The 111,516-nt window shown below is 33.1% G+C and overlaps 5 protein-coding genes and 4 long non-coding RNA genes across 11 annotated transcripts; 4 read left to right on the top strand and 5 right to left on the bottom strand.

Annotated features, from left to right (window-relative positions):
* Positions 1–9,303: 9,303 nt before the first annotated feature.
* LOC142232981 (uncharacterized) lies at positions 9,304–9,813 on the top strand. Its single transcript, XR_012721268.1, has 2 exons — positions 9,304–9,536; positions 9,604–9,813. It is a non-coding gene; the product is annotated as an uncharacterized LOC142232981 (long non-coding RNA).
* A 1,942-nt stretch (positions 9,814–11,755) lies between these two features.
* On the bottom strand, positions 11,756–63,706 carry scramb1 (phospholipid scramblase 1). 3 transcript variants are annotated; one of them, XM_075304157.1, is made up of 6 exons: positions 63,513–63,706; positions 63,149–63,290; positions 48,399–48,723; positions 16,349–16,839; positions 16,111–16,269; positions 11,756–12,077 (listed from the first exon to the last, which is right to left on the bottom strand). In XM_075304157.1, exons 2-6 carry the CDS (start codon positions 63,242–63,244, stop codon positions 12,015–12,017), a joined length of 1,134 nt encoding a protein of 377 aa, XP_075160272.1. In that variant the 5' UTR covers positions 63,245–63,290; positions 63,513–63,706; the 3' UTR covers positions 11,756–12,014. The 3 variants fall into 3 exon arrangements, with proteins under 3 accessions (XP_075160272.1, XP_075160275.1, XP_075160273.1); XM_075304160.1 differs by lacking the exons at positions 48,399–48,723; positions 63,149–63,290; positions 63,513–63,706 and adding exons at positions 31,619–31,626; positions 40,013–40,538 and having other exon boundaries at positions 16,349–16,818; XM_075304158.1 differs by lacking the exons at positions 48,399–48,723; positions 63,149–63,290; positions 63,513–63,706 and adding an exon at positions 40,013–40,157.
* Positions 41,607–42,700, bottom strand: LOC142233291 (uncharacterized). Its single transcript, XR_012721378.1, has 2 exons — positions 41,973–42,700; positions 41,607–41,807 (listed from the first exon to the last, which is right to left on the bottom strand). It is a non-coding gene; the product is annotated as an uncharacterized LOC142233291 (long non-coding RNA).
* Positions 63,707–64,425: 719 nt separating the features above from the next.
* On the bottom strand, positions 64,426–64,812 carry LOC142236635 (uncharacterized). The gene is made up of 2 exons (XR_012722130.1): positions 64,704–64,812; positions 64,426–64,635 (listed from the first exon to the last, which is right to left on the bottom strand). It is a non-coding gene; the product is annotated as an uncharacterized LOC142236635 (long non-coding RNA).
* A 6,204-nt stretch (positions 64,813–71,016) lies between these two features.
* On the bottom strand, positions 71,017–75,189 carry SMC2 (structural maintenance of chromosomes 2). Its single transcript, XM_075304427.1, has 5 exons — positions 74,591–75,189; positions 73,796–74,525; positions 73,150–73,577; positions 72,800–73,069; positions 71,017–72,739 (listed from the first exon to the last, which is right to left on the bottom strand). The coding sequence occupies exons 1-5, from the start codon at positions 75,068–75,070 to the stop codon at positions 71,114–71,116; spliced, it is 3,534 nt and encodes a 1,177-aa protein (XP_075160542.1). The 5' UTR covers positions 75,071–75,189; the 3' UTR covers positions 71,017–71,113.
* A 6,623-nt stretch (positions 75,190–81,812) lies between these two features.
* LOC142233631 (stress-associated endoplasmic reticulum protein 2) lies at positions 81,813–85,355 on the bottom strand. Its single transcript, XM_075304627.1, has 3 exons — positions 85,264–85,355; positions 84,999–85,123; positions 81,813–82,350 (listed from the first exon to the last, which is right to left on the bottom strand). Exons 2-3 carry the CDS (start codon positions 85,080–85,082, stop codon positions 82,240–82,242), a joined length of 195 nt encoding a protein of 64 aa, XP_075160742.1. The 5' UTR covers positions 85,083–85,123; positions 85,264–85,355; the 3' UTR covers positions 81,813–82,239.
* On the top strand, positions 85,228–86,442 carry LOC142235660 (uncharacterized). Its single transcript, XM_075306921.1, has 3 exons — positions 85,228–85,276; positions 85,603–85,877; positions 85,947–86,442. Exons 1-3 carry the CDS (start codon positions 85,228–85,230, stop codon positions 85,977–85,979), a joined length of 357 nt encoding a protein of 118 aa, XP_075163036.1. The 3' UTR covers positions 85,980–86,442.
* A 4,798-nt stretch (positions 86,443–91,240) lies between these two features.
* ATPsynB (ATP synthase subunit b, mitochondrial) lies at positions 91,241–92,538 on the top strand. Its single transcript, XM_075304278.1, has 3 exons — positions 91,241–91,401; positions 91,660–92,165; positions 92,233–92,538. Exons 1-3 carry the CDS (start codon positions 91,374–91,376, stop codon positions 92,410–92,412), a joined length of 714 nt encoding a protein of 237 aa, XP_075160393.1. The 5' UTR covers positions 91,241–91,373; the 3' UTR covers positions 92,413–92,538.
* A 10,814-nt stretch (positions 92,539–103,352) lies between these two features.
* LOC142234822 (uncharacterized) lies at positions 103,353–104,245 on the top strand. Its single transcript, XR_012721721.1, has 2 exons — positions 103,353–103,930; positions 104,003–104,245. It is a non-coding gene; the product is annotated as an uncharacterized LOC142234822 (long non-coding RNA).
* The last annotated feature ends 7,271 nt before the right edge of the window (positions 104,246–111,516 follow it).

Raw genomic sequence — 111,516 nt, 5'->3', positions numbered from 1 at the left:
CGCGTAAAAGGATGAAGAACATTTCAAAGGTATTTTAAAAAATGACTGTGTTAAATTGTATTATGCTTTGCTGTCTGATGGTTAGTAAAATTGACTGACATATACATATGTATGGTAATAGACACGAAGTTCTACCAAGTTCGTACTCTTACATCGGACAAACTGGAATGGATGATGAAGTATTTGTTTTATTTACAGCTCATTACATTGTGTATATGTCACCAAAAGTATTTGCGTTTGAGTTTATTTAAAAAGACATGGAGGAGGAAAATCGCAATAGGCTATTGTTGGTGTGATAAAAAGATTGTGCATGGAAATCAAAAAAATAAATATTTGTAAAAGTGGATTTTCAGCCTAAAAACTCTACATAACTTTCCCTTACAACTAAAATTCGACTTTGATTTTTGCTTAATGTTCAATTAGTCGATTAAAAAAATATTGGAATTAAATTAATTTTCAAAAAAATTCAAATGTCGATTTTGAAAATTACTTCAACTTTTTAACTTTTTCGACTTTTGTATTTACGTTCTTTCACCGAATCAAACAAAAGTTAAGTTCGTAAGTAGTCTTGTGCCGTTCCGGAACGAACTAGTTCCAATGAACGGTTCACCAAATGGAACGACCGATAATAGTTCCGTCACATTCGCTCATATAGTTTCATAGTTCCTTTTCTTACTTAATATCTCATTATACTTTGATCAGCTGTTTGACACCATCATATGGAAAGACACTCCCCGATCGAAGGTTTGAGAGAATACGAATGGGAAAATTGAATTTCATAGATGCTAATAAAACGGATCATTTACGCTGCATTTATTAAAAAATAAAAAAAAAGTATATATATGTACCCTCCACCATGGATTGCGTAGAAACTTCTACTAAAGACGGTCATCCACAATTAAATTACTTGGGTTGCGGCCAATGGCAAGGCATCCTAAAACTTCTTAACATCATCTTCTAAATTGTATGTTAGTCCATGCGGGATATATAGTAGACAAAAGGAAGATCGATTAAATACGTATATATTCAGTTTTTGACCGGTATATATAGGGGAGAAATAATTACGAAACGATATGAACTTTTGTGCGGTAATTATATAGCCAGAATTGAAATATGGGGGTCGCTTTATATGGGGGCTATATACAATTATGAAGACAAGTCTACGAAAAATGGCAAATTTTTTTACTAATTTGTAGAATTCTTGATATTTTGGAAGATTTTGCAAAATATTCCTCTCCAACTATGGAATGCTTTATAAATTTTCTATAGAAGTAACATTTTTACAAAATTTTCTACAGAAATAAAATTCTGGCAAAATTTTCTATAGAAATAAAATATTGACAAAATTTTCTATAGAAATAAAATTTTGACAAAATTTTCTATAGAAATATAAAATTTTGGCAACATTTTCTATAGCAATAAAATCTTGGTAGATTATTTTTGGATCGAGTGGCAATCGTGATTTTTCTTTGATTGGGGATCGGTTTATTTTGGGGCTATATATAATATAGATCGATACGGACCAATTTTGGCATGGTTGTTATCGCCCATACACTAGCGAAATGTACCAAATTTCAACAGGATCGGATAAATTATGCTCCTTCAAGAGGCTCTGGAGGTCAAATCTGGGGATCGGTTTATATGGGGACTACATATAATTATGGACCGATGTGGACCAATTTTTGCATGGTTGTTAGAGACCATATACCAACACCATGTACCAAATTTCAGCCGGATCGGATGAAATTTGCTTCTCTTTGAGGCTCCGCAAGCCAAATCTGGGGGCCCGTTTATATGGGGGCTATACGTAAAAGTGAACCGATAGGCCTATTTGCAATACCATCCGACCAACATCAATAACAACTAATTGTGCCAAGTTTCAAGTCGATAGCTTGTTTCCTTCGGAAGTTAGCGTGATTTCAACATACGTACAGACTAGGGCTGTCACTCGGGATAAATCCCGTCCCGAAATCCCGGGATTTTCGGGACGGGATTTATCCCGAATCCCGGGATTTTTTATTTTGAATCCCGGGATTTTTCGGGATCCCGAAAAAATAATACCAATGTGATAAAATTGTGGTTTTTTAAGATTGTTTATTAATAAATTGGAGTCTTCACTCAGTGTAAACGGCCCTTAGATTTCATAACCGACAAATTGAGTTAATAAACATCTTGAGTAAGAATTTATTATACATGAGGTATACTAAAGAGCACAATTTCATCAAAAATCGAAATGAACGAGAAGGACCTTTGAATAATGAGTTCATGTGAAATGGAATTCGTGCCACATAAAATAAAAAGCAATGATAAAAGGTCCGTCGAAAATATGACAAGATCGCGATTATCTGACAAAAATTTGGATGCTGCGATATTTTTACTTAAATCGAAGTACAAAAGGATTATCACAAGTATACGAAAATACGCCTAATCTAACCTAATCCTTAAAATGTTTGCTGAGTAAGATTGCGATAAGAAATGGTTTTTTTCATTTATTTTTTTTTTTCGCTAAGTATGATAGCAATTTAAAATTGCTTTTAAATTTACTCTTATGTTCTTTTGTTGTTAATAAAATTGAATTAATTAAATAAATTGGTTTAATGTACAACAATTTTTTGGCGCTGTAAATTGTTATTAATTAAAATATTTAAAGAATCCCGAAAATTTCGGGATCCCGAAAAAAATCTCGAAAAATCCCGGGATCCCGGGATTCAATATTTTGAAATCCCGAATCCCGGGATTTTTAAAAATCGATCCCGAACGACAGCCCTAGTACAGACGCACAGTGGTCGATCCCTTTGGTCAAAAATAAAAAAATCAAAGTTAGAAATTTGCCAAAAAGTGTGGCATCACTGTTTCTTATGCAAACAAGATTTTACAATAGGGCTGTTTTTTTAGCTCTGGATACCCTAAGCCGTGAAGGACTAATGCGCTTTACAGACTATCAGTTATTCCGGACGGAATGTCGGTGTTTGTAAAGAATCTTACAGTGTGTCGGGTCGATACGACTTGTCGGCGATGACTAAATAATCGGTAAATGTGTTATCGATCCCATAAACATGCAGCAGTATCGATTATGCCTTCGGACTTAACTTATAATGCGCACAATATATGGGATATGTTCGACACGAGCACTGTCGTCCGGAATAACTGATAGTCTGTAAAGCGCATAAAAGAAAACAGAGTACTCGTTTATCCAGGACATCTCCAAAACTATGCAACACTGTTATCATAGGGATCTATAAATTAGGGCTGTCGTTCGGGATCGATTTTTAAAAATCCCGGGATTCGGGATTTCAAAATATTGAATCCCGGGATCCCGGGATTTTTCGAGATTTTTTTCGGGATCCCGAAATTTTCGGGATTCTTTAAATATTTTAATTAATAACAATTTACAGCGCCAAAAAATTGTTGTACATTAAACCAATTTATTTAATTAATTCAATTTTATTAACAACAAAAGAACATAAGAGTAAATTTAAAAGCAATTTTAAATTGCTATCATACTTAGCGAAAAAAAAAAATAAATGAAAAAAACCATTTCTTATCGCAATCTTACTTACTTAAGACCCCATAAAGAATATATATTTTGGGTCGTGGTGAAATTCTGAGTCGATCTAAGCATGTCCTTCCGTCCCACAGTGGTCGGTGATATATGGAGTTAGCGGCCAAAAATACTTCCAGTATAGGTATCATCGCGAAACTTCGGTCACAGCTTTATAATTATGTCAGGAATATTTAATGATAAAATGGGATTGATTGATGACGTTTTGGTATAGCCCCCCATATAGACCGATCTCCCGATTTTATTTCTTGGGCTTCTAGAAACTGTATTTTCTATCCGATTTGGCTGAAAATTGAAATCTAATGGTATATTAGGACCAAAAGTATGTGTGCTAAAAATGGTGTGTATCGGTCCATGTTTTGGTATAGCCCCCATATAGACCGATCTCCCAATTTTACTTCTTGAGCTTCTAGGAACCATAGTTTCTATCCGATTTCCCTGAAATTGGAAATCTAGAGGTATTTTTGGACCGCAAATAGGAGTGCCAAAAAATGGTGTCTATCGGTCCATGTATATTTATGTAGCCCCCATATAGACCGATATCCCGATTTTACTTCGTTGGCTTCTTGAAACCGTATTTTCTATTCGATCTAGAATTGTTTTAAGATCACAGACGGATGTAACGGAAATGAGGTGAATCAGCCCATGTCTTGGTATAGCCCACGTATAGACCGATCTCCCGATTTTACTCCAAGGGCAGTTGTTTTTATCCGATTTTCATGAAATTGTAAAACAAGATTGTTTTGAAATATCGCCCTATTTTCATCGATACATTTTCCCTGCCAACATTTTTTGAATTTGGGGGCCTTTTGAGAATCCCCACTACGTCGAAAACAATCATATACGACATCAAAAACTCGTCGGAAAAGCGTCGTCACTATTGAGAAGTTGTACCACGCCAAGTTACTACGAAAAAGTTTCTCATCAGTGCAATTATTAGGTGCCTATTTAGATCAATTTCGAAGGACGCCAATAAGAATCCCTGCAAACTATCAGAAAAAGTGCATTTTAAGATAATTGTAGAAGAATCATTGTGGTCAAGTAAAACACGATTGTGTAGATGTTTATTGATTTGATTAAACATTTATAATTATTTATAAATATAACATTTTTCGGTTTATCTCATCATATTTAACATAATTTTTTGCATTAATAAAAGAATGATGTTGAGTTTTAAGTAGCAAGTTACATATTGCAGCGTCTATCAGCCAGTTTGTTTATTTTCGATGGAGACAGCGTGCCTGGAAGAATATTTGAAAAACGATCACTTTATTCTATTTGGAAAGTCGAAAATTGTTCACCATATACCTTTCACAATTTTAAGCGTAATATCTATGTTTTCAGAACTTTATTTTCGTTTTTATTTAAATAAAATATAACAAGCTGGTTGCGCTTGGCGTTTCACAAAAAATAAAATGGCTCTTCTAACAGTAGTGATGGCAAAATACTTTCATGTACATTTTGTACTTTTTGATATGCTTCCCCCATCACAGTTCGCGATGGTTCTGGTGACATTTACGAGTCTGTGGTAGCGATGAGGATGAAATGGAACTTTGAAATGCTGGCAGGGTTGAACCACTTATCACAGATCTTATTATACACGTTTGTTCGACATCTCACCTTGCATTCAAGTACAAACAACGACATAATCGGACATTTCTAGCTCGAGGTATAATTTGTTTAGCGAAAAAAGTCAGAAAAACTAAAAATAACGGGATATCTCAAAAACGGTTCCATAAAAAACAAGTTTTATACATTTTTAAAACAAGTTTTATACATTTTTAATTTAAAATATAGTTAATACCATTTAATTCAATATTCATTTCAATTTATTTCGATATAATTTTTTTTCTTTTGTTTTATATATTTAAAAGTGCACTTAATTTTATACTTTTCACACTTCAAAAACCAACTGCTTACTTACTCTCTCTTTTGAAGCCGTACAGATGGAATAAAACAAAAACAAATACACATGAGGGCTGTTTTCTTTTAGAACTGGATGCAACATTTGTATGGGCTATCCAGAACATCTCATCAGTGCAAGTCGCGCCGATGTTGCCAGGTTGTATTTTGATAAAGTGACGCTTCTTCGATTCACAATAGCAATTTATTGTGACTAATTTATCGAAAAACATGAAACTCAAAGTGGTACAGTGACATAAATAATCGCAGCAGTAAATATTTATTACTAATTGGAGCATTTCATACATTAAAAATACAAGATTTCACTTATTTTCTGTGATTGTTTTTAAACAGCTGATAACATAGGGATCTATAGTGCAAACCAATAATCGATTTTTCGACTTTTCGATTAATGACTTTTAATCAAAAATCGATTTTCGACTATTTTTACCAATCAAAATTCGAATATTCGATTTTTCATAATCGAATTTCATAGACATAATGATTGTGCAAAATTTTCGATTTTACGAAATCTATTAGTGCTTTTACGAGTGTTATAAGCAACAGTTGGTAAGAAACGCCAAAAATAGTGTTGTAGTAAAACATATTAATTTTTGTTTTAATTTGTTTAATATACATTTACAATGTGAAAGATATAAATATTAAATGTTAAATATAAATTTTACGTTGATTTAATGAGTCTTTTTTCGCATTTCCCCAAATAATGAAAGACCCGTATAAATTCGAGGAAATTGAAAACACAAGGATACAGTTTCACCAATTTGATATTTTATTTAATCAAATTAGAATATTTATTCTTATTGGTAATGGAACCCTATTTATAAAAAATAAGAAGTATAAGAGCTTTTCCCCACATTTTTGTACTTTTCAATTCAATTGAAACCAGAAAAAATTGAAATCGGTTTATTATAGTTAAAAAAAATTAAATATTTGAAAATCTAAAATGAAGAAATAGTTGAAAATCTAAAATCGATTTTGTGATTATTTTTAGGTTAATAATCGATTTCGATATTTCGAGATTTTCATGCCAAAATTCGAATAATCGATTGTTAGATCTTCGATTTATAGATCCCTATGATAACAGTGTTGCATAGTTTTGGAGATGTCCTGGATAAACGAGTACTCTGTTTTCTTTTATGCGCTTTACAGACTATCAGTTATTCCGGACGACAGTGCTCGTGTCGAACATATCCCATATATTGTGCGCATTATAAGTTAAGTCCGAAGGCATAATCGATACTGCTGCATGTTTATGGGATCGATAACACATTTACCGATTATTTAGTCATCGCCGACAAGTCGTATCGACCCGACACACTGTAAGATTCTTTACAAACACCGACATTCCGTCCGGAATAACTGATAGTCTGTAAAGCGCATTAGTCCTTCACGGCTTAGGGTATCCAGAGCTAAAAAAACAGCCCTATTGTAAAATCTTGTTTGCATAAGAAACAGTGATGCCACACTTTTTGGCAAATTTCTAACTTTGATTTTTTTATTTTTGACCAAAGGGATCGACCACTGTGCGTCTGTACTAGGGCTGTCGTTCGGGATCGATTTTTAAAAATCCCGGGATTCGGGATTTCAAAATATTGAATCCCGGGATCCCGGGATTTTTCGAGATTTTTTTCGGGATCCCGAAATTTTCGGGATTCTTTAAATATTTTAATTAATAACAATTTACAGCGCCAAAAAATTGTTGTACATTAAACCAATTTATTTAATTAATTCAATTTTATTAACAACAAAAGAACATAAGAGTAAATTTAAAAGCAATTTTAAATTGCTATCATACTTAGCGAAAAAAAAAAATAAATGAAAAAAACCATTTCTTATCGCAATCTTACTCAGCAAACATTTTAAGGATTAGGTTAGATTAGGCGTATTTTCGTATACTTGTGATAATCCTTTTGTACTTCGATTTAAGTAAAAATATCGCAGCATCCAAATTTTTGTCAGATAATCGCGATCTTGTCATATTTTCGACGGACCTTTTATCATTGCTTTTTATTTTATGTGGCACGAATTCCATTTCACATGAACTCATTATTCAAAGGTCCTTCTCGTTCATTTCGATTTTTGATGAAATTGTGCTCTTTAGTATACCTCATGTATAATAAATTCTTACTCAAGATGTTTATTAACTCAATTTGTCGGTTATGAAATCTAAGGGCCGTTTACACTGAGTGAAGACTCCAATTTATTAATAAACAATCTTAAAAAACCACAATTTTATCACATTGGTATTATTTTTTCGGGATCCCGAAAAATCCCGGGATTCAAAATAAAAAATCCCGGGATTCGGGATAAATCCCGTCCCGAAAATCCCGGGATTTCGGGACGGGATTTATCCCGAGTGACAGCCCTACTATAAATCGAAGATCTAACAATCGATTATTCGAATTTTGGCATGAAAATCTCGAAATATCGAAATCGATTATTAACCTAAAAATAATCACAAAATCGATTTTAGATTTTCAACTATTTCTTCATTTTAGATTTTCAAATATTTAATTTTTTTTAACTATAATAAACCGATTTCAATTTTTTCTGGTTTCAATTGAATTGAAAAGTACAAAAATGTGGGGAAAAGCTCTTATACTTCTTATTTTTTATAAATAGGGTTCCATTACCAATAAGAATAAATATTCTAATTTGATTAAATAAAATATCAAATTGGTGAAACTGTATCCTTGTGTTTTCAATTTCCTCGAATTTATACGGGTCTTTCATTATTTGGGGAAATGCGAAAAAAGACTCATTAAATCAACGTAAAATTTATATTTAACATTTAATATTTATATCTTTCACATTGTAAATGTATATTAAACAAATTAAAACAAAAATTAATATGTTTTACTACAACACTATTTTTGGCGTTTCTTACCAACTGTTGCTTATAACACTCGTAAAAGCACTAATAGATTTCGTAAAATCGAAAATTTTGCACAATCATTATGTCTATGAAATTCGATTATGAAAAATCGAATATTCGAATTTTGATTGGTAAAAATAGTCGAAAATCGATTTTTGATTAAAAGTCATTAATCGAAAAGTCGAAAAATCGATTATTGGTTTGCACTATAGATCCCTATGTTATCAGCTGTTTAAAAACAATCACAGAAAATAAGTGAAATCTTGTATTTTTAATGTATGAAATGCTCCAATTAGTAATAAATATTTACTGCTGCGATTATTTATGTCACTGTACCACTTTGAGTTTCATGTTTTTCGATAAATTAGTCACAATAAATTGCTATTGTGAATCGAAGAAGCGTCACTTTATCAAAATACAACCTGGCAACATCGGCGCGACTTGCACTGATGAGATGTTCTGGATAGCCCATACAAATGTTGCATCCAGTTCTAAAAGAAAACAGCCCTCATGTGTATTTGTTTTTGTTTTATTCCATCTGTACGGCTTCAAAAGAGAGAGTAAGTAAGCAGTTGGTTTTTGAAGTGTGAAAAGTATAAAATTAAGTGCACTTTTAAATATATAAAACAAAAGAAAAAAAATTATATCGAAATAAATTGAAATGAATATTGAATTAAATGGTATTAACTATATTTTAAATTAAAAATGTATAAAACTTGTTTTAAAAATGTATAAAACTTGTTTTTTATGGAACCGTTTTTGAGATATCCCGTTATTTTTAGTTTTTCTGACTTTTTTCGCTAAACAAATTATACCTCGAGCTAGAAATGTCCGATTATGTCGTTGTTTGTACTTGAATGCAAGGTGAGATGTCGAACAAACGTGTATAATAAGATCTGTGATAAGTGGTTCAACCCTGCCAGCATTTCAAAGTTCCATTTCATCCTCATCGCTACCACAGACTCGTAAATGTCACCAGAACCATCGCGAACTGTGATGGGGGAAGCATATCAAAAAGTACAAAATGTACATGAAAGTATTTTGCCATCACTACTGTTAGAAGAGCCATTTTATTTTTTGTGAAACGCCAAGCGCAACCAGCTTGTTATATTTTATTTAAATAAAAACGAAAATAAAGTTCTGAAAACATAGATATTACGCTTAAAATTGTGAAAGGTATATGGTGAACAATTTTCGACTTTCCAAATAGAATAAAGTGATCGTTTTTCAAATATTCTTCCAGGCACGCTGTCTCCATCGAAAATAAACAAACTGGCTGATAGACGCTGCAATATGTAACTTGCTACTTAAAACTCAACATCATTCTTTTATTAATGCAAAAAATTATGTTAAATATGATGAGATAAACCGAAAAATGTTATATTTATAAATAATTATAAATGTTTAATCAAATCAATAAACATCTACACAATCGTGTTTTACTTGACCACAATGATTCTTCTACAATTATCTTAAAATGCACTTTTTCTGATAGTTTGCAGGGATTCTTATTGGCGTCCTTCGAAATTGATCTAAATAGGCACCTAATAATTGCACTGATGAGAAACTTTTTCGTAGTAACTTGGCGTGGTACAACTTCTCAATAGTGACGACGCTTTTCCGACGAGTTTTTGATGTCGTATATGATTGTTTTCGACGTAGTGGGGATTCTCAAAAGGCCCCCAAATTCAAAAAATGTTGGCAGGGAAAATGTATCGATGAAAATAGGGCGATATTTCAAAACAATCTTGTTTTACAATTTCATGAAAATCGGATAAAAACAACTGCCCTTGGAGTAAAATCGGGAGATCGGTCTATACGTGGGCTATACCAAGACATGGGCTGATTCACCTCATTTCCGTTACATCCGTCTGTGATCTTAAAACAATTCTAGATCGAATAGAAAATACGGTTTCAAGAAGCCAACGAAGTAAAATCGGGATATCGGTCTATATGGGGGCTACATAAATATACATGGACCGATAGACACCATTTTTTGGCACTCCTATTTGCGGTCCAAAAATACCTCTAGATTTCCAATTTCAGGGAAATCGGATAGAAACTATGGTTCCTAGAAGCTCAAGAAGTAAAATTGGGAGATCGGTCTATATGGGGGCTATACCAAAACATGGACCGATACACACCATTTTTAGCACACATACTTTTGGTCCTAATATACCATTAGATTTCAATTTTCAGCCAAATCGGATAGAAAATACAGTTTCTAGAAGCCCAAGAAATAAAATCGGGAGATCGGTCTATATGGGGGGCTATACCAAAACGTCATCAATCAATCCCATTTTATCATTAAATATTCCTGACATAATTATAAAGCTGTGACCGAAGTTTCGCGATGATACCTATACTGGAAGTATTTTTGGCCGCTAACTCCATATATCACCGACCACTGTGGGACGGAAGGACATGCTTAGATCGACTCAGAATTTCACCACGACCCAAAATATATATTCTTTATGGGGTCTTAGAGCAATATTTTTTTTATTTAAGACAATAAGCCAGTAAGGCCAATAATAGCGCATTGCCACTATAACTAATTAATTATATAAAATCTAAACAAATAAATAACAATATGAATGAATTATTCGATGTGAACAAACGGAATGACAAAGTTAATATACCCCCTCCTATGGTGGAGGGTATAAAAAACAAATTCGTTTTAAAAATACTTAGACTATTCAGTCCATTGTGATACCACTATGATGAACTTCTCTCTGACCACTGAGTGCTGCCCGATTCCATGTTTAGCTCAATGGAAAGGGACCTACTTTTTATAACCAAGTCCGAACGACGTTTCTAATTTCAGTGAAACCGCTTAGGGAAGCTTTGAAACGCTCAAAAATGTCCCCAGCATAACTGAGAGGGTATAATCCAAGGATGAAAAAATGTTGGTGTTCCGTCGAAGCAGTGTTTGAACCCACGACCCTTTGTATGCAAGGCGGGCATGCTAACCATTGCACCACGGTTGCTCCAAAAAGAGTCCGAAATTTTTATTGAAGTCTAGCATACATCCCTGACAACAAACCATCAACTTTAATTAAACACATTCTTATATACATTTATGTAAGTTTATATTTAAGTTTGAAATATAATGGTGGACAGAAAACACATTTCATGTTAGATAAAGTACAAAGTTTTGCACCATAGCTATAGCTATATATATATTATAAGAATAAAAAAAAATTAACGCGTTTCAGTATTTAATAAAATGTTATTAAATAATGTAATATTTCCTTTGAGATTGAATATTAAATATCTTAATAGCTACTAACTAAGCATATATTGTTTATTCTTAAATATTGAAATATTTTTAATAATCCAATATTACAAATTCCTGAGTATATGCTGCAATAATAAAAAATAAAACTGTAATGAAATTCGATTAATACAAGTGTATGTAATTAACATTTTTGGTACAAATTAATAAAAAAAAAATAAAATATATATGTACATAAAGTCGTAAGCAATCCAGCAATAATTGCGGTCCAAGGAAAATGTTCGTCGTGAAAAACTATTCTATTGATTAAGTTTTAAGTATTAGGCACATATCCATCATAAATATTCAAAAACGTAGAAATAAACACACACATAAGGATTCCATAACAAGGAGATGAATGCATGTACGGTATAACATATTTAAGAGAGCATTCCTATTCCATCAGATTCTCTATTGCCAGATTTCTCAAAGAACATGGCATCCTGAAAAACAAAATATAAAAGACAAATATTTAGTTTAACATGTAATAAAAATGACATTGCATTTATTCAAAACTAGGAAGATGTAGAAATATAAAGGGGAAAAATATATACTATATATCAAAAGGGTTCTAGCATTGCATGGATACAAATAGAAAATGCAAAAGGTTACAATAAAATTTCTTTTTTAAAGGAATTGCGGATATGGTAATTCAATATAAAAAAAGTAAGGAAAGTCTAAAGTCGGGCGGGGCCGACTATATTATACCCTTCACCACTATGTATACCAACATCTTAACACATTCAAATTTGTTAGGAGCTATATAAAGGTTTATTTTCCAATATACAAATAAATATAAACCGATTTGGGCAATTTTTTTTTTAACTTTCACAAAATGTCTAGACTCAAAATTTAAAATGGTTAATGACGGGACGGACCACAATGTTAGTATTTGAAATATTTAAATTGCATAAAATTTCGCAAATCTTCATTTATGATTTATAGGTCGATATATACGAATTAGAATATAGGTAATTTTGAATCATTTTTGCGAGTTTTCGACTTAACGACGATTTTACAAGGGTATTTTGGCCATATTTGCTAAAATCGGAAGAACATAGATATGGGGACTTTGTCTAATTTTGAGCCGATTTTGATAAAATTTGGTACACATTGCTAACATTTTAATTGAATCCTCAGTGCAAAACATAAAAATTTTCGAAATGAAACTTTGGCCTCCGAGGTCATATTAATCTAAATCGGGCGAAAGAGTATGGGAGTTATATCTAAATCTAAACCGATTTTAACCAAAATTTGGCATGTGTTGCAAGAATGTTAGTTATATATATGATAGCTATATCTAAATCTGCACCGATTTTTTCCAAAATCAATAGGGATCGTCTTTGAGCCGAAAAACGACCCTATGCCAAATTTGAGACGATCGGAATTAAACTGCGACCTGGACTTTGCACACCAAAATACACCAACAGACAGACGGACATTGCTACATCGACTCAGAATGGGCTGATGGGTATACTAAAAGATGGGTCTATGACTACTACTTCTCGGCGTTACGTACAAATGCACAAACTTATTATACCCTGTACCACAGTAGTGGTGAAGGGTATAAATATCACTTGTTGTCACATTTATCTGACTCTCTTGGAAGTACAGGGTAGCTAACACGAAGTGTTACGAAGTTGAACTGGGCAAACCCAAATAGTTTACAAGCGACCAAAATCATTTGTGTCTGTGTAAAAAAAAAGTTATTCTTTTCGCAGTTCAAAAATAATAGTGCGATTGCATTATATTCGGTACAATGAATCGTTATAATGCTAGCGTTCCACAAACGCCACGACAAAGATGAAAAATAAAAAAAGATACATTTTATATCTTCAAATTAATTTTCGGAATTTGTGATTTACAGAAATATTCTTGTCTGTTGCCAGTTTATCAAAGGAATTTACATGATAAAAGTAGATTTAACGTATTCTTGGAAATGGAATCGTTCGCTTCTAAATAAAATAGCTACATATAGATTTCAAGGACGAAGGACGCCATCCTTAATTTAAAGATTTTCTAATCGTGGTGACATTAAAAAAATGTAATCGAATATGATAGATTATCTAACCTAACCCGATTAAAAATTTACACAACATTAATGAAATATTTCTTTATTTTTTAATTTTTAAAAATTTTTTGAAAAGTCTACCATCGACTTTTGCGATTATTAAAAATCATACTTTTGACTTTCTGATGAGTATCCATCACAAAAAGAGATCCATTGATTCCAACGTCTATTCAAATGTGGCTTTCGACTTTTTTCTTAAAACTCGATTAGTCGATTTGCGACAATATTAAAAGTTGATTCGTCGATTTCGCTCGATTTTTTTTTCAGGAGGTTCGAAAGTAAATCACATCAGGTTTGGTGAAGTCACAGAATTTATTTTAATAATTTGTTGGTAGTTTCACTGCAAGTAGAGTATGCTTAAATATGTTTCCTCGGCTACTTAAGCTACTCTTGAAGTTTAGACGACATATTTAAGCTAAATTTAAAATATGAATGTAATCTCATGTCAATTTGAGCGTGTACATTGCACTTGCCTGCCTTCAAAAAATTTGTTTGGAACATTAAAATTCATTTCAATTTGAGAAGTTATTGCTAATGTATTGAAAAGTTGTTACTAATATGTTGAATTCTACTGTTGAGGGTATTGTCTGCTTTCCTTTAAAAACTGTTTGAACGCGTATTGAATATAAGCATTTCTTCAGTAACTGTGTTTATTGGTATGTGAAGATTGAAGAAGAAACCAACAATAACAATACAAACAGATTTAAATAATACCATGATTTTATGTAATAATGTAATAACCAAGTGTGAACAAGATGCATGTAGAATTATTTAAGTGTAAATATTCGCCATTAAAAATTCTGATGAAAAGTCGTTTTCTATCGATGGTGCCAAATCTTAAAAAACAACAAAACACTACAAACTTTAAAGGAAATTCAAATCATTCGAGGAACTGTGCACTTTTCGAATTGATTAAAAAAAATTAATATAATGTAAGTTAAGTAAACTTGATACTAATAATGATTTTTTTACAATATGAATATATTTGAAAATAAAAAATAATTCACAAGGATATTAATTAATAAATTCTAAAATAAATAAACAATTATATAAAATCAAACTACAAAATTCAACGCCAGAATAATATTCACTACGAATCACCTCTTTCAAGATGTGCGATTCCACAATGGGTAATCAGGAATATACCACCTATCTTCTTTAAAGATTAAGAGAACAGTTTTAATACACAATTCAACAATTGTCTTCCATATGCTATATGTTCCAAAATAGCAATTTATACCATTACACGGCTGACTGCTTTATTAATGCCGCGACGTAATCGAGTACGTGGTGGCTGCACATTTCTTCCATTGTAATAACGCTTTTTATTTCGAGAAAATATCATAATACATATATTAAAAATTAATAAGGTTTTGTAAAACATTTCCAGAAGATATTTGCATTAACTTTGTGTGTTTTTATGAGTTCTAGCTGGTGATCTCTGAATTCTAGATTTTAAAAAATTAGTGGTTTTCTATACAATTGGGAGTTATAACTCACAAATAAAGTCGGAATTTGACCTTAGCCGGCCGAAGACTTATCAGTATTTGGTCAAAATAATAGCCAGATATGTAGAACAGTGATATTTGTGCACCAGGTTACACATAAAAATATTATTCCACATAAACAGTCTTCAAAATATACACTTAAAAGCAGCTATATGGGGGCTTTATTCATTCACCTTCTGGGTCTAAAATAACGCCAGTTTGAGGCAAATGGGGTACATTAAAAATGTTTACTTTGAATACGAAAATGTGTCGACACAAATTAAATTGATTATTAATGCGAACTTCATACCGGTCTTAATATTCGAAATGGGGATCAGGTTTTTTATTAATCTTTTAATATGTAGATGTATTCGTCTCAATTATAAATGTGGTTATCCTCGTATCTTAAATTTTTTATAAAGGAATGATTAACATTTATGCAATAGCTTTATTTTATAAATTGTTATGTATTCTCGAGAGTAGCCCATTGTAATTACTTTTTTGGACCAAAAATATTTGGAATTACATGCTCAGAATGAATTTGATTAATTATACACGTTTACATCATAACCATTAACACCAGATATTGAAACTTAAAATTCAAATAGTTATCTTTACACGCCCACAAAACCAGACTATTTTCTATTTTGTTTGTTTTTTTTTTTTAATCTCTTCCACTACAAGACGCGCATTTTTTATTTGGTCCTTTTCAAAAGGAATTTAAATACAGTATGTGTTCAAGCCATTCTGTAAAAAACTTCTTCAGCTATGGGAGAGCATTACTGAAACATCGTGATATATTTCAAAACCAACATAGGTATGAATTCATTAGAAAACCACAAATATTCTCCAACTTAAGACGGTTTAAATGAATTCTTGTTTTATTTGTTTTAAGCTCGATAAATTATTTGTACTTACAATAAGGAACAATGCGCCCAAAAGCACAGCTTTCATGCGAACATCCAAATCTAATGGGAAGGTAATGCCAAAGAAATCAGCATCTGTAAATATTTCACGAGCAAACCCTGACCATTGTTTTGAAATTTTGCCAATGTTCTCTCCAGTCATTGATAAAATCTGTAAATTTAAACAAAAACACAGAAGTTCTACAATTTGGATTCTTTAGGACATTTTTTATTTCACATTATGTACTTACCTGGAATTCAACATCACCGCAAAATGAAAATGTACAAAATGGACCTTCAATACGCAATACAGTATCACCCACATGATTTTTAAGACGGAAGGCTGGAGAACAAATTGTCCATTCCTGTTCAATGGTACCGATAACATTGCCGGGGGGAGCAGAAACTTCCATCGATTGCAAACAGCATGGGAAGCAACATGACGAGCATGCCAATGGACGATGTAAATGCATGACTTCATTGCGAAAATTATCAAATATTTTCATTTCGAATGGACGCGCTGGACCGCACATTTGTCGGGTACAACAATCAGTATCTTCGATGGCATAGTAGACTTTTTGGCCAAGAGCGTTTTTAATGGAGAATTTATTGTTTGTCTCAAAACCAGTGAATGCTTCCAATAGTTCGACTTTTTGCTTAACCAAAAGTTGATCTATACTCGTAAGGTACTCCAAGCCTCGAGGACAGTTCGGAATGCCGACTGGTATATTCATCCACTCGCCTATAAAAAAACAAAACAAATAAAATTGAATCGGATCAATATTTTCAAAATTTTGCTATATAATTCTACGATATAATATATAATTCTATATAATTCTCGTACATAGAAATTGGCATGAATAGGTCACATGGTAAGAGACAGAAAAGCCACATTTGAACAAAAGATAAACTGAAACGATAGCTTTCGATTGGTAAAAAAAAACGAAACAGGGAAAAAATGTCCACTTGGCCAAATGGAAAAAATGGGGTTACAGATTTATATGTGAAAGATAGATCTTTACGAGGGCGGTTCGGAAACTTCTTAGCCTATCAATGAAAGAGAATAGTTAGTTTCTCAAAATCAATATAATCTCCTGAAACTTCAATACACTTAGTCCAACGCTTTTCTAGCAATTCTATCCCTTGATTAAAATAGTTTTCCTCAAGGTCTTCAAAATAGTGGTTTACAACTGTAATTGCATCTTCATTTGAGGTAAAACGCTTGCCAGCAAGGATTTTTTTAGATTTGGGAACAAGTAAAAGTCACTGGGAGCTAAATCAGGAGAATAAGGTGGGTGGTCAAGCAACTCGTACTTTAATTCGTTGATTTTAGCCATTGTTAAAACACTCTTGTACGCTGGTGCGTTGTCTTGATGAAATTTTTGTTTTTTTGTGTTTTGTGTAAGCCATTCTTATGCGGTTTTCATCGACTGTTAACAAATGCGGCACCCATCCTGTAGAAAGTTTTTTTTCATCTGTAGTTCTTCATGCAAAATTAAATGGACTCGATGCCCATGATATTAGCAATTTCACGCTCTTTTATTCGTCGATCATTTAATACCATATCATGCACTTTGGCTACAATTTCCGTTGTTGTTGCTGTTTATGGACGTCCACTACGTGGTTCATCTTCAATGCTTGTACGACCACGATTAAATTCAGCAACCCAATTTTTTACTGTTGCATATGAAGGAGCACTTTCACCTAACACATTCACCATTTTCTTGTCCCAAACCTTTCTTATGTAAATATTTAATGACAGTACGCATTTCTAATTTTTCCATTATAAAAAAATTGCGAATGCGTCTTTCTATGCAATGGTAAAAACGGATATTGCAAAATGTGTTTGGGAGTCTCAATATATCGCTTGGAAAAAGTGGAGGGACTGCTCCTCGAGAGAAAGATATATCTTTTAGTCATCTTATGGTAAAAACGGATGTTGCAAAATGTGTTTGGGAGTCCCAATATATGGGCTGGAAAAATGTGTAGGCACTGATCCTCGTGAGAAATGTGACCGCTGGGGTCAAGGGGAGATTTATATGTCAAGCATATAACCTAGTTTGAATGTTTAAGATCAAATTTATCGGTTCGTGAATTCGCTTTTGCATATTTCATAAAGATAATTAACAATTTATAAGTAAGTCTTTTATTATTATTTTAATTTAAATCGGGGTAGTTCCTTGAATAGTCCTTTGACCGCATTAAAGATAATTTATTTAAAAATAGCTGACAAACTTTTTTCAAGTACTATATGGCTCTATTTACGATTGTGTTTTTGTCCCAAGTTCATAAATATTTTATGATACGTGTACTTGCGGATGCCGCTATTGTGTGTGTATGTTTTTTCATAGATCTCATTGTTGTTAGTAAGATTTAACTCAATTAGACTTAATTAAGCGACAAAAGGGCAAGTATTTCAATGTCGGTCATCGCATCACACAAAGAGAATCGGGTCACTATGGTTTAAATGAAAATAATGGAACTAAATAAACAAATAAAAACACTGGAGACAATGAAGGAGTGTATAAAAGAGGGGAGAAATGTATGTATGTATTATTATTATGCACTATAGAATGACTTTCACATACATAAAATGAATGCATATATAAGAATGAATATAACCTACAGGGTAGCTGTCCCAAGATCACTAAAGACGGGCAAGATTCTGAGGCAAATAACCGGAGAATTGAATTAAAGATACATATAAGCCACAATTTTCTTTTAAATTTGGGGTTTGAATACTTGATACAAGGTGTACAATCTTTTGAGTTATACAGAAAGAGGACTGTATTACTCACATATTGCAAAATATAGAAATGTTCCCAATATGAAAATAAAAGAAAAAAATAAAGATTTTTTTCAGAATCAGAATCGAATAACTTAATTATAAGTACTTCGTTGGAAATATTATCGACTTTTGGACAAGGAAAAAAAACTTTTTATCAGGGAAATGCGTTTTTTATGGTAAGCAAAAACGGCAATATTTTTTCAGTACACTACATTTTTATTGCCACATTTTTAATTTTTGCACGACGAAATATGCACATTACCACAATAATCCCCTTCCGATTTGCTTTCCCCCTAAAAATTGGTTTTGAGAACACTTGTCGAAATTTGTTATTTTTCAATTTGTAAAAAAATACTTATTGAAAACCATAATGCAGTTCTATGATTTTGTCCAACTACACACAAATGTATTTTTTGTCTTCAATCACGAAATTAATTGATCCAATTAGTTTTTAATTGAAATGTCTTCAATCTCAGAAATGATAGTATCAATTAAAACATTAATTGATATTATTAATTTTTGTGATTGATTTTTGTTTCAATTAAAAACATTGTTGAATCAATTAAATTTTAATTGCATATATTTTTAAACTCAATTAAGTCCTTACATGGAAACATTTTTTCTGTGTATTTAAACCAAAGATGCAAAATCCTCCAAATAAGTCTTTGCCTATATTTGAAGCGTTTTTGTCTTAAATCTTAATTGAGTTTTAAAAAATATCCAATTAAAAATTTAATTGATTCAACAATTTTTTTAATTGAAACACAAATCAATCACACAAATTAATAGTATCAATTAATTTTTTAATTGGATCAATTATTTTTTAATTGACTGTCAATTAATTTTTTAATTGATACTATCATTTCTGTGATTGAAGGCATTTCAATTTAAAAATTAATCGGATCAATTAATTTCGTGATTGAATCAGAAAAAACGTTTTTTTGTGTGTAGCTATAGCCAGGGATCCGGAGCGGAGCAAGCCCTTTTTTTGCCGGAGCGGGAGCGGCATTTCTAAAATCCGGAGCGGAGCGGGAGCGGAGCGGGAGCGGAGCGGTTTCCAAATGAAAAACCGCTCCGCTCCGAATAAAATATTACTTGAATGAAATGTGTAACTTTGAAATTACACTGTGTAGGTAATTTCAAATATAGCTAGTACTTAGCGTAGTGTGAGTAAACGTTTAAATGTACAATATGTATTTTTGTACGTACGTACATTGGGGAAAACACAACGTGTTTTTTTAGTAATTGTTTTCAAAAATGGCAAATGTCAAAATATATCTCTAGTATGTGTTGTAAAAGTAACAGTACTTTCGATCAATTTTATCCCGTATTACTACAAAGATGTTTGTAATGAACGTCAAATAAATGCAATTAAACGATCTTATTTATATTTAATTTTTTAGTTTTCTACACTGAAAAAAATATTGTCGTGAAGTCAAAGATTTCATGTCATTAGAATAAGAATGCAAATTTTGCTTAACCTTGTCCAAAAGTCAATAAACTTTTGAATGAAGTTGTAATGTCCTTCTAATTAAGTGATTTTACTTACAAATGTGTATCAAAACATGAAAGATAAAATTTTTGAGGTAAGGTCAACGTGACTTTAATAATTAAGAAAAATTCTTTTTTTCAGTGTAAGGACATTCATATGTGCTTTACTATTGTACTATATCCTAGCATTCTCTTATTTCTGATATTAGTTCTCGAAAATTTAATTAAAAGTATGGATAGTTTCAATTTTGGTTGAAAAATGTGCGCATATACATTTATTTTAATTTTTTTTCTCACATTGACTTGATTTGTATTATTGCATGTTATCTTCTTTTTTGAGAACGAACATTTCTTAAAAACGCTGTTCGAAAATGTATTTTTACAATAAAGGGGAAAAAAGCGAAATTAGGTAACACTAGATCTGAGTAAGAATATTCGTAGGTATACCACGGACTGATTTCGATGGAGGTTGTTGCAAACATAAATATACACACACACATTACAAATATAACAAAACCTCTTCTCTACGTCTGTTGCAAAACAAAAAAAACTTTCGGAGAGTAGTTACTTCTACTCTGTGTATAGACTTTCAATTCCAATCAGCGTTGCCGTTTTGGTCCGATCGGACCAAAATTGGTCCAAAAGATTTCTAATTTTTAAATTTGGTCCGATGGTCGGACCAAACAGAATTTGGTCCATTTTCATAAATTTGGTTTCCATCACATATTAAATAGTAGATGGTGCACCGCAAAGAATATTGTCGGGAGGCCAAATATTTCACATGCTTAAAATACGAATTTTGCTTAGAATAGAAGACGTATTTCTCTGAAATAAAGTTTTTTCCTTGTCTAAAAGTCTCTAAACTTTTCAATGAAGTCTGTTTGTCCTTATAGGTAAGTGATTCCACATAAAAATGTATATCCTAACATGAATGCAAATTTCGTTTTAATGAAGTCAAAATGGATTTAATATTTCTAAAAAAATCTTCAAAATTAATAAAATGTTTCAACACATTGTTTTAAAGTCATTATACCCTAAACCACATAGTGGTTAGGGTATCATAAGTTTGATCTGCCAAAAAATGTGCCTACCAGAAATATTGTTTTAGACCCAATAAAATCGGTATATAGATCGTCTCAGAATCACCTCCTGAGTCGATCTAGCGCTTGGTGTCCGTCCGTCCATCCGTCCGTCTGTCCATGTATTTGTTGTTCACAGGATTCCGGTCGCAATTATTAACCGATTTTGATTAAGTTTGGTACAGGAAGTTTTTTTGGGCACAAGGACGAACGCTATTGAATTTGGAAGAAATCGGATCAAATTTAGATATAGCTCCCATATATATGTATTGCTCGATTTCGACAAATGGGGTCACGTTGCGCTTTTTTACTAACCGATCGTCGTCAAATTTAGCACAAAATAATCTTCTGTATCACCCTTTAAGTCTGAAAATTTCATAGAAATCGGTTCAGATTTAGATATAGGTCCCATATATATGTATCGCCCGATTTTGCCAAATTAGGTCATAAAACCCTTATTTATCAACCGATCTTACTCAAAGTTGGCTAAATGTAATCTTCTATAGCACTAACTATATGCAAAAAATCATCGAAATCGGTTCAGATGTAGCTATAGCTCCCATATATGTACCACCCGATTTTTCTAAATAAAACAAGTAAGGAAAGTCTAAAGTCGGGCGGGGCCGACTATATTATACCCTGCACCACTTTGTAGATCTAAATTTTCGATACCATATCACATCTGTCAAATGTGTTGGGGGCTATATATAAAGGTTTGTCCCAAATATATACATTTAAATATCACTCGATCTGGACGGAATTTGATAGACTTCTACAAAATCTATAGACTCAAAATTTAAGTCGGCTAATGCATTAGGTTGGAACACAATGTTAGTAAAAAATATGGGAAACATTTAAATCTGAAGCAATTTTAAGGAAACTTCGCAAAAGTTTATTTATGATTTATCGCTCGATATATATGTATTAGAAGTTTGGGAAAATTAGAGTCATTTTTAAAACTTTGCGACTAAGCAGTGGCGATTTTACAAGGAAAATGTTGGTATTTTGACCATTTTTGTCGAAATCAGAAAAACATATATACGGGAGCTATAACTAAATCTGAACCGATTTCAACCAAATTTGGCACGCATAGCAACAATGCTAATTCTACTCCCTGTGCAAAATTTCAACTAAATCGGAGTTAAAAATTGACCTCTGTGGTCATATGAGTGTAAATCGGGCGAAAGCTATATATGGGAGATATATCTAAATCTGAACCAATTTCAACGAAATTTGGCACGCATAGCAACAATGCTAATTCTACTCCCTGTGCAAAATTTCAACTAAATCGGAGTTAAAAATTGGCCTCTGTGGTCATATGAGTGTAAATCGGGCGAAAGCTATATATGGGAGATATATCTAAATCTGAACCAATTTCAACGAAATTTGGCACGCATAGCAACAACGCTAATTCTACTCCCTGTGCAAAGTTTCAACTAAATCGGAACAAAATATTGGCATCTGTGGTCATATGAGTGTACACCGGCCGAAAGCTATATATTGGAGCTATATCTAAATCTGAACCGATTTCAACCAAATTTGGCACGCATAGCTACAACGCTAATTCTACTTCCTGTGCAAAATTTCAACTAAATCGGAGCAAAAAATTGGCATCTGTGGTCATATGAGTGTAAATCGGGCGAAAGCTATATATGGGAGCTATATCTAAATCTGAACCGATTTCAACCAAATTTGGCACGCGTAGCTACAATGCTAATTCTACTCCCAATGCAAAATTTCAACCAAATTGGGGTAAAACTCTGGCCGATTTCTTCCAAAATCAATAGGGTTCTATTCTGAGCCAAAGCACATACTTGCCCAATTTGAAGTCGATTGGACTAAAACTGCGACCTAGACTTTGATTACAAAAATGTGTTCACGGACAGACGGACATCGCTATATCGACTCAAGAGCCCACCCTGAGCATTTTTGCCAAAGACACCATGTGTCTATCTCGTCTCCTTCTGGGTGTTGCAAACATATGCACTAACTTATAATACCCTGTTCCACAGTGTGGAACAGGGTATAATAAAACTCAATTGAACAAATAATACAATGTTTGTACTATAATTTTCTCGAAGAGGAGCGGAGCGGAGCGATTTTTTTTTTGTCGGAGCGGAGCGGTTTTTTTTTCTCCGGAGCGGAGCGGAGCGGAGCGAAAAAAATGGACCGCTCCGGATCCCTGGCTATAGCGGCATATGCTGCACTCTATATCTGTCAAACTAGAAATGGCATAGTTTTTATTAACAGCTAATTTGTATATAATGTTTGCATTTATTTAAACAGAACGTTATTTGTGATTGTTTGTGCATAGCGCCATAAATCGCTATAAAGATACTGGTGGAATTAAAAAAACTCCATGGAGGAGATCAAGAAAACACTGCAGAAGCTCCCTAAATACTATAGTAGGGACAATGAATTGACTAAAGTTTTAAAATATCTCGTGAAATGATGCAATATATATTGAAGAGTCTTACGAGTTCCAATGTGCACACATTCTTACACCAAACCAAAAAAGGCGAAAAAGGAATATCAGAGGAATTATTGCGATAGTGTGCTTTGACGAACAACTTTTCTAAACTCCCAAAATGATCGAGTTTAATTAACCTAACGCACGTGTGAGAATTGGAGCTGCGGCATATACCGCTACCGGAAAATTACACATTTTTGACTGACCAGAGAATTAGAATAGGAAAATTTCTGAACTTTAGATAACTTCCACATTTTTTTTTCATTGCAATTAACTTGGTTTTAAAAAGTTTTTCATTACACCTTAAAGACCAGTCTCTGAAAAACTCGGATCCCAAAATACAATCCCAATCCCAAATAGAAAATAATCCTGAATTTATGAAAATGGTTAAAAAGATAAAGATTGTCTCCAATAGTTTTCCCGTGAAAAAAAAACCCTTTTTCAGTGTACGAGCACGTGTTATAACTTGAGAGTGAGAGTAATTTTGTAGAGATTTTATTCACCAACATTAAAAAACTGATTTTATTTTCGCTCACGGTCAATTTAGTTTCACTCCCACATCTTTACTAAAAAGGACCTCTGTACCAAATTTATATGAGGATCGGATAAAAATTTTGAACAACAAATAGAAGAAGAGGCGGTTGAACAGCTTCTGGATGGAAGACCTAGAAGGTCTTCCTAGAAGGGCTTCTGGATGGAAGACCTAGAAACCAGCTTGAAAACACAAATGTGATGGGATCGATCCTAGCGGAGTAAGATAGATAATGAAGAGGAAATAAACAACTATACCTAACCTAACCCAGCAAAAAAAAATGGAAGTTCTTCTGAAGGCAAGGGCCGTTGCACTAAATTTGCATCACTCCTTTAGGTGTGATCCGAATTCAATATTTTGGATGTAAATTAAAAAAATTCTGTGATACTTTGTCAAATAAATAATTTTTATAATTTGTTGTAATTTTTAATCGATTCTAACGCTTGTCGGAAACGTTTGACCTCAAATATTTTCAAAAATTCACAATTATTTCAGATTGAATTTTGTCATTTTTTTCGACAAAATTTAAATGATTTGTACCATGTTATGAATTCTTACTCTGTTTTTAACCTATTTGAAACAAAAAAGTTAAAATTACCCATTAAAAGTATGAAAAAACCAAGCTATAAAAAATTTAATTAAAAGAACTTCCTATGTAGTTAAAATAAAGAACATCATTGGGAGTCAGCGTTGCCAGAATTGTTTCACCAAAAACCGCTAGATTTGCCCAAAAAAATAGCTAAAAAAAGCTAAAAAATGCTAAAAAATAGCTAGAAATAAAGCTAAATTTTTTTGTATCAAAAGTCACATTTTTGATTGAAATTTAACAAACTTAAAGGCTTTATTTAACTTACAATGCATATTATTTTCTCTGTATATATTTTCGCTGGGCTTTCAAGGTCATTTTTGAATGCGAATAAGACAAATATTGAATTATTCCATTATTTTCATCCAACGTTTCGCTGGGATTTTTTCCAGCTTCATCAGGGATGATTTTTTTATTGGATCTGGTAACAATATAATAGTGAAATATATTAGATCTTAACATACATTCTATTGATTGTCGTACAAGTTTCACTTACATTCAATCTATCGTCAATTACATTTGCAAACAAATACGCCAATTATTACGATATTACTAGAATTCGACATAAAACACATATTTTGTAATTGCAAAAATAATTAACTTAAACTAATATCACAGTAAAACTTATGTGGCTATCACAGATGGTAACCGACTAAACTATAACAACACAATGCTGTAGTTGGCGTTAGCATTGTCTTTGTCTTCTTTTCTGTTTATTGCACTTGTTGTTTTTTGTTGTATACGTAAACTCTCTAATGTATATCTCTTATTTTCTCTTCTCTCTTTGTCCAATATTTTTACGTTTCGTAGATCTGCATTATGGTTGTTCTCTATGCAGTGTTGAGCCAATGCTGTTGTCATCTTTTCTTTTTTTATATCTCCTTCGTGCTCTGCAATTCGTGTAGCTAAGCTGCGCTTTGTTGTGCCGATATAGCATTTACCGCATTTCTCTGTAGAGTTTCCAGTACATGTTATTTCATACACCACATTGCTTTGCTCAGTTATTTCTATTTTGGTTTTTGTTTGTGTGAATAGAGAGGCTATTGTTTTGTTTGGCTTGTGTGCTAAGCTTATTTCGTTGTTGTTTATGATATCTTGTAAATGTTTTTGTTCTGTAAGTTTGGGTATGTAGGGAATTCCAAAATATTTGATGTTGCCAGATTGGTTCTTTTCGGTTTGTTTTGTTGGATTTATATTAAGTGTGCGGTCAATTAGATTATTTGTAATGTTTATAGGGAAACCATTATTAGTTAATATATTCCTAATTATTTTAACATTTTTGTGTAGAAATTTTTTATCACTCAGAGTGATAACTTTGGATATTAGTTGATTTGCTGTGTTAATTTTCTGCCTTATAGGCTGGGTTGAATGAAAATTTATTAAACGACCAGATGCAATGGGTTTTGCGTACCAATCCGTTATTATTTTGTTTTTCTCTCTATAAACTTTTATATCCAAATATGGAATGCATTGATTTTCTTCTTTTTCAAGTGTGAATTGTATTTTTTTGTGATAGTTGTTGAATGTTTCTAGTTAGTTGTTGAATGTTTCTAGTTACTAGAAACATTCAACAACTATCACAAAAAAATACAATTCACATTTTAGTTTGGATTTGAAATTGTGAAAAATTCGAAATACATTACATTTATTTAAATTGTAGAAAATACCAATAGTTTACATTTCCCAGTAAAAACATTTTTCTTTTCTTCATGAGCTATCAAAGTGCTTTAAAAACGTGCTAACGCCAACTTAAATTTCCAAATTCAGACTCGACTTCAAGTAGAAATTATTGTATATATACGTTTTTAAAATAAAGTGTTGAAAAACATCTTCTATTTTTGAACGCTATTTTGGTTTGTGGTTAAGATGTAAAAACTCCTCACATTTAAAGACTATTTCATTAATTCTTCCTTCTTTCATGAAAACATACCCATTTTTAAGTTGAATCACTTAATTATAAGGACAAAACGACTTTATCGTCTTTTGGACAAGGAAAACAGTTTACATAAAAGAAATTCACAAATGCTATTATAACCAAAATTCGCAAATTTTAAGGAGACGACAATATTTTTTCAGTGCACAAAGCTATTCACATCTACTATTTTAATTTAGTAATATCGTAATAACTTTAGAATATTATAATAACATAAAAAAAGGATAAACGAGTCAAATGATAATATTCCCAATAATTTACTGACAGTTTATCTAACAAATTTGTATGGTAATAGTAGATTTAAAGTTTACGATAACTTTTATGTATATAATGAAAAAACTGTACAACAAGGTGTATTTGCTACAAAATTGCCCGCATAATGGCTGGACTCATTATTAATGTTTCAACTAAGCTTTGAAATATGTGGAAACCCTTATACTTGCAGCAAGGCCGATTTATCCATATTTCAATAGAAACATGTCGAAAATAAAAAAAGCCAAAAATAGCTAAAAGGGTCATGAAAAAAAGCCAGAAAAAAAACTAAAAGCTAAATGCATTTTTTTCCCGCTAAACGTCTTCAAAAAAAGCCAAATCTAGCGGGAAAAAAGCTAAATTGGCAACGCTGTTGGGAGTGCATCATCTGGAAGTGCTTTTAAAGTTGTGCCTTTGGAAGAACTTCCAATTTTTTTTTGCTGGGCGTTAATATCTAAATCGATCTTTTCCAATTAATGAATTATTGATAGAAACGAGCTCGAGGTATGGTCGATCTAGGTGAGAATAAAATAACGAGCTACCACTATACCTAAAATAACCAATTATTAGGTAAAGTGACAAAGTAGCATACGTATTTTATTTACACTCAAAAAAAAAGTGAACTCTCTACTTCACTAAAGCCAATTTAACTTTGTTTTAGTTCATAGAATTATTATATATGGAGAAAGTTTCGCTTACTCTAATAATTTTTTGCGTACGTTAGTTAAATGAACTAAAAAACGGGACAAATTTATACACAAATAAAGTAAAAAGTTTTACTAAATTCGTACTTCTCCCAAAATAGTTCATTATTTCTTTAAATTTGTAAATTTTACTACAAATGCATCCATCATGAACTTCGTATGTCACTAAAGACATTCTTGCAATTTTGAACTCCAATTTTTTCTTTCAAACTACAAAATTTTCTTTAACAAGTGAACAAAACGAATTATGTCTAATAAATATTCTTGAATTTGTCAAAAAATATTTACTTATTTTTGTGATATCGGCGTGATGTCAGCGTTTGTAATACTGTTTAGTTCAAATTTTCTAAAAATATTAAACATTTTCTAAAATTAACTAAATGTTTTCTTCCTGGTGGGTTCACTGTTTTTTCACTGTATTCTAGTTATATAAGTTAAAGAGGGTAATTTGTTGTCGAACATTTTCAACTCGCAATCATTTACGGAAGCTAAAAAGTTCTTCTTCAAGTCAATGGCTAAATCAAGGAAACCAATACATGATAAGACATCGTGTAGTGTAAACGGTGATTGTGATTGAATGGTTAGATTTTGCGGATTGTTTTTAATGATTATTATTTTTCGTAAACAAGGGTAATTGGGTACTAAATAAGTTTATGCCATAATCACTTATGGGAAGTGAAAAGTTTATATTTTCATTCATTATTTATGAAATATCTACAACCAGGGCCAGGAATTAGACATAAAGTGGTTATAAATAAAACAAGTAAGGAAAGTCTAAAGTCGGACGGGTCCGACTATATTATACCCTTAACCACTATGTATACCAACATCTTAACACCTTCAAATTTTTAGGAGCTATATAAAGGTTTATTTTCCCATATACAAATATTTCAATATGAACCGATTTGGAAATTTTTTTTAAACTTTCACAGAATAAAATTTCGTAAATATTCATTTATGATTTATAGGTCGATATATACGAATTAGAGTATAGGTAAATTCGAATCATTTTTTGTGACTTTTCGACTGAACAGTGATTTTACACGGAACATGTGGGTATTTTGCTCATATTTTCTAAAATTGTCTAATTCTGAGCCGATTTTGATAAAATTTGGCACACGTTGCTAAAATTTTAATTGAACTCTCAGTGCAAAACATAAACATTTTCGAGATGAAAATTTGGCCCCCGTTGTCATATGAATCTAAATCGGGCGAAAGATATATATGGGAGTTATATCTAAATCTGAACCGATTTTAACCAAATTTGTCATGTGTTACAAGAATGTTAGTCCTACTGTCTGTGCAAAACTTCAAGTAAATCGGAGTGAAATTTTGATATACGGTGGTCATATCTGTAAATCGGACGACAGATATATATGGGAGCTATATCTAAATCTGAACTGATTTTAACCAAATTTGCTGTGCATATTTATAATACTAGTTCTACTCCCTGTGCTAAATTTTACGTAACTCGGGGTAAAACTTTGGCCTCTAGGGCTATAGGAGTGTAAATCAGGCGAAAGCTATATGTGGGAGCTATATCTAAATCTGAACCGATTTCAACCAAATTCGATATGCATACTTATAATGTTAATTCTACTCCTTGTGGAAAATTTCACGTAAATCGGAAAAATTGGCCTCTGAGGCCATAGTAGAGTAAATCGGGCGAAAGCTATATATGAGAGCTATATCTGAATCTGAACCGATTTGACTGATATTTTGCAAAATTTACGAGACTGACAATATTCGATTACACGAAATTGGAAGCAGATCGGTTGATAAATACCTCATTTATGACCAGATCGGTTATAAATATATATGACAGCTATATCTAAATCTGAACCGATTTTTTCCAAGATCAATAGGGATCGTCTTTGACCTGAAAAAGGACCATATGATAAATTTGAGGACAAATGGACTTAAAAAGCGAGCTGGACTTTGCACACAAAAATACATTAACAGACAGACAGACGGACATCGCTAAATCGACTCAGAATTTAATTCTAAGCCATTCGGTATACTATGGGTCTATGACTACTCCTTCTCAGCGTTACATACAAATGCACAAACTTATTATACACTGTACCACAGTAGTGGTGAAGGGTATAAAAATGTTGAAACAGTTTCTTACGCGAAAAAATATGAAACTCATTACAGGCATATACGAGGGTAGTTCGGAAACTTCTTAGCCTAGCACAAAAAGCGTGATATAAACAGAAAAAAGTTAAGTGTTTTGGAAACTTCCATCTCTGTTATGAACACATGTTAAGTTTTGTTTCGATCTGGCAACTCCTTCATATAGAAACAGGTGTTCAAAAAAGACGCATCCGTAATTTTTTTACAATGGAAAAATTAGAAATGCGTGCTGTCATTAAATGTTTACATAGAAAAGGTTTATCGGGACAAGAAATTCATAATGATATGATGATTGTGTTAGGTGAAAGTGCTCCTTCATATGCAACAGTAAAAAATTGGGTTGCTGAATTTAAATGTGGTCATACAAGCATTGAAGATGAACCACGTAGTGGACGTCCAAAAATAGCAACAACAACAGAAATTGTAGCCAAAGTGCATGATATGGTATTAAATGATCGACGAATAAAAGTGCGGGAAATTATCATGGGCATCTCCAATGATCGAGTCCATTTAATTTTGCATGAAGAACTACAGATGAAAAAGCTTTCTGCAAGATGGGTGCCGCATTTGTTAACAGTCGATCAAAAACGCATAAGAATGAACATTTATCAAGCTTGTTTGGATCGTTTTAAGCGAAATAAAATGGATTTTAAGCGTCGTTTCATAACTGTTGATGAGACATAGATCCCCCACTATACTCCAGAGGCAAAAGAAAAATCCAAACAATGGACAGAAGCTGGAGGAAGGGCCCCAAAGAAGGCAAAAACAATTCAATCGGCTTGTAAGGTTATGACAACGGTTTTTAGGGACTTCAAAGGTATTTTATTGATTGACTATCTGCAAAAGGGTAAAACAATAAATTCAGAGTACTATTGCAACCTTTTGGATCAATTAAATGTATAAATTCGAGAAAAACGTCCTGGCTTACAACACAAAAAATAATTTTTCATCAAGACAACGCACTAGCGCACAAGAGTGTTTTAACAATGGCTAAAATCAACGATTAAAGTATGAGTTGCTTGACCACCCAACTTATTCTCCTGAATTAGCTCCCAGTGACGTTTACTTGTTCCCAAATCTAAAAAAATCCCATGCTGGCAAGCGTTTTACGTCAAATGAAGATGCAATTACAGTTGTTAACCACTATTTTGAAGACCTTGAGGAAAACTATTTTAATCAAGGGATAGAATTGCTAGAAAAGCGTTGGACTAAGTATTGAAGTTTCAGGAGATCATATTGAAAAATAAAAATATTTTTGAAAAACTAACTATTCTCTTTCATTGATAGGCTAAGAAGTTTCCGAACCGCCTTCGTATACATTAAATGTTGGCCATCTAAGGTGTTAGAGATTCTCGTAAACAAGACTTTTTAGTTGAGCAAGAAATAATTACACAGAAAATATCACCAAAATACTTCCATTTAAAAAGTTGAAGTTGAAAAATTGTTCAATTAATAAATTAATTGATAAGATTGACATTAAGTTAATTAAGTCAATAATTGAAAACTTTTAAATTACTAATTTTTTGATACAATTATTTTTTTTAACAAACTCGGAAGACTAATTAATTTTTAATTAAAAATTTATTTCAAACAAACAATTTTTTAATCAAACTAAAAACACTAGTAATTGAAAATAATTATCTTTTTAATAAAATATATTGAGTTTTGCAATTGAAATTTAAATTAATTTATGCCCAATTAAAAATGTGATTGATAGACATTTCAATTAAAAAATTAATTCGATAATTTAATTTCGTTTCGTTTTTTGTATGTATGATGGCAATAAATATAGGCGGCCTTTAAGCAAAGATAAAATATAATTTTATTTAATTTATTGAAATTTATTTAAAAATCGATTACTTTTCCCTATTCATGTAATATTTTTTGTACATTTGTATATATTAAATATATATTTGTATATATTTTTTGTACTTAAAATATCCTTTATGATGAAAATTTTTTCGCAGTTAACGGTCTAACTGGTATATGGAATATATGGTAAGATGACGGATACGACCATAGTTTAAAAGTTGTTTAGCTAATCTATTTCTCATCGCTGGATAATTCGAATTTCCATACCTTTAATAGTATAGATCTGGCTGGGGGAGATAATTCATTTTATATGCTAACTTCTTATGCAATTTACATATGAGAATTAGTTTTAGAATCCTGAAAATAAGGCTTGGCTTTTATTTGAAGCGTTTTTATCTTAAATCTAAATATTCAATATATCAGTTAATTTCTTTAAATTAAAAATGTTTTCCTTACTTTAATAAAAATTTGCCTTACTTCAAAGACCTACGACGTTGGGGCGAATATTTCCATGATTTGTGTTCTAAATTTAATGAAAATACTTGATTCAAACTTAATTCAAATGTCATTAATTTAAAGAAATTTATCCTTAATATTTTGTAAATTTCGTATCCTATAATTAAGGTTGCATACACGCTCACAAAAAATCGCTTCTGTAACATATACTCCCAAACATATTTTGCTTCAAGCATATACATTTTTGGGTATTGCCCAAACATTTATATGTTTGATCTCTTCCAATATATAATATGTTTGAAAGCATATTGGTATAAACAATATATGTTTGGGTAGTCTAAGTTCCAAACATTTTGTATTTTTGCATCCAAATTCAATAATGTTGTCTTCCAAAAAACAATATGTTATTATGTGACCATATAATATGTTTGGAAGCATTTTGCACCCAAAAATATTGTATGCTTAAAAAAAATTCTCCAAAACAATATTGTGCTCAAAATTTTATTTATTTATTTATATATTTACAATCATAATGAATTATGAAAATAAACAGGTAATATAGGTGCTAACAACATAGGTTTTCGACCTGAATGCTCAAAATTTTGTTTCTGCCCAATTGTATATTCCCCGACATCTTTCTCACTTCCACGAGATTTTTTAGTTCTTAGCACCTTTTTCTGTAGTACAAACATTGTAGAAGAAATTATTCAATTTTATGATTTTTTTATTTTAATTTTACCTTTTGCCGGACGGGGACTCGAACAGAGGACCACACAGTTTGTAAGGATGAAAGAAGTAGCTGATCAATTGCCCAAGGAAAAATAAAATGTTAATTTTGTAATAACAAGCAACAACCACCAACTTAATTCAATATCGCTCCCTGTTAAATAGCGCTCCAAGCTACTAAACACATATATGTTAATAGGCTATTTCTAAATTAATATATGTTTGCATTCAAGCATATTATATTTACAAACATTTTATGTCCCAAACATAATATGTTCTAACATATTAACATATATGTCCCAAACATGTTATGCTAGTTTATGGACATTATATGCTTGCACTCAAAAATATTGTGTTTAAAAATTTGTGTTCCAAACATATAATGTTTATAGCCAAACATATGAAAAACAGTCTTTTTCAACCGTGTAATCTTCCATATTAGACCAATATTTTTTTCGGTGTACAATGCCTAGTTTCTAAACAACAACCTAACCTATAACTTTGAAACTAGATTTTAAAGAAATTGTACGCTTGTACAAACATACAACGATTATTATCCTATCTTAGTTCATTGGAAAATTTAGTCTAAAAGTGCTGAGAAGACTGCACGGATGAAAAAGACTGTTTTTCATATGTTTGGCTATAAACATTATATGTTTGGAACACAAATTTTTAAACACAATATTTTTGAGTGCAAGCATATAATGTTCATAAACTAGCATAACATGTTTGGGACATATATGTTAATATGTTAGAACATATTATGTTTGGGACATAAAATGTTTGTAAATATAATATGCTTGGATGCAAACATATATTAATTTAGAAATAGCCTATAAACATATATGTGTTTAGTAGCTTGGAGCGCTATTTAACAGGGAGCGATATTGAATTAAGTTGGTGGTTGTTGCTTGTTATTACAAAATTAACATTTTATTTATCCTTGGGCAATTGATCAGCTACTTCTTTGATCCTTACAAACTGTGTGGTCCGCTGTTCGAATCCCCGTCCGGCAAAAGGTAAAATTAAAATAAAAAAACATACAATTGAATAATTTCTTCTACAATGTTTGTATTACAGAAAAAGGTGCTAAGAACTAAAAAATCTCGTGGAAGTGAGAAAGATGTGGGGGAATATACAATTGGGCAGAAACAAAAATTTGAGCATTCAGGTCGAAAACCTATGTTGTTAGCACCTATATTACCTGATTATTTTCATAATTCATTATGATTGTAAATATATAAATAAATAAATAAATAACATTTTGAGCACAATATTGTTTGGGAGAATTTTTTTAAGCATATAATATTTTTGGGTGCAAAATGCTTCCAAACATATTATATGTTCACATAATAACATATTGTTTTTTGGAAGACAACATTATTGAATTTGGATGCAAAAATACAAAATGTTTGGAAATTGACTACCCAAACATATATTGTTTAGACCAATATGCTTTCAAACATATTATATATTGGAAGAGATCAAACATATAAATGTTTGGGCAATAGCCAAAAATGTATATGCTTGAAGCAAAATATGTTTGGGAGTATATGTTACAGAAGCGATTTTTTGTGAGCGTGTGGAATTTATCCTTAAAATTGTATAGATTTTGAATCTTTCAATTTAAGTTTACAATTGAAAATTAAATTATTTTCAATGATCTTGATCCGTAGAAAACATACAGCTATTTTAAACACTGTCCGTCAGTTAGTATGATATATCATGATATTTGATATTTTTCGACATTCGAGGTGTGACAGTATGAATCGCGTAAAATGATTAATCTTATCGTAACAATGTTTCAATGATAACATGTCTATTTCCAATATATTTCCAATTCCTTCACCAATGTCTTGGCAAGTCAGAATAACAATATTTACTTGGGTTTATTTATGGTAATCTCGTCAAACCACCAGCATGTTATATATGTACATAGAAGTGATAGAATGAAAGTATCATCAAAAGATTGAGAGCAATGTAATCTTATCAACAAGACATTGTATGTCAAAATGATAAGGACTGCTCTGTAAATTTTCCATTTTTTACAACAAAAGTTTATTTTACCATAATGTATTTTTCTTTAATATACTGAACCATGACATATCAGTCAATTTTCTACATCTTTTATTTCTAATATATCAAACCATCCAGCTTAGAGCCAACTGTATAATAATCGAAGTAACCTTATTCCAAGGAGCCCACGTGCAAAAATCAAATTTACAATTTAGTCATATCTGTTGTGCATGTCTTTTGATAAATTATGATAGAATTGTATACGGTCAAAAAATATTACTTGAATTCAAAAATTTTACTTGAATTCCCTTAAGGATTTTGGTATTGATTCCGAGCCAAGGTCAGGTTAGGTATAGTGGCAGCTACACGGATGAAAAATACTGTTTTTCATATGTTTGCTTATAAACATTATATGTTTGGAACACAAATTTTTAAACACAATATTTTTGAGTGCAAGCATATAATGTTCATAAACTAGCATAACATGTTTGGGACATATATGTTAATATGTTAGAACATATTATGTTTGGGACATAAAATGTTTGTAAATATAATATGCTTGGATGCAAACATATATTAATTTAGAAATAGCCTATAAACATATATGTGTTTAGTAGCTTGGAGCGCTATTTAACAGGGAGCGATATTGAATTAAGTTGGTGGTTGTTGCTTGTTATTACAAAATTAACATTTTATTTTTCCTTGGGCAATTGATCAGCTACTTCTTTGATCCTTACAAACTGTGTGGTCCGCTGTTCGAATCCCCGTCCGGCAAAAGGTAAAATTAAAATAAAAAATCATAAAATTGAATAATTTCTTCTACAATGTTTGTATTACAGAAAAAGGTGCTAAGAACTAAAAAATCTCGTGGAAGTGAGAAAGATGTCGGGGAATATACAATTGGGCAGAAACAAAATTTTGAGCATTCAGGTCGAAAACCTATGTTGTTAGCACCTATGTATATTACCTGTTTATTTTCATAATTCATTATGATTGTAAATATATAAATAAATAAATAAAATTTTGAGCACAATATTGTTTGGGAGAATTTTTTAAGCATATAATATTTTTGGGTGCAAAATGCTTCCAAACATATTATATGGTCACATAATAACATATTGTTTTTTGGAAGACAACATTATTGAATTTGGATGCAAAAATACAAAATGTTTGGAACTTAGACTACCCAAACATATATTGTTTAGACCAATATGCTTTCAAACATATTATATATTGGTAGAGATCAAACATATAAATGGGCATTGGGCAATACCCAAAAATGTATATGCTTGAAGCAAAATATGTTTGGGAGTATATGTTACAGAAGCGATTTTTTGTGAGGGTGTAGTTATTAGATTTAAAGCTCACTTCGACTATTAGTGCTACCATCTCTCTTGTGGTGAACATCTTTCATGCACGCACAGAAAAAACACGTTTGGACATGATTGCCGCATCCATTTAGTGCTTATCTAGAGTATGTACTTGTCGCGAAAACCATGTATTTTTAAAAATAAATTTCCATGTATTTTTAAAAATAAATTTTGGCTATAAGCATTTAAATGGTTCCCAGATGCCGCAAACAGGTCCTATTATTTAAATGATAGAATTTGAGACCATTACATGGTCGGGAAAATCATGTACCTGACCATTCAATTTTTTACTTTTTTGTAGGGAAAAAAGTATTTTTATAGGTTGGGTATAGACATGTCTAGAACCATTACATGGCCATAAAGACCATTTATATTTTTTCGTGACCATTTAATTTTTTAACTTTTTTGCAGCGAAACGAATTTTATAAAAACATTGAGCAGGTACACACGATTTTCATTTTGCGCGTCAGTACACTGAAAAAACAGTGAACCCACCAGGAAGAAAACTTTTGATTAATTTTAGAAAATTTTGAATAGTTTTAGAAATTTTTAACTAAACAGTATTACAAGCGCTGGCATCACGCCGATATCACAAAAATAAGTAAATATTTTTCGACAAATTCAAGAAAATTTATTAGACATAAATAATTTTTTTCACTTTTTAAAGAAAATTTTGTAGTTTGAAGGAAAAAATTGGAGTTCAAAATTGCAAGAATGTCTTTAGTGACATACGAAGTTCATGATGGACGCTGTTGTAGTAAAATTTACAAATTTTAAGAAATAATGAACTATTTTGTGAGAAGTACGAATTTAGTAAAACTTTTTACTTCATTTGCGTATAATTTTTTCCCGTCTTTTAGTTCATTTAACTAACGTACGCAAAAAATTATTAGAGTAAATGAAACTTTCTCCAAATATAATAATTTCATGAACTAAAATATAGTTAAATTGGCTTTAGTGAAATAGTGAGTTCACTTTTTTTTGAGTGTAGTGTGTTGATTGTTTCTTGGACTGGGCGGAGAATACGGAATTACTATGTTTTGTGTTTATTTATTTATTCAGAAGTGGCACGTGGTTTTATGTGAATACAAAAAAGGAAAGTGTCCTAAACTGAAAGCAGTTAGGAATAGTTCATTAACTAGAATAAGGCATGGAATTTTACTAATACTGTTTTCTTCACGGGGTATAACAATTTACTACTGAACAAGAAAATTTTATTCACTGATAACAAAGCATTCGTAAAAATAAACAAGAACCGAACTAAAACCAAGTTTCCTCAAATTTAGTAAAATTTCTTATAAAATGATAATTCTGAATTCCTTTATTATAGAAAGGTTATCATACATACGAATAACACTTAGCATAGAAAAATATTTTAGTTCATTCGAACTAAGAAGTATTCAATCCTTTCAAAACTTAAGGAAACACACTTGTTAGAATATAGGAAATTTTCCTATATTTCTTTTATCTACCTGTAATCGATACCAGTCACCGATGTAATCGATATGTTTGCGCGGAGAGATTGTTCAAAAATACACTGAAAAAACAGTGAACCCACCAGGAAGAAAAGTTTTGATTAATTTTAGAAAATTTAGAATATTTTTTGAAAAATGTAACTAAATATATTGCAAGCGCTGACATCCCGCCGATATCATAAAAATAAGTAAATAATTTTCAACAAATTCAAGAAAAATTATTAGACATAATTAATTTTTTTCACTTGTCAAAGAAAATTTTGTAGTTTGAAGAAAAAATTGGAGTTCAAAATTGCAAGAATGTCTTTAGTGACATACGAAGTTCAAGATGGACGCAATTGTAGTAAATTTTACAAATTTAAAGAAATAATGAACTATTTTGTGAGAAGTACGAATTTAGTAAATCTTAATGTTTCATTTGTGCATAATATTTTCCCGTTTTTTAGTTCATTTAACTAACATACAAAAAATCATTAGAGTAAAGGAAACTTTCTCCAAACATAATAATGCCATGAATTAAAATGAAGTTAAATTGGATTTAGTGAAAAACACAGAAAAAAATTTCCGCACTTAAACTAACGCTAAATTTAACTTATTTTATTGGAAAAAAATTATTTGCTAGTAGTTAAATTTTATTACTTTTTTTTTTGAAATTTTCTACAGCTTAATGAATTCTTACTTTTTTTAAGTATGTCTCAAAAATTGTATGAACTAAACGTGGGTATAAAGTTCAATGACCGTACACATAAGTTCAATATGAACTAAAGCAAACGAAGATTTTCGTACGATTCCCAAAAATAGTAAGAATGAACTACTGTATGGTTAAAATGGTGATGATTATTTTTTCTTCTATGAGAGGATGTAATTTCGTGAACTGCAGTTAAAAAGTACAACAGGGCAATAAATTTTCCTGGTTTAAACAACGCTTTGTGGAAATCTCAAAATGTGGAGTAAAATTTAGTTCAATTTTCGTGCGAGGTAGTTCATTCTTCCTATAAAACAGTTCACTGTTTTTCGGTGTTTAGGGATCACGCTATACGAAGTTCAACTTTCTTCACAATGAGTTCATTTCAACTTAAGGAAGGGGTCACTTTTTTCTGGGTGAACTTAGAGATGCTTTGAAACCCTCAGAAATGTCACCAGCATTACTGAGAGGGGATAATATATCGCTGAAAAAACTTGGTGTTTCAGTCGAAACTGGGGTTGTATGCAAGCCGAGTGTGCTAATCATTCATACCAATGGCTTAATTTCAGTGCTTCATTTCAATGAAGTATATAGTTTTAATAAATTCATATTTACCACAAAATAGTTGATAAATTCTTAAAATTCGTAAATTTTACCACAAATGCGACCATTTTGAACTTCGTATGGAGCTAAAAATTTTTTTGAACTCCAAAGTTTTTTCTTCAAACTATGATAATTTCTTTAACAAGTGAAAAAAAAAATAATTATGTATCACAAACAAATGTTCTTGAATTGGTCGAAAAAATGCTTACTTATTTTGTAATACAGTTTAGTTAAAATTTTCTAAAGTTAACCTAAATTTTCTAAAAATAAGTAAAAGTATTCTTCCTGGTGGGTTCACTGTGTTCTTGATCTATATAAAATTAAAATTAAGATACAGATTTCATTTATTGCATTTTCATTCTCTTTTTAATAAAAAATCATTAAATGAAATCTGTATAATGCTTTTAATTTTATAGAGTCTAAATTTAAAGCCAGATAGCTTCCCAAAGGTGTCTTTTTTTAAATTTAAAAAAGCCGTAAATTTGTCTAGGAATCAATACCAAAATTCTTAAAGGAAGGCTAACATTTTTCAATCCAATTAATATATTTTTTGAGTGTAGCAGCATTTCATACTATGATTGATCGAACCATTGAATGTTTGCTTCCTAAAATCCGTCCAAATGCTCGCATACTACCGCAGTATGCCTTAATCAATATTTAAAGTTCACAATGCATTTATTTTTTAACTCGAATGAACGTTTTTGACTATGTCAAATACACCAATTTTCAATCGATTCAAACTTATTTCACAAAATATATAAATATAGAACGATACAAACACATCATTCGTTATAAAATTACCTTCTATCTTCATCACTCATGAAATATTCATATCCCTTATTCTTGGCAGATTTATTCAAACGCAATGATCGTCTAAACTTCTTGACCAAAGGTTTATTGTTTTCGCGACCAACGAAATTTTTGAAAATTTGTGTACGCCTGCGTAAATAATCAAATTTTTCATAGAGTGTATGCCAAACAATACGCAATACTTTAGCACCATGTCCCTCTTCTGGCACATTGTCCTCTTGACCATGGACATCAGCATCGGATGATCTGGGAGATTTCCCATCTCTTTTGTGATTATTGTTAGAACCAACTGTTTTGGTTAATTCCAATGTTGATTTAAAATTTGATGCCGTTTCACAAATAACTGTCATAATGAGTTTTATTTAAAGGACCATTCACCCGCTGAGGAATTTCTTTTTGTTTCGTTATTATCACCGACCGACCAGACACAAGCTAACTTGATGTTGATTTTAAAATTTGTAATAGCTCTCTTCGAACGTTGTATGACCCGATATACTTTCAATTACGCGGAGGAGTGAGTGAATGAATGGTCAGGAAAACAACGTTTACTCGTACTTTGCTTTGACTTGTTGCTCTTCTGCTGCTATTTCTGCAACCGCTTTATGAATATAATGTTTTTATTGCTTAAATTAAAGAACAAGTGATAAGACCAAATAACCGACCTTTCTACAGTATTCGTGTATGAAGGAGGCCGAATGTCGATGTCGTCTGTAAAATCCATGCACATGTATTCGTTTGTCTGGCGATTCTTATAGCCGTTATAAATGTATGCGGTAGTAAATTATTCATATATAATTACCCATATATTTAACTGTCTATATGTAGGTACATACAATAGGGTGGAAATACACAAATTATGCAAAAAAGTCAGAAATTTTTTAAATAATTAAAAACCTAAAACACTAAAAACAAATGAATCCACCATTAAAGAAAATGTTAGTTTATTTTAGAAATGTTTATGTGTTAGCAAATAGTTTTAGACAAATACTATAAAAATTATTAAACTTAACTGTTTTATATTGTTTGATAAAATTTTTTATTTTGAAAAAAAAAAATTGGGGTTTAAAAATTGTAAAACTTTCTTTCTCTTTATAGGAAGTTCAAAACGTCTAAAATTCTTGATAAAATTGAAAATTCTCAACTACTTATATTTTTTCTCGTAGTTAGTTCTTGATATTACAAAATTTTTAAATTTACTATTATATTGTTTAATTTCAAGTTGAGTTTTCTTTAGTGAATTTTTATGTGTGGCAAGTAATTAATTTCATATGAACAGATCGGAAGTCTCACGTTTATCTGATTTAGTATATTTAATTTATAATTTAATTCAGTTTAAAATTAATTTTAAATTCCCCGTGTAAAAATTGGGGGATCTGATTTGATATGGTTAGATCGGAGCCAAGATATGGTCAGATCTGAGCAGATCCGAAAAATGGTTATATCTGGTCAGATCTAAATACTATGAAATTGGATCAGATCAGATCTCAAAAATGAGACACATCTAATCAGATCTAATTTGATATAATTGTATATTATTTGATACAATCGTATCTTTCGAGATCTTTCAACACATAAAAGCCCATAATTTGTATATAAAATGAGATCAATTGTTTTATTTAATAATACATATGTTTAATAATAATAAATATGTTTAATTTAAATTGATCCATCAAAGCTATTTAAGAGTATTGACAGTTGAGTTAGAGTGTTGTCCAAGGGTTTTTTCGTCTGTTTCTTCTGCTTTGGACTTAGACACGCGACTAAAGTATTACAGCGTTAAGGCAATCTGCAATGAAATTAAGTAAAAAAACAATTATTAAACAAATATAGGAATAAACAAATATGGGAATATATTGAACTATGTAAGCAAGTAATAGTATTGTTTTGGATCATTCTTCTTTAAGTTGCAATAAAAACTGCCATATAATTTTATGTTGCTTTTAATACTCACATTTAAAGTGTATTCGGGATTAGGTTAGGTATAGCGATAGGCTGTTATTTTAGGCTCATACATACTATTCAGACCATCATGACATCACAGTGATCAACATCTCACTTATCACTGACTGCTGCTCGATTCAATAATTAGCTCAATAACATGGGACCTCCTTGTTATAATCGAGTCCTATCGGCATTTCACGTTGCGCTGAAACAACTTAGAGAATCTTTGAAGCAGAAATGTCACCAACATTACTGCGAGCAGATAATCCACCGCCGAAATAATTTTTGGTGTTGGTCGGAACTGGGATTGAACCCGTGATCTTTTGAATGCAAGGCGGGCATGTTAACCAGTACACCACTGAGGTTTCCTTTTTTTCCAAATCTAGAAAATAGTAAAACAATATGAAAATGACTACTAAGGAAGTAACAAATACAATCTACTTACCTACATAATATCCGCAATAAAGGAAACGATATACACTTTATCAAAGGAACACATTTAAAACAATTATATTAAATTTCTTAATTTTCTCAGCTAGTCTGGCGTTAAATTTGTTTAGAAGTGATGCCCCTGACGGCGTTGACATTTGACATAATGACATTGAGGTTTAGACGTGTATTTCAAAAATCTTTTTAACTTGTTCATGATTTTTTTATATTATATTTTGGACCGTATTTAACCCCATATATAGTCAGATATGATGTTATATCTACCATATCTTATTAGATATAGTGCTATATATGGTCCTATCCAAGCATATATTATGATATATGCCAGATATAATTTGATATTATACTATATATGATGAGATCGGCAATTATATCTAACCAGATCTAGCACCATATATAGCATATCTGTGCATATCTAATTATGTCTGAACCAATATCTGAACAGATCCAATTAGATCCAATTTGATATTATTAGATAGGATTGGATCCTCCAATTTTTACACGGGTCGTCCAATTTGCAGAGACAGACCTATTACAGGACTGCTACCGATGTTCCACCTTATTGCAATTTTTAAATTTTCGTCAAATTCGATTCAAGTTGCGTAAAAACGTAACTCTGTACTAAATATGAAGTCGGTTAGAAAATTTCTGGGAAAGCTGTAGTTTAACACAAACAGGCAGTCAGACGAACGGACAGATATTCAGGAAATCGTTTCGCCCAAACAAGCTCAGTCGATAAGTCGCCTGCGTCTGATTGTGGACATAAGTAGAGTTTGGCTGACATTAAGTGCTGTCAATGATCAACAAAATGAAGGAAAGTAATCTAATTTCAGAATCCACCCACTTTGCTTGATATAACCACTAGAGCTCCAACGAAGCGGATTATTTTAACCGAAGACGATGTTTGGTATAAAAGGCAAAGGTTAGGTTAGGTTAGGTGGCAGCCCGATGTATTAGGCTCACTTAGACTATTCAGTCTATTGTGATACCACATTGGTGAACTTCTCTCTTATCACTGAGTGCTGCCCGATTCCATGTTAAGCTCAATGACAAAAACACTTTGCTTGATATAACCACTAGAGCTCCAACGAAGCGGATTATTTTAACCGAAGACGATGTTTGGTATAAAAGGCAAAGGTTAGGTTAGGTTAGGTGGCAGCCCGATGTATTAGGCTCACTTAGACTATTCAGTCTATTGTGATACCACATTGGTGAACTTCTCTCTTATCACTGAGTGCTGCCCGATTCCATGTTAAGCTCAATGACAAGGGACCTCCTTTTTATAGCCGAGTCCGAACGGCGTTCCACATTGCAGTGAAACCATTTAGAGAAGCTTTGAAACCCTAAGAAATGTCACCAGCATGACTGATGTGGGATAATCCACCGCTGAAAAACTTTTTGGTGTTCGGTCGAAGCAGGAATCGAACCCACGACCTTGTGTATGCAAGGCGGACATGGTGGCTGCCGTGGTGCAATGGTTAGCATGCCGTAAATCGCATGAAACCCCTCTGGAAAGAAAAGTAGTCACTCTAATTGGAATCACAAATGTTGAAAAATATCTCCTATTTTTGAACGTATTGTTTTTTTTGATATGTAATCAAGATACATAAAGTTAACAAACTTAAAGACGATTTCATTAATTTTAAATAATTTTTCCGAATTATTAAAGCCATGTTGACCTTAGTCAAACCAAATTTTTTTCCATATAAATATACCCATTTTCAAGCGAAATCACTTAACTATAAAATATACAAAACGACTTCATTGAATAATTCATCAACTTTTGGACAAGGAAAAAACTTTATAACAGAGAAATCTTCTATGCTCAGCAAAATTCGCATTTGAATTTGAATGACGTAAAATATTTGGCCTCATGTCAAAATGTTTTTCCAGTGAAGAGACAATCGAAAATGTAAATGCTTCGATACACCCCAATAACTATAATGAAATCGTTACTATTTTGTATATGTCTTCTCATTAAGATATCTCGAGTAATCCTAAACAGAATATAGAGTATACCAATCACGAAATAAATGTGTATTATTGGTGTGCTAATCGTTCTGTTCCTCAAGATAAGCAAAATATGATGAGATATTTTAATATGTAAAAATAAGTCTAAATGAAAAGAAATCTCGCAAAAGATATATTAGGGATTGCAGCCTAAATTCATATTTTCTACGCATAACCCATGAGAACCAATAGTCGTTACCATTACTGGAAGTTTAATCAACCCCGAATAATTTATAGATGTTTCTAAGACTTGTTCCAAACTCAAAAAGTTTACTTGGATCCAAAGATTTTCGCCTTCACTCACGGATTTTAGTATTTATTCCAAAGATAAGGCATCTTCAAATAACGACATTTGCACGAATAAATCCAGCCTTAAATGACACTCAGTCATTTTTAAACACACTGCACTGAAAAAAATAATGTCGTGAGGCCAAAGATTTCATGTCCTCAAAATACGAATGCGAATTTTGCTTGACATAGAAGACGCATAGAGTTTTTTGTCCAAAAGTCGGTAAACCCAGGAAATTTTGAAATTTTAGAATCAAAAATTTAAAACGGAAAAAGTTGGCGTGGTTAACAAAAATATACGTACTTAATGTTTAGACATATTGTGTGTTAAAAGGGTTAAATTACCCCTTTCGACCCCGAATTTTTACAGGTATCGCTAATTTTTTTTTTTACTTTTAATCGTGTTGAAGTCATTTAAGAGGCGTCTAACCAAAATTTCAGGTCGCCACGCCCATTCGTTTAGGCGGTAGAGAATGTTGCCTTTGTGCAACTTTGGGCAATTGTGGCTATAAAATAGTTTCTTTTGTAATGATAGACGTATTACGTTTTGTTTTTTTTTTTAAGTTTGTGGTTATTTTTACAGTAAATATATACGTGGATGCGCGCGTGAGAGAAATTTCATATTCACGAAGAAATATTTGTACTCACGGACGCCATGTAGGTAGGAATTCGCGATCACGCTAATTCACGAAATGAAAAGTCATACTCGCGCACGCTCACGTACGAACAACGTTTATGCCTCACGCTCGCGCACGATTCACGACAATTTTCGTGGCTCAGTGAAATTCTCATAATTCACGAAATTTCTCGTGACTCACGACAATATTTTTGATTCACGAAAATATTCGTGACACAACAATTACGAAAATTCTTGTAGGTTAGGTTAGGTTAGGTTAGGTTATGTGGCAGCCCGATGTATCAGGCTCACTTAGACTATTCAGTCCATTGTGATACCACAGTGGTGAACTTCTCTCTTATCACTGAGTGCTGCCCGATTCCATGTTAAGCTCAATGACAAGGGACCTCCTTTTTATAGCCGAGTCCGAACGGCGTTCCACATTCCAGTGAAACCACTTAGAGAAGCTTTGAAAACCTCAGAAATGTCACCATCATTACTGAGGTGGGATAATCCACCGCTGAAAAACTTTTTGGTGTTCGGTCGTAGCAGGAATCGAACCCACGACCTTGTGTATGCAAGGCGGGCATGCTAACCATTGCACCACGGTGGCTCCCGTGCGTTGGATCGTGTACGTGAATTTTTATTGTGATTTCGGAGAAATTTTACTCACTCACAATCACGAACACAATTTGATTTTTACTCACGTACGCACATTCACGTGATTTAGTTTAAATTTAATTCATGGCTTCGCATGAATCACGCGTGATACATGAAAATGTTTTGTTTTGAACCCATTCCAAGCGCCAATATTCGTGCTAATCCACCAATATGTTGCCAAGTAGGTCGATATCTTTGGCTTCCTCCCTTTTTACGATTCCTTCCAAATTCCTCCACAGCACTGCAGATATGTTCTACATCATCGCCGCATTCCTCGTCATGTCATTATCATTGTTTTTCAAATCTTTTTTTCTCTAGGTCTCATGTCCCAAAAATATGTAATTTTACTGCCACAATTGCCCAAAGTTGTCCACAGACAACTTTACAACTTTAAAAATTTCTCACCTGTTGTTTGTTTGCAATACTAAGATTTGACTTTCACAAATATTGTATTTGACATGTACTACAACAAATTTAATAAAAACTTACATTTTTGTTGTAATTTTTAAAACAATATTTTTTTCTTGAGACTTTTTGGGAAGATGTAATATTTTGCGACGACACAAAGATTATGCTCTACTTTCATAACGGACCTCCACAAGTTTGGCGAGAACTTTTGCACGGTACTTAGAGAGCCAGGATTGAAATATGAGGGTCGCTTATATGGGGGCTATATACAATTATGAACTTGATATGGACCAATTTATGTGTCATTGTCAATTTAACTTTATTTTAGTTCATGGAATTATTATGTTTGGAGAAAGTTTCCTTTGCTCTAATATTTTTCTGTGTACATTAGTTAAATTAACTAAAACCGAGAAAAAAAAAATATACACAAATGAAGCACAAAGATTAACTAAATTCGTGCCTTCCACAAAATAGTTCAGTATCTCTTTAAATTTGCAAATTTTACTACTAATGCGTTCGTCATGAACTTTTTATGTCACTAAAGACATTTTTGCAATTTCGAACTCCAATTTTTTCCTTCAAACTAAAAGTTTTTCTTTAACAAGTGAAAAAAACTAAATTATGTCTAATAAATTTTCTTGAATTTGTCGAAAAATATTTACTTATTTTAATGACATCGGCGTGATGCCAGCGTTTGTAATACTGTTTAGTTAAAATTTTCTAAAAATATTCAAAATGTTCTAAAATTAACCGAAAGTTTTCTTCCTGGTGGGTACACTGTTTTTTTAGTGTAGGCATGGTTGTTAACGGCCATATACTAGCACACCAAATTTCAACTGACTCGGATGAAATTTGCTCCTCCAAGAGACTCCAAAACCAAATTTCGGGATGGGTTTATATGGGGGCTATATATGTTTATGGACCACTTTTCGCATGGTTCTTAAATATCATATACTAACACCACGTACTAAATTTCAATCAGATCGGGTGAATTTTGCTTCTCCAAAAGGCACCGGAGGTCAAATCTGGGGATCGGTTTATATGGGGGCAATATATAATTATGGACCTATGTGTACCAATTTTTGCATAGTTGTTAGAGACCATATACTTACACCACGTACCAAATTTCAGCCGGATCGGATGAAATTTGGTTTTCTTAGAAGCTCCGCAAGCCAAATCTGGGGGTCGGTTTATATGGGGGCTATACGTAAAAGTCCGATAAGGCCCATTTGCAATACCATCCGACCTACATCAATAACAACTACTTGTGCCAAGTTTCAAGTCGATAGCTTGTTTGATTCGGAAGTTAGCGTAATTTCAACAGACGGACCGACGGTCATGCTTAGATCGACTCAGAATTTCACCACGACCCCGAATATATATACTTTATGGGGTCTTAGAGCAATATTTCGATGTGTTACAAACGGAATGACAAAGTTAATATACCCCACATTTCATTGCAATAGAATACTTTTTGATAGTATTGAACGATGACCCTATGAATTTAATAAAATCACAAAAAAAATCAAACAAAAAGTATATTAAATTGTGGAAAAAGACGTTTATATACTTAGTTTCTTAAATGTTTATATTTTGCAAACATTTTATTGACAAACTGTATGTGAATAATAATATAGGCCATACATTCTTCCCGTTTTAGGCCTATGCACATCTGGCAACCACCAAAGCAGCAAAATGTATAAGCATTCCCTGTTATTCGTATCTCAATGGCATTTATTAAGTCTATTGACACAAACTAAGCAACATCATCCCGGTTTTTTTTTCAGCATCGTAATTATTATCGTTGAAAGACAACCATATATCCCACACATGTATATAAATATATACAAAGAAGATTGATTTAAAAACAATAACACTCGTATAAATAACATTAAATTCATATGTACATATGTATTCACAAATTTTACCTCATATATTTTAATTAAAATATTTGGAGGATGGTATAGCACTTCAAGTTCTATGGATATTGAAAGTAATACTCACCAGGTGGAGGCATTGGCTGACCTGGAGCCATGGGCTGACCAGGCATCATCGGCTGACCAGGCATCATTGGCTGTCCAGGTTGTTGCACAATAGGGCCCTGAGGCGGTCCGCCATATCCAGGCTGGAATCCACCTCCCCCATTATATTGTGGAGCAAATCCTGGAGCAGGGGCACCAGCATAAGGCGGTTGACCTCCTCCATATGCCTGTTGTCCGGCATACTGTGGCTGCCCTGCGTATGGGGGCTGTCCGGCATATGGGCTTTGACCACTGCCAAAGGGTGCTGCTTCTCCATACGGCATTTGTTGTGGTACTGGAGAGTATCCCTAAAGGCGACAAAAATACATGCGTTAGAAATGCACAATAGAACAAGTTTTGTTAATTATGAAGAGCGACTAATTGCGATTGGTTCGCCCCACAAATTTTTGAAACGAAATAGCTTGAATCATTCTAAGCAAACATTTCAATATATAAAAGATTCACACGTCATGTGTACACTAATCATACACTCATAGAAAAATGTCAACTAAAAACAGCAGTGGGTGTATTTTTTTGTATATTCCTGACAATCAGGGCTCCCAATAAAATTTCAAGAAAAATCGTTACTTGTTACAGAAAAAATCGACATTATCGGCAATGTAAATACACTTACGAAAAATACTGTTTTTTATAGGTTTCGATGTAAAATATAACTCAAATTCTTAGCATATTATTTTTTAGTGCAAGTATATAATGTTCATAATCTAGAACATATTATATTTGAGACTTTACATTTTCTTAAATGTAATGTCACCGGGTGCAAACATATTTTAATTTAGAAATTATGTATAAACATATATATGTTTACAATAGAGGAAATAGATAAAGATGTTACATCCAGAAAAGGAATACGATCACCCCAAACATGTTTCAAGAGCAAATGTTATTTTTGGACGATGAACATGGGACATGTTTGTCGCAACTACGTATTTTCTCGATGAACATGGGGCATGTTTGTCGCAACTACGTTATTTTCTCGAAAATTATCTATCTGATTTCGGCAACCAAGTATATGGTTGCCGAGAAAACAAGAAATTCATAATATGGTGAATGTGTTAGGTGAAAGTGCTCCTTCATATGCAACAGTAATAAAAAATTGCAATTTTTTATTACTGTTTTATTACACGTTATTATTACACGTTTAAATTCAGCAACCCATGGGTTGCTGAATTTAAACGTGGTCATACAAGCATTGAAGATGATCCACGTAGTGGACGTCCAAAAACAACAACAACAGAAATTGTAGCCAAAGTGCATGATATGGTATTAAATGATCGACGAATAAAAGTGCGTGAAATTGCTAATATCATGGGCATCTCAAATGATCGAGTTCATTTAATTTTGCATGAAGAACTACAGATGAAAAAGCTTTCTGCAAGATGGGTGCCGCATTTGTTAACAGTCGATCAAAAACGCATAAGAATGAACATTTCTCAAGTTTGTTTGGATCGTTTTAAGCGAAATGAAATGGGTTTTAAGCGTCGTTTCATAACTGTTGATGAGACATGGATCCACCACTATACTCCAGAGACAAAAGAACAATCCAAAGAATGGACTGAAGCTGGAGGAAGTGACACAAAGAAGGCAAAACCAATTCAATCGGCTGGTAAGGTTATGGCAACGGTTTTTTGGGATTTCGAAGGTATTTTATTGATTGACTATCTGCAAAAGGGTAAAACAATAAATTCAGAGTACTATTGCAACCTTTTGGATCAATTAAATGTACAAATTCGAGAAAAACGTCCTGGCTTACAACACAAAAGAATAATTTTTCATAGCGCACCAGCGCACAAGAGTGTTTTAACAATGGCTAAAATCAACGAATTAAAGTACGAGTTTCTTGACCACCCACCTTATTCTCCTGATTTAGCTCCCAGTGACTTTTACTTGTTCCCAAATCTAAAAAAACTGTAAACCACTATTTTGAAGACCTTGAGGAAAACTATTTTAATCAAGGGATAGAATTGCTTTTTATTTTAATCAAGGGATAGAATTGCTAAGTGTATTGAAGTTTCAGGAGATTATATTGAAAAATAAAAATATTTTTGATAAACTAACTATTCTCTTTCATTGATGGGCTAAGAAGTTTCCGAACCGCCCTCGTATTGTCAATTTTGCTATTAAAATAATTTAAATTATTTAATTTTAGGTAATATCTTGAATAAAGTATTTTTTCCAATGAATCATTCTCAAACGAGCTTCTAATTTTAGTTTTATTAAAACTTCGTTCCATATTTGCTGTGGAGTGGGAAGAACCATAATTCTTTGTACGAATTTTCACAAAACTTGAAAAGCCAAAATGAAGTCCCCACGAGAGGTGTGCGCTTGACACGAAATACTCGTGACACGCGTGAATCACGTAAGTCGTGAACAAAATCCAAAGCAACTCTCGTGTATGTGCGTGAATGGGACTAAAATAAATATGTCGTACGAGAGCGTGCGTTAGAAATAAAAGTGCGTGAATAAAATTTCTGCAAAATCACGCTCACGAAAAATATCAAGATTTAATTCATACTCGTATGGTAACTGAAACTAATTTAGCTCTCGAATTATATTCTATTTTTGAATTTTGTTACCTTTGCTGATTTCCCTTTGGAAAATGTCGTGAGTCGCGTGAATCACTAGAATTATCGTGAATCGTGCGTGAGCGTGAGTCTTTAAAAGTAGTTCGTTCGTGAACGTGCGTGAGTACTGGTTTTCATTTCGTGAATGTGCGTGAGAGGGATTGGCTACCACACGTATCGTGCGTGAGCGTTCGTGAATAAACACTTTGCTTCGTGAATGTGCGTGAAATTTCAGTCAGTTCCCAAAAACTGTTCAAGTTTATTTCAATATTTTCAAAAATTAAGAAACTCTTGTGTAAAGATTGGATTTTATAATCCAAAATAAAGTTGCGAAATTCCTTAAAAATATCTAAAGGAGCCAATATCGCTAGTTTCGATGGAAGAATCGCAAAAAATCGGCATTTTCTATATTTTGAGTAAAAAGCGGCAAAATTCGTAGCCCTGCTGCCTACTAATATATCTAATATATCAGCATACATTTCTTATTCTGTTATGCCTTAATTTGAGATATATTTAAATTTGTTGAGTAAATACACGATACATTCTTAATATATTGTTTGTATTGTGTTACGATAACACCTACTTTAACTTTTTGTTTTATTTCAGCCGAACTAAAACATATTTTAAGAGTAATCGAGTTAAAAAAAATAGCAGACAAAGTTAGCTGCTTCAGCAAACAAGTACGACTTTCCCTTTTTCAGCAGATTTTCTGCTATTTTAGCAGATTTTTCTTTTGTGCCCATTAACAATTTTTTTGGGTGTATAAGATACTACACAATAAAATGCCATACTGAAAAAGAATCAAATCAATTACATTCTTATCATTATGACATTTATTTTCTATGTGCATATCGTTTCAAACAATACGGTTTTGTTGCATTTTTAACTGTATTATCAATTATTTACGAAGCTCACCATCAATTATGAGAGCCTGAAATATTGGGGAGCCACTATACCTAACCTACCTAACCTAAACTAATTATTCATGAAATTTGTGTCGTGCACCCAGAAAAAGTGTCTTCGGAACTAAAGGAAAAAATGTTCATCAATTTAGTTTAGCCATTGCATTTCCATAAAGTTAAATTTTTGTTTAAAATAATAAAATTTACTTGCTTCAGTAAAAGAATCCTAAACTGAAAACAATTAGGAATAGTTCATTAACTAGAATAAGGCATGGAATTTTACTAATACTGTTTTCTTCGCTGGGTATAAGAATTTACTACTGAACAAGAAAATTTAATTCACTGATAACAAAGCCTTCGTAAAAATAAACAAAATCTGAACTAAAACCAAGTTTCCTCAAATTTAGTAAAAATTCTTAGAAAATATTCTGACTTCTTCTATTATAGAAAATTCTGACTTCTTTTATTATCAAGTGTGGTTCATTGTTGGGTTTAATGAACTGCCTGAATTTATTCTGATAATTGGTTGATAGTTTTGCTACAAGTAGAGGATGCTGATGAGGAATGTGGTAATTCCGAAACGTGCGTCCATCCAACCATCTTGCAGTCTATACGGCTTTGCCCAAATAAATTTGACAAACATTCTTTTCCTCTGTTGGTTAAGCTACACTTGTAGTTTAGTCAATGTATGGTTTTAAGCTGAAATAAAAAACAACAACAATGCATAAAGAACAAAACCAACAAAACGAATGGATTTAGATTATTTTTAGAAAAATTTAACAAAACAGTATTACAAACGCAGACATCACGCTAATAACATAAAACTAAGTAAATATTTTTCGACAAATTCAAGAAAATTTATTAGACATAATTAATTTTTCCCACTTGGTAAAGAAAATTTTGCAGTTTGAAGGAAAAAAATTGGAGTGTCATACGAAGTTCAGATGAGCGCATTTGTAGTAAAATTTACAAATTTAAATAAATAATGAACTATTTTGTGCGAAGAACGAATTTTGTAAATCTTTATGCTTCATTTGTGTATAATTTTTCCCGTTTTTTAGTTCATTTAACTAACGTACCCAAAAAATTGTTAGATTAAAGAAACTTTCTCTAAACATAATAATTCCACACACAAAAAAAATTTTCTGGTTCAATCACGAAATTAATTGATCAATTTCAATTAAAAAAATTGTTGAATCAATTAAATTTTTAATTGAATATTTTTTAAAACCCAATTAAAATTTTAATTGGAAAAATTTTCGTGATATTTTTTTCTGTGCAGGAACTAAAACAGTGTTGAATTGGCTTTAGTGAAATAGAGGGTTCACTTTTTTTTTGAGTGTAGATAGCTTCCTGAAAAATATCTTTATTTTAAATAAGCCGCGACTTTGTCTCGAAATCAATACAAAAATTCAAAAACTTTGAATACAAGTAAACTTTTTTGTGTGTGGATTTTCGCTAAATGGGATATTCCTTAAAAAGAGCTTCGACGGTATATGCATACGTCCTATGTTAGGCTTTTCACTTAATTGAAATTGTGGATGAATCAACTCAAAGCGATTCGAAGATAACGCTACAAATAAAAAATCTGTGTAAGCCAATAGTCAAACTAATGAATAGTAATACTGGGCAATACATATAGCACGAAATTGATATTGTATCTCAAACTTCGTGTAATGTACAGCAAAAACTACAAAAACTAAAAAAGTCGACAAAAAGAAAATTTAACTTCATATTAGTTAATGAAAATAACATTATATTGTAGTAAGAATTATATATGATAAATAAATATAAAAATATAAAATTTCCGCATTATCCATATGTTAGTGTAATTTAGTTAAAAGAACTAAAACAGAAAAAATGCACAAATGAATGAATAAAGAATTACTAAATTCGTACTTATACAAAATAGTTCAGAATTTCTTAAAAAAATGTTTGCAATTTTCGACCACCTTTTTTTCCTTCAAAATACGAAATTTTCTTTAACTGAAAAAATTAAAAATCATGAATTTCTTGAAAAATATGTACTTATTCTTCTCAATAAGAAAGTTAGATCTTAACTGTATAAACAGTGTTAAATGTACATATTATTACATTTTTTAAGTTTTAAATATAGATAAATTGGTTAATATAAATGGATTTAAATATAACTATACAAATTTTTATTTTTGAGAAAATTGATAATGTTTCGTTTATTATTGTTAGATGGGTTAGAAAGGTACAGAATCGGATCTTTTCCATCAAAAAAAGTATTCCTGGCTGCTCTAGTGTCATTACATTGATACCATATGCGTTGAAGGCTTGTAACCTCGATGAGGTCAATTGCATGAAGGTGGATCAGTGATGTTAAATAGGTGGCCATGTTATTTTCACATCCCCATGTTCTTCAAAGCCTTTGTATATTCATATTTTTTCTATGAAATTTATTTAAATAATTTGACATACACACAGAAATATTTCCAATTAAAAAGTTAAATGAAGCTGAAAACTTTTTCAATTAAAAAATAATTGATACAATTAACTTTTTAATCAAACTCAAAACATTAAGTCAATTAGGTCATTCATTGAAAATTGTTAAAACTTTAATTAAAAAATTGATACAATTAACTTTTAATCAAACTCGGAAGAATAAGTCAGTTAAAAAATTATTTAATTGTTTTAAATTTGAATTAAAAATTAATTGTTACAATCAACTTTTTAATCTAAATAAAAACACAACAAGTGATTGAAATTAGTTATAGCCCTTAATTAAAAAATTAATTGATTCAATCATTGTTCTAATCAAACTAAGACTAGTTTTATAAAACTATTATTTGTTCCAATTAAAAAATTTAATCGATGTTGATTGTACAACAATGGAAGTTTAACTAAATAATTTACCCATCAAAAAAAGCGTCGCCAAAAAAAAAAGTAGTGAAAATGTTCTTTTTGGATCCGGAAGTGGTGCAAAATTGGCGCAGAAGCGATGATTTTAACATGGGCTTGTCATAGGACGGATGTCCACCATTACAACAGACGTTGCGCTGAAATTGCATCACTTCTTAAAGTGTGATGCGAGTCCAGTGATTTGGATGTGAATAAAGAAATTTTGTGATATTTTGACGAATAAATATTTTTTAAATTTTTTTTATGATTTTTAATCCATTATGATGCTTGTCTGGAACGTTTGACATCAAATTTTTTTAAAAATTCGCAATTTTTGTAGAAAGGATTTAGCATTTTTTTGGCAAAATTTAAATAATTTGCACTATTTTATTAATTTTTAATCTGTTTTTAACCCATAAAAATTTAAATTTCCCATTAAAAATACGAAAAAATCGAATTATAAAAAATTTACTCAAATGAACTTCCTGTGCAGTTAAAATAAAGAACATCTCTGGGAGGACATTTTTGGAGTGCTTTTAAAGTTGTGCCTTAAGAAGAACTTCCAAATTTTTTTTCTGGGTAAATGAATGAATTAAGAAACTAATTAAGTTTTCCAATCGACATCAATTAAATTTTTGATTGAATAAATAAAATATTTATTGATTTTTGCAATCAACATCAATTAAATTTTTAATTGAATCAATCCTAGCTTCGACCACATACTCGTTTGAACATTGGTGCATCATTACGTCAATTCAAATGATTGTGATATGAACGTAAAATGACACAAAGGTATAACATTCTAACTACTTTTCGAAATCACGGAAAAAAATTTCACGAAAATGTTTCCAATTAAAGTCTTAATTGAGTTTTACAAAATATGCCCTTACAAATTTAATTGATTCAAAAATTTTTTTGATTGAAACAAAACTCAATTACAAAAATCAATAGTATCAATTCATTTTTTAAATGACTTTCAATTAAGTTTTTAATTGATACTATCATTTATGTAATTAAAGACATTACAAATAAAAAATTAATTGGATGAATTAATTTCGTGATTGAATCAGAAAAAAACTGTTGTGTGTTATTATAAATAAAATAATAACGAACACAGGCTCAAATCTTACCATTATGTAATTGTTTATTTATTTATTTTTTTTTTTTTTTGTTTAATTTGAAAAACCTTCTGAAAGTATCTTAACGACATAGGTTTAAATCCACATTTTGAATTTTATTTTGATAGTTTTCTTAAATTTTATTGATTTTCTACTCTTTTTGTGCAACATTTAATTTTTTAACTGTTTTTAACTGGCAAACTTCGGAAGTGGAAAACATAGGTAGATGCGATCCAGGATGCGTTTAATAATAAATGTTTATGGAAGAACGGCTGTTTTCTGCAGATCTTTTTCTATGAGTGTAAATATATTACCCACCCAAGGAAAAAAAGGACTACCTCGAAATGTAAACCCTGTGAATTAAAACTTATCCTTAGTATTTGCTCAGATTAGTATTTTTCTTCAGGAAAAAAAGAAACAAAATAAATAGATATACAACGATACCGCAAAATGTTCAATAAATCTTCATTTCTATTTCCATCATTCAAAATGACATTAAATCGTTCTCAAAATTCTCAATTTTAATGAAACGACAAAAAATTCACGCTCAAGATTTCTCTTTCATATACAGCATTCACAACTCTTCCAAGCCACGTTCATAATTGTAATCACGTTGGTGGTTTGCTAGTGAAACATATTCTACTCTTATGTTCTCATGATTCCTCGTGAGCTACGAAATCGTGGGCTAATACGCTCGAGAAATAATTTCCATTCAAATGTCAATAAAATTAATTTTCTAAATTGGTAACCTACTGAATATGACTACCAACAGTTTATAGCGCAATTTATTAGAATTTGATACTCAATTGTTGGTAAATAAGCACATTATTAACATAAATAAGCGCTCCATATCTAAATTAGAAATCAACGACAAGCATACACACAAAACACGAAAATGGTGATAATATCTTGGGGTGAGTTAAAGCCCTCATACAAACAAAACAAATATTACTTGATTGTGAAATCAAGTATTTTACAATGTTGTTTTTCCTTTTATTGATATAATTGTCAAGTCTGATGTATGGGGCTCAACCTAATCTATGTTAGTGAATGTGGTCTTGTTAAATCAGGAACTAATTTAAAAGCAAATGCTTCATATAGTTTACTCCGGCTGAAGCCAGATCTACCGATTTATAATAGCATCTGATGGGCATGCAAATGTATCTACTTCAGAAATTAGTCCTAAACCTTAATTTGTATACTATATAACATACTGTTCAACTAAGAATCAAATATTTTTATTTATATTTTATTTTATTTATAACTTCTATAATTTATCTTTTGATTTGTATAAATATGATCATGTACGAATCATATAGTTAGCCTTCGAAAAACGAACAAATATTTTCACATAAGTGGCGATTTATTTTTCAACATAAACCCTGTTTTCTTTTGGTAATAGATGCAACATTTGTATGAGCTATTCAGAACATCGTTGCACCAGTGGTCCAGGATACACTTATATGGTAGAATCAGTAATAAAACTATTTTCTCTTGTTTGTATGTGCTTGGCCGTAATTCCTTCTGTCAAATTCTCTTGCTCTTATTGATTGGTTTGCGTGGGTGAGTGATTGGCCGTAATCCTGCTGTCAATTTTCATATAAGATTGTTATTTTTAATGAATTAATACTTTATATTTTTACATAAGATTATAATATCCGTTAGAGTAATTCATTGTAATTCGCTAAATCGAGCTCTTAAAGGCTTTGAATTGCTTAAATAAGTGGAAATAAATAAATAATTCTCTAGCAAATAGGAACAAGTAAAGGTATACTATGCTCAGTTTTTTCACCAAAACTTTGAATGGAAAGTGCTTAAATAAATGGAAATAGATTTTTACAAAATCTTGTCAAAACTAGGACAGTTTGTAACACATCGAAATATCGATTTCAGACTATATAATATATCTGGGAGAAATTCTAAGACGATATAACCATATCCGTCTGTTGTAATCGTTTTTTTGTTTGCAGGCAGGTCAAGTTCGAAGATGGGCTATATCGGTCCAAGTTTTGATATAACCCCCATATAAACCACCTCCGATTTGGGATGTTGGGCTTCTAGAAACCGTATTTTCTATCCGATTTGCCTGAAAGGTATTTAGGACTATATAGGATGTTTGATATCTAAAGTATTTTGGGATCACAAATAGGTGTGCCTATCAGTCCATGTTTTGGTAAAGTCCCCATATAACATAGAGCGATCTCCCGATTTTGTTTCTTAAGCTTATAGAAACTGTATTTTTTATCCGATTTGCCTGAAACTTAAAATCTTGATGGTTTTTTGAACCATTAATAGATTTGCAACAAATGGTGTGCATCGATCCATGTTTTGGTATAGCTCTCATATAGAGTTTACTTCTTGCTTCTAGAAACAGTAGTTTTTATACAGTTTGCCTTAAATTTTGAATCTAGAGGTTTTTAGGGCCATAAGTAGACGTTCCGAACATATTGTGTATCGGTTTGATATACCCCCCTTATAAACTTGCCATCCGAATTTGGGGTCTAGATTCTGTAGGTTTTTTCATAACCACAATAAGGTGTCCTGTTTTTTTTTTTTTTTTGCATAGCACCCATATAGACTGATAACTCCTTGGGCTTATATAAACCGTAGATTTTATCCGATTGGCCTGAAATTGTAACGAATTTGGTAAGACCTCCATAAAGACCGATTTCACTTCTTGAGGGTATAGAAGGCGCACTGATCATAAAAATTGCATGAAACTGAAAGTAAAATTTCCAGATTTACTTCTTTTAACCATTTGAATAATGGGGATAAAAATCTACGGATTTTAGATTTCAAATCAAGGTGTTATTTCATCATTTCATCTTGCATATTTACACGGGATGTTTATGATTCCTCTAAAACTCAAACAAAGATGGTTGTTACAAATCTAGAATCTGATCTAGTCTTCATAGGTACAATCTTTAAATTTATCTTCGGAAACTGTTATGTATTGATCTGGCATCTTCATGACAGGATCTTCAGAAAGGATCTACAGAAAACAGTCTACATATTAATCCAAATAAATCAAAACTATAAATCATGAGCAATCGTACACACGTCGTTTCGTCTGATCTACCTGTTAAAGTTGGTAATGAAACCATCAAGAGAGTTAAGTCAAACAATCTGGGAATCATGTTTAATTCCTCATTAACTTGGAAAGATCATGTTTGCACCACTGCTGGGGAAATTTTTGGTATGCTCCGTACTCTTTATCAAACACAATATTTCACACCACTGCACATCCGCATACTGCTTGCAAAAACGGTATCAAACGCTTTGATAGTTGTGCTGCTTACACTAAATGTCTTTATGGTATAGAATTTGCGCAACTATTAAACATCAGAATGTTAATTTTGCTGCAAAAGATTATCTATACCAAAGAACCAAAATATCTTTATGATAAATTATAGAAGAATTTTAATTATTCCACAACATCAGCTTCTAGTATCGGAATGGCACTTTTTATTCAACGCCGCTCGCCTGTGGAACTCTTTACCTGCATCGATTCAATTTATTGGCAATGCTAATACATTCAAGAATGCCTTATATGGAAATTTTTCTGCCTAACACTAATACTAACCTATACACACTATTTTCATTATACTATCTGTCGCTTTTGCTACATTTTTGTTTTCATTTTTTGTTTTTATTGATTATGATAAAATATTTCTATATTTGCTGTGATTTGTAATTATAATTGTTGATTTGTAATTGTAACTTTAAATGATTCGAAATTGTAAATCGTACCAACATTAATCACATACTGTATTTTAAAATATTTTGTATATCTTGTAGTATGTGAATGAATAAAATAAATAAAAATTAAATGGCAATAATACACACATTTTAAGTCATTCCGTGTTAAGCTTAAAAGATGTATTACTTTCGAGTACCATTCATTCTTTTATTTCTGAGGAATATAACAGAAACCGTACAGGTTGATCTGATCAGCTTACGAGAATATATCTCATCAAACCCCTCTGAAAATCTATATAATATCAACCCGCTACGACGAAGAGTTTTCAAAGGAATCTATTATATTTGATTCATGAAGGTGGGTATTTAAGATTCGGCCCGGCCGAACTTACAGCTGTATATACTTATTTTTTTTTTTTTCAATTTGAAAATTTTTCCGCTCCGACCGGGTGTTGAACCTTGGTTTGTTGGCACCATTAGAATGTCTTAGTACACTCAGCCACACACGCCATTGAACACGAAGCATCGAAACGTCAATTACAATGCTTTTGACATGATCGTAGTATGATACCAAGGCATAGCATTCTAACTACTTCTCGAGATGTTCTTTATATTATGACTAAAAAATGAAGAACACATGTTCAAATCTCACCAATCTCAAATATTTTTCGAACAAAATATTATTTTATGTTAAACATCGTTATACCAAAAAAATGTTCGGTACATATTTTTGTATAAAATATTGTCAAAAGAACTTCCATGGAAGTTAAAAAGGTTCATATCCCCGCGAGGGGATTTTTTCTTTTACTTTTTACTGATGTTCTATTCTTTTTTGCGAAGTTTAATTGTTAAAAGTTTGAATTTTCATTTCAAACTGCAAATAGCGTATATTCGACTTTTCCAAAAGAACTTCATCGGATGTGCAAAATTGGTGGAGGACCCCGGGGTGCGCTTCCGATTTTTTGCTGGGAAATATAAAGGCATGTTAACGCAGCATTTTTTGAAGTCTATATCAGATGGGACTGTTCTAACCATTGTAAAATTTTCTTTTATTAGAAAACATTTCGTCTTGATTTGGGAAAGTGTTACAGCTGCAATCGGTACACTTGTTATTTATGATTTAAAATAGGAGCTTTTGAAATAATAACTTTGATGTAAATCTAAATAGGCTTTGAATTGATTATTGAAATTTCTTTATATGTATACTAGTCTTTGTAAAACCTTCATAAATATAACTTGAATTTCTTTATACAAATTAAATCGTCTATCGTGTGGCTATTTTAAATACAAGAGGTTATGGGCGAAAAAGAGCAACACGGAACACCTCAGTTTAACGGCAAGGGATCGACGATTGGCAATTTCGTGTATAGATTCATTTGGAATCCCTCGATTTGTTGACCGTTCTAACCGGCGATCCTCCAAACGAAGCTGCTCAAAATGTGGAGTTCTTAAAAAAGGATAAAAAGGCGAAAGACAAGATTGTAAGCTTCCTCCATGCTGATTGTATAAGTTTTGTTCGCGAAAAAGAGACAGCGAAAGAAATGTGGGAAAGTTTAAGACAAGTTTTCGCAAAGAAAATTCTTCTGTGGTCAGTCATTTGGCTGAATTTGAAAATTATATAAGACAATTGAAGCTTGCTGGAGCAAATATGGAAGAAAGTGATGTATTGGCCCAACTATTTTTGACTTTACCAGAAAAATTTGATCCTTTAGTAACTGCTCTGCAGAACGTTGATGGTCTCATATTAACTTTTAACATGGCCAAAGAAAGATTAATAAGCAAATAATTAAAATTTTCTGACAGAAATGAAAAAGTTCAACTTGGAAAAACAGCGTTTTCCAGCAAGAAATTTTTGAAGAAGAAAAGGTTTAATGGCAAGTGTTTCAAATGTGACAAAATAGGTCATCAAGCCAAGAATTGCTGGCAGAAGGATGCAAGATCTGCAGAAAACAGGGCGGTTCTTTCATGACATACATATGCTGCTTCATATGCTGCTGTTTATAAAATAAATCGAATTCCATCGAGAGCAATTGAGAACACGACAACGCCATCATAAAAATGGTACGGAGAAATTAAAGAATATACCGTGAAGATTTATGAGGACAACATACGATGTATTGGAATGTCAAAGAGTTGGAAAGCAAAGGAGTCAAACATATTGATATAAAGCATCATTTTTTGAGAGACCACGCAAGAAATGGATTAATAAGTGTGGAACCAATTAACACTCAAGATCAATTGGCAGATGTATTTACAAAATCATTAGATATTGGACGTTTTTCTAAGCTATGTAGAAATCTTGTACTGGCCGATTGAGAGGGGGTGTTGAGGTATACACCTGCAATCGGCACACTTGTTATTTATGATTTAAAATAGGTGATTTTGAAATAATAACTTTGAAGTAAATCGAAATAGACTTTGAACTGATTATTGAATTTTTCTTTTTATGTATACTAGTCTTTGTAAAACCTTCATAAATATAACTTGAATTTCTTTATACAAATTAAATCGTCTATCGTATGGCTATTTTTAAATACAAGAGAAAGTTAATCACATATAGTATTTTTTAGTTTTTTTTCCTCTGTAAAAGGTGCAAATAAATACATTGTCATATCAAATGAAGTTTTTCATTGAGCGGGATACAGGGAAATTTGAAAACATCCCGCGTTCTCGGGAATAGAACAAATCGGAGAATAAAAATAAACAAATATTAAACTTAATAATAGATTAAGAACATGTTTTGCATTTGCTCAAAAATATTTTTCTCCAATTAAACGTAACCTTTTCACGGTCACATTTCATTAAAATTGTATTGTTGCCTGGGATCATTACCTTTAAACTTACAGTGAAATTTGTTTGCCCCAGCAAACAAAAACTTTTCTAAACTCATTCGACAGCTTAAAAGTCCACAATCTTTAAAAATACTTGTTCGCTTTACCAAGAGTTACGAAATTGTAACCGAGGCACTGAACGCACGTTTTACAGTATTTTCTATGATCACAACAGGTTGTCCAATAGAAAAATTTGTTTCCTATAGGGAAACAAAAAAAATTGCTTTCCACGGTGTTTTTACATTTTTCCCCCAACGGCAAAGGGAGTATCCATATTATCGGTATACAATACAATTTTTTATAATATCCATTCTTATTCGGAATCGCAAAATTTTTGGTTTTACCATATTATTTTAACATTGAAAAATATAAACTTAAATATTGAAATGAAATTTAATGAGAAATTCAAGTGCAAAGTGCATTGAAGTCAGAAAATACCTTGATTAGAAGAATAAATTCTTGAAATTTGCGATTCCTAATATCGGAACATTGTTCGAATTTACATTTTCGGTGACAGTGTTGGTCATAATAATATGGACTATTTAAGTTAATTTTCACATGTTCACCAAACACAACATACATATATACACGAGGCCAATGTACATAAATACCTCCACAACTGGCACAAATAAGATATTTTGAAAAATTGGGGCGTATCCAGCCATTGACCTTTGATTTCTATTCATCGTTCTTAAAAAGAGACGTGACGAGATATGTATGTAGATAAACTTACATAATTCGCAGGAGCTCCTGGTGCCGGTGGAGCATTGGGATTATAGCCAGGAGGCACATATCCACCTTTATCTAAATTACTCATTGGCATCGACATGTTTGGTGTAACGGACTAGTATTCAAATATTTGGATAATATGGAATCTGCAATAAATAACATAGGGACAGTTGAGCTTAATTAGATTTGTAGATAGTTTATATTTTGTTATATGACTGGTGCATAAATGTATATAATTGTATATTTAAAAAATTCAATATTTAGATGTATATAGTTAAATTCGGCCCGCAACACAAGTATGAGGAGGTATGAAGGCCTACGTCATTATTTATTTTCGCAATATTAATAGGGAAAACATCAATACTTGCCTCAAACTTCCACCTTTGTATTAATAACGATAACCTCGTATACTCTTAATTAAACTTTAGTTACTTGTTAAAGTGTATTTCGTTATTTACTATAATTCTTCGCTAAAATATTGAAAAAATAATACTTTGCAAAGAACAACTGCCAAAACTATGTTTATGCTAAAACATGTTGCGAACAATTTTGTATGGCGTCGTCTCCATCAGCTGTTACACACAGCACTAAACAGGGTAACCATAACTTTATATATTTCATAATTAAGACACATCAATAGTTTTGCGGCACAACGGCTACGGTCCCAATAATAACAGGATGAGCGTTTTTCAAATGCAACAACTTTTCAGTTTGAGGGTAAATGTAATTTTCAACATAAATTCAACTTGACTTGAAACAGCTCATCTTCAATTTGCCAAAATGTTGACGAAATCTTTGAAAAGGTGTTGAAAATAAAATGTGAAAACTTTGACAAAACACTACCCTAATATGCAACGAGAAAACCATGTGGTTTTCAATACTTCTTTGTGCAACGAAGTTCCTGGTCAATTGGAAGAAATAAAACAATTGGAAAATTTTAGACAAATTACTGAATTTACTCCAAATAGTTTATAATAATAGGTAAGTGAAAATAAAAAATTAAATAAAACTTTGAGGAAGTCACTACCCTGCCAACATTTTTTGAATTTGGGGGCGCTTCTGAGAATCCCCACTACGTCGAAAACAGTCGTATACGATATCCAAAACTCCTCGGAAAAGCGCCGTCACTATTGAGAAGTTGTACCACGCCAAGTTACTACAAAAAATTATCGCATGAGTGCAATTATTAGGTGCCTTTTTTAATAAATTTAGAACGACGCCAATAAGAGCCCCTTCAAACAATCAGAAAAAGTGAATTTTAAGATAGTTGTAAAAGAATCATTGTGGTCAAGTAAAACCCGATTGTTTAGATGATTATTAATTTTATTAAACATTTATAAATTCTCATAAATATAACATTTATACGACTATCACATCACATTTAACATATTTTTATGCATTAATAAAAGATTGATGTTGAGTTACAAGTTGCAAGTTACATGTTGTAGCGTCTATCAGCCAGTGCTTTTATTCCCAATGGAGGCAGCGTGTCTGGAAAAATATTTGAAAAACTATCACTTTATTCCATTTGGAAAGTCAAAAATTGTTCACCAATATACCTTTCACAATTTTAAGCGAAATAACTATGTTTTTAGCACTTCATTATCATTTTTATTTAAATAAAATATAAGAAGCTAGTTGTGTTTGGTGTTTCACAAGATATAAAATGGCTCTTGTAACAATAGTGATGGCAAAATACTTCCATGTACATTTTGTACTTTTTGATATATTTACCCCATCACTTACGAGTCTGTGATAGCGATGAGGATGAAATGGAACGTTGAAATGCTGGCAGGGTATTATCTTCAACACCTTTTCAAAGATTTCGACAACATTTTGGCAAATTGGAAGTAATTCGCAAACAATTTGAAGATGTATTGAAGATGAGCTATTTCAAGTCAAGTTGAATTTATGTTGAAAATTATATTTACCCTCAAACTGAAAAGTTGTTGCATTTGAAAAACGCTCATCCTGTGTTTATTGGGTTGGGTTGTAACAATAGTGATGGCAAAATACTCTCATGTACATTTTGTAGTTTTTGATACGCTTCCATCACAGTTGGCGATGGTAGTAGTATCATTTACCAGCCTGTGGTAGCGATGAGGTTGAAATGGAACTTTGAAATACCGGCAGGGATATATGAAGACGTTCAGATTTTTATCAAGTGTTGTCAAATTATGGATGGAAAAGATCAAATGAATTGATTGCAAAACTTTTAATATTTCTAAATTACTTGAATTAAAAAATAAGCTGGTTTTCAGCTTGAAAACGGAACATAGTACTTACCTTAAAGCAGATAAATTAACTCAATTTATGCGCAGTTTCTTGTTCCTCTAGATTTTGGCAAGACTTTACAGGAAAAGTAATCGCGAAAATAAAGTGATTTTTAACTCGAAAACCGAACATAGTAAAAACCTAAAACGTGGGTATTAAATTCGCATTATAGCGCTAAAATTTTTTTAGCGGTTAGGTTAGGTTAGGTTAGGTTAAAGTGGCAGCCCGATTAAATTTCAGGCTCACTTAGACTATTCAGTCCATTGTGATACCACATTTAACTAAAAGTACCTATTACATATGGGCACTTCTAGTCTTAACCACTGAACCTTCTCTATTATTTACTTTTGTGGAACCAACCAGATTGCTCCAAAAACATTAACAAACTGCTTAAGTTAACGTTTTCCATGTCAGCCAGTAATCTAAAGCTATATGCTCCTAAAATTCGCTTACGCCTTACACAAAAAGCAGGACACTCACACAAGAGGTGTTTAATTGATTCCTTTTCCTCCACGTCATGACAGCTTACACAATAGTCATTATAATTGGCACCTATAGTTTTTGCAAATTCGCCTATCAGGCAGCGACCCGTTATAGCAGATATTAGGAGTGCTATCTGACGCCTTGAGAACACTAGCATATCTAGTGTGCGGTTTAAGTTTAAATGGGGCCATATTTGCTTGGTGTCGTTACAACCCTTGCAATTTTCCCATCGAATATTGGCCATCATAACAGCCTTCTCACGCAGTAAGAGCTTGCAGGTGGCCAGAGGCATACCAACAGATTCTAGTTCCCCTGGAATATGTAAGGTAGTTCCTAGCCTTGCTAACACATCTGCTTCACAGTTCCCCGGTATGTTCCTATGACCAGGCACCCATATTAGGTGGATATTGTACTGCTCAGCCATCTCGTTGAGAGATTTGCGGCAGTCTATGGCCGTTTTTGAGTTAAGGAACACAGAGTCCAAGGATTTTATTGCAGGTTGACTGTCTGAGTATATATTAATGCCAATATTTGTTGGAACATTACTTCTCAGCCAATTCACCACCTCTCTTATTGCCAATATTTCAGCCTGAAAAACACTACAGTGATTAGGTAATCTTTTCGCTATTCGAATTTCCAGATCTTTAGAATATACTCCGAACCCCACTTGTCCATTCAATTTGGAGCCATCAGTATAGAAATCTATATATCTTTTATTCCCCGGGGTCTGTGTACACCACGCCTCACTGTTGGGAATTAGAGTTTCAAACTTTTTGTCGAAAAGTGGTTTTGCCAGGGTGTAATCCACTACGTTAGGCACATCTGGCATTACTTTGAGGACCGAACTATGACCGTACATTTTTTCCGACCACAGCGATAGCTCGCGCAACCGCACAGCCGTTGTTGCAGCTGACTGTTTGGCCAAAATGTCTAAAGGCAATAGATGTAGCATGACATTAAGGGAGTCTGTTCCTATCTTACTAAATGCGCCTGGGATACATAAGCTCGCCATACGCTGAACTTTATCTAAACAAGTCGGTTTCTGAAGTGCCGGCCACCAGACTACAACACCATATAGCATTATAGGTCTAACCACTGCCGTGTATAGCCAATGCACAATTTTTGGTCTTAGTCCCCACTTTTTCCCTATTGCCTTTTTGCACGAGTACAAAGCTACCGTGGCTTTTCTCGCCCTCTCTTCAATATTAAGCCTAAAATTCAGCTTCCTGTCCAAAATAACGCCAAGGTATTTTGCACACTCACCAAAGGGAATTTCAGTACCCCCTAAGGAAATGGGCCTAACCGTGGGAGTTTTGCGATCTTTGCAGTACATGACTATTTCTGTCTTTGCTGGATTTACACCAAGACCATTATCTTTCGCCCATTTCTCAGTCATCCGGAGAGCTCTCTGTATAATATCTCTGATTGTGGATGGGAATTTTCCCCTGACTGCTAGCGCCACATCATCTGCGTATGCCACTACTTTTATCCTTTCTTTTTCTACAGAAACCAAAAGGTTGTTTATAGCAACATTCCAAAGAAGAGGTGATAGAACTCCTCCTTGGGGTGTGCCTCTGTTCACATACCTTTGTATGGTTGCTTGCCCTAGTGTGGCTGAAATACGTCTCTTCATTAGAAGTTCGTCTCACAGCCTAAGTATACCTGGATCAACATTCAGAGTTTTCAGTCCATTTAATATCGAGCTCGGATGGACATTATTGAACGCCCCTTCGATGTCTAGAAACGCCACGATTGTGTATTCTTTGACAGATAGTGAGCTTTCAATAAAGCTGACCAGTTCATGCAATGCGGTCTCAGTAGACCTGCCCTTCGAGTATGCATGCTGTCGTTTCGAGAGCAAACCTGAATCCACGCTAGTTCTAAGATACATGTCTATCATCCTCTCCAGGGTCTTAAGTAGGAATGAGGATAAGCTGATTGGTCGGAAATCCTTCGCACTCGAGTGAGAGGCTTTTCCTGCTTTAGGTATGAAGACGACTTTTGTTTCCCTCCACTTTTCTGGAATATATGCTAAGTTTACACATTGTTTATATATCACCGTCAACCAGGGGATAATTCTTTCAGCCACTGCCTGTAACTCCGCCGGAGTAATTCCATCAGGTCCGGGGGATTTGAATGGTCCAAAGCTATTTAAAGCCCATTTTATTCTAGATTCCGACACAATTTCCTCGATAGGAAATGATCGCTGAGCCTCTGTTACACCGCCGGAACATGGTTCAACCGTCTGATTTCCAGGGAAGTGTGTGTCCAAAAGTACCTCCAACGTCTCCTCACTGGACGTTGTCCAATTTCCCTCCGATGTTTTAATGAAACCTGGAGCGGTGTTAGTGGATGGTAGTACCTTCCGTAGTCTGGAAGCCTCTGACGTATTCTCAATACTGCTACAGTAATCATCCCAAGAGTTTTGTTGAGACCTTCTCAGTTCTCGTTTATATTCTCTCAGATTCATCTTGTAAGTGTCCCAATCCTCCGGAGCTCTTGTGGACTTTGCTTTGTTAAAGAGCTTCCTGCAGGATTTCCTCATATTACTTAACTCCGTAGTCCACCATGGCGGCCGATTTTTTCCCCTTGGCTTTCCTCTAGGGCAAGCAGCTTTCAGTGAAATGTTGAAGGCCTTAGTAATCCGCTCCACTGCGTGTTCGATATCTTGCACAGTGCTCATATTTGTCTCCGGCACTTCCGGTATCATCAAATTGAACGATTCCCTATACCTATTCCAATCAGCTTTCCTAACATTTGGCGGAAATATGGTCTTTGAAGTACGAACAGCCAATCTGAAACTGATGTAGCGATGATCTGAGAAGCTATGTTCCCTCAAAACTTGCCACTCAGATATCTTATCATTCAGTTCCGGAGAGGTCAACGTTACGTCCAAAACCTCTTGTCTGTTCCTGGTGACGAAGGTTGGTGCATCTCCCTTATTGCAAACTACCAGGTTAGTACGCAAAATAAACTCTATTAGCGACTCTCCCCTTGCATTAGTATCACTACTTCCCCAAATACTATGATGTGCATTTGCATCGCATCCCATAATGAGTTTTGTCTTTGTTTTTAGTGACTCATCAACTAAGGTCTTAACGGCACAGGGTGGCATATCCCTATCATGTCCCATGTAGACCGAAGATACCCAATATTTGCATGTGGATATCTCTAGACTGGCTACGACAGTGTCTGCATTGCTCAATGAAGGAAGCAGAAACAAGTTTAGTTCGTTTTTAGCAATTATACATGCTCGATTTATATCGTTACCGGTATTATGCAAAAGTTTGAAACCCGGAGTGCTTAATTCACAGATCTTGTTCTTATATATGTATGGTTCTTGAATAAGAACTATATCTATGTCTCCTTTCATCAGGAGAACTTTTAAGGCAGCACAAGCGGCCTTACAATGGTGAAGATTTATCTGGAGGAACCGTAGAACCATCCAAATTTTCAACCACCGTCACATCAGCCGCTTCAATTGAGTCATCAAGGGCTTCCTCTTCACAGATCTCGGTGAGGCTTGAGCCTGTAGAAACTTCCCGCATATGATTTTCGCCATAGTCTGCAGGTTTTATGTCTCCTTCGGCTTCGCTAGGAGACTTTTTCACTGCTGACTCTACCGGAGGCTTGTCCGTTTCGGTATCCTTTGGCTGATCGCTTTTGTATACCTTCATATGGATATCATGAAAGCCATAACTTACGCGTCCTTGGGTCTGGGCTAGATGTTGCAGCGACTCTATGTTTAATATAAACACCGCATGTCGTCTTGGTCCATCCACCTCATCCAAACGACCAACCTTCCAATCGGCGGTTGGAAGATCTGGGTTACATTCTTTTAGTCTCTCTAGTATTGACTCAGGATCAGGAGGGTTTGCAGGTATCCATGCATGTGCTCTAGGTTTAGCCGGTATGTCTTTTTTATCGACTAACTCCAAAGCGGCTCCTTCCCAAACTTCACCAATTAGCATCAATGCAGCTTTAAAGCAATCCATAGACCTCTGGTCTGCAAAAGCTATTAACTTATATCGTCCTTGATACCATCCAGCATCTTGCCGTCGAGGACTTGGTCCGGGAAACTTTTTTCGCACCTCTGAGTAGACACCAGACATCGCGTTCTCAATTTCCCCCCATTTTTGCCTTGGAATCATACCGTCCAATGCTCCTTTATTAATAATAGCCATAACAAGTCTGTCTTTTGCAACTGAGGCAAACGATCTTTGATCCCGTTTAGAGGATGGTAGCTCATCCGGTGATCGTTCCCTTTTTCCAGCTTCAAGAATTCCTTGAGCCCATTTTAAGGAATCGCTTTGCTTAGCCGACAACGTGCTTGGGTCGACTGATCCTAATTTCTTTAGGATAAACAAAGCATTTCTTCGTTCCTTGAATCTCTTTCGAGAGGGATTGCCTCCTTTTGATGTCGTCACCTTAGAAAAGGTTCGACTTGCCAAAGTGTCACCGCCAGTCGACCCGTCTACAGGTCGACTAATTGGGCCTGACTCTTGGTCGCTGCCCAAATTTATAACTTCAGTCGTTACCCGTCCACTGGGCCCTGAAGTTAGCAACCCAGTGGATGACTTTGAATTTCGCTGCATGGTGGTTTATTATTTCCACCACACGTGAAATTCGTAATAAGTACTTATTACGATGAAATCCTCCGCTATTAGAAAACACGTCCGTTCAGTTCGACGGTTGAATTACGGTTACTTTTGTTTAATAATTCATTTGAAAGAAAATGAACTTTCTAAATCATTGCTGTAGACTATTCCCCATAAAGTTAAAATAAAATTTACCAAAAAAGTTATAATTTCGTTCTGCTTTTACAGATTTGATTTTAGCGGATAAACTCGAACTTAATACCCACCTTAAAATCAAAACTAAATCCGCAAAAACGGAATAGAATTATATCTTCTTGTTGCAAATTTTATTAAAACTTGATGGGGAATGATCCAATGCAGTTAAATCCTCAAATCAACGAAATCTCGCTATTTTGCCAGTCTGAACACTTGAGATTTGTAAAGAGATTTTAGTTCTAAATACTGACGCTGATACTACGTCAGAATTTTGGTGATATTTCTTTAAATCTAGTCTCTCCAAGTTAATTCACTCTGTTAATTATAAAATCCATAAACATTTATTTTAAATTAAAGAAAAAACTTTAACGTTTGCAAAAATCAATGTCAAGTATAATTAATAATTACTTTATAATATATCATTTGCGTCCTAGTTTAGGATTAACTGTTCGAGTAACAGCTGAAACACCTTCTTCAAATTTCGTTCGGAATAAAACATTGGCATTGTTAAACATGCCGTCTTTGAGAGAAACTATTATGAATTGAGATGCTGTAAAATGAGCCTTCAACATATTACCAATGTTTTGTGTGTGAGACATATCCAAAGCGGCATCGACCTCATCCAAAATGTAGAGGGGAGCAGGTGAAAATTTCAACATAGCTAATACTAACGAAAGAGCTACCAGAGATCGTTGACCCCCGGACAATTCGCCCAGCGATTCTTTCCAAACTCCATTAAAACCTACTTTAATTTCCAAGCCAACGAGTTGATTATTTTGTTTAACGGGATTTAATCGGGCCTGAGCCCCTTGCAATAGGGTGCTGAATATACTGGTGAAATTTTCATCGACAACCTTCCAAGCCTTTTCGACCTTTTCTCGTTTCTTTTCATCCATTTTGCATATAATGTGCTTTATTTTTTCCTTGTCCTGTTCAACAATTTGCTTTCTGCGCATCGTCTCTTGGTATTGTTCCTCTTCACGTTCGAGTAGTACCATTGCTTTCAAATTAATATGGCGTTCCATTTTCTCCTTTTGCTGAATCATGGAATTTAATTTTTCTCCTGCTTGTACAGGGTTTTCTTTCGAATAATCATAACGAGTGTTTTTATTACCGAAGAACTCTTTATCCTCAGCTATCCAAGGGTATTTGCTTTCGAGATTTTCTAGCTTTTTTCCAGACTCTTTACTTTCAGATCGGACTTTATTGACTTCGTTCTCGCGTTTTCTGATTTCCAGTGTGAGTTCTTGATTGTGCTTCTCCAATTTGTCCCTTTTGACAAACATGTTTTTCAACTCTTTATTTTGTGAATTAATCTTCTCCTTTTGATCTTTAATACGCTTTCGCAATTCGGCCACTGCTCCGGCTGCTTCTTTGCTCTTTGATCGCATTTCTTCCAATCCTTCCTTAAGGCTTACAATACTGGATTCTATAGTGGTACGTTGCTCTTTTGCTGTGGCAATATCTTTTTGCAATGCCTCAATTTCCATCTGTAAAGTCTCATAGCCTTGTTCATGTTTCTTCCAATTATTACTTGACTTTTCGGCTTGTATCTTTGCTTTTTTCATTCCCTCTGTTGCAGCCTTTAATTCCCGTTCACGGAAACCTTTTGCATCGGCCAGCTTGGCTTCAATGTCTTTGGCTTTTGCCTGGGCAGTTTTTTGTGTTTCTCGCGCTTTTAACAGGTCTTCTTCCAAAGATTTTATACGCTCCTTTAGAGACAAAATTTCTTCCTGTTGTTGTTGGAATGTTGTCTGCCCCAAACGCTGCTGACAGGCTTTTAATTCATGCTGTCTAAGTTCCAAAGTTTCCTTGAGTTTGTTATAGCCTCTGGCTTTATTTTCAACATTTGCCAGTTCTCTGTCAATTTGCGCCATTTCTTGCTTGCGATCCCTAATATCTCTTTCCAATCGTTTTATCTCCGCCAATTCTTGAAGAATGTTGCCACCTTTTGGTTTGGAACCACCAGAGAGAGTACCTTCGGGATCAACAACATCACCTTCAAGTGTTACCGAACGACAACGAACATCACGATGGTAAGTCACCTAATAAAAAATGGATGTATTGAACAATATCAAAACCAAACATCGATCTTTCGTCCTTACCTGCTTGGCAATGTTTAAATCACTACATATCAATGTGTGACCGAAAACAAACTTCATCACAGGTTCAAAATAGGGATCATATCGTATAAGTTGCAATGCTGAGTGAACATTCTCTTTACCGCCTATGCGTTGGGCAGCATCGATCACATGTTGACTTATGGGATGTGATGATATTTTATTGATGGGTATAATGGTAACACGTTGTTGTAATTGACCCTTTTGTAAAATTTTCTTACTCGTTATATCATCATCGGTAACATGGCTATATAACTACACAGAGAACGGCACAAAAACAATAAAGCCAAGGTGAAATATGAACGTATATATACGATAGAACACTTATTACTTACACTTCCCGAAGCTGTCATCATTAATGCCAAACAATTTTTCTCGTCCAAAACATCAAATAGTTTTCCTACCATACCACGAACTTTACTGCGATCAAAATTCGGCTCCGGATCACGGTATCGCAGTTCAAATCGACATGCATTACTTCTATCCAATTGTTGCTGTAATTGCCTAATTTCGTGATGTAAAGCATTTTTTCTTTCCTGTAAACGTTCAAACACTCCTTCCTCATAGTCTATAGACTGTAATTTATTGTTTAAACCTTGGATTTCCACTGTTAGATTATCGAGGAGATTTTTGTCTTTGTTATAGGCCGCATCATTGGACTGGGTTTCGCTTTCCTTTTGCTTCAAAACTGTGCGACAATGTCGCAACTCCATATCAGATGTTTTAATTGTTGTTTGTGCTTCACTCGCAGACTTTTTAGCATCTAGAGAAGAAATAGAAATTAACTTTAGTCATTTTTTATATATTATAATAATGGTTGCATAATTAGATTAAAGTTTTGCAGCGAAAACCAAATGTATTGCGAGACTTAAGTTTCCCTGGACACATTTCTTTTTACCGGTAAACACGATTTGAGGTAAAAAATACAATATTGTTCAAAATCTAGTCATGTTTTAAAATCAATAAAAATATTGAACTTACTCATCAACTGGTCCTGGAGGGATGATGCTTGGCCATCTTCGTTCGTCGACAAACCCTGGGATACAGCTTCAAACTTCTTTTGGGCTTCTTCATATGCCAGTGTATCTCGTTCATCTGCCTCCTTTAGACTTTGGAACAGATCTCTAACTTTCGCCATTTCAGCTTCCTTGGCTTTAAGACTCTTTTCATCATCTGCCATACTTTTCAAAAGGGCTTTCAATTTCTTTTCCTCCTGGTCAACAGCACCTTGGCCCGCCTTCAGATTACCTGCAGATTTGCTTTCATCCTGTAGCTGAATTTCAAGTTCGGCTTCAATTTTCTTCAATTCCCCTCCACTTTCGGTATCGATTTTTTGCTGTAGCTCTTTTGTACTTTCACTTATACGCTCGCGTTCAGCATCGTTGTCGACGATGTTTTGTTTCGCCGTCTCAATGCGTTCGTTAAGCTTCTCGATGTTAGCCTCTATTGACTTAAGAGCTTCACTATATTTCAACCAACGATATGAAATGTGAATTCTTGTGAGATATTCGATTTCGCGACAAATTTTCTGAAAATCCATATATGCAGCTCGTTCTCTTCTTAATTTATCGAGCTTTGGCTCCACTTCTTCGTGCAGTAGTGTATTTGTCTCCCGGACCTTAGCGTCCTTCTTTTCAATTAGTTTTGTTGTTGCTTCTCGCTTGGTTTCGTACATGCTAGTTCCAGCTGCCTCTTCTATCATAGATAAAATCTGAAAAGTGCCATAAAATTGTATACTATGAAACGATACTACAGGACCCATCAATACTGTCCTACCTCATGTGGCTTCATATTCAATACTTTTGTAATGCGTCCCTGCATAATCAAAAAACTGGGATTGTTAACGTTTAACTGCACCGAACAGAAGAAATCTGAAATTTTTTTATTCTGCACCAATTTGCCATTGATAAGGTACTTGTTTTTGCCTCCAACCACAATTTGGCGGGTCACGGAAATTTCACGGCATTTTTCATAGCCCAGTGGGCATTGATTGGGATTGGTATTGTCGAAAATCAATGTAACTGTTGCTTTTGTTATACCAGCCTGGCCGCTTTTGTACACCAAATCCTGAAGCGATGCTGCTCTCACCTGGCCCAAATTCATGATGCCCAAAACGAAACAAATGCTATCGAGGATATTTGATTTGCCTGTACCGTTGAGGCCGGTGATGGCGGTAAATTCTGGGTCAAATCCATGGATTTCTGTGCGGCGGCCGTAAGATTTGAAGCCATCTATGATGACCGACTTAATATACATATTTCGGTTTTGTTATAAAGTGCAAATGCACTCTGTTTAACAATAAACAGAAAATCGGAGCGCTAAAAACAAATCACCAAATGCCCGTTGCTAAAATATAAATTGGACGCGTCTGCCATTTTGCCATATGGGTTGAAAACTAGTTTGCAGTTGCCACTATGATCCGAATTACTGAGGTTCAGTGTTGCAAGTCTCAAATGTTACTATTTGAACACAACATGGGCTGCTGTCGCTAAGCGAATTTATGCGCGGATGATATTATACCCTGATTTGGACGACTTTTTGGAGATTACATAAAAAACAACAACGATGACATATCACATAACGATTCCAAAATCTTCAATCCAGACACAGCAGAAAATTATTTCAATGTGATTTTAAACTAATTATTTAGCAAAACATTTAATGCGCTTCACAGACTATCAGTTATTCCGGACGGAATGTTGGTGTTTGTAAAGAATCTTAAAGGCACCTTATACGGTCGGATAAACCCTGCGACACAACACGTTGCGGCGACAAATCCGATAGTATAAGGTCGTGTTTGGCTGTCGCGGCTGTCAAAACAACTTTGATTTTTTCTGGTTGGGTGGTACAAATCATTGAGTGTAAGGGGATGTTCGACAAACATTATCAAAGACAAATTTTTTTTACATTAAAAACAGGCATTTCTGCAATGAAATTAATGATGGATCGCCAATTCTGGTTGAAAATTAAAGAAATATATAATTCTAAACCAGTATTGTGGCAAAAACGTGGAAAAATGCCACTTCCAATCAATGGAAAACCAGGCGAAAAGTATTTTGAAATTCATCAAGTAATTTGTAATATATTAAATGTGGATTACTTCAGGAATCATTGTTTTAACACATATACCAGGATTTTTTTATTATTTTCTTACATTTTTTCAGTAAAAAATGGTTTCACCCATAAATCTTCGTACAATTTCATTGTTTGTTTATGCTTCTTCTTATTTTTTCATGTTGTCATCACATTTGTTCGTGCAGTGTAAGGGCAAAACTTGAACGAACACACAACAAATAGACGAACTTCTGTCGGAGTGTTTATCCGACCGTCTAAGGTCCGCTTTACAGTGTGTCGAATCGATACGACTTGTCGGCGATGACTAAATAATCGGTAAATGTGTTATCGATCCCATAAACATTCAGCAGTATCGATTATGCCTTCGGACTTAACTTATAATGTGTCCAATATATGGGATATGTTCGACACGAGCATTGTCGTCCGGAAAAACTTATAGTCTGGAGAACGCATTACAGTATTTAACAAGAATGTCTTTGTGTTCATTTATATAATTTTAAGTATTTTTAACTTTAGAAGTTATTTTAATTTATGAATTTGCTGATATTTTTTATTTATATATTCTTTATTTTAATTCTTATTTCTTCTCTAATATTGTTATTTATATATTGTTTATATATTAAAATTAGTATTAGTGGCAAGGCGCTATAATTGCACCAGTAATGCGCTTTACAGACTATCAGTTATTCCGGACGGAATGTCGGTGTTTGTAAAGAATCTTACAGTGTGTCGGGTCGATACGACTTGTCGGCGATGACTAAATAATCGGTAAATGTGTTATCGATCCCATAAACATGCAGCAGTATCGATTATGCCTTCGGACTTAACTTATAATGCGCACAATATATGGGATATGTTCGACACGAGCACTGTCGTCCGGAATAACTGATAGTCTGTAAAGCGCATAAGGATTGCATTGCCATAAAATATAAAATAAATTAAAAAATAATAATAAAGAAGCAAAATTATTTAAAAATTATTTAATTATAATATCTTATTGTGTGTGAAACTTCGAACAAATAAGAATTGAAATTGATGGAGTGTACGTCACTTACGGGTATTACACTATGGAAAAAATACCGACCGCTGAAAAATATTTTGTTAGCTGGTGGATTATCCTCCAGTTTAATATTAATTATTCTATATATTTTGTGTAAGTAATGTATTTCCAACTGTCAAGTTTTCGTCTCGAACAGGTCCTATGGACCAGTGCATTTTTCTTACTGATTTAGTTTTCACTTTAGCGATTTTAGAGGCTAAACTCGAACTTAATACCCACCTTTAGGCACCAATGTTTTTCTACATTATCTGTCACTACATATGTAAATATTTTGTTTCCTTTGTTATTTTTAACTTCGTAACACCTTTTTTATGTTTGTTTTGCATTCTAATATTTGCCACAGAAAAAATATTGTTGTTTTTGAACATTATCTGTTCGACATTATTGAAATCGGTTCAGAGTTAGATATAGCTCCCTATATATCTTTCGCCCGATATACACCCATATTACCACAGACGCCAAAGTTTTGCTCCGATCTACGTGAAATTTTGCACAGGGAGTAGAATTAATATTCTTACTATATATATATACTATATATATATATATATATATATATATATATATATATATATATATATATATATATATATATATATATATATATATATATATATATATATATATATATATATATATATATATATATATATATATATATATATATATATATATATATATATATATATATATATATATATATATATATATATATATATATATATATATATATATATATATATATATATATATATATATATATATATATATATATATATATATATATATATATATATATATATATATATATATATATATATATATATATATATATATATATATATATCTTTCGTCTGATTTATTCATATATGGCCACAGAGGGTTAGGTTTTACTCCGATTTACGTGAAATTTTGCACAGGGTGTAGACTTAACATTCTTACAATACATGCCAAATTTGTTCAGATTTAGATATATCCCCCATATATATATTTAGTTCGATTTATGAGAATCATATGTATTATTTACATGAGAATCATGAACTATCTGAATTAGACAGGTAGCAAGTTTTGGTTAGTAAAAACGGATTTAAATTGGATACAAATCCTCAATGGAGCGAAACCATGAAATTTTTCGTAAATCTGATTTTAACGGCTCTAAACCAATTACAAACCAGTAAGGAAAGTCTAAAGTCGGGCGGGGCCGACTATATTATACACTGCACCACTTTGTAGATCTAAATTTTCGATACCATATCACATCCGTCAAATGTGTTGGGGGCTATATATAAAGGTTTGTCCCAAATACATACATTTAAATATCACTCGATCTGGAAGAATTTGATAGACTTCTACAAAATCTATAGACTCAAAATTTAAGTCGGCTAATGCACTAGGGTGGAACACAATGTTAGTAAAAAAATATGGGAAACATTTAAATCTGAAGCAATTTTAAGGAAACTTTGCAAAAATTTATTTATGATTTATCGCTCGATATATATGTATTAGAAGTTTAGGAAACTTAGAGTCATTTTTACAACTTTGCGACTAAGCAGTGGCGATTTTACAAGGAAATTGTTGGTATTTTGACCATTTTTGTCGAAATCAGAAAAACATATATATGGGAGCTATATCTAAATCTGAACCGATTTCAACCAAATTTGGCACGCATAGCAACAATGCTAATTCTACTCTCTGTGCAAAATTTCAACTAAATCGGAGTTAAAAATTGGCCTCTGTGGTCATATGAGTGTAAATCGGGCGAAAGCTATATATGGGAGATATATCTAAATCTGAACCGATTTCAACCAAATTTGGCACGCATAGCTACAATGCTAATTCTACTCCCTGTGCAAAATTTCAACTAAATCGGAGCAAAAAATTGGCCTCTGTGGTCATAAGAGTGTAAATCGGGCGAAAGCTATATATGGGAGATATATCCAAATCTGAACCGATTTCAACCAAATTTGGCACACATAGCTACAATGCTAATTCTACTCCCTGTGCAAAATTGCAACTAAATCGGAGTAAAAAATTGGTCTCTGTGGGCAAATGAGTGTAAATCGGGCGAAAGCTATATATGGGAGCTATATCTAAATCTGAAACGATTTGGCTGATATTTTGCAAGTTTTTCGAGACTCATAAAATATACACGCCAATTATGACCAGATCGGTGAAAAATATATATGGCAGCTATATCTAAATCTGAACCGATTTTTTCCAAAATCAATAGGGATCGTCTTTGATCCGAAACAGGACCCTATACCAAATTTTAGGACAATCGGACTAAAGTTGCGAGCTGTACTTTGCACACAAAAATACATCAACAGACAGACGGACAGACAGACAGACGGACATCGCTAAATCGACTCAGAATTTAATTCTAAGACGATCGGTATACTAAACGATGGGTCTCAGACTTTTCCTTCTTGGCGTTACATACAAATGCACAAACTTATTATACCCTGTACCACAGTAGTGGCGAAGGGTATAAAAACAAATTGAGCATTGTAGACACATTATCGGTGAACCTATATAATTGTTGGCTATTTCTTTTATGCCTGATGAAGGTGGCAGAGGATATTCAAAAGTAAAAACCGCTTGTTATATATGCTACCATGATGAGGAAAATAGGAAGCGTCCTACAAGGCAAATATATGGGCAATATAAAAAACCAGTCTGTGTGGAGTAACTATTGGCAGATTTTGAAGAAAAATACAAAAATGTATTGAAAAACTGCTATATTGTAAAAAATATTGTTAAATATGTACATATTATGAAAGAGCACGAAGAATTAGCCACTTAGTCCAAATTTCATAAAAATCGGATTAATATTGTTGAATTGGCAAGAGTGTCAAAAATGAAATATATATGTTTATAGTGCCAAAGCTATGGTTAAATTATTTAAAAGAGGTAATCGCTAAACAACTGATTTGCAATGCGAAAACCGAATATAGTACATGCCTATGAAAGAAATCGCAGTTATTGATATTTAAATATTCGTTTTGTACAATAATGCATTATCGAATAAGGTGGGTATTAAGTTCACGTTAAGCCGCTAAAATCAAAAATAAATCAGTAGAAAAAGTATAAACTTATACTTCTTACATGTAATTTTTATTATAACTTAATCGGGTATAGCCTAAAGCAACATTCATAAAGTTTATATTCTTTAAAATGAATTGTCAAAGAGAAATAATTGTGAAATGGCGATTTTGGCGGCTAAACTTGATCTAAATATCCCCTTTATTTAAAAAATCAATCTAACTACAATTGGCTCGAATCCAAATTAGCTGTTATTTCATAAATTTAATATATAAGTGCTGAATTAAAAAGGCTCCTATTCTACTTAACCCTTTAACGAGGAAGAATTAACCGCACGATAAAAGTAAGTTTTTCTTGCAAATTCATATTCCAAATACACCTATTTACTAAGTGTCGTCAAAATATTAAAAAAATATTTTCTTCTACGAGAAATTTCATGGAGCATTCGTCTTCAAAGGTAAATAGATAGTCAGAAAATTTGTTTAAATACTTTATATAATTCACTACAAAATGCATCATGAGCTTTGTTAGCATTTGTAAAATACAACCGGCACAAAAAATACGCGACTTAGCAAGTACTCATGACCATGCGAGCTTGGTTTTGAGCACTTTGTGTAAGCTTGCTCTCAAACCAAAATTTATTGTTAAAAAAGTTGATTTATTTTTTTCTTATTCGATCTTTTTCAGTTTAAATAAAATTCTTTATTTTGCCAAGCTTGAAGTGTATTTGTTTTGAAAATAATAAAAACAAATAGATCTCAAGCTTGGCAAAATAAAGAATTTTATTTTGTTAAAAAAGTTTTTATTTTTCTTATAAGCAAGAAGAGTTTAAGTTTTTTTTTTGGGTAATAATAGTAATCAGGGTCGATACATTCCCCACATTGTGTTGGTTGATCATTTTTCTTACCCTAGACGATGAATAGAACACATATGTCCCATTAGTGTCAGTACCTTTTTAGAAAAACTATGTAGCCGAATTAGTCCATTTAAACCGTTATCGATAGAGGATGAGTTGATACACATTATACAGCCACCTCAGACAACCAATACTTAAAATATAAAGACAAATATTTAATGAAAACACACAAAGTACGCACAAATACCCCAATTTAAATTTACAAGTTCAAAGCCACACGATAAATGTAGATTTTACAACGGAAATACGAAATGGGATATATATGTGCCATTCGCCCTCAAAGGATTATTTTTTATTAAATATTCTCTCTTTATTTTAAAGAGAGAATAACTATTGACGGTCATTTTCTTGTAGCTCCGTTAAGCTTTAACTATCAGTTAACATATTCTCTCGGTTAACTTCAGTTCCTAATTGACCATATATATCCCCATGTATTATTCGATCCTCATCAAGTTAGCCATAAGGTATTTCTTACAACCATCATTTTAATATGTAATACCCTTACCAATATTAACTTTATTTTTATAGTTTAAAATTTGATATATATCCAACATATATATATATTTAGAACATTAAGAAGTTTTGAATAATTTACGCATCACTAGTCCGGACCATTGAACAACTTTTTAAGGGCTTATCTTACTGAGTATGTAGCACGACATTTCGAGACATGTATTCTTTTAACACACACTTGGTAGTTAGCAATAAGATGATGGTGAACATTTTTGTTTTTAATTATTTATTGAGTAAAAAATTAATATACATATGTATAGTATAAAGTTACATTATGTATTCCTGTGTATTCATATCTATACAAAAATGTGTAATTTTGAATTAAATTTATATTAACTACTACTTAGTTTTAATGAACGGAATAGAAATTATTTTAAGCGGAAAACGGCAGAGAATAGATATGAAATTAACTTTATTAGCAAATAAAACTTCATGAACACCCAAGTTTAAGAAAAAAATCTCTTTTCAAAAACATAAAAGCAGGAATGTCATTAACAGGAAAAGGAGAGTACACAACGCATTAAATTAGCTGCTTACATATTACGAAATTTGTGTTTATTCATGTAGTGGTATTTGTTTTTAAAGATAATCGTAATGGAGTGTTCGGCTTCGGCGCATTCAAAACAATATATTAATTCACTCCATTTGTTTATTCAACAATGCTATTAGTTCCGTTTCTTTTCAGAGTTACCAATTATTGGTAAACCATTTATTTATATTGGTTAGCTAGCGTATATATTAAATTGTACGATTTATAAAATTCTCATTATCATTCTCTGAATTAAACCAAAGTGAAATAGTTTCCTACGATTGTACTTCGATTTACGCAGCACGAATTGATTGGATAATTTGGAAAATTGCCGAACCGCATACAACAAAAATGAAAAGAGCCAAAAGCCAAGGTCCAACGGGATACTGATTGTCTTTTGTTTTCTGAAAGAGAAAGTAAAGAGAAAAGTTTTAATATTACTTCGAAATAAGTTTATTATTATTATTTTATTTATTCATTCGCACACTACAAGATATACAAAGATCGTTTAAATTACAGTATGTAATTAATGTTGGTAAGATAGTAAATGTAATCTCCGACTTAATTTATAAATTATAATTGATTAATAATTAACATAGATAATTTTCAAAATTTTTAAAACAACCAACAAAATTCTAACAATAACGAAGGAAATTTTAATAACCAGTAAATTAGCAATAAATAATGAAATGAATTGTGTATATATATTAGCATTAAGCAGAAAATTTTTCATATTGTGGCTAATGTAAATATATAATTCAAACATTTACATTGTGTATTTTTTTTATAATATTGTATGTCCTGAGTAAACTTCATATTTTGGGAGGAAACACTAAGTTAACTTAATTAATATAGCATTAGCATTACTCATTAGTAAATCGTTTATCAATTTGGATAATTGCAATCGAATTTTGTACTACCATGTCAACTTATCGTGAAAAGTTGATTTTAGCCATCACAAGAAGAATTTAATTCAAATTTCCAAACGCATTTAAAGTCCCTTAAAATTTAAAAATATCGGATTTTGATTTCCTCGAGCATCCTCTAAAATTAGATTAAAACAAATTCGGAAAGCTTAAAAAATGGTCTTGCCTTAAACAAGTGGATCGTTCGATGTATTTGTATAAACTTTTTATAACAATCACCATGGTGATAAAAAGGACAAGTGGGTATTGGAGTATATTCTAAAGATCTGGAACTTCGAATAGCGAAAAGATTACCTAATCACTGTAGTGTTTTTCAGGCTGAAATATTAGCAATAAGAGAGGTGGCGAATTGGCTGAGAAGTAAAGTTCAAAAAAAAATTTAATATATACTCAGACAGTGAACCTGCAATAAAATCCTTGGACACTGTGTTCCTTAATTCGAAAACGGTCATCGACTGCCGCAAAACTCTCTATGAGATGGCTGAGCAGCACAATAATCACCTAATATGGGTGACTGGCCATAGCAACATACCGTTAGTGTTCCGTTAACTAACCAAATTTTAAACTGTATTATGGACGAATCTTTCATATTGCATATATATTCTAACCTAACTGGAGAGAAGATATTTGCAATTTACTTTCTGTTAACTGGCTGTTAAAGCCTAACGGAGCTATTCATATAGCCGTAAGTCACTTAAAGTAATTGAAAGAAGTTACGTTTTTAACGAAACAATTGATTTTTGCAATGAACATCAATTAAATTATTAATTGGTTCAATTAAAAATTAATTGAAAATTGCTATTGAAATCAATTAATTTTTTTATCAAGTACTTTTATAATTTCCAATTAAAACTGTGATTGATACAATCATTTTCGTAATTGAGGACATTTCAATTAAAAAATTAATTGGATGAATTAATTTCGCGATTGAATCAGAATTTTTTTGTGTGCTCGAAATCTAAGGTATTTTAGGTCCATAAAGTAATGTGCCAAATTTACTATACATCGGTCCATGTTGGGAATAGTGGCCCTTTAGATCCATTTTCCTATTTGAGGGCATGGAAGCGCAAATTTTATCCGATTTGCTTCAAATTTAAAATCTAGAGGTAGTTTAAGGTCGTGAAGATCTATTCCAAGTTTGGTGTATAGCGGGTGGTGTTTCAAAATATTCCGCATATAGACCAATCTCCCGATTTGGCTTCTAGAGAGCATGGGAACCTAAATTTTTATCCGATTTGCTTGAAATTCAAAATCTAGTTATAGTATGTCAGGAACTTTGCTAAATTTAGTATATATCGAGCGATATTTTTATTCTTTAGACCATGAAAACTGAAATCTTTAAACGATTTGTCGAAATTTAAAATCTTAGAAATAGAAATTTAAAACCTTAGAGTTTATACAGATCGGATTTTTGATATGACTCCCGAATTATCACCATTTTTTCGTTGAAAAAAATGGTCATATTATATATATACAATATATAACATTACGAGATGTTTTCAGAGGAAATTATTGTATGCGTTCAATTGTCGTTAAGTACAAGTTGAGTCCGCACTGGATTTGATGCAGCTAACAATCGGCTTTGTCATAACTGTTTGTGGAATCCTCTTATCATAACTACCAGTTATCTGGAAAGTTTTACCAGTACAGTCGCATTTTTAAATCTTTTGTTGATGTTAAGCATCCTTATTTCGGATATACGACAGGAATCAAATCCAAAGCGTTAATCATACAAAACAAATTGTTTTCCATGTCTCACGACCTATACGTGAAAACTTTAGAATCTGTATTTATCTACCTAAACTGTTTGTATGTTTTTTATTTTAAACTTCTAGACTACGTTCGAAGCTAATTTTCGGGCCTTTCTTTCGAACCCAATTGAATGAAATAACATAAAATATAAAACATGGCTATTGTATGCATTATTAAGCCCTGAGAGACTCAAAACAACATTAATGCATTGAACGACGCAAAATCGATTTGACGCGAAGCTAAGATGTTCGCGTGGCACTTTCCCTCAATAACTTTAGAAGTAACAAATTTGTAATACAATGAATTACGGTAGTTAATTCCAATGTTTAGCATAACACATAATAGAGTGTTAATTATTATTGTGTGTATCTTACCGATGATTTTGGTACATTTCCTCGCATGGTAATATATTTGCTGGCTTTTTCATTGGCGACTCTCATTCTCTGTGGTGGTGCCATTTTTTTTCACTGTTGTATTGTTTTTTTTCAGACTGCAAAATCTGGAATATGGACAATCGTATATTAGTCCTTAATTTTGAGAATATAAGAAATAGAAAGCAGTCTATTTCTTTTTAAAGCAAATGCAAATCGATTATATCGAATAATGCTGCTTCCAGAAGATAAAGAATGTTCAATATACCTCTTCTCCGTTCGTAAATAAAATGACACGTACAAAGATCCGACTGAAGATCCGAAGCCAAAACGCCGTGACACAACGGCGGCCTATACTTTTACACGAACTTGCTATTGTTGCCAAGTATCCGTACTTATTGCTAAATGCGCTGTCCAGACTATAAGTTTATCCGGACGACAGTGCTCGTCTCGAACAAATCATGCAAGTTTTTTTATTTATTAATTATTTACAATAATTTATTATATTTATCATATATGTATTAACATTTTATTACATTTCATTTATATATATTTACATTTATTTATTCACTTTATTTATTAATCTAATTTATTTTTTTATTTACAGTGTCTATCCGGAATTATCCCTTGTGGCTCCGAGCCATAAATTTATTGGAAAAGGAGCCCGCTGTATCGGATAAGACATCTATGAAATTTGGTATTAAGTTTCAGGTGGCTAAGGCGTACCGGAGAGTGGAGGAACAGATTGAAGAAGAGTTCACCTTGCCGTCGGGGACAGTGCATTTGTCGAACACGCTTAGCCATCTGCGAAGAAGTGCCCAAAATGCATTTAAAAAGGACGGAATAAATTCGAAAAATCCTTATGTCCTGGCCTTCAAATTGGTAAGTATATTAGTTTATTTTATTTTAATATATATTATTTTTAAATTATTTTTAATTTTTCTTTTTTAGCACTTAACTGACGACCAAGGTGGGCCTTCTTAATCTGAAGCAGCGTTGTAGTCTCGGCCGCCCTCAGCAACATCATCCCTCTATCGCAGTAGTTAATTTTTTATTGAATTGTTTTTTATTTTTTTTTTAATTGTTTTTTATTTAATTGTTCACTGTAGTGTTTTTCAGGCTGAAATATTAGCAATAAGAGAGGTGGCGAATTGGCTGAGAAGTAAAGTTCAAAAAAAAATTTAATATATACTCAGACAGTGAACCTGCAATAAAATCCTTGGACACTGTGTTCCTTAATTCGAAAACGGTCATCGACTGCCGCAAAACTCTCTATGAGATGGCTGAGCAGCACAATAATCACCTAATATGGGTGACTGGCCATAGCAACATACCGTTAGTGTTCCGTTAACTAACCAAATTTTAAACTGTATTATGGACGAAGCTTTCATATTGCATATATATTCTAACCTAACTGGAGAGAAGATATTTGCAATTTACTTTCTGTTAACTGGCTGTTAAAGCCTAAAGGTAAGTACTATGTTCGCTTTTCGCGTTGAAATTTCCGTGGTTACTTTATTAAAACAGCTCAATACAAAGCAGATAAATTGACTCAATTGATGCGCAGTTTCTTGTTCCTCTAGATTTCGACAAGACGTTACAGGAATAAGTTTGTTATCAATTATAATTTTGGTTATTTAAAGAAAAGTAATCGCGAAAATAAAATGGTTTTCAACTCGAACACCGAACATAGTACCCACCTTAACGGAGCTATTCATATAGCCGTAAGTCACTTAAAGTATTTGTCGAACACGCTTTGTCGAACACGCTTAGCCATCTGCGAAGAAGTGCCCAAAATGCATTTAAAAAGGACGGAATAAATTCGAAAAATCCTTATGTCCTGGCCTTCAAATTGGTAAGTATATTAGTTTATTTTATTTTAATATATATTATTTTTAAATTATTTTTAATTTTTCTTTTTTAGCACTTAACTGACGACCAAGGTGGGCCTTCTTAATCTTAAGCAGCGTTGTAGTCTCGGCCGCCCTCAGCAACATCATCCCTCTATCGCAGTAGTTAATTTTTTATTTAATTGTTTTTTATTTTTTTTAATTGTTTTTTATTTAATTGTTCTTTGTTTTTATTTAATTGTTTTTTTTTTTTTTTAATTTTGTTTCTCAATAATTTTACTTTTTTATTTAATATAATTTATTATTTATAGTTTTGTTATTATTTATTTTTTTCTATTAGATTTTAATTTATGTAATTGTTTTAATTGAATTAATTAACTTTATAAATAAATAATTATTAAATATAATATGTTCAAATGAAATTATTGTTTTTTATTTTGAAAGGCATGTATGTTAAATCTATTATTTTTAAGTTAATAATATTTTAAATTTACTTACAATTTAAAATGTGGAAATATGTACACTTAATATCTGAAAACGATATATATGGATCTATTTGGACTTGGACCAAATTTTTCAAAAAATCGTACCACTTTTCTAAATTAAATTATTTTATTAATTTTAAAAGTTAAAATTTGTCTACAATTTTTCGTCATCCTGAAATCATACTATGTCACTATGTCATCATTCCTTCAAACTACAAAACGGTTATAATGCATATTGCAATGTAACAGTGATACAATCGGAATGACGAAAAACGAGAGGAACAATTAAAAGAGGAAGAGGAAAAGAGAATCCCTACCAAGTCGAAAACAGTCGTGTACGATATCCAAAACTCGTCGGAAACGCCCCGTCACTATTGAGAAGTTGTAACGACTTTCTTTCGACGTGGTGGGGATTCAAGGAAGGGCTTCAAATGTCGACAGGGCTAACCCTGCCAGCATTTCAAAGTTCCATTTCATCCTCATCGCTACCACCAACTCGTAAGTGACACTGCAACAATCACTGTGATAATATTTTGCCATCACTATTCGCATGCAAGTATTTTGCCTACTATTGTTTGCCCACTATTGTTACAAGAGCCATTTTATATTTTGTGAAACACCAAGCACAACTAGCTTCTTATAATTTATTTAAATAAAAACGATAATGAAGTGCTGAAAACATAGTTATTTCGCTTAAAATTGTGAAAGGTATATTGGTGAACAATTTTTTACTTTCCAAATGTAATAAGGTGATAGTTTTTTCAAATATTTTTCCTCCATTGGGAATAAAAGCACTGGCTGCTAGATGCTACAACATGTAACTTGCAACTTGTAATTCCCACTGACCCGTTTTCCTCATTCGTTTTTCCAAAACATTTCACCGTTCACACCGACTTGAGATGTTTTAGATTGACAGTTATCATGGAAACTAGAACTTCACATTTACTCGAAATTCACATATATGCAATGTATCTTCAAATACTTATCGCGAGCGAAAAGGGAAAAAATTTCAAGTTATTTTCACATGTTCTTCAAAGCCTTTGTATATTCTTTTTTTCTATAAAAACTATTTCAATATTTTGACATATTTATTTGAAAAGGGTATGTTATTAGGGCTATATCATGATGTCATGATGGCAAATGTTCGATGGGAGAATTGTAAGGGTTGTAACGACACCAAGCAAATATGGCCCCATTTAAACTTAAACCGCACACTAGATATGCTAGTGTTCTCGAGACGCCAGATATCACTCCTGATATCTGCTATAACGGGTCGCTGCCTGATAGGCGATTTTGCAAAAACTATTGGTGCGAAGTATAATGACTATTGTATGAGCTGTCATGATGCGGAGGAAAAGGAATCAATAAAACACCTCTTGTGTGAGTGTCCTGCATTTTGTGTAAGGCGTAAGCAAATTTTAGGGGCATATAGCTTCAGATTACTGGCGGACCTGGAAAACGTTAACTTAAGCAGTCTGCTAATGTTTTTGGAACAATCTGGTTGGTTCAACAGAAGAAAATAATCGAGAAGGTTGGTTCAACGGTTAAAACTAGAAGTGCCCATATGTAATAGGTACTTTTAGTTAATGTGGGTGGTATCACAATGGACTGAATAGTCTAAGTGAGCTTGAATCTTAATCGGGCTGCCACTTTAACCTAACCTAACCTAACCTAGGGCTATATTCAAAATTAGGTGGGTTCACATTCTAAAATCGACGTGTTTTTGAGGAAAACTTGTGTTTTGGACATAATTTTTATATGGGGAAAACGACTCGTTTTGAAATGCTTATAACCCAATAAACACAGGATGAGCGTTTTTCAAATGCAACAACTTTTCAGTTTGAGGGTAAATATAATTTTCAACATAAATTCAACTTGACTTGAAATAGCTCATCTTCAATACATCTTCAAATTGTTTGCGAATTACTTCCAATTTGTCAAAATGTTGACGAAATCTTTGAAAAGGTGTTGAAGATAATATGAGAAAACTTTGACAAAACACTACCCTAAAATGCAACGAAAAAACCATGTGGTTTTCAATACTTATTTGTGCAACGAAGTTCGTGGTCAATTGCAAGAAATTAAAAAAATGGAAAATTTTAGACAAATAACCAAATAGTTTATAAAAATAGGTAAGTGAAAATAAAAAATGAAATAAAACTTTAAGGAAGTCACGAAATGTATATCTCTTTGCAGAAAACTGAAATTATGGATTCTACGTTCTTGAAAACATTAAAAAGCTGGCCGATGAAAAAATGGTGGACAATTAACTGGAAATGCTTCAAATAGTTTATAATAATTGGTACGTCAATTTGAAAAATTAAATCAACAGTTTAGAGAAGTCACTAAATTTAAATCTCTTTGCAGAAAACTAAAATCTTTGGATGCTACATTCTTGCAAACATTAAGAAGCTGACCAATGAAAAATGAGTGGCTTATCGACAAGAAAAAGTTTCCAGAAACATTACAAGTGCAACCAATTAAAATTGTTAAAAACAACAAATTGTTGAAATCAACAACTTCTGGATGAAAATGTGCATCATATCGTCAGTTTAATTCATATGCTATTATCAGTTTAAAATGGATATTTTGTGAATTCGTTCTGCTGGAAATCAATTCTAACACGCGGTCCAGTACGTTCCTAATTTCAAATTGCCCGCATGTTAATAAATTTTAATGCTGTTTTATGACACCAAAAGGAAGGAAAACGAATTATCAATGCAAAAGTGTATACTAATAATGTTTAAGATATTTAAAGTTTTGTTGTTTGTTTTTTTTTGTTCTTATTTGTTGATATGTTTAATAAGATTATTATTTATCAATTGGTATTGTAGTGTATTATGTAGTGTAGTGTATTATTATATATTTTATTTTGATGAAAATGAATAAATTATACAAAATTCATAGAATTTTGGCTTTGACTTTCATTTTGAAGTGGGGATATCATTCATACAAATTTAGGTTGAAAAGTATTTGCAACGATGTTAATTTTGAATTTGACTCGCATCGAAAATTGTTTGACAAATTATTGAGTAGCGATGCATTTCAATTTGAGGATAACACTTGAGATATTATTGCTAATGTGTTGAATTTCACTGTTGAGGGTAATGTTTGTTTTTTGTTGAGAACGCGATTTTCTCAACAATTTCTCAACTCGAATATTACCCTAATCCTTTGAAAACATGTTTGAAAAATTGTTGAAAATTAGCATTTTTCAAACGTTTGTGTTTATTGGGAAAGGGAAAACATTTCAAACCCCAAAACATGCTTGGTGAGAACGCCGTATATAAAAGCACTGGCTGATAGACGCTACAACATGTAACTTGCAACTTGTAACTCAACATCAATCTTTTATTAATGCATAAAAATATGTTAAATGCGATGTGATAGTCGTATAAATGTTATATTTATGAGAATTTATAAATGTTTAATAAAATTAATAAACATCTACACAATCGTGTTTTACTTGACCACAATGATTCTTTTACAACTATCTTAAAATGCACTTTGTCTGATTGTTTGAAGGGGCTCTTATTGGCGTCCTTCTAAATGTATCCAGAAGGGCACCTAATAATTGCACTCATGCGATACTTTTTTGTAGTAACTTGGCGTGGTACAACTTCTCAATAGTGACGGTGCTTTTCCGAGGAGTTTTGGATATCGTATACGACTGTTTTCGACGTAGTGGGGATTCTCAGAAGCGCCCCCAAATTCAAAAAATGTTGGCAGGGTGGGATATGTTCGACACGAGCACTGTCGTCCGGAATAACTGATAATCTGTAAAGCGCATTATGTGTTTGTCCATAAGCATTTGACTTATTAGCGCCATCTACAAGAAATATGTATTGATTTCTGTTATTCCGTTTCCACTACATTCCTCTCTCATGAAAGGCGACAATTGTCATATTATTGTGATTGGTGGAGAATTATTGGAAGACTATTGTGAACGATTTTCATTTTTTGTAGAGCAAATCGGTCGGAGAGTCGGAGAGCAGACGTCAATTTTCTTCTGGACTAAAAGAAAAAATCACACGCGAATAAAAATGCTTTCGAGGGCCGCAATTCTTTCTGGTAAAGTACAAATGAAGCCTATATAAAACATGGAATATAAACCAATTCTTGTAATAGTGATTAGCTTTTAACCTCACAATACGCAAGTGGTAGTTATTACCAACAAGCGTCTTTGCAAATATGTTTCGTTTATGTAATCACTTAGGGGGTACATCATAATCATATTTGTCAAAACTAGAAGTTTGCTAAATGTTATTGCATAAAAATCTAGGCTATGGAACCAAATGTATGTAATATTTTTTTTGATTATTTTTCTAGTTCAACGTCCAATGGGCGCTTTGGCCGCCAGGGCTGCCGCTACCGCTGCTGGTTCTGACCGTCCCGTTCGGCCTGAACATCCCGGTAAAGTTCGTATGGGTTTCATTCCAGAAGAATGGTTCCAATTCTTCTACAACAAGACTGGTGTTACTGGTCCCTACACTTTCGGTGTCGGTTTAATTACCTACTTGTGCTCCAAGGAAATCTATGTCATGGAACACGAATACTACAGTGGTCTTTCTTTGGCCATCATGGCTGTTATTGCCGTTAAGAAACTCGGACCAGTAGCTGCCAAATGGGCTGATGGCGAAATCGATAGAATCGAAGCCGAATGGAAGCAAGGTCGTGAAGACGAACTGAAGGCTCTCCAAGAATCCATTGAAGCCGAGAAGAAGGAACAATGGCGTGCTGAAGGTTCCCTTATGCTTATGGACGCCAAAAAGGAAAATGTTGCCCTCCAATTGGAAGCTGCTTTCCGTGAGCGTGCCATGAACGTTTACAATGAAGTGAGCAAAGTTTTAGCATAGAAGATAGAGAGTATATTGTTTATAACGCAATCCTTTTGCTTTTCAGGTCAAGCGTCGCTTGGATTACCAAGTTGAATGCCGTCACATTGAACGTCGCCTTAATCAGAAGCATATGGTTGACTGGATTGTCAGGAATGTCATGTCTTCTATTACCCCCCAACAAGAGAAGGAGACATTGAACAAGTGCATTGCTGATTTGACTGCTTTGGCTGCTCGTTCCAAGTAAACTCGAGAAACCCCATCAAAATTTAGTTGTTATAAAAACTTTAAATAATAAAAAAACACAAAAGCGAAGCGATAAAATGTGAATATTGAAAATATGAAAACATCCAATAAAGCTAAGTCAAAAATATTTCCACCCTGTATATAAACAATAATACCGAGTATGCTAAAAACAACATTTTAGGATAACTTTATTTGAAACAATATTCTTTGTCACAAATTGTTTCCTAAACTTACATTTTCAAAGTTTCATATACAAGTTCATGTAAATTTTTCTCTTTGTTAATCAATACAGAAATAATTCATACAATTCGTTTTTACATTTCATATAGTTATAACTTAAAATTAGAGACAAGATCCGTACCTCTAGAAACGCTAATTTCAATGAAAAATAGTTCAGCTCTTGATTACTGTTAATGTGAAAAACTGGTGTATCTAACATGGACTTGACATTGTGGGAAAGAAATTGACCCTTATGCAATACCAATGAACGACTGGTGATCTAGTTCAAAATTATGACATTTAAACATCCACTTTTTAGATGTAATCTTCAGTTAACCCTTTCACTACTGATGTCCACTTAGAAGGACATTCGAAAAAGACACCAAATTCTATTTTCCCGCTTAGTTTCGATTTATTTCTCGATGTTATTTTAAAGTAGAGGCTTTCATCTAAGTAAGCTATAAATATTGTCCATATTGGTGAGGTCTAAAATACATTTTTATAAACTTCTTTAACAAGAAACGAAAAATACGAAAATTTGAGACAATTTTTGTACTGTATGTTTCTAGTAAATGGACATTTATACAAAAACTATAGCTGATATTTTTACGGGTTCTTTTTTGTATTTTTTTTTACACTTTGAAAGATATTATAGGCCAAATAACGCTTATTTTCGTAAGGCCATTTGGTCACAATTCAAGAATCAAGTTTTCAGAACAAGCTCATATAGCTCTTGAAGTAATTGAGGTAGGTTTTCAAAATGACAATTTTTGTTCTACATGCTGTTAGTACAAGTAAATAAAGAAGAAAAATAAAAGTTTTTATCATTAGGTTTATTTCGGTAGTGAAAGGGTTAATGCAAGGGAATCTTCTGATTACAATTATTTCATTGATAGATACGCCAATTATTAGGTGACTGCGACAAATAAAAATAAAACTTCGAAAGTAAATTATTTTATACCAAAAAATTTGAAAATGATGAGAGAAAAGTGTCAAAAAATGTCATGATTGATGGTAAGAATTCCTTCAATTATTGATTAAATGATACAGAAATTGCTTTCGAAATTCTTTTGCACATTTTGTAGATCTCATCGCCAACAAACATTGAACATTCATAAGGACAGCGAAATAGTTTTCAATAACAAAAATATTACTATTAAAAATCTTACTTGTACACCCATGTTCGGATACCCAATTTCATTTCTACTATCCACTACAAATCGATGGGTTTTATTTCGAATTTATCAGCAATCAGCTGGGTCTCACAAATCACCAAAAAATTCAAGGGTGTGGAATCGAAAGAAAATTTTTTGTATTAAATATAACATTTTTAACCCACTTCCATAGAATGGTGAGGGGATATAATAAGTTTGCCATTCCGTTTGTAACACATCGAAATATCCATTCCCGGGAGAAATTCTAAGACGATATAACCAGAGGTGGCCTGTATCAAACTTTTTAGGTTTGTGACTGTCGTAAACGTCACATACGCGTTTGTTCATAATTTCTTTTATTCAAAATTAGGTTTTCTGCATAAGGTTTACGACTTTTGCGACATACGTATTATACTGTCGTAAATGTATGTCGCAAAAGTCACTGTTTGCGACAGGCCAACCCTGGATATAACCAGGTCCGTCTGTCTGTTATAATCACGCTACAGCCTTTAATAATGACGCTATCGTCCTGAAATTGGACAGAAATTCGTAATTTGTCGGTACGCAGACCCAGTTTGAAGATGGGCTATATCTGTCCATGTTTTGATATAGGCCCCATATAAACCGACCCCCGATTCTAGGTTTTGAGTGTCTAGACACCGCAATTTTCAACTGATTTGCCTGAACTTGAAATCCAGAGCTATTTTAGATCCACAAAGAGATGTGCCGAATATGGTATGTATCGGGCCATGTTTTGGTATAGCCCCCATATAGACCGATCTCCCGATTTGAATTTTGGGCGTCTAGTCAACTCAATTTTTATTCGATTTGACTGAAATTCAAAATATATAGCTGCCCCATTTTGTTATTCGATACAGCAAAAATGTTAGCTTAAACAGCAGTTTTTGTTTGCTGAGAAAGGGAAAGCAGTAGCATGTAGTTGTTTCATCAAACATCCGTTAGTTAAATCAGAAACAATTTTTACTGCGGAAATAGCAAACAAATACTGCTGAATTAGCTAACGTGTTTACTAAAAGTTTTCGACAAACATCGCTGCTGAAATAGCGGATCAGCAGAACATTTCAGCAAACTACTGACTTTTCAGCAGAATATCTACAGTTCCAAATTAAAGATTGTTAGCTGTTTCAGCTACAAAACTGCTAAAATATTAGTATTTTCTTTGCTGAAAAACATCAGTCTTTTTTCTATGAGTGTATTGAATATGGTATAAATCGGTCAATGTTTTGGTGTAGCCCCCATATAGGCCGATTTCTCGATTTGGGTTCTTGAGTATCTACACCGCAATTTGTCTAAAATTGAAAATCTAGAGCTATTCGTATTTTGTCTGCACGAAGACCAAGTTTGAAGAAGGACAATAACGGTCCATGTTTTGTTATAGGCCCCATATAAACCGATCCCACGATTTGTGGTTTTGAGTATCTAGACACCGCAATTTTCATCCGATTTGCCTGAACTTTGAAATTCAGAGCTATTTTAGGTGCACAAAGAGGTGGTTTCGCAACGTGAAACGCCGTTCGGACTCGATTATAAAAAGGAATGGACTGAATAGTCTGAATGAGTCTAAAATTACGGGCTATCGCAACACATAACATAAATCTGAATATAGCAGAATTGTGAAAATTCATGTGAAATGTATTAAAAGAAAAAGAAAATTAAAATTATTTACGCGTTATCGCTTTAATTTTCTGGTAGAAAATACCTCCATATTTTAATTATTTATTTTCAGGCTTACCTTGGTATATCTGGAAAAGATGCTGCAGTTAATAAAAAACTGTATATAGCAGAATTGTAAAAAATCAACTTAAATGTGAGTATTAAAAGAAAAATAAAGTTAGCCTTTTTGGCATTTTTTAATTGCAACTTAAAGGAGAATGATCCAAAGCAACCCTGGTGCAATGGTTAGCATGCCCGCCTTGCACACACAAGGTCGTGGGTTCGATTCCTGCTACGACCGAACACCAAAACGTTTTTCATCGGTGGATTATCCCACCTCAGTAATGCTGGTGACATTTCTGAGGGTCTCAAAACTTCTCTAAGTGGTTTCACTGCAATTTGGAACGCCGTTCGAACTCGGCTATAAAAAGGAGTTCCCTTGTCATTGAGCTTAACATGGAATCGGGCAGCACTCAGTGATAAGAGAGAAGTTCACCAATGTGGTATCACAATGGACTGAATAGTCTAAGTGAGCCTGATACATCGGGCTGCCACCTAACCTAATCATAGTATCATGTTTTGTTATAGGCCCCATAACACGATTTGTGGTTTTGAGTATCTAGACACCGCAATTTTCATCCGATTTGCCTGAACTTTGAAATTCAGAGCTATTTTAGGTGCACAAAGAGGTGGTTTCGCAACGTGAAACGCCGTTCGGACTCGATTATACAAAGGAATGGACTGAATAGTCTGAATGAGTCTAAAATTACGGGATATCGCTACACATAACATAAATCTGAATATAGCAGAATTGTGAAAATTCATGTGAAATGTGAGTATTAAAAGAAAAAGAAAATTAAAATTATTTACGCGTTATCGCTTTAATTTTCTGGTAGAAAATACCTCCATATTTTAATTATTTATTTTCAGGCTTACCTTGGTATATCTGGAAAAGATGCTGCAGTTAATAAAAAACTGTATATAGCAGAATTGTAAAAAATCAACTTAAATGTGAGTATTAAAAGAAAAATAAAGTTAGCCTTTTTGGCATTTTTTAATTGCAACTTAAAGGATAATGATCCAAAGTAACCCTGGTGCAATGGTTCGCATGCCCGCCTTGCACACACAAGGTCGTGGGTTCGATTCCTGCTACGACCGAACACCAAAACGTTTTTCATCGGTGGATTGTCGCACCTCAGTAATGCTGGTGACATTTCTGAGGGTTTCAAAGCTTCTCTAAGTGGTTTCACTGGAATGTGGAACACCGTTCGGACTCGGCTATAAAAAGGAGGTCCCTTGTTGTTGTTGTTGTTGTTGTAACAGTTTATTGTGATCTCATCCATTTCATGTTATACGCTTGGTACATCAGCTTGTTGGCAGATCAAGGAACTCTGCGACTAAGATGGGGTGTGTCCAGAGTGATCTGGTGGTAAGTCGGGTTGGTTTGGCTGGGCAAGAGAAAAGATGACGCGTGTCGTGTGGCCCTTGGTTGCAAATTGGACAAACGTCAGCTACGCTGCTATCAATCACCGATAAGTAGGAATTGAGGCGGCTGCACTTGCCTGATCTTAATTGGGCCAAAACTACCCTAGTCTGCCGTGGGAGGTCTCTTTCCTCCGGTGCTATGGGCGGTGGTCGGACTCCAAGAACAGGATTAACCTTGTAGCTTCTCACCGCTTCAGCTACAGTATCCTCATGAATCCTGTTCAAACCTGCCTGGTACGCTGCTTGATCTAGAGGCTCTCTTTTATAGCGCTGGATCTCGCGCTCTAGATTATGTATATCAACCCTTACGTTCCTGGGTGGTGGTTGTGTATCCATAAGATGGTGGTTTGGATGATTACTGCGATAACAACCCAGGAGATACTGCTTTGACAACATGTAGTTGTGTCTTCGCACAGGGATGATCTTTGTCTCCACATAAAGGTGATCCAGGGGTGTGCTGCGGAGACACCCAGTCGCAGTTCTAAGAGCAGCGTTCTGGCAGGTTTGTATGTTATTCCACTGCGTATCACTGGTCTGCGGTGTCCACACTGGCGCTGCATAGTTTACCACTGACCGGCCAATTGCCTTATAAGTAGTTAGCAAGGTTTCTTTGTCCGCACCCCAAGTACTGCCGGCTAGTGACTTGAGGACCTTGTTTCTACCACGGAGCTTATTACAAATTGCAGTGGCATGGGCAGATGACCTAAAAAGGCTGTCGAATGTGACCCCAAGAATCTTGGGGTAATTTGTGGTCGGAATTATTACTCCATCGACTCTGATATTCAACTGCCTGCGCACTTCTGCCGTCCATGTAGTAAATAGTGTGGCTGAGGATTTGGTGGGGGATATCCTCAAGTTTCTCGCAGTGAAATAACTGGTAAGATTAGCTATGTAGACGTTCAACCGATCGCAAATGTCATCAACATTGGGCCCAGATGCCAAGATTGTACAGTCATCCGCATATGATACAATCTCGACGCCGTCAGGAGGGGGTGGAATCGAGGACATGTAGAGGTTAAACAGTGCCGGAGATATCACCCCACCTTGGGGAACTCCCTGTTTAACTCTACGCGGTCTTGACTTTCTGTCCCTGAATTCCACGTACGACTGGCGTCCACACATATAATTCAGCACCCAACGCTTCGCTCCTGCCGGTAGGGACGTATTCTCGATGTCCTCAAATAATGTGGCATGGTTGACCGTATCGAATGCTTTCGATAGGTCAAGCGCCACGAGGACCGTCCTGTGACACGGCCTGGGCTGGTTAAGTCCCTTATTAATATGTGTCGAAATGGCATGTAAGGCTGTTGTCGTACTATGTACCTTACGGAATCCATGTTGATGGTGGGCAGCTGGAAAATTCTCCACAAGGCTGGGGAGGAGTAATGCCTCAAGTGTCTTGGCTACTGGCGACAGAAGGGATATCGGTCTGTACGATTCACCTTTGCTCGAATCTTTGCCCGGTTTCAGTAGTGGAATCACCCTTCCCATTTTCCAGACATCGGGTATAATGTGTGATTCCAAAGACAAATTGACGAGTCTGGTCAGGTACTCAACTCCCAGTATTCCCAGATGCTTCAGCATTAGCATTGAAATTCCGTCAGGGCCCAGCGCCTTAGATGGTTTCGCGCTGTTGATGACATTGGTAACTTCGACTGCAGTAAATTGTGGTGTGTCATCGGCTCGGAGACCACGTACACGACGGGTGGCTCTCCTTTTCGCTCTATCACTCTCGGGATGCTCGACAAACTGTCGGTTGAAGTATTTGGCGCACCTCTTCGGATCAGTCACAGTCACGTCGCCAAATGTGACTGAAATCCCATCATCCCTTGTGGAGGGGTTCGAGAGGGCTCTAACTGTTGACCACAATTTACCAGTTCCTGTTCCTAAGTTACATTGCTTCAGGTGCTCTAACCAAGTGTTCCGCTTGTGCTCGTCGACTATCTTACTAATCTCTAGATTTAGTTCTCTGATTCTAGGATCAGCAGGGTTAGCACGACGGCGTTCATCACGCTCGTCTGCGAGTCCCGCCGCTTCGGCTGGGAAGTTGGGCCTCACCTGGGCAATTCGACCAGCGGGTATGAAGCGAGCGGCTGCTGCGTTGATGATGTCCCGGAACTCCCTCTGGGCAACATGAACATGTGAGGGGGACGGGAGCTCACTGAAGCGGCGATCGGTGTATTCTCTGAAGCCTTCCCAGTTGGCTTTCTTTTGATTAATAAACGTCCGGCGTTCAGAGGTTATGAAATCGGAGGGTCGGTTGATGGTGAGAATTATGGGGAGGTGGTCCGAACCCAATGAAATGACGGGTTGCCAGGAGACGTCATTTATCAGACCAGGCGATGCTAACGATAAGTCTGGCGAACTGCTGCAGTCACCCATAATTCTCGTGGGGGCCTCTTCGTTCACCGTGCAAAATGTGGAGTCGTCTATCTGCTCTGCCAAAGCTATGCCCCTCTGGTCATTACCCAGGAGAGAATGCCAGAGTTCATGGTGGGCATTAAAATCTCCTAGAACCAATCGGTTATGCCCGCTCAACAACCACTCAATGTTTGGGCTATAACCAGGAGCACAGCTACCAACCGGCGGTATGTACACATTGTATAGCTCTATCTCGGCAGCCCCACACTTAACTGCTACCCCCATACATTCCATGTACGGGTCATTAGTGTCTAGCACAAGCGTGATAGGTCTATACTGCACGGAACGGTGTAATATGAAAGCCAGGCCACCACCTCCATTTCTTGTGCGATCCTTCCGTAGGACATTGTACCCATCACAATGTCGTAGGCTGCAGGTGGGATTCAGCTTTGTTTCCTGGATCGCCGCGACCCTTATCCTTTTCCGATTCATAAAGTCTACGATCTCACTAATCTTACCACGGAGCCCGTTGCAATTAAATTGCAAAAATGATGCACTCTCCGGAACTGGTACAACAATATTCGGTGTAAGATGCTGCGGCGGAGAATATTGTTGTGCGGGAGAAGTCGGTGGGGTCACATAATCAGATGACCCACTGCTGCTGTCATTGGCACAGCATCCTGCCACGAAGTCAGTTTGACTATACTCCCGCAGCGATGTTAGGCCGGAGCAATTCCGGAAGTGCACCCATTCCATGCACCGGTTACACCTCACCGAAACCGAGCGATGGTGAATTCGATTTCGGCAGACGGCACAGTACCATGGTCCGGGGTTTTCCTCTATCCCGGCTCGGACCAAAAGCAGGCGGAGAAGGCTCCCCGGGATGCACCTTCTCCAACACGAAAAAATGGACGAGACAACACGTACACTGAGGTGGCAGCCGCTGGCCGATGGCTGGTATCCATCGGGTCAATCCGGTGCGTAGAACCCGCCGCCGTGGGTCCCTTGTCATTGAGCTTCACATGGAATCGGGCAGCACTCAGTGATAAGAGAGAAGTTCACCACTGTGGTATCACAATGGACTGAATAGTCTAAGTGAGTCTGATACATCGGGCTGCCACATAACCTAACCTAACCTAACCCTTGTACTTGCTCGTATCTTTCAACATATTTCCTATAAATAATTACTAATTAGTTTATTTACTTAATATTATAGATAATTTAAATAGTTTGAAGAATAATTTGGTCGAATCTGCCCAAAAATGGGTCAGGAAGATGGATTTGTGTTTGTCCAAGATAATGACACTAAGCGTGCGTCCCATATTCTTAAAGAATACTTGCTATACAATACTAGAAAAGTAATACCACACCACCCGCAGAGTCCGGGCATTTTTATCAAAGAAACTCTCAAAACCTCCTTTTCGATGTATAAGTTCTTGTATAATGATTTATTTTATTTCAAAATGCAGATAAAAAATTACAAAGTTTTTTGATAGGACAACAAAAATTTGTAGTTGTTATAGCAGAAAATAAGTTAGCTATTTCACGGGCCGTCTTTAGTATAATAATACATAGATGATCCACTATTCTCTTTAAAAAATGTGTCAGTTCCAAAAATTAATTTTCTGACTTTTCGTTTTGATTTTTTCGTAAAGAGTCAGTCCCAAACATTAATTTTCGCGCATTTGCTTTTGTGTTGTTCGTAAAGAGCAATGCTGCTCAAAATTTTTTGGTCACAATTTTTTGTTCAAATATGAACTTTTAATATATTAATTTATTTATAAATCCTCTGTTGCATCATAAACGTTCTGATTTTGTGTAAAATTGGCAAACTACAAAAAGGAAAACGAAAGAGATTGTAAGCGTGCTCTTATTTTTCTCGTTTATTCTTAATCTTCGGAACTGTCAAAAATAGTTTGACACCCATGGCTCATCTATGTATTATAAGGTCTATGGTTATAGTTCACCACCTGCATAGCAAATGCATCTAAAACCAACTCACGCATTCATAGCTGGAGAATTAATCAAAGATGACTTTAGTATCTTGATAACATATTCCAGTCCCAAAATACAACGCACATCAGTTTTTAAACTGCATCATGAACTGTTTTCGTTAAAATTTGGCGAAGTGCCATGCATATTTGCCACAAACGTAACTCCCTTAGAATTCACAGATTTGTGATTAAAAAACTATGTACACTGTTAGAAAAATATGTTTTTCATATGTTCCGATATAAACAAAATGTTTTTTCGGGTACAATTTGTAAACACAATATATTTAAGTGCCAACATGTAATATTCCTAAACTAACACTAAATGTTTGGGACACATATGTTAATATGTTAAAATATATTATGTTTGGGGCATGAATGTTTCATAAACATAATATGTGTGAATGTAAACATATATAAATTAACAAATTTCGAGTAAACATATATATGTTTACAATTTCTGTGAAACGGTTGTATGTTGTTTCGGAAAACTGCTTTATGATAAGGCCAACAATTTGATATGCTTAAGTCTAAATATTATTTAATTTGAATATTAGACAGAATACAAATTCGGAACCAAGAGCATAGAGATTTGAGCATGTGTTTTCGCCTTGAGAGGAGAATTTTATGTATGTGTGGACAAGTGTTTTGTTTATCATTTTGGCATTATGGACACACATTTTTTAACGGCCTTAAAGGTAAAAATGAAATTAAGTACAAAACACGATAAGTTTTAAAGGCATTTAAAATGGTATTAAATGCTAGTAAAAAACGGTTCACGCCTAAATAAATTTATGTGTACATTATAAAATTATTTATGTATGTTTACACACTTCTTTTGTTAGAGTTTTTGTTTTTCTTCCAAAATTTCAAACTTTTATACCAAAAACAGTTTTTTGTTATAAAATTGTTATTTTTGCAAAAAAATAATAATATTTTATTCAAAAGCCATTTCGTTTATATCAAGCACTGTTTCTGACTGTAAATCTTTAATAACCCACATTACGAAATTTCATTATAAAAATTTAATATAGTATAAATGTCTAAATTACAAAAAAAAAAAAATTGGTTCGGTCGGAGCAGGAATTGAATCCACAACCCTTTGCATGCAAGGCAGACATGCTAACCACTGCTCCACGTTGCCAACACATGTATGTTTCTTTTAAATAATGTTATGTTTGCATGGGCTTGTGGGCGCTGCAAACTATGCTATATAAATGTAACTTATAACGATAGTTGTCTACTGGTGACTATACACAGAAAAAAAAGTGTCTCGTAAATTTAAGAAGATTTTTACAATAATTTATTACAAGAATTTTCCAGAATTTTAGTTCATTTTTCGTATCTTTAACGAAAATTAACTACTCGAAAGGAAATTTTATAAATTTTAAGTAGCAATCGTTTAGTTCATAGCCTACAAAATACGATGGAAATTTCCTTAAAATTTTCTTAACTGGTAGTTAAAAATTCTTTCGTCATACTATAAAACTACTTATGAAATGTAAAGTACTTTCTAAGTAATAAGTGTAATTTACTGTAAAGAGTTTTTGTATGAGAAAATATTTTTTTACGAAAATTGAACTTGAAAGCGGATTGCAATTTCTTACTGGCAATTCCTATAGTTAATAATAGTTGGTACAACATTTCTCAATGAAATATTTTAGTTCACATGTAATTAAATTTATAGACATTTTCGTCAAAAATGGGTAGATATCATTTCATGAAGTTTTTGCTAAATTTAAGTTAAACGTTTCATCGTTCTTATACTGATATGCATTTAAGAGTATTGTTTTTAGAGTAAATTGTGGACAGATGCGATGAACTAATGCATAGTACAGAGATCTTTCTCGTCAAAGTGGAATATGTTTAATGTAAAGATGATGTTACTTGAAATTTTTTTGAGAGTGAGAGCATGCAATGCAATAATGAGAAATGGTAGCGAGTGATGGGGATGTAGTGTATATCTGAGCGTGGGGTTGTTTTTATTTTTGTTGTTTCAGTGGTTTGTGTGTGTGTGTTTATTATTCGCGAATGGTTTATTTGTCTGGATGCCCGCTTGTTCGGCAAATAGCTATTGTCGCATTTTCCCTACCTATATAAGCACTCCCAATGTTCGGGAGGTTATTATGGTATAGAATAATGAGTTCAAAAAGTACTAAAGACCCGTTTTCTGTATGTATATAATGTACCCTTTCATTACATCCAATTCAGCACCATAAAGTAATCTGTTAAATAATCGATAGATTATATTGGGCATTACCAGTTGAGCATGAAATCGATAAGAAAGACGCTGTCTCTCTCACAGAAAATAAATGAGAGAAAAATTCAAAAATATAATCCAGGGACCATTTAATTTTGGTATCTAAAAGTAATGTACAAAATAGTGTCTCTAGCAAAACTGAACAAAAACACACACTTATGATCGGAATAGAGTTTCGGTGGCTACGCGTAATGCATAAAAAGATATGATATAATCGTAAGGTGAAGTTTGGTTTACTGAACAAAAATAAGCAAAATCCCGCTAGAAGACGTCACAAAAATTCCACTTCTCATAACTTGTTTAGTTGTTCTCTGGGTTGCAAATGGTTTGGTCGGACACGGAGTTCTCATAGGGTAATCAAAACAAAAGAAAAATGTAAGTAAAAAATTAGTAATAATTCTATTATATAGCACCTATATTTATTTCATATTTATATTCAAATTTCAGGTGCAGTTTCTTTACTTTCTAGCAGGATTGGACCTCCATAACAACACATACGCCTAACAATGCAGCGACAAAAGAAGTGCCAATTTGAAAGTAAATGCGTCTTACCACGAATATTAAAATAATTCCTTGTTGTTTGTATAGTCATAACTTAACTATTTTACTTATAAACTAAATAACATATTTAGTTAAAGTCCAAATATAAATTTGGCTTAATAAAAAACTATAAAAATCATTCTAGCAAAATTAGTGCTTATTTAGCTAGCATTTTTTCACTATCCTTTTCAGTGGGTAGAGAAGTGTGTACAAATTATGTGTGAATTTTCAGCTACCAAATTGGTGGTTATCGATAATGCAGAGAATAGTCTATTGGTTATATTCAGCGACATGTTCTCGTTAAACTCTCCGCTAAAACACATGGGGTGTAATGCGGAGCGTAAGTAGAGGTGTTTATAAATTAGTAGCTATATAGTTAGGTATTCGCTGCTTCCCAGAACAAGCGGGTGAGGTGTTGTTTTCAATGAAGGCACATGTGTTTTTGTAGTTGTAGAAATGTTTTGGTTTTGCTTGGTTTTGTTTGGCATGCTTCAGTTGTATAGTTGGCGTTGGCGTGGGCTGTTGCACTTTTTTAGCAAGTATGTAACAAGGGAATATAAAGGTATGGACTATTTTGGACTATTGAGACATATATTGGTGTTTGTTTATTAAAACTTTTAAATGAAAGTTATTAATATTTTAGCGATGAGGTGTACAATGGCGAAGTGATGATCGGTAGCTTAGAAAAAAGTTATTAAGATTGTTCAATATTTAGGAAAAAATGCTGAAATGGAAAGTATATTGAAATTGTTTTATCTAATTTAATTTTTATTATTCAATGTAAAAAATAAATATTCAATTTCAGAGTAACTCCAGATGAATTTGTAAAATTGTTTGTTACACCTCAGCGTACAGTTTAATGATAAATAGGTAAGAGTTTTTTTCAATGTGGTTTTCTTTTAAAAAATAATATTCTTTATGTATATTATTATTATTATTATTATTATTATTATTATTATTTTTTAACCAGTTTCAAGTTTTTCTTTGTTGTAAAAAAATATTGAAGTTAAGAGCAACCCCAGATGGATTCGGGCAAATTTTTATATTTTTCCTCAGCGTATAATTTAATAGAGTAGTGGTAAATTTTCTTTTAAAAATTGGCTTTCTTTTCACTAGAATATTTAAATTTTATGACTTTTTTATTATCAAAATTACAGGTTTTTAATACCTTATTTCAGTGTTACATTAATCAAATATTTTTGGAAAATTTTTGTTACACCTCGTAAATTAATCATAAATTGATAAGTATTCTTTTTAAAATGTGGTTTTCTTTTAAAAATGATATTTTTTATTTATATCATTATTTGCTAATTATTATTATTATTATTTTTTGAAACTAGTTTAATGCTTTTCTTTGTTGTAAAAAAATATTTAATTTCAGAGCAACCCCAAAATGGATTCAGACATATTTCTATATTTCTCCTCAGCGTATAATTTAATAGAGAAGTGGTAAGTTTTCTTTTAAAATTGGCTTTCTTTTCACTAGAATATTTAAATTTTTATGACCTTTTTATTATCAAAATTAAAGGTTTTTAATACTTTATTTTAGTTTTACTTTAATCAAATATTTTTGGAAACCAATTTAATATGTTTAATGTAAAAAACAAATATTTAATTTCAGAATAACAATTTGGAAACATTTTTATGAATTGGTAAGCCTTCTTTAACATTCTTTTAACAAGAATATTTACTTTTTTTATGCATATTATTTCTTTAATTAGGTTTTTGGAAACCAATTTAATGTTTTTTATTTAATGTAAAAAAATAAATATTTAATTTCAGAGTAACCCCAAATGAATTTCGATAACTTTTTAACCTTAGCGTACAATTTAATAGAGAATTGGTAAGTTTTATGTTAAAACTTTGGCTTTCTTTTGACAAGAATATTTATTGTATTATGTCCTTCACATCGATAACAACACAGTTTTATGAGTTAATATATTACTTAATTCATTATTTCTCTAATTGTTTCAGGTACAAACTTTATGAGGTACGTTTATCTAAGAAAAGTTGAATTCCTTACACCATTTAATAAAATGCCCCCAAATATGGTAAGTCACAAGCTAATTTAAAGAGCTAAAAAATTATATTTTATTACATGTTAATTTTTAAAAATGGTCATTATTCCTTCCATTTTTTTCAGCAAGATATGTGAATATACTAACGATGAATAAAAACCTAAGGAAAAGTCAAAATGTCCAAATAGCGAGTTAAAATAAACTACTTTCTTGTTCCACGTGGTCATAATTTTTATTCACAAAAACATTGTATTAAGAACTTTCATCATAAGTTTTTATAATAAAGTACTTGTGCTTAAAGAAAGTTGAATTTTAATGTATGAAAATTTCCATAGTAGTAAAACGGGTTGTTGTTCCTTTGATTATTTAATTTCTCTGTACTGTGGAATGATTGATTTAAAAATAGTTTAGTCGTCGACATTTTAAAGAGACTGTTAACCATTTTTTATTATCGGGTTTCCCAAAAAGTAAGCAGGTAAACCAAAATAATACTGACTTTTTAACTTGGTAGGGGTATATAAATCTTATGGTGTTGTAAAAACGAACTAAAATACAATGTTATAGATTAACTAAAATTTAAGAGAATTATAAACTAGACAAGTTGAAAAAAATCTTAAGGGCTAAATCATGGTCAATATTACTACAGTTTAGTTCATTTTGCAATGGAAAAGGGTTCACTGTTTTTTCAGTGTAACTGCTACGTAGCCCAGTGGATCGTGTGTTGGCTTACAAACTGTATGGTCCTCGGTTCGATCCTCCGTCCAGGCGAAATTTAAAAAATGTATAAAATTGAATAATTTCTTCAACATTATTTGTATTACAGAAAAAGGTGCCAAGAATAAAAAAAATCGTGGAAGTGAAAATTATGTGAGGGAATGAGCACAATCTTCTTTGGGGAAAATTCTTCTAAGCATATAATATTTTTGGGCTCAAAATGCTTCCAAACATATAATATGTTCTAATAAAACAAACATATTAATTTTTCGGCAGTATCCAATAATATATGTGCTTCCTGCAAAATATGTTTGGAACATATGTTAGAGAAGCGATTTTTTTGAGGGTGTAAGAATTCAATTATATTAGAATTCAAGAAATTTCAGTTTATTAATTCTTTTGTAAAAAATACGAAAAATTAGGAGCAAAGGTAGAATTAATTTTTTTTTAACCCTTTCGACCCCGAATTTTTATAGGTATCGCTAAAATTTTTTTTACTCTTAATCATGTTGAAGTCATTTAAGAAGCGTCTAGCCAAAATTTCGGGTCGCCACGCCCATTCGTTTAGGCTGTAGAGTATGTTGCCTGTGGGCAACTTTGGGCAATTGTGACTACAAAATAGTTTGTATTGTAATGATAGACGTATTACGTTTTATTGGACTTTTGTTAAGTTTTTTGTTAGTTTACAGTAAATATGTACTTAGATGCGCGCGTAAGTGGAATTTCAATCACGCTCAAACACATTCACGAAGAAATATTTATACTCACGCACGCTATGTGGGTAGGAATTCACGGCCACGAAATGAAAAGTCATACTCGCGCACGCTCACACATGAACGATGTTTATGTCTCACGCTTTCGCACGATTCACGACAAATTTCGTAATTCACGACAAATTTCGTAATTCACGACAAATCTCGTGAGTCACGAATATTTTCGGAACACGACAATTTTCGTGGCTCAATAAAATTCTGGTAATTAACAAAATTTCTCGTGACTCACGCTATTGAAATCTTCAGCGTGATTAAATAAGTAAAGGTGATTAAAATCGGTGAGCTTGAATTTAATCGTGAACGTGAATTAGTTCGTGAGTGTGACTTTTTGTGTCTGTTTTACCGTGAGTGTGAATTTTATCGTGAACATGCATTTTATCGTTAACATGAATTTTATCTTGAGCGTGAGTTGGATCGTGAAAGTAAATTTTTATCGGGAACGTGATTTCGGAGAAAGTTTACTCACTCAAAATCACGAACACAATTTGATTTTTACTCACGCTCACGCCCCACACATTTTTCTTTAATCCTGTTCACGCACATTCACGAGATTTCGTTTAAATTTCATTCACGGCTTCGCGTAAATCACGCGTGACTCACGAAAATGTTTTGTTTTTAACCCATGTCAATTTAACTGGAGGTGTAAAAAACCGAAGTATTATAAAGCGCCAATATTCGTGCAAATAATCCACTAGTATATTGCCAAGAAGTGGATTCCTCCCTTTTTACGATTCCTTCCAAATTTCCTACTGCACTGCAGATATGTTTTCCACATCATCGCTGCATTTCTCGTCACTGGGACATCCCTATTGAAGTTCAAAATTTTTTCAAAATCATTGTTTTTCAAACCTTTTTTCTCCAGGTCTTATGTTCAAAATATGTAATTTTACTACCACAATTGCCCAAAGTTGCCCACAGGCAACTTTTAAATTTTAAAAATTTCTCATCTGTTGTTTTTTTGCAATTCTAAGATTTGACTTCCAGAAATATTTTATTTGACATGTACTACAATAGATTTAATAAAAACTTTCAACATTTTAGTTGTAATTTTTGAAAAAAGTCATATGTATAAAAACCTCTTTTTAAATTCGCAAATATTTTTTTCTTGAGATACGTGCGTATTAATGAAAAATTTTTTTGTAATTGACAACCAAATTAGCTGATTTTTCATCCAACTTGAAGAAACCACTTGTAGCTTTCGATACCGTTACAGTTTTATGAACAAAAACAAAAACAACGCTGACAGTGAGTCACAAAACACAAAAAGTTGCCCACAGGCAACTTTAGGGTCGAAAGGGTTAATAATGATCGATCGATGGTTGATGGTACTTTAAACCGGCAACTGTAACGATCTTTTTTTACTGATTTAGTTTTCACTTTTGCGGCCAAACTCGAACTTAATACTCACCTTAAGGTTTAGCCGCTAACATCGCTAAAGTGAAAACTAAATAAGTAAGAAAAATGCATGAAATTATACATATTTGGTGCAAATTTTATTATAACTTGATGGGGAAAAGCCCAAAGCAAATTTTCACAAAGTTTGTATTCCTTAAAATGGATTATTAAAGAAAAGTAATGGTGAAAAAAATCATGTTTTTAGAGGCTAAACTCGAACTTAATACCCACCTTTAAAGGTAGGTATTAAGTTCGAGTTTAGCCGCTAAAATCGAAAATAAATCAGTAAAAACAATATAAATGTATACCTCTTGGATACAAAATTTATTAAAACTTGATGGGAAATACTCCAAAGCAACTTTTCACAACGTTTATATTCTTTATAATGGATTATTAGAGAAAAGTAATCGTGAAAAAATTGTGATTTTAGCGGCTAAACTCGAACTTAATACCCACCTTAAAACCGAATTAAATCAGAAAAAACAGTATAAAATTGTACCTCTTTGATGCAAATTTATTAAAACTTAATGGGAAATATTCCAAAGCAACTTTTCACAAAGTTTATATTCTTTTTAAAGCTGAGTACTATGTTCAGTTTTCAAGCTGAAAACCAGCTGGTTTTCACGGTTACTTTTTTCAATTAACTAATTTAGAAATATAAAATTATGTGCAATCAATTCCTTGGATCTTTTCCATCCATTATTTGGCAAAACTCGATCAAAATATAATCGTCTTCATAATTATATTTGTACTTGTAATTATTAGAGAAAAGTAATCGTGAAAAAATGCGATTTTAAGCTGGGTATTAAGTTCAAGTTTAGCCGCTAAAATCGTCATTTTTTTACGATTACTTTTCTTTGATAATCCATTTTAAGGAATACCAACTTTGTGAAAATTTGCTTTGGGCTATTCCCCATCAAGTTATAATAAAATTTGCAACAAATATGTATAATTTTATGCCTTTTTTTACTGATTTAGTTTTCACTTTAGCGACTAAACTCGAACTTAACACTCTTCTTTAGCGGCTAAACTCGAACTTAATACTCAGCTTAAATTTTTAAATTTAGCTTTCTGATTTGTTACATACCTGCAAAAATACTTCGGCAGTATGAGTTCAATTGCGCTTTTTGGTATACAATAATGTAGGCAGTGCATCCATACTACATGTATCGGTGGCAATAACGTAAACGAGTAATCAAACTAGTTTATGGCCATTCGTTTACGTTATTGCAACCAATTCATGGAGTATAGATGCAAAAATAATTCGGTTGTTTTGTCTCTCTCCCTTACAATCCTGCTGAAATAGTGCTCCATTTTTTGCTGGGATTATTCGAAAATTTTTGCAATATATTCGATGGGTTCTTCCTAAGCGTTTGGAGATTCATACCTATAGGCTGTAAATCTCTGAATATGTCAAATTTCACGAACGCATTGAGCTACGTGTAGTACGTGTAGTATTGCATGTCAACTTTGTTTATTGGATATAGCAGATCAACATTTTCAACAATTTACTTAAATATGCTTCGGCTAAGGAAACATCAAATATATTGGATATATCACCATCATCATAACCATATTCGTACCAAGCAGTGACTTTGTATCACTTTTGAAATTAAAAGTTGCATATATGAAAAAAGTAAAGTCGGCCCATAACTCCACGTATTCTTCCATTAAACACTTTTTTAGAAAACAATTACATATGATCTTTTTTTAATTTTTGTTTTGTTGATTTTATAAACATTTTTGCGAATTGCTGGCGTAAAGTCCCAAGCAGTGATGAAGAGTCACTTATCTTGGTAGGAATGGGGTTAAAATCCAATGCATTGCAAAGTGCAATAGGAACTGTGTCACCATTTTTACATTAATTTTTTCCAGAGAGGATTTCTATTGTTTGAAAAAAAGACTATGATGCAAAATACATTTTCTATTCGCGAAGTCATCGTCCGTACGTAATACCTCCAGCTTCTTTGGCATATCATAACGTTTTCTATGCTGAAGGTAAGTACTATGTTCACTCTTCGCGTTGAAATTTTCGCGGTTACTTTATTAAAACAGTTCAATATAAAGTAGACAAATTGCTACTCTAGATTTCGGCAAGACTTTACAGGAATATGTTTGTTTTCATTTATAATTTTAATTATTTCTGGAAAAGTAATCACGAAAATAAAATGATTTTCAACACGAAAACACTTTATTTTCTTGGAGCATCCACTGAGGGAATTGTGGCCGACAACATCGTTGACAAAAGCTTTGGCTGGTGCATCACATATAAATGCGCTTATTTCTATGCGTACTTGGCCTTTCGAGAACGTATGTATGTATTTGACCGTATAAGACTTTTCAAAGAAACGATCTTTTATTTTCAATTTCTTAACACAAATTAAAATTTTATTTTTCTCTCTCCCATACATATTTCAAAAGGGTTCCTTTTCTATTTTTCATTTCAAATTTGAATTCTTTAATCTCCAAAGTTTATTTTTCAGCAGTGCTTACAACTCGGCCACGCTCCACTACTCACGTC

This window comes from Haematobia irritans, chromosome 4 (genome assembly GCF_050003625.1).
Source record: "Haematobia irritans isolate KBUSLIRL chromosome 4, ASM5000362v1, whole genome shotgun sequence".
Taxonomy (NCBI): domain Eukaryota; kingdom Metazoa; phylum Arthropoda; class Insecta; order Diptera; family Muscidae; genus Haematobia; species Haematobia irritans.
This window is presented reverse-complemented; position numbering and strand designations above follow the sequence as displayed.

What these genes read in the sequence shown, in the direction of transcription:
- LOC142233631 (XM_075304627.1), bottom strand. Translation starts at nt 85,082, where the DNA reads ATGGCACCACCACAGAGAATGAGAGTCGCCAATGAAAAAGCCAGCAAA. An exon ending in GAAATGTACCAAAATCATCG is followed by an intron (nt 82,351 to 84,998) that starts GTAAGATACACA and finishes TTTCTCTTTCAG; the next exon opens with AAAACAAAAGACAATCAGTA.
- ATPsynB (XM_075304278.1), top strand. Translation starts at nt 91,374, where the DNA reads ATGCTTTCGAGGGCCGCAATTCTTTCTG. An exon ending in GAGGGCCGCAATTCTTTCTG is followed by an intron (nt 91,402 to 91,659) that starts GTAAAGTACAAA and finishes TTATTTTTCTAG; the next exon opens with TTCAACGTCCAATGGGCGCT. An exon ending in CCATGAACGTTTACAATGAA is followed by an intron (nt 92,166 to 92,232) that starts GTGAGCAAAGTT and finishes TTTGCTTTTCAG; the next exon opens with GTCAAGCGTCGCTTGGATTA.
- SMC2 (XM_075304427.1), bottom strand. Translation starts at nt 75,070, where the DNA reads ATGTATATTAAGTCGGTCATCATAGATGGCTTCAAATCTTACGGCCGC. An exon ending in TGATGACAGCTTCGGGAAGT is followed by an intron (nt 73,070 to 73,149) that starts GTAAGTAATAAG and finishes TTCTCTGTGTAG; the next exon opens with TTATATAGCCATGTTACCGA. An exon ending in ATTTAAACATTGCCAAGCAG is followed by an intron (nt 72,740 to 72,799) that starts GTAAGGACGAAA and finishes ATTTTTTATTAG; the next exon opens with GTGACTTACCATCGTGATGT.
- LOC142235660 (XM_075306921.1), top strand. Translation starts at nt 85,228, where the DNA reads ATGCTGCTTCCAGAAGATAAAGAATGTTCAATATACCTCTTCTCCGTT. An exon ending in AATATACCTCTTCTCCGTTC is followed by an intron (nt 85,277 to 85,602) that starts GTAAATAAAATG and finishes TTTTATTTACAG; the next exon opens with TGTCTATCCGGAATTATCCC. An exon ending in ATGTCCTGGCCTTCAAATTG is followed by an intron (nt 85,878 to 85,946) that starts GTAAGTATATTA and finishes TTTCTTTTTTAG; the next exon opens with CACTTAACTGACGACCAAGG.
- scramb1 (XM_075304157.1), bottom strand. Translation starts at nt 63,244, where the DNA reads ATGTCGATGCCAATGAGTAATTTAGATAAAGGTGGATATGTGCCTCCT. An exon ending in CAGGAGCTCCTGCGAATTAT is followed by an intron (nt 48,724 to 63,148) that starts GTAAGTTTATCT and finishes TGTCGCCTTTAG; the next exon opens with GGATACTCTCCAGTACCACA. An exon ending in TCAGCCAATGCCTCCACCTG is followed by an intron (nt 16,840 to 48,398) that starts GTGAGTATTACT and finishes GTTTTTTTATAG; the next exon opens with GCGAGTGGATGAATATACCA.